Here is a 144,179-nt window from a genome sequence, read left to right as displayed (position 1 = left end):
TATAAGACCATGGCAGACCTTTTTGAATTACCGTGATACAGGCTTATCTGCCACTCTCAGAAGGGCTTTTATACAGCCCTGAAGGTATTATCTAATGAATCTTATATCCAAAGAGGAAGAATAATGAACATAAAAAGGGATATCAGCTAATGCTCTTGAAGAACGAGAGCTATCATTTTGTTACACTGAGCAGTATTATTTATTCATTATTTACTGTTAATGTTTGTTTTTCTTCTGTCCGTTTAGTGTTTTTAACTTGTTTTGTATGTACATGCACATGGGTGCAATTTAGATCAGTTACTTGAGTTGTGTTGTTCTTGGTTTATTATAATATTAAAATTCTCTTTTTCAAGAAAGATATTTTTTAAAGTATTAAAATGTTAACATTGATAGAATACAGTCCCAAAGAACTCTCATTACACAGGCCACTCATGGTGGTTTATCTTGAGGGTCACCACATCTCGGGTGATGGGGTGAGGTTGAGAGAGCGTCCCCTTCTTGGTAACCTCTGTCAGTGTGAGGAACTGAACCTGCGCTGTTGGCCTCCCTCTACATCATAAACGTGCCGTCCAGCCAACTGAGTGGGAGACTGTGTAACTGTTACACACAAATACAGTCACAAAGGGCAAGAGAAACACTCATAACAAGGAAAGTGGTACAGTTCAGATAACAGATATAACATTTATGGAGTATTGTCATAACCCAATAACTTTCAACACTGTTAAAGCATGAATGACAATTCGTCACATTGAGGGCAATACAGTCAAAACCATGTTTCTTACCCGTATAATTGGCATACCGGGTTGTCATCCTGGGATAATGGATTCCAGGTTTAAACTGTGGGCAGCAAGGGGTGTGTCTTACTTGAGTGATTTATAATTAGTAGAATCCTTACAGTGTGGATAAAAGCCCTTGGGCCCAGCAAGGGTAAAATCATTCTCTGCTCGAAATTGTATTTTATAACAAGACGTATTTAGAAGTTGCTTTTGGTTTAATATCATTATGGTGAGTCAACTGAAAAAAACAGAATTACACAGTGTGATTGGATATCTATAACCATAAAATGAAAGTATATTTTTGTTTGGTCTGTGTAAAACATGCTGACTGTTGCATGAAAGTATACAGTTGATGGAATATACTGTTATGAGAGTGCGTTCAATCAGAAATGCCCTCAAACAGGCGCTTGAAGAAAATTGGGGTAAAAGTGTCTGAGTGCCGTCTGGACAGTGACAGGAACGCAGAGGGTTGAATGACTGAAAGCTCCTGTATCTGAGAAAAGCACCAGATCAGCTGGGAACTTATTAAATGCTAGAGCACATTTGAAGGGCTGAATGGCCTCAACATGGTTTGAAATATGTGTGATTTGGAAAACGTGCATCTCTACTCCTTCCTCTTTTGTGGTTACACACTGGGGCACTGCTAATTTTCCTGAAACTGGGCATTATTTGGAACACTATCTGGAACATTCCATATTCGGTGTTCTCCAGAATGTTCTCTAACTGTGTGAGGGGTATTACAAAGGCGTGAGAGAGAGAGAGTGAAGCTGTTGCATGCGGCAGTGAGAGTGGTGGAGCATGAGCCTTGGTCGTGCTCTAACAGATATACAGTGAGTGTGATGGAGTAGAGAGACCAATTACCCTGACAGAGCGGAGAAGGTTATTGATGCTTGTCCTGTTTTGCTGGACATTTCTTCAGGCCGCAGATGCTGCACTGAATTTGGTGGTGAGCACAGACCATGATCGGTGGGTCTGGTAGTATGGCCCCCTCTGCGAAGGCAATGGCCCCGCTCTGCACTAGCCCATCCACTATGCACACCATGCACCGTCAACAAACTATCTGCCATGATCGGGGTAAACGGTACAGGGCAGCTCCAAACTGAGAAAGCTCAGCCGTGTGCCCCTTGGCCTGTTAAAGATGGCACCAGTGACAGGGAACACGGAATAGCTAGGGAAATCCTGGCGACTGTGAGTACCTCCAATCGTGATGGGTGGGAGAATCGGGCTGGCATTCAATGAGAGGTGGGTGGGGTGGGTGGTATTTAATGAGGTGAGTTCGATAGGACAGCACCAGGAAACTAGCTGAGCTTCGTACAAACAATCCCTCTGTCACACTCAATGAAAATGACACTGAGACAAATTACTGTTTTATACATTTCAATGAGCCGAACACTATGCTGTCCTCACTCCCAGTTACAAAGTTGCAGAACAAATGCTCATTCAAAACTCCCCATCGCCTGAACTCACAGCATTATTCCATATACTCATAATTCTTCATAATACTGACCGGTGTTGCATGATACTATCGAAATGTCTTCATATCAGCATTCTAAAACCTGTGAACATATCTTTCCATGACATTTTTTCTCAATCTGTCCCTCTCTGTCTCTATCCTGAAACACACATGTTTACAGTCATATGATTCTACTGCATGGAAACAGGCCCTTCGGCCCAGCTGGTAGATGCCGACCAAAATGTGCATCCACACTCACCCCAATTCCCTGCCCTTGCTCCTTTCCTATCCATGTATTTATCCAAATACCTTTTTAATGTTGTTATTGTACCCACCTCATCCACTTCCACTGGCAGCTCAGTCCAAAGGCAAAACACAGTCTGTGTAAAAACGTTGACCCTCAGGTTCCTTTTTATTTTTGTCCTCTCCAAACATTAACAGAAGTCCTCTAGTCCTTGGCTTCCCAAACTTGCAAAAAAAAATTGAAATATTCACCCTATGCATGGTTCTCATGATTTGATAAGAGGTACACTTCTATATAATCCCCCTCAGTTTTCTACGCTGCAAAGAAATATGTTCTAACCTGTCCAACTTCTCCCTATAACGCAGACCCTTTAGCTCAGGAAACATCTTTGTAAATTTCTTGTACATTCTTTCTCGTTCAATAATATCCTTTCTAGGGCAAGGTGAACAAACCTGAACACAATACTCCAACTGCAGCCTTACCAACATCCTGTACAACGGCAACAGAACGTCCCAACTACTATACTCAATGTCCTGATGTAGGCCAGTGTGCCAACAGCCTTCTTCACTGTCCTGTATATCTGCGACTCAAATTCAGAAAACCATGCACCTGATATCCAACATCCTTTTGTTCCACTACACTCCTTAAGGCACTCTCATTCACCATTAAACTCCCACCTGAATTTGACTTTCCAAAATGAAAGATGTTGCATTTATCTATATTAAACTCCACTTGCTATTTCTCAGCCCACTTCCCCAGCTGATCAAGGTAGTGCTGCAATTTCTGATAATGTTCCTCACTGTAAACAATACCTCCTATTTTAGTGCCATCTGCAAACTTACTAACCTGCATTGTGCACTCTCGTCTCTATCATTGATCTAGATAACACACAGCAATGGAGACAGTACAGACCCCTGAGGCACTCCACTAGTCACAGGCCTCCAGTCCGACAAGCATACCTCCACCATAGCCATTTGCTTGATAATGTCAAACCAATTGCATCGCCAAATTGCCAGCTTACCTTAGAGTCTGTGCGATCTAACCTTCTAGAGCGGCCTTTCATGTGGAATCTTAGTAAAGGCCTTACTGAAATCCATATAGATTATGTTGACCGCCCTGCCCTCGACAACTTTCCTGGTCACTTCCTTAAAAAACCCTAATAAAATTTGTAAGGCGTGATCTGCCACGCACAAAGCTATGCTGACTGCTCCAAGTCAAACACTGTCTTTCCAAATGCATGCATATCTTGTACCTCAGAACCTTCTCAAGTAGTTTACCTCAAACAGATGTGAAGCTTACTGGTCTGTATTTCCCAGGCAATTATTTGCAGCCCTTCTTGAAGAAGGGCACAATATTTGTTACCGCCCAGTCTTCCAGGACCTTGGCCCCTGTCTTCTATCACCTCTTGCAGTGCTCTTGGATATATCTGGTCAGGACCAAGAGATTTATCTGACTTTGTGCATTCTAATATGTCCAGCAGCACCTCTACTGTGATTTCGACAGTACCAAGATATGACACTTAACCTCCCAAAGGTCACAGGATCTTCATGTCTTTCTTCATGGTAAACACAGAGGGGAAATTGAGGACCTCAACCATCTCTTGTAGTTTTACACATGCGTGCCTATTTTGGTTTTTAAGGCATCCTATTCTCTCTCTAGTTGTTCTTTTTCTTTACTATAGTGAACTTGGGTTCACCCTAATCGTCTCAGCCAAGGCTATCTCATAGTCCCTTTTCGCCTTCCTGATTTCCTTCTTCAGTAAACTCCTGTATCCCCCGTGTACCTCCAGAGATTCCCTTGATCCCAGCTGCCTGTACCTGAACCACGCCTCCTTTTTGTTGGTCAGAGCCTCAATATCTCTTGTCATCCAGGGTTTTCTCTTCCACCCTCACTTTCCCTTCACCCTCACAGGAATATATAAACCTTGAACTCGAGCTGTCTCACTTTTACAACCCTCCCTCGTGCCCAATATCCTTTTAACTGAAAACAAACTACTCCAATTAACCCCTGCAATCCTCTGTCTAATTCCAACAAAATACGCTTTGCCCCAATTTAGAACTTGAATCTGTGGACCAATTTTGTCCCTCCCATAACTATTTTAAAATTAATACAACGCCAGTCACTTTTCCCAAAAATCTCCCCCACTTTACCACCGTCACCTATTCATCCCTATTTCCCAACAGTAGGTCGAGTGTGTCCATTCCCGTGTAGGACCCTTTATATACTGCTTGGGGAAACTTTCTTGAACAAACTTAAGAAACTACGTTCCATCGAAGTTCTTAACCATCTGGATGTCCCAGTCTATGTTAGGAAAATTTAAATCACCTATTATAACAATCCTAATGCTCCTGCTACTCTCACCAGCTTCCCTGCATATTTGTTCCTCTAATTACCATTGATGATTTGGAGGCTTATAGTGCAACCACTATAACATCACTAACCCCCTCTTACTTCCTTGTACCATTCACAGAACCTCATCGGATAATATGTCAGTTATTTCATCTTTAAATACTTGTGGGATACTCGCCTTAATCAGAACTATTGGTGTTTCAACTGTTTCCATTTACATCTCTCCCTTGCAATGATTTTCACATCTGCATCAAAACTTGTCAAGGTACAGTGGAGATATGGTGCTGTAACTGGATGGGAGCTGCACATCCTGTCACTTCCAGCAAATTTCCCCACACTGATCTAACACAGTGTTTCCGAAAACTGGAACAACCTGTGTTTATATATGAATAAACCAGTGAGGTCTGCACATCTCCCCACGCTGGACATTTCACCCAGGATTATAGATCCAGCATTGGTGTGGGCTGCACAGAGTTCCATTCTGGACATTGCTGGGTTGTATTCTGCAGTACGCTCGCCATATCAACACAGTGCTCCATCCCGAATGTATAATGGACGGGCAGGTTATGGGAGTTGGATTGTGAATGTGAGAGAACTAAACATCTGGCTATACCTTTATTTTATGTTTTCATTCTTGTTATTGGACCCTTCAAATCCAGACTCATCCTTAGACCCGACCATCTGGATGAGTGATGGTGACTGTTGTTAAAGCATCTGGGTCTGTAACGTGACCAACAAATGGAGCAGAGGCTGCAGAGAGTACAGTCTCCGTAAAATGGAATGATGGAATCACCATCAGATCAACCGTGGTCTTAGTGAATGGTGGGGCAGGATTGAATGGACCACTAATGCAACTTGTTCATGTATTTATGTTTGTTCCAAGCAAACTCCCCTTCTCTCCCAATGTCCCATACTGGTGGGGAGTGAGTCAGCTCCTCCTGTTCCTGCGTAACAGGATCCTGGGGCCTCACTAGCCTACAGATTTCCCTGTGGCCTAGTTTCGAGCAGTTGAGTGACGACCTCCTGTTCCTTTCCCTGTTCCCGTGTCCCAGTCTCAAGCAGTTGAATGACTCCCTCCTGTTCCTGTGTCCCAGTTTCGAGCCGTTGAGTGACTCCCTTCTGTTCCTGTGTCCCAGTCTCGAGCAGTTGAGTGACTCCCTCCTGTTCCCATGTCCCAGTCTCAAGCAGTTGAGTGACTCCCTCCTGTTCCTGTGTCCCAGTTTCGAGCAGTTGAGTGACTCCCTTCTGTTCCTGTGTCCCAGTCTCGAGCAGTTGAGTGACTCCCTCCTGTCCCTGTGCCCCAGTCTCGAATAGTTGAATGACACCCTTCTGTTCCTGTGTCCCAGTCTCAAGCAGTTGAATGACTCCCTCTTGTTCCTGTGTCCCAGTCTCAAGCAGTTGAATGACTCCCTCTTGTTCCTGTGTCCCAGTCTCAAGCAGTTGAATGACTCCCTCTTGTTCCTGTGTCCCAGTCTCAAGCAGTTGAATGACCGCCTCCTGTTCCTGTGTTCCAGCCTCAAGCAGTTGAATGACTCCCTCCTGTTCCCATGTCCCAGTCTCAAGCAGTTGAATGACACCCTCCTGTTCCTGTGTTCCAGCCTCAAGCAGTTGAATGACTCCTTCTTGTTCCTGTGTCCCAGTCTCGAGCAGTTGAGTGACTCCCTCCTGTTCCTGTGTCCCAGTCTCAAGCAGTTGAGTGACTCCCTCCTGTTCCTCTGTCCCGGTCTCAAGCAGTTGAGTGACTCCCTCCTGTTCCTATGTCCCAGCCTCGAGCAGTTGAATGACTCCCTCCTGTCCCTGTGTCCCAGTCTCAAGCAGTTGAATGACTCCCTCTTGTTCCTGTGTCCCAGTCTCAAGCAGTTGAATGACTCCCACTTGTTCCTGTGTCCCAGTCTCAAGCAGTTGAATGACCGCCTCCTGTTCCTGTGTTCCAGCCTCAAGCAGTTGAATGACTCCCTCCTGTTCCCATGTCCCAGTCTCAAGCAGTTGAATGACTCCCTCCTGTTCCTGTGTCCCAGTCTCAAGCAGTTGAGTGACTCCCTCCTGTTCCTGTGTCCCAGTCTCAAGCAGTTGAATGACACCCTCCTGTTCCTGTATCACAGTCTCAAGCAGTTGAATGACTCCCTCCTGTTCCCATGTCCCAGTCCCAAGCAGTTGAATGACACCCTCCTGTTCCTGTGTCCCAGTCTCGAGCAGTTGAGTGACTCCCTCCTGTTCCTGTGTCCCAGTCTCAAGCAGTTAAGTGACTCCCTCCTGTTCCTCTCTCCCGGTCTCAAGCAGTTGAGTGACTCCCTCCTGTTCCTATGTCCCAGCCTCGAGCAGTTGAATGACTCCCTCCTGTCCCTGTGTCCCAGTCTCAAGCAGTTGAGTGACTCCCTCCTGTTCCTGTGTTCCAGCCTCGAGCAGTTGAATGACACCCTCCTGTTCCTGTGTCCCAGTCTCAAGCAGTTGAATGACACCCTCCTGTTCCTGTATCACAGTCTCAAGCAGTTGAATGACTCCCTCCTGTTCCCATGTCCCAGTCCCAAGCAGTTGAATGACACCCTCCTGTTCCTGTGTCCCAGTCTCGAGCAGTTGAGTGACTCCCTCCTGTTCCTGTGTCCCAGTCTCAAGCAGTTGAGTGACTCCCTCCTGTTCCTCTGTCCCGGTCTCAAGCAGTTGAGTGACTCCCTCCTGTTCCTATGTCCCAGCCTCGAGCAGTTGAATGACTCCCTCCTGTCCCTGTGTCCCAGTCTCAAGCAGTTGAGTGACTCCCTCCTGTTCCTGTGTTCCAGCCTCGAGCAGTTGAATGACACCCTCCTGTTCCTGTGTCCCAGTCTCGAGCAGTTGAGTGACTCCCACCTGTTCCCATGTCCCAGTCTCAAGCAGTTGAGTGACTCCCTCCTGTCCCTGTGCCCCATTCTCGAGCAGTTGAGTGACTCCCTCCCGTTCCTGTCTCCCAGTCTCAAGCAGTTGAGTGACTCCCTCCTGTTCCTGTGTCCCAGTCTCGAGCAGTTGAGTGACTCCCTCCTGTTCCTGTGTCCGAGTCTCGAGCAGTTGAATGACACCCTTCTGTTCCTGTGTCCCAGTCTCAAGCAGTTGAATGACCGCCTCCTGTTCCTGTGTCCCAGTCTCAAGCAGTTGAGTGACTCCCTCCTGTTCCTATGTCCCAGCCTCGAGCAGTTGAGTGACTCCCTCCTGTTCCTGTGTCCCAGTCTCGAGCAGTTGAATGACACCCTTCTGTTCCTGTGTCCCAGTCTCAAGCAGTTGAATGACCGCCTCCTGTTCCTGTGTCCCAGTCTCAAGCAGTTGAATGACCGCCTCCTGTTCCTGTGTCCCAGTCTCAAGCAGTTGAATGACTCCCTCCTGTTCCCATGTCCAAATCTCAAGCAGTTGAATGACACCCTCCTGTTCCTGTGTCCCAGTCTCGAGCAGTTGAGTGACTCCCTCCTGTTCCCATGTCCCAGTCTCAAGCAGTTGAGTGACTCCCTCCTGTTCCTATGTCCCAGCCTCGAGCAGTTGAATGACACCCTTCTGTTCCTGTGTTCCAGTCTCGAGCATTTGAGTGACTCCCTCCTGTTCCCGTGTCCCAGCCTCGAGCAGTTGAATGACTCCCAGCTGTTCCTGTGTCCCATTCTCAAGCAGTTGAATGACTGCTTCCTGATCCCAAGTCTGTGAAAATGGATGTCCTCCTCCTGTTTCTGGGTAACAGGCTCCAATAGCTCTGTGCTCACCTCCTGCCCCTGTGGAATGGAACTGCGGGACTGAATAGCCTCTTCACATTCCTTACAGCTTCTGTTGACTAAAAGCAATTCTCCTGATTCTGTAAATCACCATCAAAATCTGAATGATGTATTTTTGTATTTTGCTCTCAGTAATTGAGCAAACAATCTGACTGACAGAATTCAGAAGCTGAGTAGCCTCCTCCTGTTCCTGTGTTATACACTCAAAAGGCAATAGAGTCTCAGAGATGTACAGTACAGAAAACGATCCTTCAGTCCAGTCGTCTATGTCAACCAAATATCCTAAATAAATCTCGTTCCCCTTGCCAGCACTTGGCCCATCTCCCTCTAAATACTTCCCATTCATGTATCCATCCAAATGCCTTTTAAATGGTGTAACTGTACCTGCCTCCACCACCTCTTTTGTCTGTTCAATCCATACACACAGCAGTCTCTGTGTGAAAATGTTGTCCCTCATGTCCCTTTTTAAATCTTTCTCCTCTCACCTTAAACCTTTGTCTTCTAATTTTGGACTCGCCTATCCTGGGAAAAGACGTTGACTGTTTACCTTATCTATTCCCCTCATGATTTTATAAACCCCTTTAAGATCACTCCTCAGCCTCAACACTTGAAAGTAGCCCCAGCCTATTCAAACTCTCCCTGTAGCTGTAACCCTCCAACACCTGCAACATTATTTTAAATCTCTTCTGTACCCTTTCAAGTTTGACAACATCTTTCCGACAACAGGGAAACTGGAATTAAAGGCAATATTACAAAAGTGGCCAAACCAATGTCCTGTACAGATGCAACGCCTCGTGAAAATGTTTAGACACAAAGCACGGACCAATAAAGGGAACATCACCAAGTGCCTTCTTCACTGCGCTGTCTACCTGTGACAGCACTTTCAAGGAACGGAGAACCTGCACCACAAGGTGACACAGTAGCTCAGTGACGAGCATTGCTGCTTCAGAGCGCAGCGATCTGGGTTTAACTCCATCCTTGAATGACAGCCTGTGTGGAGTTTGCACATTCTCGCCGTGTCTGTATGAGTTTCCTCCGGATGTTATGTTTTCCTCCAACAGTATAAAGATATACAGATAAGGGTAGATTGGCCATGCTAAATTGTGTAAAGTACCCAGGGATGTGCAGGCGAGGTGGATTAGTTATGGAAAATGCAGGCTCAGAGGGATAGGGTAGGGGTTTGTCTAGTGGGATACTGTTTAGAGGGTCGGTGTGGCCTTGATGGGCCGAAAAGCCTGTTTCCTCACTGTAGGGATTCGATAACTTCTATGGAATTCTCCTTGATTGGCAGCTTTCGACAGGACCCTACCTACATGTCTTGCCTTGATATGTCTTGCCAAAATGCTACACCTCACATTTAACTAAAATAAACTCTATCTGCCACTCCTCGGTTCACCTAAACAAAGTCCCATTATAGTCTGAGAGATCATTCATCACTGTCGACGACACCACCAAATTTGGTATTATCTACAAACTTACTGACCATACTTCATATACTCAAATGTAAATGATTTGTATAAGTGACAAAAGGCAGTGGACCCACTATTGATCTTTGCAGCACGCCACTGGTCACAGGTCTCCAAGTTTAATGAACAAATGTCACTGTCACGCCCTGTCTCCAATATTCAAGAAAAGTTTGGACCTAATTGGCGAGTTCTCCCTGGATCCCAGCCAGTCTAACCTTGCTAACCAGTCTACCATGTAGACCATTTTGGTTTTCTTACTGAATTCCATAAAGTCAACATCCACTGTCCTGTCTTCATCAATCATCTTCGTCACTTCCTCAAAAGATTACACCGAGTCAGTGAGACGTGATGTCCAATGTACAAAGCCCTCTTCAGTCCTTGTCTTTCCAAATACATATCGATCTTTTTCCTCGAAATCCCCTCCAACAATTTAGTCACCATTGACGTCATGTTCACCAATCTAGAGTTACCTGTTTTTTCTTTACTTTCTTAAATAATTGCACTATGTTAGCAGCCCTCCAGTCTTTTGACACCTCACCTGTGAAAATCAATGTTACAAATATATCAGCAAAATGCATAAGCAATCTGTTTCCTAGCTTCCCGCAAACATCTGGGATACAACTGATCAGGTCCCAGGAATTAGTTCACCTTTATGTGTTTTAAAATGTCCAACACCTCCTTGTAATATAGACACTTTTCAAGGTATCATTGCATATTTCTTCATTCTCTCGCTCTTGTAACCTCCTCCACATTAAATACTGAGGAGAAATACTTGTTTAGTAACCCTCAAATTTGTTGTGGTTCCATAAATAGGTAGCCTTACTGATCTTTAAGGGGCCCTATTGTCTCCCTAGTTAATCTTTTGCCATTGAAGGATTTGTAGAATTTGTTCAATGCCTCATTAACCCAATTTCTAAAGCAATCTCTTGTCCACATTTTCCTGGCCCGATTTCCCGATTGATGATACACTTGCTGCCCTTATACACCTCTCGGGATTCACTTGATCTCAGCTCTGTTTACCTGACATATGCCTCCTTCCTTACCTTGACCATAACATCAATATATCTAGCCATCCAGCACTCCCTGCACCCACCAGCCTTGCCCCTCTCACTAATAGGAACACGTTTGCTCTGGACTCTCTGAAACCAAGTTTTGATGGTCTTGCATTTACCAACCATCCCTTAACCTGTGAATAGGGTATTCCAATCAGCCTTTCACAGGGCTCACCTAACACTTTCAAAATTGGCCTTGTTCAAAGTTAGAACTTTAATGTTGACATCAGGTAATTCCGATTCCATAATTAATTTAAAACTAATATTTATGCATAACAAACTTGAAAGTTAAATAAACACTTCCTGTGCCTCTATAACGGGCTCGAGAGACTGAATAGGCTCATCCTGTCCCTCTGTATTACACTGGAATGCTGTCCCTCTGTAATAGACCCAAGAGGCTTAATGGCCTCCTCCAGTTCTTCTAAACACACTCGAGAGGCTGCATGGTCTCCTCCTGTCCCTGTGTAACAGATCCGAGACACAGCAACCTGTGGATTACGAGCAGCCGGTAAACTGTATCTAATGGAGACCCATTCCTTTTCAGTTACAGAAACACAAACAACACAATGTACTCCAGGTGCCCTCTCAGTGACACCTCATACAGCTGCAGTGACAAATCTCTTTGTTTTGAATGATTCTGTTGGCAAAATGTGCCAATATTCCAACTTTCCACCTTTTCAAGTAGCAACAGGTTAATATGGGCTGAATATCCTTCTCCTATCCCTCTGTAAGGGGCCCATAGGGACAGAATTGCTTTGGCCTGTTACTGAGCAGCAGTCGCAATGCTCTGTCTCAAGGTTATGAAAGGATTTGAAAACAGGAGATTAAAACCAGGAGTAGCCTCACACTGGTCAATAAGTACCGTACTTTGTTTCAGGTATCTAGAAACTTGCCCACCAGACGTTTTTTTTTTACGCAGCAGATCTGTCATTTTATAACTGCCTATTTTCATAGACAGAGTGGAACATATATAGACCGCTGCAGTGTTCTGTTAATACTCTCATATACAAGGGGAATAAAGATTTAAAATATTCAAAGATTTATGGTCCATCCCTCAGCAACCTTATCCATTCCATCCAAAACCAGTAAATGAAAAGTGATGAATTGGTTAACTGAGCCTGTTTGTTCAGTGACTGTGATTAATGCCAATCTCCATGGATTCTAATTATCTCAGTGGAAGCTTTCCATCTTTTAATGATAAATGAGCTCCGTTCAATGTGTCAACCCATAACATGAGCGGGAGCATCACTGACAACACTGATAGGGATTAGCAGATCCAGAGAGAGGGTGAGGAGAGATCAGAATCAGAGAACATTAGACTGGAATATTCCAACAATATACAGGAGCTTATCCGATTATGTTTGGTATCTTTCTGAAGTTGATTGGATGTCATTATCATTGCGGATCTATTTCGCTCTTCTCATTATTCAATCCTTTTATTATCCCTTCCTGGCTATCGTTGGTGTTCCTGGTGAGTGTCACTGTCCAGATTTTGTTTTATATAAACCAGTTATGACCGTATTATTGTTATTTCATATTGTCTACACTTCCTGCCACTGTTATTTTTCCTGTTGAATCTCTCAATCCAGATATTCACTCTACAGACCACTACGAACTACATTAATGAAGGTGTTCAATTACTGTCTCGCTCTCTGTTCTGGTTGTGTTACTCATGGGTCTCTATGTTGATCTATTCAGTTTCAGGGGAGAACCAAATGCATTGTCTCATTGCCTTTACTGTTAAGAGCATGGAGGTCACTGTCGACTGCTCTGGTTACAAACTCCACTTCCTTCCACTGTTTCCAACCCATTCCTGGCCAATATCTGAAGCTGAAACAGTCAGGTCACAACTGTGGGAGATCCCTTTGACTATGAGCTTATTCTTGACACCATGCCCTGAAAATGTCTAACTTGAAATACTCACCACTCCAGAATATATCTCACTGGTTTATTCCATCTGCTGTTTGAACCTTGAGCTATGAAGTACAGGCTTAATGAAGCCAATAATCTGCTACTGATACTCCCGGCTTCAAACCTGCTGAAGCAAATCTGATTCAACCTCACACCAGACTCCCATCCATCTGTCATTCATGTGCACGCGGATGTATATTGCTGTTGTGTCTGGCAATGACTTTATTTTAACATTCTCAAACACCTTAGCTCATCTGTCCATGAAACTTCTCTCGTTCTCTCTCTGTTGATTAACAAAAAGCCTGTTGTTCGTATTTAAAATAGTTTCCTCCATGTGCGTTCCTTCTCAAACAATGAGTTTTACATTCAACCACACACACACACACACACTCTCTCAGTCTCTGATGAACACACACACACACGCGCGCGCGCGCGCGCGTGCACAGACAGAGCAAACCTTCCCACTGTCAGCAGTAAATCTGTTGTGAGTATAGTTAGCATATGATAGTAGAGTTTGCAATACTCTCTATGCTGTGCAGATAGTCCAGTTTACTGAGCAACACACTAGCATGGTCTGCAGATCTCTCCATGCTGGGCTGTCATCTTGTCCCAGTTTATGTTTCTGGTGATGTTCTGTGAAGCAGATTGAGAACTTGATGTAACAAACCATTTCAGCTGATCTGACAATGCCTTTATTCATTGTTATCATTCTTGTAATTTTACTCTCGAAGATCTCACTTCGCCAGTTAGTCCCACTTCCCTGACGTTTTCCACATATTTCCACAACATCTTTTCAGTTAATTAACTGTCTGTTTCTGTCTTTAATGTGAATCTCTTGTCCCTTTCTTTCTTTCCCTGGCCTTGGGTTTTGGCCTCCCTAATGTATCGAGTGCTGGCATTGTGTAGCTCAGAAATAATGAAATGGGGTGTGTCAAGCTGTTGTTCACTTCCTGGTATGTCCCATGTGATGGTCCATGGACAGGCGTGTTTCAGAAGTTATGAGAAACATCCTTGTAACTTGGTCTGTACCTGTGGCTGTCGCTCTCAGGTGACCATGCGATTAGTAACAAAAGGAAGCCCACTGAGTAAAGGACCACGCATATAAATTGCCTGACAATGCTGTCACTTTTTAAATAAGAGGTTATTTTCTCCCTTTTTTTAGTAAGAGACCTTAAAGGCAAAACTGCCGACTGAAAACGGCTCAAGTAAATAACTTACGGGGCTTTTACGGTTTTTTAAATAAATAGCAGTAACAATGGCCAGCTGGCACAGACCAGGATTTCTAGGTTTTTTTTATATTGTAGCTATAACAATCACCAATTGCTTGGGGTGCCAGAAGGGTTGTAAGTTTCAGTAAATTATCCACAGCTGCTATTCTCTCTGGAACCGCACTTGATGGTGTTTCCTCCTGGATTGGAGAACTGTATGCAAGAATGCATGTCTGAATGGTCCTTTTTGCGAAGGGGTGTGTTTATGGGATGTTGATATATTGGAACAGTTCATTAGTAGAAGGTACTGTATCCATTATTCGGTTAAGATTGCCAATAGAAAAATTATTCTAAATTCATCTTCATTTCTAATTGGATTTTCATTAGAGTGTTTAAATATATTGTGTTTTGCTTAATGGTGAGTGGTTTGAATAGTTTGACATCTGGAACACCCAACTCACATCTACCTTTAAAATAAGGAAAGGTTGGCATCCAACCTCCCTTCTTAAAATAGTCTGAGTCAGTCTGGTTGGTCTATAGCAAACTGGGGACTCTTGTCTGGGTCTAAATCGATAATACCAAATTGGGTTTAGAATTACAATCCCTACTGTGTGCAAGCAGGCCATTCTCCCCAACAAGTCCACACCGACCCTCCGAGGAGTAACCTACCCAGACCCATTCCTCTCCCCTATTATTACACATTTACCCTGACAAAGGCAACTAACCCACATATCCCTGAAAACTATGAACAATTTATCATGGCCAATACACCTGACATGCACATCTTTGGATTGTGGGAGAAAACCAAATCATCCAGAATAAGCTCATGCAGACACTGGAGAGTGTGCACCAGGAGGCTATTGGGTTCAAAGGTCGTGTATGGGAGTTGATAGTGTCTTTTTTCTGGATGTTGAATTTGGTTGGTTTAAACAGTATTTTGTGTAAAAAGATTCAGTCCGTAAGAGTTCTCTGGGTGTGGAAAAGTGAAGTTGGCGGTTTTACAAAAGGTAATGATGGTAAAGTTTTCGGAATTGACAAACAACCTGGAGTTAGCGTTGCGATTGTCTGTGAGAAAATAAGAGATAATTACAGCTATAGATCGGCAATTACGTTTCGTAGAACCGCCATCAGACTCTTTGGAAATGGCTGGAATTCAATTTCAAATGATGGTCTTTGAACCTGAGAAGGAATTGAAAGAGTTTGAATTATGATGAAAAGTAGAAATAAAAGAAAGGGAAACGAAGAAGAAAGAGAGAAAAGGGTAGAAGAAAAGCAGAGAGTTTCAACTTAAAAAGTTAGCAATTAGAGACGAAAGTTGATATAGAAGGCGGAGATGAAGGTAGAATGTCGGTGGGATGAGGAGGATAGTGCGGTTGAGCAACCCTATTGTAAGCAATGGCCTAACGAGGTTCCGTTTAAATGCATCCAGGCATTCTCTAAATTTGATGAGAAGGATGGGGAAGCCTTTTGAATTTCATTTGAGAAAGTGGCTAAACTAATGCAGACACCAGTGACCATGTGAATTTATTTGATCCAAAGCTGATAGGTATTTGCATCCCTATCGGAGGAGGTATCTGGGGAGTATGAGGTGGTGAAGAAAGCCATCTGAAGTGTATATGAGCTTGGGCCAGACACTGACAGACAGCGTTACAGGAATCTAAAAGAGGGTCCCTGGTTAAACGCACATTGAGTTTGAAAGGATCAAACAAAGTAATTTTGAAAGGTGGTAAGGGTATTAAAAACAGAGCAAACCTATGACACTCTTAGAAAGATTCTTATTTTGGAGAAGTTCAACAATTCACTTCCTACAGTCGTGAAAACTCGTGTGGAAGAGCAGAGTTAAAACGGCAAGATTAGAAGCTGAAATGGCTGATGATGATGATTGAGTTCAGAAATCAAAGTTTGGTTTCTGTGAGAGATGGAGAAGAATGTGCGAGGTCTTGTTAAGGTTTACAGGCATAGGCCAGGAGTAGCAGGTAAAGAGGTTAGAGCATTAAGAGGTACAGAAGCATGTAATTCTTTTATGCTGAGACATGAGGACCTATGTCATTCAGAAGGAGTAGTGGAGAGATTAGAAGCGCGACATTATGTAACGTGTGGTTGGAGTGTCCAGTGGAAACGTCAACAGACTTATTCCACAATGGGGAAGGAGGCCTTGAGCTTGGTGTTGGCGTTGCAACATTTCAGATTTACATTGCCAATAACATACCTGAGACAAATCTTTATCACTGATCATAACCCCTTAAAGTTTTTGGTTAAGTTTAGGGAGAAAAATACCAGTCTGTTTCGATTGAGCTTATTATTGCTGCCATTCAGTTTGAAACTATACAGGCGACAGGTTGATAAAACCTAAGTGTGGAGACTTGGATGAAGAAAGACAAAGGCATTCTGTGGCAGGAGTAAAATGACTGAAATCGAAATAGATGTGAATATTTGTATGCTCAGAGTCAATGTAATATATATGCATTTCAGTCTACTAATAGAGGAAGAGTAGGATGTCTAAAATGAATCCACCTTTGTGTATTGATGGATTATTTTATTAAAGATGGAGTTGTGAGGACACTATCACTGTAAAAAGGTTATTTTCTCTTGGGGTTTTCTTTTGAAGAGAGGTGTTAAAGTCAGAGGTGCAGAACTGCTGTCTGAAAACAGTTTAAATAAATAACTGAGATTTTAGGTTTCATTAAAACGGTGGTAACAATGGAAGGGCAGTGGCCAGCTCTCCCAGACCAGATTTCCTCATTTTACTTTTAGCTGCAGCATTCAGAAGCTGCTGGGGATCCCAGAAGTGTTGGATGTTTCAATACATGATCCCCAGCTGCTTTTCTCTCTGAGATCTCTGTTGATGTTGTTTCCCCCTGGATTGGAAAACTGCTGTAAGGATCTGAATTTGAATATATCTTTGTGCCAAGCGGTGTAAACCAAGAAGGTACGGCATCTATTGTTTGTGTAAGTGTTCCAACATATAAGCTATCCCAAAACGTTCTTTTCTTTGATTGTATTTTAACTAAAGCATTTGAATAGATTATAGTTTGCTCAATGTCGAGTGGTTTGACTAGTCACAACATAACTGGAACACACACTTCCCATCTATATTTAAAATAAGGGAAGGTTTGGGTCTAAACGGCCTTCTGGAAATATTTTGAGGGAATCTGGTCTGGTCGAAAACACTTGTAGCGAGGGGTTTCTGACTGGCTTCTGTCATTGAAAATTTAGTGGAGGGGCAGGGGATGTTTTGCTGGAGGTTGTGCTGTAAGTTGCCTCAGACATTCAGGGAGACCTGAGGATTTGGTGACCCAACTCTGGATGGAGCCTGGCGACTGTAGTTACAGCATCTGTGTCTGGAACATGAACAACAAATGGAGCAGAGGCTGCAGAGAGGGGAAGCTCTGAAATAACACAGTGAGTGTGTGTGGGGAAAGGGATCTGCTGTATCCACCCCGGGTTTTCCAGGAACAATTTCCCAAACTCCACTTAACCCAGGATCAAAGTATGAGGGGACCATGACTGAACAAGGAGCTGGTCACAGAGCGGTGTCACCTCCTTCAACACGACCTGCAGCTTCACACCAGGGGCAGGATGGTGTTGCCAGGCGCTGTGAGGGTCACTGTTTCATTCAGCTTCTATGATCCAGAACTTTCCAGGCAAGACTGGGTGACATATCCATCATCTACCAGTATCTGAACATCAATGTTACCATTCGGTGATGGAGGATATATATGGTTGATGAGGTAAATAGATTGTTTCTCTCTCAGCAGGGAGCTGCCGGTTGTATCTATACTGGATAGTGGGATTCCTGATGCATCTGCAAAGTATCCATATTAATGCGGAGATGTAGAGGAACTGAAGGAGCTCTCTCTCACTCCATTAATGTCACAGCGTGCCCATCACAGTACATCATGTGGTGAATACCTACTGTCCTGGCAGAAGTCATGGTCTCTTCATTCAGAAGCAGTCAGCCAGTCCCATCGTCATCGGGTCTCCACGTAGAAAGGAATGAATATATTTTGGATAAAGGCCGTCCCCTTGATGCACGTTTCAAAACACCATCCCCACCACCAATCAACCACATCAAAGTATTCCATGTGTACGGAGAGCAATGGGGTCACTTGGGGTGTCTGGGAATAGACGATCAGGGATGGAGCAAAACCTCTCATGTCTGACCGGGGCTGAGTGAACCCCCCAGTACACAGAATCATTAATCCCTGTAATCCCTCTCCATTTCAGTAGCATACTGCCTTCCATTATTCCTGTAAATGAAATGACAGGATATATCATGATAAATTCCACCTGCCAAACTATTATCTGTTGCCTTGACCTCTCTGAATCTGTTTGCAGACTCTCCACCCTCTCTTGATAATTTATTCTCTTGCTTACCACAGCGACATCACCAAACTCAGCATCTGTATATCTGTTCCATCCTCCTGATCATTCATATAGACTGTAAATAGTTGAGAACCCAGCGCTGGTCAATGTGTGACCCTACTGGTTACGTTCTGTCTAACTGATTGTGACTGATTTATCCTGAGTGCCTGCTTCGTGTATGATACCCAGTCCTCCCCCATTCCAGTGAAACACTGTCGAATGGTTGAATAAGAACAAGGAGCATCTGTGAGGAATCCAACCCCTCGATGACACTGATGTCAACACGGCCTCTGTTCCACTTTCCTGCCATCTCTCCATCCTAAAACTCTAGTCTCTTATTGTAGATTGCGCCACATGAAAAAAAAATCCACTCCATATCTACACATTCAATTACTTATAGAATGTTACAGACCTCAATGAGATCTCCTTTCATTCTTATAAACTCGAGAGTATATGCTTAAACTGCTCAATTACTCTTCATAAGGCAAACACTTCGAATATGGAATCAATCTGATGGCGCTCTACTGACTTGCCTCCAATGGAAACACCTCATTCTGCCGGACCCCCAAATTATACTTCAGTTGCAGCCTCACTAATGCCTTGCGTAGCTACACCAACACTCCCTACCTTTCTACTCTATCCTTTTATAAAAAAAACACTGAAATTATGCTTGCATTTCTCATTACTTGCAGTACCCGCAGGCAGGTTTTCTGTGATATGTAATCAGACACCCAGATCCCTCTGCACTTAAGCACTTTGAACTTTCTCTCCATTTAGATAATAATTTGTCTTTCTATTATCCTGGCAAACATGAATAGCCCCATATTTATTCCCATTAATTTTCCTTGCTAAATTTTGGCCCATTCACGCAACCTATCCATATAGTTTTAAAATCTCTTGCATCGTCATTCCAAAGTAATTTCCCACCGATGTGAGAGTCATCTGAAAATGTGGCATTGTATTTTCTCTCCCGTCAACCGAGTACAGTAATCCAATCAATGTAAATGGTCGAGCCATGAGTACTGAAATCAATGGCACCCCACAAATTGCATTTGCCAAAATAAAATGACACATTTATTCCATCTGACTGCATTTTGTTGGTTAACCAATCCTCCATCCAAGCGAATAAATTACTCCTAAACCCATGTTATCTTATCTTACCACTTAGTCTTTGGAGAAGCGACACATCCAATACCTTCAGGAAGACCAGAGATGTTCCATCTCTCACGATCCACCTTTTTTGTGACATCTTCAAATAACTCAAGCAAACAATTCAAACTTGATTGTCCTTTGTAAAACCATGTTGACTCTGACGGATTGTGGTTTAATTTTGCAAATGTCCTGAACAATGGACTCTAACAATTAGCCTTAAATTACAATAGTTTATTGTTACACTTTAGTCCCAAATGTATACCATTATTATAAGTTCATCCCTTTCCAAAACCTGCACGTTTTCTTTGAATTCCTATTTAATGGGCACAAGGCTTTAAGAGATCTGCTCCAGTTGCTGTGTAAGGGCCATGTGTGGCTGAATGGACTCACCATCCTGTTGGTGTACAAACTCGACGGGCTGACGTCTTTCTGGTGTTCCCATGTTGTCGTCTCCAAGGCCAGAATGACCTCCTCCTGTTGATCCTTTAGAGGATTGGGAGATTATGGAATCTTACTGTTGCTCTCTAACATTTTGATGGGCTGATGGGTCTTCTCATACTTCTCCATCGAAATATTGAACAGTCTCCTCATGTATCCGGGAGATGGTTCCGAGGGATTGATTGGTCTTCTCTTGTTCCCATACAACAGACACGTGTCGAAATTACTTCTTCCTTTCTCATTAAAGAAGTCTCAGATAGTTTTTATCCTTATCCAATTCCCTTGCAATAGTCTCGGTGGGTCTGAATGGCCTCCTGTTATCCCAGTGTAACAATCCCCAGTCACTGTGTGATCTCTTCCAGTTCCTATGTTACAGACTTGAGGAGGCTGAATGGACTGATCCTGTTGCTGTTTAACAGGATACTGGTGCAGCATGGCCTACTGTTACAGGGTTGAATGGCTAATTGGCCTCCTTCTGTAAATGTATATCAGGCTCCAGGGGCTGAATAGCCTCATCCTGTTTTGGTGTAACAGGGTCGAAGGCTTGAATATCCTCCTGTTGTTCCTGTGTAACACACTGGAGAACGGAATGGTTCCTCCACTATCTGTGTAATTCGCTTTACTCGTTGACTACATCTGTCACCTATGTTGAAATAAGTTCACCTTATTTTTTTGCAAACTCCAATGGCTACTGGATCAACCTGATCATCCTTTCGTTATAAGCTAGCACCTTCATTGCAGGAATCAGTTGAGGGAACCATCTCTGAGCTGCTTCCAATGTAACAACATCATTTCTTCACTAAAGAGATTAAATCTGTGCACACTACTCCAGATGTGATCTCACTAAATCCCTGTACAGCAGCAGCAACATTTTACCAGCCTGTTGTACGGTTCCCACCCAGGTTAGAGCTGTCTCAGCTCTCTGGGGGAATATAGAGCATTGTTGGAAAATCATTGTCCTTCTCTACTCCATCAGCATAACGGGAGATCTGGAGAAATTAAAGTTAGAGAAGATCATAAATGATGTGGCGAGATGATCTCTACCATTAATCTCTCCAGAGCCCACACCGCTCAGATTCCACAGAATCTAGTAAGATGGAGCAAACATTGATGGGAGTTATATCTCAAAGTGAAAGCTGCAATACAAATGCTGGACATATGATAAAACAGGAAATGAGATATACACATTTGTGGGTACTGCAGTAATAATGTACTGTTTACATTATATCTAAACTGTGTTAACCCAACTGAATGCTAATGCTGGGAAAATGGATTTCATGACCACGTGCGAGATGGTTTACATGAACATTATGTTGAGCACTGAGCTCGAGATCAGGTTATTTAGGAATTGGTGTTGAGTGATCAGAAGTGCTAATTGAAAATTTTGCTGGAAAGGACATTTTGGGAACAGTGACCACAATGTATTGGTTTTCTTTTATGCTGTTTGAGTACACGACAGTTTTTGTTGTATTTGAAGTAACCATTTGAAATCTGAGTCATGCAGACCATGAAGGTGTGAGGAGAAAGTGGGGATGACAGATGCTGAAGATCAGTGTCGAAGAGTGTGGTGCTGGAAAAGTACAGTCAGGCAGCATACTAAGAGCAGATAAATCGATGTTTCAGGCATAAGCCCTTCATCAGGAATGAAGGGTATGGGCCTAGGGGGCTGAGAGATAAATGAGAAGAGGGTGCGGCAGGAGGGAGGTAGCTGGGATTACGATAGGTAGATGAAGGTGGGGTTGAAAGTGAAAGGTGATGAAGGGACACAGAACGCCTCATCTACTGCATCCATTAAAGACAATGTGGTCTTCTCTTCATTGGCGAGGCAGGAGGTCAACTTGTAGATCATTTCAGGGAACATCTCGAGGACAACCACATTGAACAACTCCATCGCCTAGTGGCTGAGCACTTTAACTCCCCCTCCCACTCTGCCAAGGACATGAGAGTCCTGGGCCTGCTCCATCGCCTAACCGGAGCCACCAGAAGCCTGGAGGAAGAAAGCCTCATCTTCTGCCTTGGGACCCTCCAACCACAGGGGATCATAGTTGATTTCCCCATTTCCCCTAATCCCACCTTATCCTACTCCAACCTTCCAAGTCAGCACCGCCCTTTTGAATGTTCCTATGTGTCCACCTTCCTTCCTATCAATCTGGTGCACCCTCCTCTCGGACTATCACTTTCAACCCCACCTTCATCGACCTTTTCGATGAAAGGAAGCAGCTTAGAAAAATGCCAAGTGTTGCAGTAAGCCAGTGGATTCAGAGAAATGTAGGACCCAGCAAAGGATGACCAAAATCAGAAAGAGAAAAAGCATGCAAACGGAAGAAAAACATAAAGACTGCTAAAAAGCGTCTATCAATGTATGAAAAAAATAAAAACAAGGTCAAATGTGGAACAGTTGGTGTGCACACAGGAAAATTTATTGCAGATTACAGAGAAATCGCAGGGAAAAGAAACAGTTCCTTTGTGCCTATCTCCATGGAAGAATGTCCAGAAATTCTCCCAGAAATACCAAGTGACCATGGGACTTGTGTAAGTAAAGTCTAAGATCATTCTTATCAGTGATGAGGTCATCTTTGAAAAGAAAGCTGGATTGAGTATTTATAAATCTGACAGACTAGATGTACTTCATACAAAAATTTCAGAGGAAGCAGCAATAGACATGTTGATTGCATCGCGGATTTTCACTTTATTTTCCGACACAATCCCGAAAGGCATTTATCCAATCTGGATAAGGTAAAGGTTATAAATATTATCCAACATTTTAAGAAAGGATGAATTTGGAGAATGGTAAACTACGGACCAGTTAACCTGTCATCCGCAGTCAGGTATCTCTTGGACTCGATTACAAAGAACATGTTACTAGATATTTAGAAGGTAAAAACATAACTGGGGAGTGTGAGAATGCACCGATGAATGGAAAACCAGCAGTGGCAAACATTTTTTTGGAATGGTTTGAAGATGATTCTTGTGGACATAGGCAATGAACAACAAATGGATAATGTATAGTTGGATATTCATGAGCTTTTTAAAAGAACTCACACACTGAGCTCATAAGAAAAGTTAAACTGAGAGGTATTAGGAAGAACATATGCAAATGGGAAAGAAAAATTAGGTTTACATTCATGTGAATGTAATTGGAAGATAGAGGATGTCGTACACCAGTTGCATTGCGTGTTAATGAGACTACACTTAGAAGATTGTGTATCGCTCGGATTCCCAATCTAAGAAAGAATATACTGACTACAGAGGAACTGCAAAAGCTATTCTCCACATTAACCCCTAAGTTGGCAAGGTTGTCTGATGGGGTAACTCAGCCTGTAATCTCAAGTTTCGAAACATGAGAGGTGATCGTCGTGAATCTTAGAAACATCGAAAGGACTGAATAACAGAGGGACATGAGGAAGTACAAGTAGGCGAGATCTGGGAGAATCCCACGATATTCTACACGGACAAGTCAAACAGAATAATCAGCAAACAGTCAGTGTCCATTAGAAACCAAAGGGGCAATCTGTGTGTCAAACGGGAGAATATTGATGGATTGTAACATGAGACCTTCACATCTATTTTACTTGGGAGAAGGAGGATGCAGGTACAGAATTCAAGAAGATGGACTGGACAACTCTTGAACAGATTGATGTAAAATACGAGTAGGGATTTGAGGCTTTGTTCTGTACAAATTTGGACCAATATCCATGTCTGAAAGAGTTGTATCACAGGCGGCTGTTGGGGTCAAGGGAGGAATGACCCTGATTGAATATTTTAATTAGAATCTGATCATAGGGGAGGTGCCAGAGAACTGGAGGACTGCTAATACGATTCCACTTCACAGTAAGACTGGGAGAGATAGACCAGGGAACTATAGACAAGTGAGTATTAGATCACTGTTAAGGAAACTACTGGAGAAGATAGGGAAGGAGAAAATCGAACTCCAATCAGAGTCACAAGGTTTGATCAGGGATAATTATCATGACTTTATCAGAAGTAAGTCGCATCTAATGGATTTGATTGAATTAGTTTGAGGAGGTCGATTGTTTAGTTTTGTAAGAAGGTCTCTGACAAATTTCCAGCGGGATACTGAGAAATAATGTAAAATCTCACAATATGAAGGATACCTTGACAGGCTACAAGGAGAAATGTCTTAATGGCAGCAGGCAGAGGGTGGTGGGAGAAGGCTGTTTGTGTGACTGGAGACCAGTGTCCCCTGGTGTACCACAGGGATCAGTGCTGTGTCCCTTATTGTTTGTGTTATTCATAAAAAAAGATGTGAATATGGAGAGGGCTAGGAGGAGAGTGGGGGAGGTGTGATAAGTAACTGTATGTTTGATATTAAGATTGACCGGATGGTTCGCAGTGAGGAGGAAGGCCTTAAGTTACAGGAAGATGCAGATGATTGGTCAGATGGGCAAATCAATGGCAGATGGAATGTAACCCTGATAAATATGAGGTGATGCACATTGGGAGAAGGAACCAGACAGGGGAGGACTCAATGAATGGCAGCACACTGGGAACCTCAGGGTGTGCTTCTCCACACATCCCTGAATGTGACTGGACAGGTTAATGGGCTAGTTAAGAATTGGACCTTGGGTGTAGCATTTCCTAATCAGGAGTAGATTATAAGAGCAATACAGGGCTTTGGAGTACTGTATGTAGCTCTGGGAGCCACATTCCAGGAAAGATGTGATTGTACTGGAGAGGGTGCAGGGGTGATTCACCAGGATGTTCCCTGGGATGGAGCATATCAGCTATGGAGATAGGCTGGATAAGCTCGGGTTGTTTTCTTTGGAGCAGAGAAAGCTGAGGGGTCAGGGATTCAGAAGGATAAGATTATGAGGGACATGGACAGGGTGGAAAGACAGCAGCTGTTCCTTTTAGTCAGAGGGTCAAGAACAAATGAGCACACTTTTAAAGTGAAAAGTTTGAGGTTCAGAGAGGATTTAAATATTTTTTTCGCCTTGAGGATGTGGGGTTCTGGGATTACTTCCTGAGAAGGGGGATTATCACGGGTAACCTCACAATCATTAAAAAGTATTTGGACGAGCACGTGGAAGTGTCATAACATTCCAGGCTATGGGCCTGGTGTAGGAAAGTGGGACTAATATAGATTGTGCTGTATTTCTGTTGGCACAGAGTCTGTGCTCCTGTGAGCGTATGGTGTGTAAGGTCAATTATTGAGCAGTCTAAGGCAGGAATTGATGGCTTTCTGAAGAGTATATTCACAAGGGTTAAAAGAGTGAACTGTAATAGCTGGTTAAATTATGTCAATGTGAGAAATATGAGAAAACAAGTGCAGTTTCCTGACAGTTTGAAACCAGAGAATAGAGAATGGGAAACAGGGAAATGGCAGAACGATGAAGCCACTACTTCAGTTCTGTCTTCACAGAACTTTCAAACAATACAAGGAAAACCAAGTCTGGTGGAGGAAAATGATAGAGTACATTGAACATAGAACATAGTAAGTAAATGGTTGAGGAGAAATTATTGTGGCTGAAAGTAATGGTCATAGGCAACACTGACGTAGATTTATGAAATGGGAATTATGTTTGAGAAACAGAATGGGAGACAAATGAAAGAGAAACAATGGATGTAAAACATGTGGACTTTTAGAAAGATTTTGGTAAAGCTCCAAGCCCAATTTGCGAAATCAAATCTGAGTGGATTGGGGGCTAATATATGGCTCTGTTTCCAGAATGGGACAGCTGGCAGGAAACGGTGAAAAGAAATAAACAGACTCGTCAATCAACAGCCTGACATTGTCTGTAAGGTATGATTCTGTGAGTATGACCATATCGCAGACACCCCATTACCTACCCCGAATATCTCCTGTCTTATCATCAGGACGGACACAGCAGAAGTGGCGGCACAGTGGGATACAGTTAGAAGGGAATTGCTCTTGGAGTCCTCAACAGTGACTCCGTATCCCATGAAGTCTCATGGCATTACTTTGCACATGGGAAAGGAAAACTCCTGCTGATTACCATGTACCAGCCTCTCTGAACTGATGAATCAGTACTCCTCCATGCTGACCAACACTTGGAGGAAGCACTGAGGGTAGCACGGACGCAAGATCTACTCTGGGTGGGGGATTTCAATGTTCACCACCAAGAGTATCTCAGTGACAGCATTACTGATCGAGCTGGCCAGGCCCCAAAGGATAGAACTGCTCGACTGGTTCTGCAGCAGGTGGGGAAAGAACCAACATGAGGAAAATACAAACTTGAACACAGCCTTACTAATCTGCCAGTTACAGAAGTATCTGTCCATGACATGATCGGTAAGAGAGACCACCACATAGTCATTGTGGAGACAAAATCACACCTTCACATTGAGAATAACCTCCACCATTTTGGGTGGTACTATCACGTTGCTAAACAGGGCAGACTTCAAACAGATCTAGCAGCTCAAATCTGGATGTCCATAAGGTGTCGTGAGTCATCAATAGCAGCCAAGTTGTACTCCTGCATAACCTCATGGCCTCCCGCATATCCCCCTCACAATTGCCATCAATCTAGAGAATCAATATTGGTTCAGTGGAGTGTGCAGGATGGCAGGAACTGCACCAGCCATTCCTGACAATGAGGTGTCAGCCTGGTGAAGCCACCAATCAGGACTACTTATGAGCCAAACAGCATAAGCAGTAAGTAATAGACACAGCTAAGTGATCCCACAAGAAAAGGAACAGATCTCAGCTCTGCAGTTGTTCCACATCTAGCCGAGAAACGTTGGGGACAATGAAACAATGCACTGGAGGAAGAGATTCCACAAATAACCCCTTCCTCCATGATGGAAGAGCCCACCCCTTCAGTGTAGAAGATAAGGCTGATGCATTCACAACAATCTTCAGTCAGAAGTGCTGAGTGGATGATCCATTTCAGCCCCCTCCAGTGGTCCTCAGTAATTCAGTTACCAGTCATCAACCAATTCGATTCAGTCCACTCGATATCCAGAAACGATTGCAGATACTGGATACTCCATAGGGTCCATAATCCGACAACATTCTGGCAATAGTACTGACAACTTGTGCTCCATAACTTGCCACTCCCCTAGCCAAACTATTTCAATACTGTTACAACAATGGCTTTTCCTGATTACGTGGAAAATTACCCCAAGTAATCATTGCTCCTGTGTGTAAAACGCAGAACAAATCCAATCCGGCCAATTGCCACCCCATCAGTCTCCTCTCGATCATCAGTAAAGTGGTGGAAGGTCTCAGTGTTTTTAAGTAGCACTTGCTCAGCAATGCCCTGGTCAATGACGCCCAGTTTGGGCTTCACCAGGGCCACTCAGCTCCTGATCTCATTACCGTGATTCAAACATGGACAAAAGAGCTGAATTCCAGAGGTGGGGTGAGGGCGATAGCCCTTTAAATCAAGGCTGCATTCGACTATGTGTGGTATCAAGGGGCCTTAGCAACACAGGAATCAATGGGCATCAGGGGCAAACTCCCCGCTGGTTAGAATCATACCTGACACGTAGGAAGGTGGTCATGGTTGATAAAGGTCAGTCAAGTCAGCTCCAAGTCTGTAGGAGTCCCTCGGGCAGTAACCGAAAACTTCTTCAGGGCTACTTCATCAATGACCTTCCCTCCATTTTAAGGTCAGCAGTGGGGATGTTCGCCAATGATTGTACAATGTTCTGCAACATTTGTGGCTCCTCAGATACTGAAGCAGTCCATGTTCAAATGAGACAAGATCTTGACAGTATCCAGGCTGACAAGTGGCAAGTAATATTCAGGCCACACGAATGCCAGACCATGACCATCACCAATAAAATACAGTCTAACCTGCCCTTGTCATTCAATGGTGTTACTATCACTGGATCTCCCAGTGTCAAATTCATGGTGGGTAATCATTGCTCAGAAACTCACTGGTCTCGCCACATGAACACAGTCACTATCAGAGCAGGTCAGAAACTAGGAATACTGTGGCGAGTAACTCACATCCTGACTTCCAAAAGTCTGTCCATCATCTACAATGCATAAGTCAGAAGTGTAATAGGAGACTCCCAATTTGTCTTGATGAGTGCAGCCCCAAAAACACTTAAGAAGCTTTATACCATCCAGGACAAAGCAGCCAGTTTGACGGTCCCTTCATACACAATGCTCCACCATCAACGCTCAGCAGCAGCAGCAGTGTTTTACTATCTACAGGCTGCAATAAAATGATCCACCAAAGATCCTCAGAGACCATCTTCACAACTCCCATGTCTATCTAGAAGGACAAGGGCTACAGATGTATGGGAATACCATCATCTTCAGGTTCCCTCCAAGCCAGTCACCATCCTGACTTGGAATTTTATCACCGCTCCTTCACAGTCACTGGGTCAGAATCCTGGGATTCCCTCCCTAATGGCATTTGAGGTCAACCAAGCAGGTGGACTGCAGCGTTCAACAAGGCAGTTCACCACCACCTTATCGAGGGCAACTAGGAACGGGCAATAAATGCTGGCCCAGCCAGTGACTCCGAGATTCACGAAATAAATAAATAGAAATTAACAGAGGACGGTTGCTGAGGTGTCGCAGGGACCGGTGCTTGGGGCCCAGCTGTTCACAATGCCCTTTAAACATTTGGTTACTGGAATCAGATACAATATATCCCAGCCTGCTGACAGCACTAACGGATGTGGGATTGTGAATGGGTGAGGAGGTTATAAAAAAGCACCGAGAAGACAAGTGGAGTGAATGGGTAAATACGTGACAGATGGAGAAAAATGTGGATAGAGGTGACGGTTTGCTCTTTGGTGGAAACGATAAATTGGCAGCCTACCATTTGAAAGGGATTGGTTGAAACATGTTGATCTACAAAGGGACGTATGCTCCTGTTTGTTGTTTCCTTCTGCATAAACCTCTGAGGCCCCTGCAGTGCAGTGAGTTCTGTAACCAGAAGTCAATACTGGGCATGGCATTGGCACGCTGCCCAGTGTACACAGACCCACCAAGTGGGGAGCTGTAACACTGAAAAGGATCTGCATCTCCCTGTACACCAGTCGCTGAAAGTAATATTGCCGAAACAGAAAGCAGTGAGGAAGATAAATGGTGTGTGGATCTTCATTTCAGGGGATGTGAGTCCAGGAGAAAAGGTGTCTTACTGCAGCTGTACAGGGCCTTGGTGAGATATCATCTTGAACATTGTGCACTATTGTGGGGAGTTTTGGTCTCCTTACCTAATGAAGGACAAACCTGACATTGAGGGAGAGCAGTGAAGGATGACCAGACTGGTCTCTGGGATGACGGGCTTGTTATGGGAGCAGAGTATGGGAGACTGGGCAAGTATTCCATGGGGTTTAGGAAAATGAGTGGAGATCTCAGTGAGATATATAAAACTCTGACAGGGTGAGACAGATTGGAAGCAGGGATGATAATTCCCCTGGCTGGGACTTGTAAAACAAGGGGCCACAGTATTAGATACAGGCAGTCACTCTGCATTGAGATGATAATAAATGTCTGCTCTCAATGACTCGGGAACCTGGGGAATTCTCTCGCACCTGGAAACCGAGACACTGATTATAAATAAGGATTTAGAGACAGTAAAGGGATAGTGGGAGAGCAGGAGTACGGTGTGGAAATGAAGGGCCAACCATCATTATATTGAATTGGTTAGCAAACTCGATGGACCAAAGGTACTACTGCACCGCCTATTTTATAGCTTCCCAAGGTTACTCACATTAATGGATATGTATATCATGTGGGGTAAGTGCATTGAGGAGAGTTTTTCCATGAACTAGAATGGGGAGGCTCAATGTGTTTTCCATTCCCAATGTTTCTGTGCAGTCTGTGGTAAAGCTCTGTAAATGCTGTCACAAGCTCTCAGATGTTAGGAAGGAGGTTTCTGCAGGGTCGACAGGACTGTGTTCCCATTCCCTTTTCCGACATTGATGCTGAGGCTGGGTTTTCTGTCCGGTTTCATCCTTTCAGACCGTGGAGTAGTTTGCTTGGAACAGATCTGTTGGTCAAGTCTGGTAGCTTTAATGAGTTAGCATCAGGTAAAGTTCACGTGATTCTGACCCTGACATCTTCACCCACACTCGTCACTGAGCCATAGATGGTGTTGATGCCAATGACAGACTGAGGTGTTACCCTGGCAAAAAGTTACAGGTTGTGTTTGAATGCAGATCTGCTTCTCCTGCTTCTGTGATCTACAGCACTACGTGAATACACAGTTTCGAGCTGCAATATCTGCAATGCAATTCTGCTGTCTGTTCCCCAATTCTCACTGAGACTCATTCACCCATAAGCCCTGCACTCAGTGACCTAACCTGGTTTCTGATGTGGCAATACTTCCATTTTCAAACTCTCATTCTGCTGAGGGTCTCTCTCCCCGGGTATTGCTTCCAATCTGACACATTCCTCAAAAGCATTTAACTGATCTTAATGCAAATGTTTAATTCACCTGAATCTTTTTCCTTGAGAAATACCATCTTCTGTGTTTAAAGTCGATGTGTTTCCTCTGTTTCTTTCCCTGATCATGATTAAGAGCTCTGTAGTGTCAGTGATGCCAGCCTTATGTAGTTTCAGAGCCAATGAATTCTCTGGATTCCCAATCATCTTCACCATATTGTATGTTTCCTCTTTTGGTTTGATGCATTATCACTCATGGCTGCCTTGTTCTCCCATGAGCATGTTTCAAGTTCTTGGGGTTGCATTTCTGGTATTATCTTCCGAATTATCCCCAGAACCTCCTCCCATTGCTGCTCCATGGTCTTTCCTGCTCAGCTCCCCTTCCAATTAACTCTGGCCAGCTCCTCCCGCATGTCTTGGTAGTTACATTGCTCAATTATAACCACATTACATCTTGAAGAGAGTATTAGATATAAACCGAAAGGAGGAGTTTTGGGAGACGGGACACGAAGAATAATTGATGGATTTCTTAACTAGATACAAAGGGAGAACGAGAGAGAGGATATAGATATGGAGATATGGAAAATGAGAAAACTACATTATCAAAAGAAGTAGACGAACATTCCCCAATGTTTTGCCAATGCCTGTGTGCTGTGGTCCTTTGTACAGTGCATGTACAACAGAGTAATATGTTCAAATGCTGAGTCTGAATTCAGAATATTTATCTCCAATAATATGACAGACACTAGTTTTGGAAAGAACCCAGCAGGCCAACATATTGAAGTCCCGGTAGAAAGGCGATTAACTGAAATAAGTTGGGACACCAGAATCAAGAATTTGTAGCACAGATCCTGGTGAGAATGAGAGATTAGAGTTGGGAATCACAGAAAAGGAGGGAACGTTGAGAGGATCAAAACATGTTTTAATGTTTTATCAATTTTATACATCATATGCATCATTTTTCGTGTCTCTGTTGTTCATTTACAATGTATTGCGCACATATGAAAAATGCGACTTATCTGCACACACACATTGATTAAACAGTGTATATAAAATCACTTTTCCAACATTGAAACTGTCCTGTTGTTGTGTTACGCGGATACATGAACACCAACTAGCCACCAAAAGACAGGACGCACTATCACTATGTTCCATACATACAGACAAAGAAGGGCACCACTTTGACTGGTACAAAGCACACACACATACGAAGACACGCAAGGACCTTCTGAGAGGAATGGTATTCTAACCAGAAGTCCATCAATAAACGCATCAATTTAGATCATGTCTACATTCTCTTGTTAAGATAACTGGAAATGACATCACCCACTTTAAGAAACCAAGACCTTTCAATAGACATGTGGGACATACCGCCAGAGCTTCAACGGAGATTCTCACTGATGATGTCACGTTATCATGGTGACGAAATCTCTGAAAACATACCTTCAAGCTCAGCGAGCTAACTTGCATACAGATAAATTGTTATTTTTTGTTTATTAATGGAATTTGGGAGTTCTCTGTGGCTCATGTATTGACCGATTATGATGTGAGGTGAGCTTTTCTCGGTGTGTGATTTTAATTAACAAAGGGGTTCGACATTGATATCATAACAGTTTGGGGCCTCGCCGTGTGGCACTTGGACCGACTTGAACAGATTTGAAATACAACAGGTCCCAGCACATTCCAACTCTTTGCGATTAGTGATTTTGATCTTCAAATAAAACCAGTGGGAATATTCGTTTTATTTTGTTATTGTGGTTAGTTAAATGAAAAGTGAGGGAAATGGCTTTTATCATTACTCAAGAGGTTGGAAATTTTCCAAGGAAGTTTAGAAAGACAGAAGGAGGACCTTTTTTACAATTCGCAAATAGGTTGGAATTGGGTTTAAAAAGGGACAAAAGAGAAGCTGAAATTGTAATGGAGTTGGTTAAGCACTTTGATGTGTCAGAGAAATAGGCAGCTGCAGTAGTATTAGAAGAGCGTGTTAATTTGTGGAATGGGGAAAGAAATTAAACATTCCCTTGTGTAACATCAGGATGGAATGCCAAATCAAGATTAGGGATTTTAGAGTGACAGTGTGTTCTTGGGAACGATTTCGCAGGAGGCGAGGTGGGATAGGCACCCCTTGTGGTGGAGAAGCCAAAGGAAGACGAGGGAATTGGTGATTTAAAAGAAAATTATCCAGGAATTTCTCCAGCCTGTGTAGGAACAAGATCCAACTGTCATAATTTACAGCAGGAAGGAAAAACGAACGAAAAAGACAAATGGGTTGATGCTCAGTGAACTGACCCCCTTTTTGATGTAACGGTGCGGAATAAACCTGAACAGTCAGAGGATCAGGCAGAGGTGTTTAGTCCTGAAAGGCTAATGGACTTACAACTGATATATTCACACACATACACACACACATACACAGAAAAGGAATCAGAATATATTGTTGAACGTTATTAACTTAAAGATAGAATCATAAAGTTAAAATGGAGACCCCGATAGGTTACTGCAGAATGGAATGGGCCGAAGTGCACCAGGTTGTGTTAGCCGTAACGTACAGTGTTACGGGTAGCTCATAAACTAACTGCAGGTGGTCACATAGGTGTTCAGAAGACTCAGGATAAGGTACAGAAGCATTTCTAGTGGCCTGGAATGCACAAGGATGCAGTTAGTTTTTGTTGTACATGTCATACATACCAAATGGTAGGTACATAACAGGCAGGAATAAAACCAGCACTTTTCTTGCGAATTCCTGCATTCGACGAACCTTGCACGTGGGTTATGATTAATTGTATACCTCCCCTTTCTAAAGTAAAAACGGAAACCAATACTTGCTGACCATAATGGGTGTGTCTACCAGATTTCCAGAGGCAATTCAATTATTGGAGTGTCAAGGCAAAAAGGGAGGTGGAGGAGTTGTTAGCTTTCTTTACTCGCTGTGGGCTGCCCAGAGAGATTCAGTCAGACCAAGGGTATAATTTTACCGTTCAGCTGTTTAAGCAAGTCATGGATGGCTTAGGCATACAGCACTTCAAATCAAGGGCGTCCCATCCTGAATCCCAGGGAGCCTTGGAAAGTTAGCATCAGATGCTGAAGACTATGTTAACAGCATACTGTCAGGGTTGGCCAAATGATTGGGATAAAGGTGCCCCATTAAATTGTTTGCCATTAGCGATGCCCCCAAATAAATCTACTCACTTTACTTCCTTTGAGATAATATTCGTACATGAAGTGAGAGGTCCTTTGAAATTAATTAAATATAAATTGACAGGACCGAAGTTGGAAATCTAACACCTGGAATATGTGTACGAGGTAAAGGAGAGAGTAGATGGAGTCGGTGAGTTTGCTAAGCAGTATCTGAAGAGCATAGCATAGAGTGAAGCAGGTGGCAGATAAAAACACTGAAACTTTGAAGATTTCCCGTGGGGATGATGTATTAGTATTACCACCAGTGGTAAGAAATCTCTTCAAATCCAGATTTAGTGGCCCGTTTCAAATTAAAAAAAAACGTGGAGTCAGTTAAACTATCTAGTAAATATACCAGAGATGACAAAAAACTTTATCGAGTATTTCATATGGATGGATAATGCACCAGCCACATTTAAGACTGAGAAACAGAGTTGTGGCCATACGAACAAATTGTGCAGCTTATCTGTATGATGTAGTGATCTTTAGCAAGTGATTGAAAGCTCACATTTTACAGTTGACAGAGCATGTTGAACGATTACAAGAAGCAATCTTGGTAATAAACTTAAAGAAAACAGAATTCGCGAAGGTAGAGGGGACGTTCTTGGGACATTACATTGGACATGGAAGGTTGACCCCATGGAACACAAAGACGAAGGGCTTTGAGGAATTTCCACGACCATCCTCGAAGAAAGAGGTGCTTCGATTTTTGGAACTGAGTGGATTCTATCGGAAGTTTGTTCCAAATGTCAGCAGTGTATTGGCACCACTGATGGATTTATTAAAGACGAACACAGAATTGTGGTGCACAGAACAATGCCAGGAGGCATTTGAGAATTTTAAAGCAGTATTAATCACCACATCAGGTTTAGCTGCACCAAATATTCTGAAACCCTTTGAAAATTGTGTTTGATGCTCGGGATATAGGGGTCAGAGATGTATTGATACAGAAAGAAGATGATGGAATTGAATGGTTAATTGGCTACTTGTCGAAAAATTCAATATCCACCAGAAAAAAAATCTCCATTATTAAACAAGAATGATTAAGTTTCACACTGGCCTGTCAATATTTTAATGTGTATATGACAAACAAATTGTTGGAGATGGTTGTGGACAACGACAAATCTCTCACATTTTTTGGAATATTTAAAGACCAGAATATGAGACTACTTCATTGGAGTTTTACCTTACCGACTTTAAACTCACAAAATGTACATGCTGTGGCTCCTACAATGTGATAGCAGATGGGTTTTCGCGGAGTTAAAGGAAAGCAGTTTAGATTAGATTTGACTTATTCCAGTGTTGTATTGGTGTGCAGTATTAATATGAATGATATAACTGAGATTAACATTTTGTATTTCATATAATTGGGATTAAGAATTAGAGGAAAAGGAATGATGCCATCTTTTCATTCTGCTGGTTCATTTTATTTTCTGAAGTGGGAAGATGTTATGAAGCCAAAAACATGTATGGAAACTTTAAGACACATCGGGTTTTGTTGAATAGAAATTAAAGCCACAGATGCCAGCTAAAGGTCACACTGTTCCACATGTCACCATTTGCTGAGAAATGGATACCTGAGTTTTGGTTGCTGTTTTGACAACCATTCAAATCCAACCAAAGAGTTTAAATAACGCTCAGGATATCAGAAACCAACAGAATTTGAATATTATTGTTTGGACACCTGGACAGCAATCAAATTATGAGAATTATTATATCATGGGGAGCATATAAACCCAGCATTTTGAAAATAGAGGGAGAGCCACTGCCATCCAACAGCAGAGCAACTGCTGTAGAGCAGGAATGCTAACTGGCCATCTCAAACACTCACTATCAAAGACACATGTTCATGTAAATTTTGCATTTAATTTAGCTACTTGCAATTAAAAGAAAATGACCCAGGGAGATCAGCAGCTGAAAGAGTGAACACAGCGGGGAAGATAGAGACTGAATGGTCTTGAGATTTTAATGTTTCATATGTTGTTGGAACAGCATATTTTTACAGAGTTGGAGTCAGATAGTAAGTAGCTAAGAAAAGAGGGGCTTGTATTTGTGAATAGTTGTTGTTTAGTGTTCACTATTTAAGATAAGAAACTAACTTGATAATTTTTGTTTAAATAGTGGAATGTAGGAGATCTCTGTCGCTCATATTTTAACAGATTACAATGTGAGGCGAGGTTTTCTGGGTGTTTGGGTCTAATTAACAGAGGGGTTCGACTCCACCTTGTAAATGTCCATCCACGCTAACCCCATTTCCTTGCAGTTGGGTCATACGCTTCCAGTCCTTTCCTATCCACATATTTATCCAAATGTTTTTGAAATGTTGTTAATGTACACCCCTCAACCACATCTGCTGGCAACTCATCCATGTATCATCCTCTGTGTAAAGAAGTGGCCCCTCAGGTTCCCTTTTATTGCTTCTCCTTTAACCTTAAACTGATTCTCTCAAATCCTCGATTCTCTACACCTTGGAAAAAGACTGAAAGCATTAACCCTACCCGTACCCCTCGTGATTTTATATAGCTCTATAAGGACTCCCTCAGTCTCTTACACGCTAAAGAAAACGTCCTAGCTTGTCCAACCTCTCCCTATAACTCAGACCATTGGGTCCTGGCAACGTCTTTGTAAATTTCTTCTGCACTCTTTCTCATTTAATAACATCCTCCTCATGACAAGGTGACAAAACGGAACACAATACTCCAAGTGCGGCCTCAGCAAAGTCCTGTGTAACTGCAACATAAGGTCCCAACTTCTATACTCAATATCCTGCCTGATGAAGGCCAATGTGCCAAAAGCCTTCTTCACTTCCCTGTCTTCCGGTGACTCCACTCTCAGAGAACTGTGCACCTGAACACCAAGGTCCCTCTGCCCACTGCACCCCTTAAGACCCTCCCATTTACCAGGAAACTCCTACATTGATATGAGTTTCCAAAATGCAAGACCTCACGCTTCTATATTAAATTCCATTTGCCATTTCTCGGTCCATCTCCCACCTGATTAAGGACCTGCTGCAATTTCTGATAAACTTCCTCACTGATCATGCTCCCAATTACTTTAGTGTCATCGGCAAACTTACTAATCATACCTTGTACATTCTCAACCAAATCATAGATAACAAACAGCAATGGACTAAGCCTCCGGTCTGACAAACATCCTTCCACTCAACACTCTGCTTCCTAGCATCAAGCCAACTGTGTATCCAATTGGCCAGTTCCCCCGCATTCTACGAGATGTAACCTTCCAGAGGAGCGTGCCATGTGGAACCTTATCAAAGGCCTTACTTAACTCCATAGAGACTACGTCTATCACTCTGCCCTCATCAAACGTCCTGGTAACTTCATCAAAGGACTCTAAGAAATTTGGGAAGCATGATCTCCCACTCACAAGTCTATGCTGACTGCTCCGAGTCAATCCCTGTGTAAGTAATGGGTGCAGTCAATGGTATGCTGTCCTTCATTGTAAGATGATTCGAGTACATAAGTAAAGCCATCTTCCGGCTGTTGTAGAGCCTTGCTGAGAGAGCATTTGGGGCACTCTGTACAGATTTGATCTCCTTTGTAAGGAATGATCTCCTTACCACAGACACCGGTGATGGTAACATGAGGATAGAATGAATAAGCTGAGTGTTAAATCTGTAGAGACGTGAGAGACGAAGAAATTGTGATGCCGAAATACGAGGAGTGGCAGCGATCACTTATTTCCAAAAGAGACATTGACAGGGAGAGAAATTCTATCCTTTACCCAGGATTGATTGGTTTGATTTATTGTCACGTGTACCTCAGTACAGGGAAACACTTTGTTTATGAGCAGTGGAGGCAGATCATAGTAAGCATGGCCAGGCAGATCATAGGGTGGAAATAGACTTGGACAGAGTAAGGCATACAGGTTACACTGAACAGGACATGCAGTAGACAAGATCAACATGAACAAGACCAGCATTATTTGAACTTAGAGAGTCCATTCATCAGTCTAACGTGACTTTCCTAATAGTTTATATGCTTAAATTAACTCTCCTCACATTATTCTGCAGTCGGTGAGTGAACCCTGTATTGAACGTCAGGTTATTCACAATCCCCAATAGCAGCCACAATACCTTCCAACTGAAACAGGTAGCCATATCCATCGGCCTCCGCCCTACATAGAGAACACCAGGCTGTCTTCTTGGAGATGGAAGACGCCTTCTTGAGACTTCACACCAGACATATGGCTTCCCTGCTCACCACTAGAAAACTATGTTAAAGTCCCACATGTGTATCATAAACAACAGAGCCAGGAGGAACAACTTGTTCATCATGTTAGAGCATCAATTAGGAGACACTTACGAGTGCAGATGCTGGAGATCAGAGTCGAGCATCAATTGCTGGAAAAGCACAGCGGGTCAGGCAGCATCTGAGGACCAGGAGAATCGACATTTTGGGCATAAGACATTCATCAATAATCAGCAAAAATTACCACATTCTGCCCCCGTGTAAGTGCATTGAGGTGGGAATGGCCTCCTGCTGTTCCTGTGTAAGTGACTCAAGGGAGTGATTGGCTTCAACCTCGTCCGAGTGGACAGGGCCAAGGGCCTGACTGGTTAACCCTGGTTCCTGTTTGACAGCTCATTGTACTGACTAGTGTTGCAATGCTGCAGCTTTAAGAGGTTATTTTGTCCTGCAATATTTTAAGAGAGATTGAACGATTGTTACCAAGCTGGCTAGTTAAGACCACTTGAGTAACAGCTAGTGAGGTCTTGTGTTTATTTTAATGCAGCCTGAATGGGTGTGGCCAGCTCTCACAGATTAGAATCTCTGGGTTTTGGTTTCTCAGTAACATTAGAAACTATTGGGGTCTCCATAGAGTTGGAAGCTTCAGTGAAGGTCTCCTGAATGCTACCCTTTCTGAAATTTCTCTTGATGCTGTTTTTAATTCATGGATTGGAGAAATTTTTGTGACAATCTGTGTCTGAATATTTCTTTTTGCCAAGGGCTGTGTTTATGGGAGTTTCCTATATTCGAAGAGTTCATTAGTAATAGTTCCTAGATCTATTATTCTGTTAACTTGTCCAATAGAATTGCGTTATTCTAAATTCCTCTTTTTTTGGTTTCATTTTCTCTTTCCTGTTGAAGTAGATAGTGTTTATCTTCACACCGAGTAGTTTGACCAGTCACATTGCATCTGGAACAGGCACTTTACATTTCCTTTAAAATACGAAAACATTAGAATCTACGCTACGACCTTCAAATATTTTCGAGGGGCTCTGGTGTGGTCCATCACACTAGACTCCTTCCCTTCCTGAGTAATAGGCTGGAGGCACTGAATGGGCTGTCCCTGTTCTTCTCCAATAGTGTCAATGGGCTGAATGGCTTGCTCATATTCCTGTGAATCCAGCGCGAGGTATTGAATGAACTCTTATTTTACTGTGGCAATGTGCAGTACCTGCCAGTGCTGTTACATGAATGTTATGGACATTTTAACAGCACAAGGCTCAATGGAATCTGGATCCTGCTACACATTGACAATGACCAGTTCAGGAGCTGACGGGGGGCAAAGTGTTCTGAACATTGTGGAATCTTCAGCGACCATCCCCACTTCTGATCTTATGTTGTGGAGGGTGGGGGCGGGGAGACATTGATGAAGTAGCTGAAGATGTTTGTGAAGGGGAAGCTACCCTGAGGATCTCCCACAAAGGTGACCCAGGACTGAGATGATGAACATCTTCCTTTGTGCCATGTTTGACCCCAAACACTGGAGAGGTTACTCTGATTCCCTTTAAGTTCAGTTTTGTTAAGCTCCTTTATGTCAACAGAAGTTAACCACTGCCTTGATATCACGGCCAGTCATTTTTACCTGAACCCTTGTCTCAACCTCTTTTGTTCACATCAATAGGCCATGAGTTCGGAGCAGCAAGTGTTTTCTTCAAACAGGTGGTATTGAATGTCAGGATTTCTCTTCTAAAGAGTGTTCGGGGAGCTAGATGACTGAACGTGTTAGAAGAGGAGGTGTATGGACATTGACCTGTCAGAGAGTTGAGGGCGATGAAGAATTGGATATGAAAGAGGATTTGATACCGAGAGCAGATCAGTCATGATTTTAAAGAAGGGCAAGGCAGGCTTGGGGGGTGAACAACATGCCCCTGTTTCTGATGTTCTCACATTCTGTTATTGGAAAGTTAGTGGGTGTTATTTTCATGAATGTTCTCTTATTGAATGTTGCAGACAGGGAGACCAGAGGATTTTGAGAGCCATCCCTGAGTGAGGTATGGGGGCTGTATTCACACTGAATCTGGATGTACAACATGACCAACAAATGAAGCACAAGTTGCAGAGAGGGGAAGCTCTGTGAAGAGAGATGAGGGGCCTCTTTCGTACCCAGCCTGGGTTTTACATTTCCCAATTCACTTCAAACCGCGTGGGACAGTACTGAGGGGCTGAATGGTCTCCTGTGTTTCTGTGCAACAGGTTATAGGAGTAAGTAGTCTCCAACTGCTCCTGTCTAGCAGGTTTGAGGGGCTGAATGAAACACAGGAACATGGGACTGAGAAACAGGAGTGGGTCATTAGATACTTTGAGCCTTCTCCACCAGGCACTAAAATTGTAGCTGATCAGGTTGTGGTCTCAGCCCCACTTTCCTGTCTGCGTCCCATTGTGCATGACTCACTTCTCTGTCAAATATTTAACTAATGCAGCTTTCAATCAATGTGAAGACAGAGACACGATAACCTTCCACTGAAGAGAATTCCGACTTGAAAGGTCCTTTCAGAATTATTCGTCATCCCTCTCTTCGAATCAGAGAGTCATGCAGAATGGAAACAGACCCATTAATCCAATCTGTTCACTCCGATCAGATATCAAATTTGATTTTGTCCCATTTGCCAGCATTTGGCCAATAATCCTCCTGTGATTGTACCCGCCTTGACCACTTCCTCTGACTGCACTTTCTGTACACACACCACTCTCTGCGTGAAACATTTACCTTCAGGTCCCTTCTAAATCATTCGCCCTCTCCCCTCCAACCTCTGCTGTCTTGTTCTGGACTCCCCTATCCTTGGGAGCAGAACATGGCTGTTCAGAATATCCATTCCCCTGTTGATTTTAAAAACCTCTATAATGTTGCCTCTCAACCTCTCACACTCCAGGGGGAAACACCTCAACGTAATCAGCCTCTCCCTATATCTCAAGCCTCCAGTCCTGGAACATCCATGTAAGTCATTTCTGCAGAAAACCAAGTTGTACGCAGTATTCTTAAAGTGGCGTCACCAACATCCTGTACAGATGCAACATGCCACCACAACTCCTATATTCAATGCTCTGACTGATTTTGGCAAATGTGCCAAATGTGTTCAGCACCACTCTGTCTACCTGCGACTCACTGCTACAAGTAATCATGTACGTAAACATCAGAAAGTTAACATGATGGTAGTGCCAGCAGATAGGAGGACCAGTGATACATTAATCATTATTGAGATTAGATTGTGTTGGGATCATGAGCTTAACATGTCAGGAAGTGAAATCAAATCAATGGGTTCAGGGTGGGTTATATACAATATAACAGATAGCCCGGAGTGAGTTACAGCCTAGAATCTAATCGAGGGTTTCAGGGTAGTTTATATACAGAATAACAGGTAGCCCGCAGTGAGTTACAGCCTGGAATCCAATCGAGGGGTTCAGGGTGGTTTATTGACAGAATAACAGATAGCCAAAAATGTGTTACAGATTGGAAACTAATCGAGGGATTTAGGATGGTTTATGTACAGAATTACAGATACCCTGGAGTTAGTTACAGCCTGGAATCTAATCGAGGGTTTCAGGGAGTTTTAGATACAGAATAACAGATAGCCCGGTGTGAGTTACAGACTGGAATCTAATCGAGGAGTTCAGGGAGTTCTTGATACAGAATAACAGATAGCCCGGAGTGAGTTACAGCCTGGAATCTAATCGAATGATATGTTACGCTTTTTATGTGAAATAACTTGTAACTGGGAGTGAGTCACAAAGTGTACTATTGGCCAAGTGGTTTCAAATCTTGACTCACATAAACATAATGCAGACACAAACTACACAACTTTACTGACTGCCAACTTTCCGTGTTTGAGGACTATCCTCCTCTGTTTTCCCCTTTCACGAAAAGTATTAATGTACCTTTTATACTGCACTGCCATTCTAGTTATAGTGCTACCTATCTCTCACTGTCCCATTTATCTTCAATCCTGTTGAAAGATACTTAAACCAACAGAGACACAAAGTTCCAGAAAAGCTTTGTTCAATTGCAGGTGCATTATTTTCTTTTATTTGTAGATAACACACAATTTGAACCAACAGAAGGTCAGTGTGGAATTTGAGAAACCCTTCAATTTGGGATGAGGCCTAGCCAGGCGGGATTCTGATCCAACTCTGCAAATCTACAATACAGCGGCTGAGCTCTATCCGGTTTTGAATAGTATGTCTCTCATATATTAGGATCTTGGAAAGTAAGGCAGACCTTACTGGAATGTCACATTGTCTCTCCGCATTCACTGTAAACAGGTTCTGGGATTTGCATTTTAATCACCTTCAAAGAGCTGTTTCCATTTCCTATCTCTGCAAGCATCAATCAATGGAAATGGCTTTTGACACGTTGCCTCCTCTCCCTTGCTGAAAGTATTCCTGACACAAATCGGTCAGGCAGACATTTTAGATTTGTCCACAGCCACCATTTTATATCAGCAAAACTGCACTACTACTGTGTGCAGTTCTGATCTCCAAATTTGAGGAAAAACATTCTGGCTATTGAGGGAGTGCAGCGAAGGTTCACGAGGTCAATTCCTGGGATGGTGGTATTACCTTACACTGAAAGACTGAAGCGACTGGGCTTGTAAACCCTTGAGTTTAGAAGACTGAGAGGGGATCGGATTGAGACGTAAAAGATTATGAAAGGCTTGGACACTCTGGCAACAGGAAACATGTTTCCACTGATGGGTGAGCACCGAATCAGAGGACAAAGCGTAAAAATACGGGGTAGACCATTTAGGACAGAGATGAGGAGAAACTTCTTCACCCAGAGAGTGGTGCGGAATGCTCTGCCCCAGAGGGCAGTGGAAGCCCAGTCTTTGGATTCATTTAAGAAAGAGTTGGATAGAGCTCTCAAAGATAGTGGAATCAAGGGTTATGGAGAGAAGGCAGGAACAGGATACTGATTAGGAATGATCAGCCATAATCATATTGAATAACAGTGCAGACTCTAAGTGCTGAATGGACTACTTCTGCACCTATTGTCTTTGTCTATTGTCTATTGAGTGTGTATAAATTAGGAAAAGCAAGAGAGACTGGCAACATCAATGCAGTTTGAAAATATATAAAACATTGAACACGCACACAGAATTACACACAAACAGACATACACAGACACACAGAATCACACACACACAGATACAGATACCTTCCAGGAGGTGTTTCCATTTCCTATCTTGCAAGGGAATTCATGTTATGATGATGCATTCATGCAGGACAACAAACAGCTTTTGAGACTTTCCCCATTGTGACTGAAATTCAGCCCCAATCTGAAACTTGGAGATATGTAACAGGACAGAAATGAACCAGCAGCTTCCTGTGTTCCTCCTTCAATGTAACATTTGACCATTTAGTTTATCTTGTCTTCGGTCTAACATCCAACAAGGATCACTTCACAGATCCACTAACAGATCCCCAGGAGTGAGTTCCAGACTGGAATCTAATTGAGGCGTTTAGGGTTTACACACAGCAGAAGAGATACCCAGGAGTGAGTAACAGACTGGGATCTAATCGAGGGGTTTAAGGTGGTTTACATACAGAACAACAGATAATAAGGGATAAGTCACAAAATCACGGAGTCATACAGTCATAGAGATGTACAGCATGGAAACAGACCCTTTGGTCCAACCTGACCGTGCCGACCAGATATCCTCACCTACTCTAGTCTCTTTTTCAAGCGCTTGGCCCATCTCCCTCCAAACCTTCCCATTCATATACCCATCGAGCTGCATTTTAAATGTTGCAATTATACCAGCCCCCACCACTTCCTCTGACAGTTCATTCCATTCATGTACCACCCTCTGAGTGAACAAGTTGCCCCTTAGGTCTCTTTCATATTACCTCTCACACTAAACCTATGCCCTTTAGTTCTTTACTCCCCACCCCAAGGAAAAGACTTTGTCTATTTATCCTATCCATGCCCGTCATGATTTTATAAACCTTGATAAGGTCACCCCTCAGCCTCTGATGCTCCAGGGAAAACAAACCCAGCCTATTCAGCCTCTCCCTGTAGCTCAAATCCTTTAACCCTGACATCCTCCTTGTAAATCATTTCTGAACTCTTCCAAGTTTCACAACCTCCTTCCGATAGAAAGGGGATCAGAATTGCATGCCCATATTCCAACAGTGGCCTAACCCATGTCCAGTCCAGCCGCAACATGACCTCTCAATGCCTATACTCAAAACACTGACCAATAAAGGAAAGCATACCAAACGCTGCCTTCATTATCTTATCCACCTGCCACTCTACTCTCACGGAGCTATGAACCTGCACTTCAAAGTCTCTTTGTTCAACAACTGTCCCTCGGACCTGACCATTAAGTGTATAAATCCTGCTCAAATTTGCTTTCTCAAAATGCAGCGCCACGTGTTTATCGAAGTGGAATAGAATTGAAGGTTTTGGGATTTTTTTGAAACATGCCAGTCACATATACATGGAAGTGAGTTACACGTTGGAATCTAATCGAGAGGGTTACGGGTGATTCATATAATCCCGACAGTGGGGAAACAAGCCCTTCAGACCAACAAGACCACACTGACCCACAGAAGAATAACCCATCCAGACCCATTTCCCCACATTTTCCCCTGACTAATGCACCTCACGCACACATCCCTGAATACCATGGGCAATTTTAAAAGGGTTTGGATGAGATGGTTAATATACAGAATAACAGATACCCAGGAGTGTGATACAGACGGGAAACTACTCAAACGATTGAAGTGGCCAATGTACAGAGTCCCTTAAAATTGGAAGTCAGTTACAGATTGGAATTTTATCAATTGGATTCGGGACAATAACAGATACCCCAGAGTGAGTTACAAACTGGAACCTAATCGAGGGTTTCAGGGTGATTTATATGCAGAATAACAGGTAGCCCGGAGTGAGTTAGAGTCATAGAATCATAGAGATGTACAGCATGGAAACAGACCCTTCGGTCCAACCTGTCAATGCCGACCAGATATCCCAACCCAATCTAGTTCCACCTGGCAGCACCTGGCCCATGTCCCTCCAAACCCTTCTTATTCATATACTCATCCAAATTCGTCTTAAATGTTGCAATTGTATCAGTCTCCACCACTTCCTCTAGCAGCTCACTCCATACACCTACCACCTTCTGCGTGAAAACGTTGTCCCTTAGGTCTCTATCATATCTTTCCCCTCTCAAACTAAACCTATGCCCTCGAGTTTTGGACTCCCTTACCCCAGGGTAAACCTCGATATGTTCACCCCTCAGCCTCTGACACTCCAGGTAAATCAGCCCCAGACTGTTCAGCCTCTCCCTGTAGCTCCAATCCTCCAACCCAGGCAACATCCTTGAAAATCTTTTCTGAACCCTTTCAAGTTTCACAACATCTTTCCGATAGGAAGGAGACCAGAATTGCACGCAATATTCCAAGAGTGACCTAACTAATGTCCTGTATAGCCGCAACATGACCTCCCAACTCCTGTAATCGGTACTCTGACCAATAAAGGAAAGCATACAAAACGCCTTCTTCACTATTCTGTCTACCTGCGACTCCACTTTCACGGAACTATGAACCTGCACTCCAAGGTCTCTTTGTTCAGCAACACACCCTAGGACCTTACCATTAAATGTAGAAGTCCTGCTAAGATCTTTTTTCCCAAAAATGCAGCACCTCGCATTTATCTGAATTAAACTCCATCTGTCACTTCTCAGCCCATTGGCCCATCTGGTCCAGATCCTGTTGTAATCTGAGGAAACCCTCGTAGATGTCCACTACACCTGCAATTTTGGTGTCATCTGCAAACTTACTAACTGTACCTCTTATGCTCGCATCCAAATCATTTAAATAAATGACAAAACGTAGAGGGCCCAACACTGATCCTTGTGGCACTTCACTTTTCACAGGCCTCCAGTCTGAAAAACAACCCTCCACCACCACCCTCTGCCTTCTACCTTTGAGCCAGTTCTGTATCTAAATGGCGACTTCTCCCTGTATTCCATGACATCTACCCTGCTAATCAGTCTCCCATGGGGAACCTTGTTGAACGCCTTACTGAAGTCCTTATGGATCACATTCCACTGCTCTGCCCTCATCAATCTTCATTTTTACTTCTTCAAAAAACTCAATCAAGTTTGTGAGACATGATTTCCACACGCACAAAGCCATGTTCACAATCCCGCATCAGTCCTTGCCTTTCCAAATTCATGGACATCCTGTCCCTCAGGATTCCCTCCAACAACTTTCCCACCGCCGAGGTCAGGCTGATCGGTCTATAGTCTTTAACGCCCTTCTTATACATTGGCACCACGTTTGCCAACCTCCAGTCTTCCAGCACCTCACCTGTGACTATCGATGACACAAATATCTCAGCAAGAGGCCCAGCAATCACTTCTCTAAGCTTCCCACTGAACTCTAGGGTACACCTGATCAGGTCCTGGGGATTTATCCACCTTTAACCATTTCAAGACATCCAGCACTTCCTCCTTTGTATATCTGCATTTTCCAAGATGTCACCATCGATTTCCCTGCAGCCTTTACCTTCCATATCCTTTTCCACAGTGAATACTGATGCAAAATATTCATTTAACATCTACCCCATTTTCTGTGGCTCCACACAAAGGCCGTCTTACTGATCTTAGAGGGGCCCTATTCTCTCCCTAGTTACCCTTTGACCTTAATTTATTTGTAAAAACACTTTGGAATCTCCTTAATTCTATTTTCCAAAGCTATCTCATGTCCGCGTTTTGCCCTCCTGATTTCCCTCTTAAGTATACTCCTACTTCCTTTATACTCTTCGAAGGATTCACTCGATCTATCCTGTCTATACCTGACATATGCTTCCTTCTTTTTCTGAACGAAACCCTCAATTTCTTTAGTCAGCCTGCATTCCCAGTAACTACCAGCCTTAGCTTTCAACCCTGACAGGAAGTTACAGACTGGAATCGAATCGCGGTGTTCATGGTGGTTTATATACGGAATAACAGATAGCCCGAAGTGAGTTACAGCCTGGAATCTAATCGAGAGGTCCAGGGTTGTTTATATACAGAATAACAGATATTCTGGGGTGTGTTACAGCCTGGAATCTAATTGAGGGGTTCAGGCTGGTTTATATGCAGAATAACAGATACCCCGGACTCAATTACAGCCTGCAATGTAATCGAGGGGTTTAGGGTTGTTCATATACAGATTAACGGATATCCCGCAGTGAGTTACAGCCTGGAATCTAATCGAGGGGTTAAAGGAGGTTAGGACACAGAATAACAGATAGCCCAGGGTGTGTTACTGCCTGGAATCTGATCAATGTCTGTTCACTTTAAGATAGGACGGGTTTTGCTGAATCGAAAGTACAGCCACCGATGCCAGCTAAAGGTCAGACTGTTCCAAATGTAACAATTAGCGGGGAAATGGAAACCTGGGTTTTGGTTGCTGTTTTGACAGCAATTCAAATGCAATCAAAGACTTTAAATAATGCTCAGAATATCCGAAGCCAATGGAATTTGAATATTATTAATCGGACACCTGGGAATCAATCAAATTATGAGAATTATTGTATCATGGGAAGTAAATAAATCCAGCATTTTGAAAATATAGGGAGAGCCGCTGCCATCCAACAGCAGATTAAATGCTGTAGAGCTGGTGTGCTAACTGGCCATCTCAAACACTCTCTATCAAAGACACATATTCATGTAAAACATACTTGCATTAAAACAAACATGACCCAGGGAGATCAGCAGCTGAAAGAGTGAACACAGCGGGGAAGATAGAGACTGTGTGGTCTTGAGATTGTAACGTTTAATATGTGTGTTGTTGGAACAGCATATTTTTTACAGATTTGGTGTCAGATCGTAAGTAGCTAAGAAAAGAGGGGCTTGTATTTGCGAATAGTTTTTGTTTAGTGTTCACTATAAAAGTTAAGAAACTAACTTGATAATTTTTGTTGAAATATTTGAATGCAGGAGATCTGTGTAACTCATGTTTGAACAGATTACAATGTGAGGCGAGCTTTTCTGGGTGTTTGGTTTTAATTAACAAAGAGGTTGAATCCACCTTGTAAATGTCCATCCACACTAACCCCATTTCCCTGCAGTTGGCCCATATCCTTCTCGTCCTTTCCTATCCGCATATTTATCCAAATGCTTTTGAAATGTTGTTAATGTACCCCCCTTAGCCACATCTTCTGGCAGCTCATCCACGTACCAGCCATTTATGTAAATAAGTGGTCCCTCAGGTTCCCTTTTATTCCTTCCTCTTTAACATTAATCTGATCCCCTCTCGTCCTCGATTCTCTATAATTGGAAAATACTGAGAGCATTCACCCTATCCATATCCCTCATGACCTTATACAGCTCTATAAGGTCCCCCCTCAGTCTCCTCCACTCTAAAGAAAAGGTCCTAGATTGTCCAACCTCTCCCTATAACTCAGACTATTGGGTCCTGGCAATGTCCTTGTAAATTTCTTTTGCACTCTTTCTAATTTCATTATATCCTTCCTATAACAAGTTGACAAAACTGAACACAATACTCCAAGTGTGGCCTTACAAAAGTCCTGTGTAACTGCAACATAAATTCCCAACTTCTATACTCAATGTCCCGCCTGACGAAGGCCAGTGTGCCAAAAGCCTTCTTCACTGCCCTGCCTACCTGTGACTCCCCTCTCAGGGAACCGTGCACCTGAATTCCAAGGTCTCTCTGCCCACTACACCCCTTAAGGCCACCCCATTCACCGTGAAACTCCTACCTTGATTTGAGATTCCAAACTGCAAGACCTTACACATGTATATTAAATTCCATTTGCCATTTCTCAGCCCACTCGCCCACCTTATTAAAGTCCTGCTGCAATTTCTTATCAAATTCCTCACTGATCATGCTCCCACTTATTTTAGTGTCATCTGCAAACTTACTAATCATGCCTTGTACATTCTCAACCAAATCATAGATAACAAAAAGCTATGGACCCAACCGCCAGTCTGACAAACATCCTTCCACTAAACCCTCTGCTTCCTATCAACAAGCCAACTGTGTATCCAATTGGCCAGTTCCCCCAGTAGTCTACGTGATGGAACCTTCCAGACCAGTCTGCCATGTGGAACCTTATCAAAAGCCTTACTGAAATCCATAGAGACTACATCTACCGCTCTGCCCTCATCAACATTCTTGGTCACTTCACCAAAGGACTCTAAGAAATTTGGGAAGCATGATCTCCCATTCACAATTTTATGCCGACCGGTCTGAATCAAACCCTGTGTAAGGAATGGGTGCAGTCAATGGTATGCCGTCCTTCATTGTAAGATGATTCGAGTACATAAGTAAAGCCATCTTCCGGCTGTTGTCGAGCCTTGCTGAGAGAGCATTTTGGAGCATTCTCTACAGATTTGATCTCCTTTGTAAGGAATGATCTCCTTACCACAGACACGGGTGATGGTAACATGAGGATAGAGTGAATAAGCTGAGTGTTTAATCTGTACAGCTGTGAGAGACGAAATAATTTTGATCCTGAAACACGAGGAGTGGCAGCGATCACTTATTTCCAAAATAGACATTGACAGGGAGAGAAATTCCATACTTTACCCAGGATTGATTGGTTTGATTTATTGTCACGTGTATTTCAGTACAGGGAAACACTTTATTTATGAGCAGTGGAGGCAGATGGCCAGACAGATCATAGGGTGGAAATAGACTTGGACAGAGTAAGGCATACAGGTTACACTGAACAGGGCAAACACTAGACAAGATCAACATGAACAAGATCAGCAATATTTGAAATTAGAGCATCCATTCATCAATCTAACGTGGCCTTCCAAATAGCTTATATGCCTAAATTACCTCTCCCCATGTTATTGTGCAGTCAGCGTGTGAACACTGTCCTGAACGTCAGGTTATTCACAATCCCCAACAGCAGCCACAATACCTTCCATCTGGAACAGGTATCCATTCCCATCAGCTTCCACTCTACATAGAGAACACCAGGCTGTCTTTTCAGAGATGAATGATGCCTTCTTGAGACTTCACACAAGACATATGGCTTCCCTGCCCACCACTAGAAAACCATGTTAAAGTCCCACATATGTATCATGAGCAACGGAGCCACGAGGAACAACGTGGAACAGTCTATCTGTGCAGCTTCTGCTTCACTTGGTCATCATGGTGGAGCATAAATTAGGAGACAGTGAGGACAGCCGAGAGTCGATTGCTGGAAAAGCACAGGTCAGGCAGCATCCTTGAAGCAGGAGATTCGACGTATTGGGCTGTGTTTATGGGATTTTCCTATATTGGAACAGTTCATTAGTAATTGTTACTAGATCTATTATCGTGTTAAGCTGTCCAATAGAATTACGTTATTCTAAATTCCTCTTTCTGTGGTGTTATTCTTCTTCGTGTTGAAATAGATGGTATTTTGCTTGAGAGCGAGTAGTATGACCAGTCACATTGCATCTGGAACAGGCAGTTTACATTTCCATTAAAATAAGAAAACATTCGAGTCCAGACTACCGCCTTCCAATATTTTCAAGGGGCCCTGGTGTGGTCCATCACACTAGACTCCTTCTCTTCCTGAATAATAGGCTGGACGCACTGAATGGGCTGTCCCTGTTCTTCTCCAATAGTGTCAATGGGCTGAATGGCTTCCTCATATTCCTTTGAAACCAGCGTGAGGTGATGAATGAACTCTTGTTTTCCTGTGGCAATGCGCAGTGTCAGACAGTGCTGTTACATGAATGTTACTGACACTTTAACAGCACAAGCCTGATTGGAGCCTGGGTCTTGCTGCAGATGGACACAGACCAGTTCAGGAGCTGACAGGGGGACACAACGTTCTGATCATTGTGGAATCTTCAGTGACCATCCCCACTTCTGTTCTTATGTTGCGGAAGGTGGGGGCGGGGAGACATTGATGAAGCAGCTAAAGATGTTTGTGAAGAGGAAGCGAACCTGAGGATCTCCCACAGAGGTGACCCAGGACTGAGATGATGAATATCTTCCTTTGTGCCATGTTTGACACCAAACACTGGAGAGTCTACTCTGATTCCCATTAAGTCCAGCTCCTTGATGTCAACAGAAGTCAACCACTGCCTTGATATCGGGGCCAGTCATTTTTACCTGAACCCTTGTCTCGACCTCTTTTGTTCGCATCAATAAGCCATGATATAGGAGCAGCACGTGTTTTCTTCAAACGGGTGGTATTGAATGTCAGGATTTATATTCTCAAGGCTGTTCGGGGAGCTAGATGACTGAAAGGATTTGAAGAGGAAATAGATGGATGTTGACCTGTCAGAGAGTTGAGGCCTGTGAAGAATTGAGGTATGTAAGAGGATTTGAGGCCAGGAGCAGAGCAGCCATGATCTTAGTGAAGGGCAAGGCAGGTCTGGGGAATGAACGACATGACCCGTTTCTGATGTTCTCACATTCTGTTATTGGAAAGTTCGTGGGTGTTATTTTTATGAATGTTCTGGTATTGCATATTGCAGTCAGGGAGATCAGATGATTTTGTGAGCCATCTCTTGGTGAGGTATGTGGGCTGTATTCACACTGAATCTGGGTCTACAACATGACTAACAAATGGAGCACAAGCTGCAGGTAGGGGAAGCTTTCTAAAGAGAGATGAGGGACCTCTTTCATACCCAGCCTGGATTTTCTAATTACATTTCCCAAATCACCTCAAAGCGGGTGTGACAGCCTTGACGGACTGAATGGTTTCCTCTGTTTCTTTGCTCCAAGTTATAGAAGTAAGTAGCCTCCAACTTCTCCTGTCTCGTAGGTTTGAGGGGCTGAATGGAACACAGGAACATGGGACTGAAGAGCAGGAGTGGGTCATGAAATACTTTGAGCCTTCTCCACCAGGCAGTAAGATTGTGGCTGATCAGGTTGGGGTCTCAGCCCCACTTTCCTGTCTGTTTCCCATTATCCGTGACTCACTTCTTTGTCAAATATTTAACTAATGCAGCTTTCAATCAATGTGAACATAGAGGCATGATAAACTTCCAGTGAAGAGAAGTACGACCTGAAAGGACCTTACAGAATTTTTCATCATCCCTCTTATAGAATCAGAGAGTCATGCAGAACGAAAGCAGACCCGTGAGTACAATCTGTTCACTCTGATCAGATATCAAATCTGATCTCGTCCCATTTGCCAGCATTTGGTAAATATCCCTCCTCTTTCAGATACTTTTTAAATGTGCGATTCTAACCACCTTCAGCACTTCCTCTGACAGCACTTTCTGTACACACACCACTCTCTGTGTGAAACATTTACCTTCAGGTCCCTTCTGAATCAATCCCCCTCGCCTTCAACCTATGTCCTCTTGTTCGGAACTCCCCTATCCTGGAGAGCAGAACGTGGCTGTTCAGAATATCCATGCCCCTGATGGTTTTATAAACCTCTATAATGTCACCCTTCAGCCTCTGACACTCCAGGGGGAAACATCTCAACCTAATCAACCTCTCTCTAAAGCTCAAACCTCCAGTCCTGGGACATCCGTGTAAGTCATTTCTGCAGAAAACCGAGTTGTAAGCAGTATTCTTAAAGTGGCTTCACCAACGTCCTGTACAGACACAGCATTCCACCACAACTCCTATACTCAATGCTCTGACTGATTAAGGTAAATATGCCAAATGTGTTCTGCACCACACGGTCTACCTGCGACTCCACTTTCAAGGAACAATGCACCTGCAGCCCTATGCCCCTAAGTTTCACAACATGCCCCAGGACCTGACCGTGAAGTATATAATGTCTGCCCTGATTTACCTTCCCAAAATGCAAAACTTCATATTCATCTAAATTAAACTTCATCTGTTACTCCTTCCCTCTTTGTCCCATCTAATTGTGATCTTGTTGTACTCTGAGATAATCTACTACACGACCTTTTTGATGTCATCTGTATACTTACTAACTATTGCCCGTATATTCACATCTAAATCCTTTACATAAATGATGAAATGCAGTGAACTCAGCACTGATTCTTGCAGCACACTGCTGCTCACAAGCCTCCAGGCTGAAAAATATCCCTCTTCCTTCAAGCCATTTGTGACTTGCTTCTTCTGTATCTTACGTGACTGAAATTTACTAATCTGTCTACCAATCAGAATGAAATACTAACTTTGAAGAGAAGCTGAATAGGTTACGATTATTTTCACTAGAATATAGGAGATTGAGGGGGGACCTGACTGAGTTGTGCAAAATCATGAAAGTTGGATAGAGACAAGCTTTTTCCTAGGTTGAAGGATTCAGTAACGAGAGGTCGTGCTTTCAAAGTGAGAGGTGGAAAGTTTAAGGGGGATACATGCGGTAGGTCCTTCATACAGAGAGTGGAGGGCATTTGGAACGCGTTTTTAGCAGAGGTGGTAGAGGCAGGCACAGTCAATTCATTTAAGATGCGTCTGGACAGATGCATGGGTAGGTGGGGAGCAGAGGAAGACAGATGGTTAGGAATTGACCGACAGATTTAGACAGTACATTTGGATCTGTTCAGGTTTGGAGGGCGATGGGCCTGTTCCTGGGTTGTAAATTTTCTTTGGTCTTTGTTCTTTGAAAGAACACCTTGCTGAAGTCCATTTCGACAATGTCTACCAAATTTCCTTCATCAATCTTCTTTGTCACCTCTTCAAAAAACTCAGACAAATTAATGAGACATGATTTCCCATGCGGAAAAAACCACGTTGTCTACTCCGATGAGCCCTTGCTTTCCCAAATGTATGTAAATCGTGTCCCTCAGAATCCCCTCCAACAACTTATCCACCACTGACATCAGGCTCACTGGTCTATAGTTCCCCGGCTTTTTGGGTCACTGTTTCCTTTTCTAGTCGCACCCCTCCACTGCTCACAACAAATGTTAAATGTAACCAGGTTGGTGATATGGCCGATCAAATCGATCTCAGACTGGGTCAGGGTCAGTTTTAGGAACAAGTCAGGCTAGTTTCTTTATTCTGCTAAAACAACACGTTTATGATCCAGAGCAATGTTACGCAAACTATGATGGAAAGATAAATGGCAAACTGCTTGCGTATTGCAATTATATAATCAATATTTCCATTACTAAAGACCATGACACACAGACACACACACACACACACAAAATCTCTGCAATTTTAACTTGAAAGAACTTGGGTCAAATATTATTGGAACTCATGACATAGGAAAAATTGTGAGATCGTCTAAAACATTATTCCGCTTCTGAAGATATTGTATTCACACAAGCTGCTAGCAATGGAATTTCATCCTGGGAGAGTTCGGATTTGTCTTAATTCCCTTTACCTTAGGCAGTGAGGAGATTCCAGTGAATTCTGGTTAGGGATCTTCAAAAGGGTAGCACGGTGGTGAGCACTACTGCCTCACAGCACCTGGGACTTGGGCTCGCTTCCAGCCTTGGGTAACTGTCTGTGTGGAGTTTGCACATTCTCCCCTTGTCTGTATGAGCTTCTAATGAGTGATCCAGTTTCCTACCACAAACTGTGTAGGTTCGGTGGATTGGTCATGCTAAATTGTCCGTATTGTTCAGGGATTACCAGATTATGTCAGGGGTAAAGATAGGAAAATGGGTTGGGAAAGTTGGTATGGACTTGTTGGATCGAAGGGCCTATTTCAACACTGCAGGGATTCCATAAAAATAAGAATGGTAACGATGACTGTAGAGGTTGTTTTTTAGCTCGCACACATTGCTGTGATGAGGAATAATGAAGGAGAGAGAGTGCAATAGGCCATTCCTTCTCAGGCAGATTACATTTTCTCCCTCTCTGAGTTGAATCACACAGTAATGTCATCCTCTCCCAAACTGGACCATGTGAGGTCTCCTTGTACATTGTCCAAACTATGTCTCCATCACATTCCCTGTTCCATGTAGGTACATCATTGATGCTATCATACACAGAGCCATACCCTTCGCAGCAAATGGTCTCGGTTAATTTGAAGATATTTTTATATGTCCCTGCGTCATTAAAATAGAAAAACGTTTAATTTATTCAGAATACCTGTGTTAAACTGAATGCAATTTTTAAAGAAATACAGAAGTTGCTGGAAAAGCATGTCAGGTCTCTCAGTACCCAGATGCTGTAGTTGTACCAGCCTCCACCACTTCCTCTGGCAGCTCATTCCATACGCACACCACCCTCTGTGTGAAATGGTGCCCTTTAGGCCTCCTCAAAACCTTTCCCCTCTCACTTTCCACCAATGCCCTCTAGTTTTGGACGTCCCTAACCTGGGGAAAACCCCTGACTACTCACCCTATCCATGGCCATTTTGATTTTATAAACATTTACTGCTGCAAAATGTGACCCCAATCAACACGAATGGCTGTACTTTCAGTCATCCTGGGCCTAAATTCTGAAAGGCAATGCTGACACCTCTTCCTTCTCCATCAAGTCACAATTCTAAATCCATTTTAATCAGTTTGTTCAGATGTATCCTGAGACACTTCTGTGGGCTTTAAACCGAGACCTTTGTGCCCAGAGAAAGGGACACTAGCATCACTCGACAATACCCATAAAGCTGGAACAGTATTCTCCTGTGTGTTTGTTCATCAGACTGTCCTGACATGCTGGGACATACCTCTGCAACAGGCAGGACTTGAATCCAGGCCTTCTAGCCCAGAGCTAGGAACACTACCACACAAGTTCAGGAATTGGAATCAAATCCAGAGCTCTGGATCAGAGACAGGGACACTACTCACCACACTACCATACCCAGATTTTGTGTTATATTTTAGTGCCCACGTTCATCTCGGTGTGGATTTATTATAATCAGGTTGCCATTACTGAACTACACAAAACACTTTGTATTGTTAAACAAATGCAAGATATTTGTCTCAACTGTAGGATATTGAGTGTACATGCTGTGCTTTCGAAATTAAGTACAAACATCTTTAACCGCTATTATCTGTAGTCTGCAATATTAAGGAAAGAGATCCTGCAGACACACTCTGCCCAATGAAGGGTCTCAAATAGATATTTATTACTGAACACCAGAGATGAAGGGAGAGCTTAATTTATGACCCCCAAACACCGATCACTCTTACCCAACTCTCACGTGCGACTCCCCTTTTCCTAAAACTATGAAATGACACCAGGCCGCTGATTACTGTCCAGCCTCTCCTCCCCACTGACTGTATCTGCAATCTGTCCCTCCTCCCCCTAACCATACAAGGCAAGCCAAGCTCAGAGTCTTTGTGAAAATCAAGGCCGGAGTGTGCAGGAATCCTGGAGACCGATGGGCGTTTTAAAATTGAAGGGGGAGGGTGATGTGACAGCAATATCACTCACTGGGCTGAGGGGTGGCTGATGGAGTTTAGTTTGGATTAATGCGAGGTATTGGATTTGGTAAATCAAACAACAGCAGGACCTATACAATTAAAAGTAGAGCCTTTGGCAGTACTGTAGTTCATAAACCTCGGCCGTCAGGTTTAATACTTTAAAATTTGCATCTCGTATACATCGTGTGGTTGGGAAGGTGTTTAACACACATGACTTCATAGGACAGACATTTGAGTATCGCATTTGGGATGTCATGTTGAGGTTGTACAGGACATTGGTGAGACCTCTGTTTCCAGTCTGGTCACCCTGCCCTCTCATTCCAAGGCACACCACCCTCTGGGTGAAAAAGCTGCCCCTTAGGTCAGTTTTAAATGTTTCCCCTCTCACCTTAAGCCTATGTCCTCTAGTTTTGGACTCCCCGTACCCTTAGAAAATACCTTGACTACTCACTTTGATATGACTGACGTTGATATTATTAAGCTGGAGAGGATTGAGAAGAGATTAACCTGGATGTTGCTTGGAAAGGAGGAAGTGAGCTCTAAGTAGAGGCTGGATAGGCTGGGACTTTTTTCACTGAAGAATATGAGATTAAGCAGTTAAATTACAGAGGTTTATAAAAAAAATGAGGGTGACAGAGATGCTGAAGAGCTGATGTCTTTTCTCTAGAGTTGGGGTTCAAAACTGAGGGATTTTTAAGATGCGAGGAAAAAAGATTTACGAAAGTCATGAGAGGTAGACAGAAGCTGGCTTGTGTGTGGAATGAATTTCCAGAGGAAGTGGTGAAAGCAGGGACAGTTACAACGTTTAAAGGACATTTAGATCAGTCCATGGATAAGACATCAGTTTGGATGGTGCTGTGAGCAGCTGCCCTCTCCCTCCCAATCTCTGAATGAATCCCTGTTGGTTTTCACCCTCTGCCAATGTCTGTGCAGTGGAGTGTGGAGACCAGCAGAGGGTGGCATTGCATCACTTAAAGCTCCACAGAAACTGCCAGACCTGCCCCACACAGAGACACACATATACACACACGGGGATGGTTAGGGCACGGCGTGAAGCTCATCTGGTAACTTAAATGAAACATAAAAAATGCTCAATTCACCTCGTAAACTGTTAAAATATGAGGGACAGAGGACTCCCAAATTCCACTGTTTAAATAAAAATATCAATTTATTTTTTTTTCACTCTGAAAGTGAATATTTTAGATCAACTATGCACAACTCTGGGACCCTCTTTCTCTCAACTGCTTATTACCCGACTCCAGCTCCATAGCAATATATTGTTTCTGAGTTTGCCATCCTCTCATACCACAGGTGCTTGTAAGCTCTCAGTTCAGACCAGCATTCCCTCTCTCTTGAAAGTACAGTACGCACTTCCAAGATGATCACATTATAACCTAATGAATATCGATAAGTGGGACCTATCCGGATTTCCTTTGCTCTGTGGTTTGTCAATATTTCATCTACTCTGTCTCATATATGGCAGGAATTTTGTTGCTCATTGACAGCATGTCGATTCTGTCCATTGGAATATATCAGTATTTCTCTTGCTGACACTCGTGAGTGTGGCAGGATTTCAGTTGTTTCATGGGGACTGTGACACGATAACAATCTCAATGTTTGTAGATGGCACCGAACCTGGAAGAACTCTGAAGTCTATGGAGCACAGTGTGGAACTCTAACAGGACAATCACACGTTGATGTAGTGTTCAGGTTTATGGCAGATGGGGATCAATGCAGACCTGTGTGAGGTGATGCACTTTGGTAGGAACGACAATGAACGGCAGTTTAAAGCAGGCTGTGCCATGGTAAAGGGGCTGCAGGAAAAGAGAGCGCTGGATGTATATGAGCACAGATTGTTGAAGATGTCATGACAACTGGGGAGAGCAGTATCGATCACAGATTAGTTTCAGTATCTGAGCTGTTTACAGGAGGAGGTGAAGTCTCCGTGTTCCCTTCCTGGGAGGTGGTGGTGACGATGTGATGTGAGCCCACCCTCCTGCCCACCGAGACCATGGGGTTGCATTTGTACCAGCTCGACACAAAAGGGAGATGACATCAGGGCCACGGCTTCTAAGTTGTGCCGGGGGGAAACGGAGCTGCCAGGAGGTTTAAAGTGAGAATTGCCCTTCACTGAACATTGCTCCTTACTCGGTCGGTGGGACGTGGATGTTTCAGAATCTCCACGCGAGGCGTCCCGGTCCTCTCCGGGTTGCACCATGGCCCTCCCCAAATGGCGGGGGGAGGGGAATGTGGGAACGGATATCGGGCACTCCACCACCCGGCTTGGCCCTTCCTGTCCTATTCCAGGCTGTTTCTCCTGTAATGAGAGAAAGGGAGGGAGGGAGGGAGTATGGGAGTAGGTGGCCCTGCTGTTAGTGTTAGTGTATGTGGGGAGGGGGTCATGGTGAGGTGTCCGGAGGGAGTCAGTCCACAGTGTTATATCCATGGAGTGTATTAATGTGGGGGGGGGGGTGAAAGTGGAGGGAGAAAGAGAGAGAGAAAGAGAGACAGACTGAGACAGAGAGAGAGAGAGAGAAGGTGCTGCATGCAGCAGTGAGAGTGGTGGACCATGAGCCTTGTTCGGGGTCGGTGCTATAACATATGTACAGTGAGTGTGAGGGAGCAGAGAGAATACGGTGTCCCTTATCCTGACAGAGCGGGGAAGGTTATTGAAGCTTGTCCTGTATTGCTGCATATTTCTTCAGGCCACAGATACTGCACTGAGCTGGGTGGTGAGCTCAGACCATGCTCGGGGGGGGGGGGCTGGTGGTGTTGCCCCCTCTGGGAAGGGAAAGGTCCCCCTGTACTAGCCCATTCACCAGGCCCTCCGTGCCCCTGTCGACAAACCGTAAAGTAATTACCCCTTATCTGCCATGTTCGGGGTAAACTGTGCAGGGCAGCTCCTAACAGAGAAAGCTCAACCGTGTGCCCAGTGGCCTTTTAAAGATGGCATCAGTGTCATGGATCATGGACTATCCAGGGGCACCCGGGCGATGGTGAGTACCTCCAGCCATATTGTGTGGGAAAATCGGGCTGGGATTGAATGAGGGACACCATGGGGTAGGGTGGGTAGTTAATGAGTTGAGTTCAATAAGATAGCACCAGGAAACTAGCTCGGCCTTGTGTAGATGATCCCTCTGTCACGGTGAATGGAAATGGCACTGAGACAAATTATTGCTAGATTTAGCTCAATGAGTCAAAGACTCTGCTGACCCTCCGCCCAGATACAAAGCTGCAGAACAAATACTCACCCAAAACTCTGCATCATCTGAACTTCCACCAATATGCTGTTCACCTACCATTCCTGGAACACTGGCTTATGTTACACGTTGCTGTTAAAATGTTTTCATTTCTGCATTCCGAAACTGGGAACACATCCTTCCACAACACTGTCTCTCAGTGTCCCCCCGTCTGTCTATTTCCTATACCCCTCTCATTTGTTATTTTTAAACTGATTCCCCCTCCATCTCTGTATCTCTATGGCAGTGATGTTCACACTCACAGCACCCCTTTGTCAGGGCACAATGGAGAGTTGGAGCAGGAAATGGATGTGAGCTGCACATTCTATCACTTCCAGCATGGGATGCAAGTTTCCCCACACTGGGCAGGGATCTAACACAGTGTAACAGATCAATGTACTGGCGTGGTGTACACAGTCCTACATGCTGGGAGGGTAACTGCTCCTGGTTTACAGATCAATGTACTGGGGTGGTGTACACAGTCCTACATGCTGGGAGGGTAACTGCTCCTGGGTTACGGATCAATGCACTGGGGTAGGGTACACAGTCCTACATGCTGGGAGGGTAACTGCTCCTGGGTTACAGATCAATGCACTGGGGTGGAGTACACAGTCCTACATGCTGGGAGGGTAACTGCTCCTGAGTTACAGATCAATGCACTGGGGTGGGGTACACAGTCCTACATGCTGGGAGGGTAACTGCTCCTGGTTTTCTGATCAATGCACTGGGGTGGTGTACACAGTCGTACATGTTGGGAGGGTAACTGCTCCTAGTTTACAGATCAATGCACTGGGGTGGGGTACACAGTACTACATGCTTGGAGGGTAACTGCTACTGGTTTTCAGATCAATGCACTGGGGTGGGGCACTTCTCCCGGTGCTGGGCAGATATCTAGTCAGGGTTTATAGATCAATGCATTGCTGTGGTCTGCACAGCCCTCGGTGCTGGACAGATAGCTAGTCCGGGTTAATAGATCAATGCCCTAATCTGATCTGTGCAGTTTTCCACTCTGGTCAGATTGCTGGATTGTATTGACCATAGCAGTGGATGAATCTGCACAGATTGCTGGTTTGTACTGAGCAGTACATTGGCCAGGTCTATACAGTGTTCCACGGCGAACAGATATCTCCTCTGGGTTTATGTGGTCTGGGCTGTTTCGGTGAGGTGGATTAAGAATGTGGTATATCTAACCATTTCAGCTAATCTGGCAATGCCTTTAGTTCCCATTCCTGTCATTGGACCCTCCGTCTATCACCCCATTCACGGTAAATTGTGTCCATGCACAGTACATCATGCTGGTGGGTTGGGTAGGGGGGAAAGGTGATGGACAGGTCAAGGGGTTCCCCGGAACGTTCTGTTCCCAACATTCTACAACTGACATTCCCGGAACATTCTGTTCCCAACATTTTATAACTGACATTCCCCGGAACTTTCTGTTCCCAACATTCTGTAACTGCCATTCCCCGGAACGTTCCATCCCCAACATTCTATAACTGACATTTCCCGGAAGGTTCTGTCCCCAACATTCTATAACTGACATTACCCGGAATGTTCTTTCCCTGACATTCTATAACTGACATTCCCCGGAAAGTTCTGTCCCAGACATTGTTTGTTAACTGCCGGACGTCATGGAATCGAACAAACGATAAGATCCCGAGGGAAGAGATCCCGTTCCAGGGAGGAGGAGACACTGTTCCGAAGGCCCCTCAGGCAGTCAAAGGGGTGAGCACGTTTTCCCTGAGTTTACATTTCTCCACGACACAGGATCGACCACAATTTAGACCAAAATACAGAAATTCCCAAACTCCGTTTGTCTTCAGGAAACTGGGAGAGAATCCTTCAGGACAGCAACGTTTCCACCCTCCGTATTAGGAACTGGGAAGGAGTGACCTGTGTCTGCTCTCGAGTGATCGAGTGTGTGGGAATGTTCCAGAAACCATCTGTCCTTATGGATGTGTCTCTGTGTGTTTGGGGACGGAGGGTTTCTTGTGGTTTATGTCACATTTTTGTCAGTAATTCAGACCTTCCCATTTGTTATTCCAGCTCCAAATATTTTAATAAATCCCTGAATACAGGGATACATTTGAAAATCTCAATGGGTCCCCAATGAACCAGGTCCATTTGCCTCAAGGGTTTTGGATAATGCGTTTGTTTTCCTTCCTCACAGTTAACGTAGTAACCTTCTACGTCCTGATTTATAAAGATTGTGGATTGTCTCCATGTGTCAGACGTTACCTGGGGGCCATGGCAGCGGCGGATCTCCTGGTCATTATCCTCGACCTGACACTGAGACACATTCCCATTGTTTATCGAGAACAGTTTTATTTCCTGAAGAACTCCGTCCCCGTGTGTAATATCCACGCCATCTTGCTTTATGTAGCCACTGACTGCTCTGTCTGGTTCACCGTCACTTTCACCTTTGATCGGTTTGTGGCCATTTGTTGCCAGAAGCTGAAAAGTAAATATTGCAGTGAGAAAACGGCGTCTGTGGTTCTGGGAGCAGTGACTGTGCTGAGCTGTTTAAAGAACATTTTCTGGTATTTTATGCTCACGGCTTGCTATCAGCTTGGGAACAATCCCTGGTTTTGTGCTATAACAGTCGCTGTTGCATTCTCCATTGTCTGGGCCACAATCGAGTCCCTCCACCACATTCTAACCCCGTGTGTCCCATTTCTCCTGATTCTGCTGCTCAATGTTCTCACCGTCAGACACATTTTAGTGACCAGCAGAGCCCGCAGGAGACTCCACGCTCACACCAATGGAGACGCTCAGTGTGACACAGAAATGAGAAACCGAAAAAAATCCATCATTTTACTGTTTGTGATCTCGGTCAATTTCATCCTGTTATGGTCAACGTTAATGCTGTATACCATATGGTACCGGATGTCGTTGCTTGCGGATACCCTTGAGTCTCTCCATCCCTTTGTGCAGGAATTGGGCTTCATGCTGCAGCTCCTCAGTTGCTGCACAAACACCGCGATTTATGCCGTGACCCAGACTAAGTTCAGGCAGCAGCTGAAGAATGTGCTGAAATATCCCTTCACCCAAATCCATCCATCCATCAAATTCCCTCATTAATCACACCATCCGGGATTTTCTCATTTCAGTTCAGTGTTTCTGCGATGGAACAGCCTGTCGCTATGGTAACAGACTGAAGGGAGCGCTGGTTTGAGCATCCTTATCCCACAGGGGGGTTATAGGGAAACATTTCAATGTTTCTCACAACTCAGGGGCCAGTGAGAAAAGGCACCATTTCACTGACTTTATCCATCAATTCCATTTGTAAACAATAAAAATGTTGATTAAAGCATGCCAAGCAGCAAAGTGAACGATGTCATTGTGTGTCTTTGTGTTGGAGAAGCTGAGCTGGAGAGAGACAGACTCAGCCCCAAGTTCTGGTCCTCAGGGAAGGGGAGGGCACCGCGCCCTGAGCTCAGGAGCTCGGTTTTTCTCCCACTGTCGCCCCCACTCCAACCTGACTTCACCATTTCCTCTCCCCACTCTTTCTCCACATTTCTCACCCCCTCTCACTCTCTGCACACTCTCTCTTTCTCACCACCTCAGAGGGAAAGGGAAGAACGAGGGAAACAGAGTGTTTTAGACAGAGACGAAGGGATTGAGTGGGGAGAGAGATTCAGTCAAAGAGAAACAGAGGTAGGTGGGTGAGAGAAACAGACGGAGGGGGAACGAGAGTGAGATAAGGCAGAGAGAGGGGGTGAGTGGGGCGAGAGGGGGCGAGAGGGGGTGGGGGATGGGTGAGTGGGGAAACGGGCGAGGGGAGCGGGCGAGGGGGGGCGGGAGAGAAGGGAAGGGCGAGTGGGGGGGCGGGCGAGAGTCGGGCGGGTGAGAGAGAGAGGGTGTTGTCGAGGGAGAGAGGGCAGACGATAGAGAGGCGGCACGAGAGAAAGGTGGAGCGAGAGAGAGGGCAGGCAAGAGAGGGGGCTCGAGAGTGCGGGGGCATGAGAGAGTGGCGCGCGAGCGAGAGAGGGTTCGAGAGAGAAAGCGTGGGGGAGAAGGCGTGTGAGAGGGAGAGATAGACATTGAGGGGGTGAGAGAGAGAAACACAGGGTGTGAAGTGGGGGCAACAGAGAGAGGGTCAAAGAGTGGGATGAGACAGAGACGGTAGAAAGAGCGAGAGAGAGAGGGGGTCAAGAGAGAGGGAAAGGACAAGAGAGAGAGTGGGCGAGAGTGAGAGAGTTCGAGAGAGGGGGCTGAGAGAGAGGGGGGAGTGAAAGTCGGGGTTGAGAGAGAAAGTAGGGGGCGAGAGAATTGAGAGTAGAAAGTGAGTGCGGGAGAGAGAGACAGAGAGAAGGAGAGGTGGTGAAACAGAGGGAAAGACAAGGGATGGAGGTGGGCAAGATACGGGGGTGAGAGAGAGGGGGTCGAGAGAGGGGAAGAGAGAGGGAGAGGGGGCGTGAGAGAGAGGGGAGGTGAGAGAGAGGGGGAACAGAGAGAGAGAGGGAGCGAGAGGGGGGAAGGGAAAGAGAGGGTTGAGACAGCGAGGTGGGCGAGAGAGAGGGCAAGAGAGAGGGAGCAAGAGAGAGGGGGCGAGAGAGAGGGCGAGAGAGAAAGCAAGGGTGAGAGAGAGGGGCCGAGAGATAGGGGCGATAGAGAGAGAGAGAGGGCAAGGGAGGAAGAGAGGCGGGGCCAGGGCAGGCGAGAATGCGATGGGGATGGCGGTGATGGCGAGAGAGTGAGAGGGGGCGAGAAAGAGAGAGGGCAAGAGACAGGGGCCGAGAGAGAGGGGGCGAGAGAGAGAGCAAGGGGGAGAGAGAGAGAGGGGCAAGAAAGAGAACGAGTGCGAGAGAGGGGGGCGAGAGAGAGGGGTCGAGAGAGAGAGAGGTGGCGAGAGGGAGAGAGGGCGAGAGAGAGAGGGTGAGAGAGAGGGAGCGAGAGAGAGAGCGCGAGAGAGTGAGTGGTCGAGAGAGAGGGGCGACAGAGATAGGCGAGAGAGAGGGGGCGATAGAGAGAGAGGACGAGAGAGAAAGAGGGCGAGAGAGAGAGGGCGAGAGAGAGAAAGAGAGAGAAAGAGAGGCGGGGCCAGGGCTGGCGAGAACGGAATGGGAATGGAGGTGAGGGTCACGCTGGGGGTGGTGTGTGCAAGGCAGTGAGGGCCAGGCTGGGTTTGGTGTGTGGATGGCGGTGAGGTTCAGACTGCGGATGCTGTATGGACAGCATTGAGGGTCAGGCTGTGGTGGCGTGTGGACCGCAGTGAGGGTCAGGCTAGGGGCAATGTTGGACGGCAGTGAGGGTCTGGCTGGGGGCGGTGTGTGGGCATCAGCGATGGTTAGGGTGGGGGCGGTGTATGGGTGTCAGCGAGGGTCATGCTGGTGGTGGTGTGTGGGCTTCCGCGAGGGTCATGCTGGGGTGTGGCGTCAAGGTAATGAAGGAGGCTTATGTCAGTTAAACAGAGCTGAGATCAAGTGAATCCCCAGAGGAGTATAAGGGCAGTAAGTGTATTGTCAACGGTGAAATCGGGCCAGAACAATGTGAACGCGGGTTGGCTTTAGAAATAGGGTTAATGAGGTATTGACAAAACTCTACAAATCTTTTAGTGGCAAAAGATTAACTAAGGAGAAAATGGAGCACCTTAATGATCAGTAAGGCTACCTATGTGTGCAACCACAAGAGATGTTAAAGATATAAAACAAGTATTTCTCCTCAGTATTTAATGTGGAGGAAGTTACAAGAGTGAGAAAATGAAGAAATGCAAAGTGAGATCTTGAAAAGTATCTATATTACAAGGAGGTGTTGGATATTGTAAAACACATAAAGGTGAACAAATCCCTGGGACCTGATCAGTTATATCCCAGAATATTGTGGGAAGCTAGGAAAGGGTTTGCTCAGCCTTTTGCTGATATATCTGTATCATTGATTTCCACAGGTGAGGTGTCAAAAGACTGGAGGGCTGCTAACATAGTGTCATTATTTAAGAAAGGAACGAAAAACCAGGTAACTATAGACTGGTGAGCCTGACGTCAATGATTACTAAATTGTTGGAGGGGACTTTGAGGGAAAGGATGTATATGCATTTGGAAGGACAAGGACTAATGAGGGGTTTGTGCATTGGAGATCACGTCCCACTGACTCGGTGGAATTTTTTGATGAAGCGATGAAGATGATGAAGACGAAGGCAGGAGAGTGGATGTTGTCTTTATGGAATTCAGTAAGAAAACCAAAATGTTCTACATGGTAGACTGGTTGTCAAGGTTAGACTGCCTGGGATCCAGGGAGAGCTTACCTGTTAGATCCAAAATTTTCTTGAATATTAGAGAAAGGGCGCGACAGTGGACATTTGTTCATTGAACTTGGAGACCTGTGATAAGTGGTGTGCCACAAAAGTCAATAGTGAGTCCACTGCCTCTTGTCACTAATACAAATCATTTGCATTTGAGTATATGAAGTATGATCAGTAAGTTTGTAGATAATTCCAAATTTGGTGGTGTAGTCGACGGTGAAGAATGATATCTCAGAACAAAGTGAAAACTTGATTAGGTGAGCCGAGGGGTGGCAGATGGAGTTAAATTTAGATAAATGTGAGGTGTTGCATTTTGGCAAGACAAATCAGGGGTAGGGTCCTGTCGAAAGTTGTCAATCAAAGAGAACACCATTGAAATTATAGAATCACTACAGTGCAGAAACAGGATTTCTGGCCCATCGAGGCCACACCGTCCCTCTAAACAGTATCCCACTGGACAAACCCCTCCCCATCCCTCTGAGCCTGCATTTCCCATGGCTAATCCACCTCGTCTACACATCCCAGGATACTTGAAGCAATTTAGCATGGCCAATCTACACTTGCCTGTATATCTTTGTACTGTGAGAGGAAAATGTATCACCCGGAAGAAACTCACGCAGACACAGGGAGAATGTGCAAACTCCACACAGGCAGTCATTCAAGGATAGAATTAAACCCAGATCGTTGTGCTCTGAGGTAGCAATGCGAGTCACTGAGCTACTGTGTAACCTGGTGGTGCAGGTTCTCCGTTCCTTGAAAGTGCCGTCACAGGTAGACAGTGTAGTGAAGAAGGCATTTGGTGATCTTCCCTTTATTGGTGCGTGCTTTGAGTCTATGCGTTTACATGACATGTTGCATCTGTACAGTGCATTGGTTTGGGCATATTTGTAATACTGCCTTTAATTCTGGTTACCCTGCGGTCGGACAGATGTCAAACTTGAAAGGGTGCAGAAGAAATTTAAAAGAATGTTGCAGGTGTTGGAGGGTTTGAGCTCCAGGGAGAGTTTGAATCGGCTGGGCGTATTTTCAAGTGTTGAGGCTGAGGGTTTATAAAATCATGAGGGGCAAAGATAAGGTAAACAGTCAACGTCTTTTCCCCAGCATAGGCAAGTCGAAAATTACAGGACAAAGGTTTAAAGTGAGAGGAGAAAGATTTATAAAGGGAAATGAGATACAACACTTTCAAAGAGATACTGCTGTGTGTATGGATTGAGCACCCAAAAGAGGTGGTGGAGGCAGACACAGTTACACCATTTAAAAGGCATTTGAATGGGTACATGCATGGGAAGGGTTTAGAGGAATATGGGTTAAGTGCTGGCAAGGGGGACGAGATAAATTTAGGATATTTGGTCAGAATGGACAACTGGATCGAAGGGTCTTTTTCCATGCTGTACATTACTGAGACTCTGTTGACTCTTGAGTGTATAACACAGGAACAGGAGGAGGCTATTCAGGTTCTGAATTCTGTCAGTCAGCTTGTTTGCTCAATTACTGAGAGTCAAATACAAAAATACATCATTCAGATTTTGATGGTGTTTTACAGAAACAGGAGAAAGGCTTTTAGTCAAGAAAAGCTGTAAAGAATGTGAAGAGGCCATTCAGTCCCTCACCTCCATTCCACAGGAGCAACAGGTGAGCACAGAGCTTTTGGAGCCTGTTACTCAGGAGCAAGAGGAGGACATCTACTTTCACAAACTTGGGATCAGGAGGCATCACTCAGTTTCTCAAGACTGGGAAACAGGAACAGGAGGGAGTCACTCAACTGCTCTAGGCTGGGAAACAGGAACAGGAGGCAGTCACTCAACTGCTTGAAACTAGGGCACAGGGATATCTGGAGCTTAGTGAGGCCCGAGGATCCTGTTACGCAGGAACAGGAGGAGGGGACTCACTCCCCACCAGTATGGGACACTGGGAGAGAAGGGGAGTTTGCCTGTTACAAACAGAAATAGATGCATAAGTTGCTTTCGTGGTCCACACAATCCTGCCCCACCATTCACTAAGACCACGGCTGATCTGACTGATTTCCTCATGCCATTTTACGGAGACCCCCTCTCTTCAGCCTCTGCTCCATTTGTTGGCCATGTTGCAGACCCAGATGCTATAACAACAGTCACCATCACTCATCCAGAGGGTCGGGTCTTATCGGATGAGTCGGGATTTGAAGGGTCCAATCACAAGAATGAAAACACAAAATAAAGGCATTGCCAGATGTTTCGTTCTCTCACATTCGCAATCCAACTCACATAAACAGTCCATCCATTGTACGTTCAGGATGGAGCACTGTGTAGATCCGGCTAACGAACTGCTGAATGCAACCCAGCAATGTCTAGAGTGGAACTCTGCAGCCCACACCAACGCTTTATCTATAATCCTGGGCTAAATGTCCAGCGTGAGGAGCTGTGCAGACCGCACTGGTTCATTCATATATAAACCCAGGCTGTTGCATTGTTCGGTAACACTGTGTTAGATCCCTGCCCAGTGTAGGGAAACTTGCAGCCGATGCTGAAAGTGACAGGATGTGCAGCTCCCATCCATTTACAGCTCTATATCTCCACTGTGCCTTGACAAAGGGTGCTGTGGGTGTCAAAATCATTGCAAAGGAGAGATGTAAATGGAAACAGTTTAAATACCAATAGTTCTGATTCAGGTGCATACCACTCCAGTATTTGAAGATACAATAACTGAGAAAATGTCCAGTGAGGTTTTGTGGATGGTGCAAAGAAGTTAGTGGTGGATGGTGATGTTACAGTGGTTGCACTAGAAGCCGACAAATAATCAATGAGAATTGGAAGGGCTTCAGATATTTGGACAATTGGACTGCATTCTGGGGAAGGTGGGACCTGTATAAACAGGACGGGTTGCACCTGAACCAGAAGGGCACCAATATCCTGGGGTGTAGGTTTGCTAGCACTCTTCGGGGGGATTTAAACTAATTTGGCAGGGGGATGGGATCCGGAATTGTAGTCCAGCAAGTAAGCTAGCTGTGTGTCAGGATGTCCAAGACTGTAGGGAGGCTGTGGAGAACGTAGCACTGACAGGGACTACTTGCGGACACAGAGATGGGCTCAAGTGCGTATTCTTCAATGCAAGGAGTATCAAAAATAAGGTGGGTGAACTTAAGGCGTGGATCGGTACCTGGGACTACGATGTTGTGGCCATCACGGAAACATGGATAGATGAGGGACAGGAATGGCTGTTGGAGGTTCCTGGTTACAGATGTTTCAGTAAGATTAGGGAGGGTGGTAAAAAAGGAGGGGGGGTGGCATTGCTAATTAGAAATGGTATAACGGCTGCAGAAAGGAAGTTTGAGGGGGATCTGCCTCTGGAGGTAGTATGGGCTGAAGTCAGAAATAGGAAAGGTGCAGTCACCTTGTTGGGTGTTTATTATAGGCCCCCCAATAGCAGCAGAGATGTGGAGAAACAGATTGGGAAACAGATTTTGGAAAGGTGCAGAAGCCACAGGATCGTAGTCTTGGGCGACTTCAACTTCCCAAATATTGATTGGAAGCTCTTTAGATCAAGTAGATTGGATGGGGCGGTGTTTGTGCAGTGTGTCCAGGAAGCTTTTCTAACGCAGTATGTAGATTGTCCAACCAGAGGGGAGGCCATATTGGATTTGGTACTCGGTAATGAACCGGGACAAGTGGTGGGCTTGTTAGTGGGTGAACATTTTGGTGATGGTGACCACAATTCTGTGACTTTCACCTTGGTTATGGAGAGAGATCGGTGCGCACAACAAGGAAGTTTTTACAATTGGGGGAAGGGAAATTACGATGCTGTAAGACAGGATTTGAGGAGCATACGTTGGGAGCATAGGCTGTCAGGGAAGGATGTGGTGGAAATGTGGAACTTTTTCAAGGAGCAGATACGACGTGTCCTTGATATGTATGTACCGATCAGGCAAGAAAGAAATGGTCGTGTGAGGGAGCCTTGGTTGACGAGGGAGGTTGAATGTCTAGTAAAGAGGAAGAAGGAGGCTTACGTAAGGTTGAGGAAACAAGGTTCAGATAGAGCAGTGGAGGGATACAGGATAGCCAGAAGGGACCTGAAGAAAGAGATTAGGAGAGCTAAGAGAGGGCATGAAAAATCCTTGGCGGATAGGATCAAGGATAACCCCAAGGCATTCTATGCGTATGTGAGAAACCTGAGAATGACGAGAACGAGGGTAGGTCCGATCAAGGACAGTGGTGGGAGACTGTGTATTGACTCAGAAGAGATAGGAGAGGTCTTGAACAAGTACTTCTCTTCAGTATTTACGAACGAGAGGGACCGTATTGTTGAAGAGGAGAGTGTGAAACGGACTGATAAGCTAGAAGAGATACCTGTTAGGAAGGAAGATGTGTTGAACATTTTGAACAACTTGAGGATAGACAAGTCCCCCGGGCCTGACGGGATATATCCTAGGATTATGTGGGAAGCAAGAGAGGAAATTGCAGTACCGTTGGCAATGATCTTCTCGTCTTCACTGGCAACGGGGGTGGTACCAGGGGACTGGAGAGTAGCGAATGTTGTGCCCCTGTTCAAAAAAGGGAATAGGGATAACCCCGGGAATTACAGGCCAGTTAGTCTTACTTCTGTGGGAGGCAAAGTAATGGAAAGGGTACTGAGGGATAGGATTTACGAGTATCTGGAAAGACACTGCTTGATTAGGGACAGCCAGCACGGATTTGTGAAGGGTAGGTCTTGCCTTACAAGTCTTATTGAATTCTTCGAGGAGGTGACCAAGCATGTGGATGAGGGTAGAGCAGTGGATGTAATGTACATGGATTTTAGTAAGGCATTTGATAAGGTTCCTCATGGTAGGCTTATGCGGAAAGTCAGGAGGCATGGGATAGAGGGAAACTTGGCCAATTGGATAGAAAACTGGCTAACCGGTCGAAGTCAGAGAGTGGTGGTAGATGGTAAATATTCAGCATGGACTCCAGTTGCAAGTGGAGTTCCGCAGAGATCAGTTCTGGGTCCTCTGCTGTTTGTAACTTTTATTAATGACTTAGATGAGGGAGTCGAAGGGTGGGTCAGTAAATTTGCAGATGATGCAATGATAGGTGGAGTTGTGGACAGTGAGGAGGGCTGTTGTCGGCTGCAGATGGACTTAGATATGATGCAGAGCTGGGCTGAGGAGTGGCAGATGGAGTTCAACCCTGCCAAGTGTGAGGTTGTCCATTTTGGAAGAACAAATAAGAATGCGGAATACAGGGTTAATGATAGGGTTCTTGGTCAGGTGGAGGAACAGAGGGATCTTGGGGTCTATGTACATAGATCTTTGAAGGTTGCCACTCAGGTGGATAGAGTTTGTAAGAAGGCCTATGGAGTATTATCGTTCATGAGCAGAGGGATTGAATTCAAGAGTCGTGAAGTGATGTTGCAGCTGTACAGGACTTTGGTTAGGCCACAGTTGGAGCACTGTGTGCAGTTCTGGTCGCCTCACTTTAGCAAAGTTGTGGAAGCTTTGGAGAGGGTGCACAGAAGATTTACCAGGATGTTCCCTGGAATGGAGAGTAGGTCGTACGAGGATAGGTTGAGAGTTCTCGGCCTTTTCTCGTTGGAACGGCGAAGGATGAGGGGTGACTTGATAGAGGTTTATAAGATGATCAGAGGAATAGATAGAGTAGACAGTCAGAAACTTTTTCCCCGGGTACAACAGAGTGTTACAAGGGGACATAAATTTAAGGTGAAGGGTGGAAGGTATAGGGGAGATGTCAGGGGTGGGTTCTTTACCCAGAGAGTGGTGGGGGCATGGAATGCGCTGCCCGTGGGAGTGGTAGGTCAGATTCATTGGCGACCTTTAAGCGGCATTTGGATAGGTACATGGATGGGTGCTTAATCTAGGATAGAAGTTCGGCACAACATCGTGGGCCGAAGGGCCTGTTCTGTGCTGTATTGTTCTATGTTCTATGTTCTATGTTCTATGGAAGAACAAATATGCAGGGAGACTGGGGAGGCTTGCAGGAGCAATAGGATTGTCATAATAGGTGATTTTAATTATACTAACGTAGACTGGGACATCCAGTTGGTTAAGAACTTCGATGGAACTTAATATCTAAAGTGTGGGCAGGAAAGTTTCCATAAGCCGCTTCTAGAGGGTCTTACTCTGGAAGGGACAAACTCACCTACTGTTGGGGCATAGGGCAGAATAGGTGACGGAGGTAAAGTGGGGCAGCATTTTGGGACCAGTGATTAGAATTGTCTGAATTTTAAAATAGTTATGGGAGGGACAGAATTGGTCCACAGATTCAAGTTCTAAATTGGGGCGAGGCATATTTTGTTGGAATTAGACAGGGACTTGCAGGGGTTGATTGGAGAAGCTTGTTTCCAGGCAAAAGGATCTCTGGTAAGTGGGAGGCCGTTAAAAGTCAAGGTCTATATGTTCCTGTGAGGGTGAAGGGAAACTGAGGCAGGAAGAGCGAACCCTGGATGACAAGAGATAATCAGGCTCTGACCAGCAAAAAAGGAGCGCGCCTCAGATTCAGGCAGCTGGAATCAATGGAATCTCTGGAGAGACGCAAGGGATACAGGAGTTTACTGAAGAATGAAATCAGGAGGGCGAAAAGGAGGTATGAGATCGCCTTGGCTGAGAAAATGAGGGTGGATCCAAAGATGTGCTTTCAGTATAGTAAAGAAAAAGAAGGACTAGATAGAAACTAGGACTCCTTAAAATCCAAAGTGGGCATTCATGTGTAAAACCACAAGAGATGGGCGAGGTCCTCAAATTCCCCATGAAGAAAGACATGAAGATCTGTGAGCTTTGGGGGGGGCGGGGGGGGGGAGGGTTAGTTGTCATATCTTGGTACCGTTCATATCACAGTGGAGGTGCTGTTGGACATATTAGAATGCATAAAGTCAAATAAATACAAATAAATCTCTCAATAGACCAGATATATCCAAGAGCACTGCAAGAGGCGAGAGAAGACAGGTCAGGGACGAAGGTCCTGGAAGACTGGGCAGTAGCAAATGTTGTGCCCTTATACAAGAAGGGCTGCAAAGAAAAACCTGGGAAATATAGACCAGTAAGCTTCACATCTGTTTTTGGTAAACCACTTGAGAAGGTTCTGAGAGATAAGATATGCATGCATCTGGAAAGACAGAGTTTGACTTGAACAGTCAGCATAGCTATGTGCATGACAGATCATGCCTTACAAATATTGTTCAAGTTTTTTGAGGAAGTGGCCAAGAAGGTTGACGAGGGCAGTGTGGTGGACATACTCTATATGGATTTCAGTAAAGCCTTTCATAAGGTTCCACATGGTAGGCTGCTCGGCAGGTTAGATCGCACGGACTCCAAGATAATCTGGCAAATTGGCGACACAATTGGCTTGGCGTTAGTAAGCAAATGGCTATGGTGGAGGTATGCTTGTCGGACTGGAGGCCTGTGACTCATGAAGTGCCTCAGGGGTCGGTACTGGGCCCTTTGCTGTTTGTTATCTATATCAATGATTTGGACCAGAGTGCACAATGCAAGGTTAGTAAGTTTGCAGATGACACTAAAATAGGAGGCATCCAGTGAGGAACATTATCAGAAATTGCAGCAGTACCTTGATCGGCAGGGGAAGTGGGCTGCGAAATAGCATGTGGAGTTTAATACAGATAAGTGTGACGTTTTGCATTTTGGAAAGTCAAATTCAAGTAGGAGTTTAATGATGAATGAGAGTGCCTTAAGGAGTGTAGTGGAACAAAAGGACATTAGATATTAGGTGAACAGTTGTCTGAAATTTGAGTCACAGATACACAGGACAGTGAAGAACGTTGTTGGCATACTGGCCTTCATCAGAGCATTGAGTATAGAATTTGGGACATTATGTTGGAATTGTACAGGATGTTGATAAGGCTGCAGTTGGAGCATTGGGTTCAGTTTTGTTCTCCTTGCTGTAGAAAGGATATTATTGAATTAGAAAGAGTGTAGTAGAAATTTCAGAGATGTTTCTGGGGTAAAGGGTTTAAGTTAAACGGAGATTATGGACAGGTTAGAACTTATTTCTTTACAGCCTAGGAAACCGAAGGGGTTCTTATAGAAGTGTAGAACTTATCAAATTATGAGAGACGTGCATAGGGGTGAATACTTCAAGGTGTTTTTGCAAGGTTGGGGAATCGAGGACTAGAGGACATCCGTTCATGTTTCGAGAGGAATAAAATAAAAATTAACCCGTAGGGGCAGCTCTTTTACACCGATAATGGTACACAGATGGACTGAGCTGTCAGTGGAAGTGGTTGAGGTGGGTACAATAACAATATTGAAAAGGCACTTGGACAAATACAGATAGGAAAGGATTAGAGGATACAGAGCAAGGGCAGAGAAATTGGATGAGTGTTGATGGACATTTTGTTCGCCATGGACCATCTGGACCGAAGGGGCCTGTTTCCGTCTGTAGAACAGTATGACTGTAAATATGTGTGTTTTGGGAAAGAGACAGGGAGGGGGAGACCGAGAGAAAATGTCATGGAAAGGTATGTTCACTAGTTTCAGAATGCTGAAATGAAGACATTTCGACAGTATCATGCAACACGGGTCAGTATTATGAAGAATTATGAGTGAATGGTATATTAGTGTGAGTTCAGGCAATGGAGAGTTTTGAATGAGCATTTGTCCTGTAGCTTTGCAACTGGGAGGGAGAACTGCAGAATCTTCGACACATTGAGCTGTATAAAACAGTAATTTGGCTCAATTTCATTTTCATTGAGTGTGTCTGTACAAAGGTGAGCTGGTTTCCTGGTGCTATCTTATTGAACTCACCTCATTAGCTACCTACCCCACCCCATGGTGTCCCTCTCATTCAATACCACCCCGAATCTCCCACCCATCATGACTGCAGGTAAACACAGTCGCCCGGGTACCCCTGGATATTCCGTGATCCCTGGCACTGGTGCTATCTTTAAAAGGCCAAGGGGCACACGGTTGAGATTTCTCAGGTTGGTGCTGTACTGCACAGATTACCCCGAGCATGGCAAATAAGGGGAAATAACACCACGGTTTGTTGACAGCACGGTGGGCATAATGGATGGACTAGTACAGAGGGTGACCATTCCCTTCCCAGAGGTGGCCATACCACCAGATCCACCGAACATGGTCTGTGCTCACCACTCAGCTCAGTGCAGCATCTGCGGTCTGAAGAAATACCCAGCAATACAGGACACGCATCAATAACCTTCCCCATTCTGTCAGAGTAAGGATCACCGTATTCTCTCTGTTCCCTCACGGTAATTGTATATCTGTTACAGCACCGACCCCCAAACAAGGCTCATGCTCCAACACGCTCACTGCAGCGCCTTCTCTCTCACTCTCTCACGTTTGCAATAACCCCCCACCCCCCCCCCCCCGACTACAATTATAGAATATTCTGGAGGATGCCAATTATGGAAAATTCCAGATAATGTTCCAAATAATTCCCAGTTTGAAGAAAATGCCAGTGCCCCATTGTATAACACATAACAGGAAGGAGTAGAGATGTACGTTTTTCAAATCACACACAATTCAAACCACACTGAGGTGATTTAGCCCTTCAAACTTGCTCTAGCATTTAATACGGTCCGGCTGATCTGATAGTTTTCTCAGCTCCATGTTACAGGAACTTTCAGTCATTCAACTCCCTGGGTTCCTGTCACTGACCAGACGGCACTAAGGCACTTTTCCCCAGTTTTCTTCAAACGCTGTTCGAGAGCATTTCCCATGGAATGCACTCTCCTAACAGTATATTCCATCAGCTATATACTTTCATGCAACGGTCAGCATGCTTTATACAGACCAAACAAAAATCTACACTTTTTTTTGTTATACATGTCCAATCACACATAGTAATTCTGGTTATTTCACTTGACTCACCTTAATAATATTAAATCAAAGTCAGCTTCTAAGCACGTCTTGTTATAAAATACAATTTCGAGCAGAGAACGTTTTTACCCCCAGCTGTTATCTTGACCGTTATCTGAATTGTACCGTTTTCATTGTTATGAAAGTTTCTCTTGCCCTTTGTCTGTGACAGCTTCTGTCTGTAGCAGTTGCTCTGTCGCCCCTCAGTTGGCTGGACGGCAGGTTTGTGATGTAGAGGGAGGCCAACAGCGCAGGTTCAGTTCCTCACACTGACTGAGGTTACCATGAAGGAGATGCTCTCTCAACGTCACCCCATCACCCGAAATGTGGTGACCCTCACGGTAAACCAGCATGAGTGGTCTCTCTAATGAAAGTTCTTTGGGACTCTATTCTATCAATGTTAGCATTTTAATTTAAAAAATAGTAATTTTATTGAAAAAGAGGTTTTTAATATTATAAGAACCCAGTAACAACACAACTCAAATAACTGATCAAAATTACACTCATGTGCATGTGCATACAAAACAAGTTAAAAACACTAAATAGACAGAGAAAAAAGAAAGATAAACAATAAATAATGAATAAATAGTACAGGTCAGCATAACAAAACAATAGCTCTCGTTCTTCAAGAGTATTAACTGATATAAATTTTATGTTCATAATTCTTCCTCGCTGGATATTAGATTCATTAGACCATATCGTAATGGCTATATAGAAGCCCTTCTTAATGTGACAGATAAACCTGTATCGTGGTAATCCAAAAAGGGCTGCCATGTCTTATATAAATCTCTGTTTTTTTGATGCACCACACTGGTGAGAAAGTCCAAAGGGATATGAAGAACCTACGACGACCCAACATATCCGGGGTTTTCAGACATCCAACACAACAGAACTTTTTTCCTAGCACAGAAAGTAAGGATATATTTTTTCCTCATGTGCATCTCTGTAAAGTACCCTGGGCAGGCCCAGGAAAGGAAAAACCGGGTCCATCTCCAATTCAGTCCCCTCGACCCACTCTATCACACCTAACACAGTGCTCCAATATAGATGAAGCCTGAAGCAGGACAAGAAGCAACGAGTAAGAGTGTCTGTCGTCATTCTGCATTTAGTACATGCTGAAGATATTCCCACTTTGCATTTTGAGAAAAAATCTGGGGTCAGATAGACCCAATGAAGAATTTTCAACTGCATAGAATGGGTCCTATTACAGATCAAAATCCTTTGAACATTTTCACAAATATCCTCCCATGTCTCCGAGGTGTTCTGAACCACAACTCTCTCTCGCTGACATCACAAAGCTGAACAGTCTCGTCTGAGGGCACACTCTCCAACTAATGATAAAGGGAACTGACAGAGAGTGCATTCTGAGCACTAAGCACCCGCTTATCTCTATCGGATCTGTAAGAGTCTGTTAAAAGTGTATTTTTTAAAATCAAATCTCTGATCTGAAAACAAAAACAAACAGAAGAGGTCTCTACTAGGTAGTCCATACTTACGAGTTATTTGATCAAATTATGACATTCTTTCTCCCTGAAATAAAATGTCGTGGCTCAGTAGATAGCACTGCAAACTCACAGCACCAGTATCCAAAGATGTGCAGGTTAGATGAATTGGCTATTGATAAATTACCCATAGTCTTCAGGGATGTGTAGGTTGGGGCATTAGTCAGGGTAAATTTAGGATGGTAGGGGAATGGGTCTGGGTGGGTCGAAGTCGACTTGTTGGGCCCAAGGACCTGTTTCCACACTGTAGGGATTCTATTAATTCTAAATCACTGAAGCAAGGTACACCCCTGGCTTCCCACAGTTTAAACATGGAATCCATTATCCCCAGTTGACAACTTGGTATACCAATTATAGGGGTAAGAAACAAGGTTTTGGCTGTATTGCCCTCAATCTGACTCATTGTCATTCATGCTTTAACTTTATTGACAATTATTAGGTTATGACAATACTCCATAAATGTTGTCATTTTGTCTAAGAACAACAGACTAATAAGGGTTCACATTGTCTGAGAGATGTTCAATACCTAACTGTATTGACACCGAGTCCTCAGTGGCCCAGACACTAACATAGGATAATAAAGAGCTTAGTTGATAGCATTTAATATGGGAGATCTATTCCCCACAATCTGTGGGGTAGTTGCAATTTGCTTAGCTTGATAAAGAGTCGCTTATGGTGCCAAATAAAAGAGCTAAACCAGCCATAAAGTCTCCTAAATATCTGTCTGGGAAACATCAAAGGAAGCATTCACACGGGGTATAGTAAATGAGGAAGGACATTCATCTTAAGAACAGCTATCCGACCTAGCCAGGATATTGGAAGTGCCTCCCTTCTTTGAAGGTCTTGTTTAATTTTGTCAAACACATGGACATAGTTCACGTTAAATAAATGATCAAAGACAGATGCAATGAAAATTCTAAAATAGGGAAACCACGCCAGTGACCATTTAAAAGGAAACCAGGATTTGCTTTCAATATGAGGTATTTCCCTGAGACCTCCCATAGGCATGGTCACAAACTTTGTAAAATTAATCTTATAGCCCGAAAAGGCGATAAGCGAATTAATGCATTGTATCACGTGAGCTGCCGAAACTGAGAGATTTGACAAAAACATGAGACCCTCATCTGCATATAACATAATCTTAAGTGACTTATATTTAATTCTGGGGCAGGTATGTTGGGGTAATATTCCCAATTATGCAGGATTCCACCGTGTCTAAGATTGTTGCAGGGATGGGGAAGAGATCAACCCTCGTGTGGCATTTGTGCGGGTTAAAGAAGAAAATAAAATCCCTACTTGTGAGGTAGATCTGCCTCCAGGTATCCACCAGTTCTAACCCACTAATTGCTTACATTATAACGAGGGTAATTGGGGACCTTTGGACATTCTGTCCACCGTGGGGCCATAAGACAGTCGAAATCTCCATCTACAATAATGTGCCATGATGCAAGATAACTTACTTTGGATAATGCATCTTTCAGGATTTTTAGACAGTGCCCCAGGGGGCAATAAACATTCAAAATATTGTATAATTTCCCATAGTTCAAGACTTTGGGAATGAAGATCCTTCCGTGTGTGTCTAATACAATCTAGTAATTTAAATGGAAGATTCTTCTTCACTAGTATGGCTTCTCCCCTACTCCGAGTATTAAAAGACGTGAAATAAACTCGATCAAACCCACCCTGCTATAATGTCAAATGTTCCTTGTCATCAAGGTGCAACTCCTGCAATAGGACAATATCCACCCTCTCTGTTTTAAGATGAGAAAGCACATTTTTCCTCTTGACTGGCAGATGGGTCCCCTTAATGTTCCAGGTACAACATTTAAGCACATCATTATCCATAACACACTGTAGCAACATTTCAACTCCAGAGTTTCACATCGAATTACACAACGCTGATCTTTAATGAAAACAAGACTCATTGGGCCTCAAAAACTGTACAAACTAAAACTACTACAACCACCAAGCTCTCAAATCTTTCCAAAGCTAAACACATAAAAATCCAAAGAATGAAATAATATCCAAAATGCCAATGACACTTGATTGGAGAATTTACCCCCCACCGCCCATTGGGGATGCTTACATATCTCCAAACTTTATCTTGTGCCCGCTACCAATTTGCAATCCAGGGCAATTAACAACAAAAATCGGGCATGAACTGCCCTTCGGTCGGCACTTAGTCAACACAACTACCTTTTGTAACTCCCTCCAGATTGAGCTGCACCCCAGACACAAGCAAAGAAAGAAAAGAAATGTAGTAATACTAATGAAGAAGTTAAAAATGAGTACTCTACCCATTCCCGGCTATAATTTAACACTGGTTAATAGCAGAAAAATCCAACAAAATTTCTTTAAGAGAGAAACATGATTATCTAAATATCCAGCTTACTTTAAAATGTCTACAAAGTTTTCGCTTTCTCTGGAGAGTCAGACGAGTTCGTGGATCCATTTAAAGCAATACGGAGCACCACTGAGTACCGTAACGAATATTGTATCCCCTCTTAACATTTTATCGATATTATCATTTCATTTTACATTACATTCCTGGAGATTCTGAAGCCGTGTTACTTGATACCACTGTCTACATTTCCCCCCACACTGCACATTGCTTCACATTCCTCGATAATCCTTGACTCTGTTGTTAATTATGAACCTCTGTCTGTGCCTCAAAAATATTCAATATTTCTGCCTCCAATGGTCTGTGGGGAAGAGTGTTCCAAAGACTCACAGCACTTTGAGAAAACAATTATAAACATTATGATCTGAGTGTGAGATAAGTTTTTTTGTGTTTCCTTATGTGAGAAAGGATATAATTACATTGGAAGCAGTTCAGAGATATTTCATTTCACGCCTCCCTGGGGTGAAGGGCTTATATTATGAAGGCTTTAACAGGTTACTCTTGGAATGAGAATGAAACATACAAGACCTTGATAAGAGTGGATTAGGTATGTACCCACTGGGTGTTTGTATAGGCCAAATTTATTGTCATTGTCATAGAACCTCTACAGTGTGGAGGCAGGACATTCCGTCCATTAAGTCCACACTGACCCACCAAACAGCATCCCACCTGGACGTGCCCCCCAATCGTATCGATGTAACCCGGCATTTCTCATAACTAACCCTCCTAACCTTCACATCCCTGGGCACTATGGGCAATCCACTTTAAACTGCACATCTTTGGACTATGGCAGGAAACTGGAGCACTGGGAGGAAACCAACACAGGCATGTGGAGAATGTTCAAACTCCACATAGGGGGTCGCCCGAGGTTGGAATTGAACCCAGCTCCTTGGTGATGTGAGGAAGCAGTACTACCAACCACCATACTCCTCCGTTAGTTCTGTTAGTAACTTGTGGCTGACTAAAGAAATCTGCCTGACTCGTTCTTATCACTGAACGTAACCTAGTCTGAGACCTTTATCATCAGCCATATCACCAACCTGGTTACATTTAAAATTTGTTGTGAGCAGTGGAAAAGTGGGACTAGAAAAAGAAACAGTGACACCCTTCATCCTCAGTCACAACTGGAGTGAGAAAAAAATCACAAAGTGGGAATTCATTCAAGTGGGAATTCTCTTTCCCAGAAGTATGGGATGGCTGAATCTTTATATTATATTGAGGCTAGCTTCGTCTGATTTTCCATAGACAGGTGAATGAGGGGTAATGGTGCAAGGAGAGAAAAGTGCAGCTGGGACCACAATGAGATGAGCCACGACTTTATTTACTGGTTGAGTAGTGTCAAAGGGCCGAATGGCCCACTCGTGTCCCTCAGCCCTATGTTCTGATGTTCCATTCAGCCCTTCGGACCTGCTACACAGAGGCAGATCAAGGCCACTCCGATGGTTAGGTGCAGTTTTGGAAATGTACTTGGAAAATCCAGGCTAGGTCAGGAAGTGACACTCACCCCCAGTCTCTGTTTCCAGGCTTCCCCTCTCTGCAACGTCTGCTCCAGATGTGGGTTGTATTACAGACCCAGATCTGCTGTGAATACAGCCCCCAGCGTTAACTCAAACAAATCCTCTGCTAACCCGAATGTAGCATTACACAACACAACTTCCGAGAAAATAACCAGTTACTTTGCAAAAGCATAACAAGTGAAATTAATAAATAGGAACAAGACTAGGCTATTCGGCCCCTCAAGATTGCCCTGTCATTTATTACGAACATGGCTGATCTACTCCAGGTCTAACTCCACTTTCTTGCCAACTCCTTGCATCCCTCCACAACTCTCTGGGTTAGGGAATCCCAGACATTCGCTACCTTCTGAGAGAAGACATCACTTTATAATCTCAGATAGAAATCGATGTTCCATATTCGGTTTCTATGTCATCGAGTTCGAGACTCCACTCAGGAATGGTAACAACTTCTCAACATCTACATTCTCAAGTCCCTTCTGTGTCTTTTATTTTTCAGCAGTATCACTCCTCATTTAAACCCCAATCAATAATCACCTCTCCATTTTAGAGATTCTCAATAACACAACCCTTTCATCCCTGGAAACCAGCTAATGAACCAACCTAGTTACTTGCTGCATCAGCATGCTGACTTTATGTTTCATACACAGGAAGACTCCAATCCCTTTGTACTGTTCCTTTTCTGGAAGTCCTCTCCATTAAATAACAGCCTGCCTTTTGCTTCTCAGTGTCATCCTCGAACTCGGAAGTATACTCAGCTCCCTCCTTCAGACTATCAGTACAGAGTGTAAATAAATGATGCCATCGGACTGATAGCTGTGGTTCTCCAGCAGATATACCTTTATCATGAAGATCCATTAATCCTGACTCTCCGATTTCTATATGTTAAGCAATCATCATCCCATGTTAATACATTCTCCATCATCCTAGGAGCTTCTGTCTTGTGTAAGAACTTTTATTTTGTAATACTTTGTGGAAAAACTCTGGAAAGCCTGGTTTCTAACAGATCCCCTTTATCAATCCGCTTGTTACATTCTCAGGCATCTCCAGAAATACTTTGCATGATTTTACAGAGCAAAATATAACTTCCCTTTCACAAAACCACTCTGCACCTGCGTGTCCATGTGAGCCAGGTTTTCCAAATTAAGCTACTCCCGTCTGCTTTCATTTGGCCCATATGCCTCTAAATGTTTCCCATCCATATATTTGTCCAAATGTGTTTTAAATGTTTTCGCTGTACATGCATCTCCCACTCCCTCTGGCAGCACATTCCATACCCACACCACCCTCTGTGTAAAAACACTGCCCCTGCGTCCCTTGTACATTTTCCCTCTTTCACCTTAAACCTATGCCTTCTACGGCTGAACTCCCCCATCCTGTGGAAAAGACCTTGGCTATTCACCCTATCCATACCTTTCATGATTTTAGAAACTTCTATAATGTCATCCCTCAACCTTCTGCACTCCATCCAAAACTAACTTCAAGAATAAACATTTGAAGACAAATACTGAAAATTTGAAACGATATTAAACATGACAGGTAAACAATACTCAGTCCAAATTTCATACTGTGATTTGTTTTTTCTCCCTATTACAATACGAAGGCAGCATGAAACGCTTACTAGTGCCAATAAGAAGTCAGGCACCTGATATCCTTTGTCTAAAGGGGGCGATGATCTCGACAGTGTAAACGTTTTTATGGCCCGATCTTTAAAATGCCACATAGTCAACATTCTCCCTCCTGGCCTCCCTATGACCTTGTGTGATTATGTCTTCTTTATCTTGCACTCAATAGAGAGAACCCCTTTCTCCATTCACACCTTAATTTAAACCCATTTTATATCATCTTCTCATTCACCACTGCTAAAAGCCGGTCTATCTTTGCCAACCCCTCTTTTCCCCTGTCACCTATCTCCCACCTCTGGAAAGCTATTAAAAAGCCAAGTTTCCAATCCTTTCCAGTTGTGAAGAAGTGTCACACTGGGCTTGAAACGCGAACGCTGTTTCCCTGTCTCTGCAGATGCTGACAGACCTGCTGAGTTTCTCCAGAAATGAATAGGCGTGGAACAAATTTTCACAAAACAAATAACTATGGATACTGGTAATAAAAATACTAAAATTGCTTCAGAAATTGGGAGCTTTGTCGAGGGTCACTGTACCTGAAAGAGAAAGACTGCATTCATTCCAGAAGATGCTGCAAATTCTTCAGCAATTTCTGTTTTAGGACAATTTCCGAAGAAGTATGTCAAAGATGCTCAAACATCCTGTCCAACATGGAGAGTCATACACTGGGGCCTGAACAATAATGCATGTTGCACAAGTTCCTTGACACTGAAACTGCATAAGTCTTGCATCACTGACACTACAGAGCTCTTAATCATGGTCAGGGAGAAAAACAAAGGGAAACACATTCACTTCAAATACAGAAGTTGACATTGTGGAAGAGAAACGATTTAGATAATTACTTTAAATGGATTGAGTTAAAGTAACAAATTAGAGGTGTGACACCAGGGAGAGGCCCTCAGCAGAATGACAATATGAAAATGCAAGTGTTACCGCATCAGAAACCAGGTTAAGTAGTGGATACAGGGCTGATGGGTGAATGGGTCTCGGTGTGAACTGGGGGACAGTCAGTAGAATTGAATTGTAGATATTACAACTCAAACTGGGTTATCATTTGATGCTGCAGCAACAGCAGAAGCAGAACTGTATTCAAGGACAATCTGTAACATTTTCCCGACGATAATTCATCAGTTTACCATTACTAACAAGCCGATCCATGGTTCAGTGATGAGTGTGGCTGAACATGCCAGGGTCTAAATCACGTGGACCTAAACCTGTTGAAAACCCATTAAAGCTACCATACATAATTGGTTAAATTCTGACCAGCAGAACTAATGTCTGATGGAGAGGGGAAATGATCCCAAGACTAACAGATCAGATCGAAGCTCTGTCATCCTGCCAAATCCAAACATAAATGTCAATGGACTATTAAACAATTTACTGGAGGAAAGGACTCCACAAACATCCTCATCCTAAATATCGGAACAGCTCTGTACGTCAGTGAAAACAGTCAAGGATGTGGTGTCTGCACTAACCTCAGCCAGACATGTTGAGTGAATGATCCACCTCACACTCATCATGATTCCCACAGAATCGCAGATACCAGTCTTCAAGCAATTCGATTTGCTGTATAGTCATGAGGAAACTGCTGAACACAGTAGATACGACAAAGGCAATGGGCCCTGACCCCATTCCTGCAGCAGGACTGAAGACTTGTGCTGCACAACAAGCCGTGTCCCTGGGAAGCTCTTTCATTCCAGATCCAACTCTGACATCTCCCTGGCAATGAGGAAAATTACTCAACTATGTCCAGTCACTGAATAGGAGATTAATTACAATCTGACCAATTACCACACCCTGTGTCCCATCACAACAGTTAAATTGGTGGGAATACTTTTTGATAGAGCTGTCAAGTAGCACCGAAATAATGAGGACAGTGTGGGTTTCCGATAGGTCCCCATATGGAGATGGTGCTGTAGTGGACATATCATTGGATTACGAATCCAGGCCAGGCCAATGCTCTGGCAGCTGGTGGAAGGTAAATAAAATTAATAAAGTATCGAGACCTAAAATCTGGTGTCAGTACCAGTGATCTTGTGTCCAGTGTTGATTGTAAACATCGATCTCCTTCACCAATATACTTTCAGGAAGTGAATCTCCCGTGCTTTCCTGATCTGGCCTAAAAGTGACTCCCGACGCACAGACATGGTCTCTGAATCGGCCAGGTGAGACACTCAACTGTATCAAACTACTGTGAGGTCTTAAATTATAAAACCTGACAGAACACCCGGCATCAACCTCGTTATCAGAAAAGGGAATGGGAAACACAGTCCTGTCGACCCTGCATAGACATCCTTCCTAACATCTGAGAGCTTGTGACAACATTTACAGAGCTTTCCCACAGACTGCACAGAAACATCGGGAGAGGAGAAGGTCATTCAGCACATTGAGCTTTCCCCATGCTATTTCATGGCCGAATATCTCCTCAATACAGTTTTCCCCACACAATGTTCATATCCCAAAATATGATTAAACATTATGAACTATAGTGCCTTCGGCCCATCAATATATAGGGAGTTATCTGATAATGCTAGTTTATTAAGTTCGATTTGACTGCAATGCGATTCGTGAACCATTTTCTATAAAGTGAACTATCATCCCTGCTTCCAATCTGTCACACCCTGTCAGAGTTTTATATATCTCACTGAGATCTCCACTCATTTTCTTAAAACCCATGGAATATAGGCCCAGTCACCCCAAACTCTGCTCCCACAACTAACTGTCATCCCAGAGATCAATCTGTCATCCTTCACTGCACTCCCTCAATGTCAGGTTTGTCCTGTATTAGGTAAGGACACTAAAACTGCACACAACAATGCACAATGTTCGAGATGGGGTCCAAACAAGGCCCTGTTCAGTTGCAGTAAATGACCCTTACTCCTGTATTCTAAATCCCCCTGAAATGAAGGTGAATGAACAATTTATCTTCCCACCTGCTTTCTGCTCCTGCAATATTGCTTTCAGTGACTGGTATACAGGGAGATCCAGATTCTTTTCATTGTTACAGCTCTCGACTTGCTGAGTCTATGTACACTGTATACAGCTTGCCAATGCCATTCCCAGTATTGACTTCCGTGTTCAGAACTCACTGCCCTACATGGACTTGGAAGGCTGCGCAGAAATAACAAAAAATGCAGCTTAAGTTCATTTATAGATCAACAATTTTCAACCAATCCCTTTTCAGATGATAGGCTGCCATTCAATTGATCCCATCAATGTACACAACCTCTCATCTCTGCCATTGCTCTCCATCTGCCAGGTATTTGCCCAGTCACTCCACTTGTCTCAATCAACTTGGAGCCTTTCTTACATCCTCCTCATCCACTCACAAGCTGACATCGTTTAGAGCTGTCAGCAGTCTTGGAAATATTGCAATTGAGTCCCTCAACCAATGGTATGATGTGTATTTGGAATAGTTGGATGCCAAATCTCGACCCTTGTTATATCCTCCAAGCCTTCCATTTTAAAAACATGGTTTTGTTTATAATCACTGTTTCCTGCCAACTCTCCCATTCTAAAACCATGACCATACATTAGCCCCAGTCCCAAAGGATTCGAATTTGCACAATAGGCTTGGGGCTTTATCAAAAATCTTTCTGATAATCCAATCGTATTGCGTTGATACCTTCTCCATAATTTTGCTAAAAGCCATTTTCTCAAAACTGATTCCTATTTCATAAACCTCAGTTGACTTTGTCTATGCACATTAATTTCAGTCCAACATTTTCTCTAAAACGTTTTAGTTACGAATTTCATTCTATTCCCTTTTTCTCACCAGACTAACGTTCCCTAGTATTGCGAGGAAATTTTATTTTTGCTTTCTTCTTCTTCTTCTGTGAAGACATAACCGAAGTATTTGCTCCATTGATCTGCTATTTCCATGTCCTCAATTATCTGGTATCAGACTGTAAGAAAGCTGCACCTTTTTCTCTTAATTTTGCCATTGGCGTATTTTCAGAAGATATTACAAGTTCACTCATATACACTGTGATAAGATATTCTTCAGAAACCCATCAATTCCTATCTTGAGCTACTGAATGATTGACCTTCCACAGCTATACAATCACAGAAGCACAGACACTGTACTATCAGAAATACACCACGGTCTACAATAGCCCCACCTTCCAAGACAAAACCTGTCGCTGTGAATCTTATGGCATTTCAAGAGCACAACCATGTCTTTTCCAATGATTTTGAGGTTACCATGACAATTCCCCTCTCACAAAGTGCATCCCAGACGCAAACACACTTTGCTTGAAAAACAGTCCTCAAATCCTCACTAAGCCTCAAACCCTTCACTTTAAAAGTGTGTTCCTTTGATTAAAAGGACCAGCTGCTGTCTATCCACCCCGTCCATATCCCTCGTAATCTTATCCTCCTGATTCACGTCCCCCTTAGCCTTTTCTGCTCCAAAGTAAACAATCCGAGCTTATCCTGCCTCTCTCCATAGCTGATATGCTCCATCACAGGGAACATCCTGGTGAATCTCCTCTACACCCCCTCCAGTGCAATCACATCTTTCCTGTAATGTAGCTCTCAGAATTATACATAATATTCCATCTTGGCTAATGAAAGTTCCGCATAACTCATTTAATCTATGCTTCGATATGTGAAGGATATGTTTACGCTCCTGTACGCTTTCTCAAATTGTGTGTTACCCTGTCCAGCCACATTCAGGGATGTGTGGAGAAGCACCCTCTCAGATTCCTAGTGTGCTGCCATTCATTGAGTCTTTGCTTGCCTGGTTCCTTCTTCCAAAGTGCATGACCTCATATTTATGAGGGTTACATTCCATCTGCCATTGATCCACCCATCTGACCATTCCATCTGTATCTTCCTGTAATATAAGGCCTTCCTCCTCGTTGTCATGTACCCGGCCAATCTTTGTATCAAACACAAACTTACTTAAGACACTCCCCACCCCTCGTTCATATTCACAGCTGCATCCTTAATGATAAGGTCTAAAATCAGGAACCATCAGCTTGTAGTACAACAGGTTTATTCGGAGGCACGTGCTTTCGAAACGCTGCTTCTTCATCAGGTGGTTGTGCGCTTTGATGAAGCACTTCGAAAGCTAGTGCCACCGAATAAACCTTTTGGACTGTAACCTGGTTTTAAGCAATTTTTAGCTTTGTCCACCCCAGTCCAACACCAACACCTCTGAATCCCAAATATTAAGAGACACAGCACTGATCCGCGTGGTACACCACTGGACACTAGCTTCCAATTGCACAAACAGCCTTCTACCACCACCCTCTGTCTGCTACCACTAAAGTTGATTTGGTTGCAACTTGGCAAGTCACTAATGAGTCCTACCTGTTCCCTGGTTATTCTGTTCTGCTGGAGACACTTGTGGAATATCTGGTGATTCTCCCAAATCTCGCCTACCAGTCGGTTTCTATGTCCCTGTATTAGTCAGTCCCCTCCAAGTGATGAATTTCCTACTGATTGTAGTCTTAACTGGCCTGTCCCAGATCTGCTATTATTTGCCTTGAATGTGGAATAGAAAGCGAGGGAAGCGTTCTGATAATTTCCAACTTGTCAGATATTTTGTGAATTATCTAAATTTCACTGTGACCCACCTCTTATTCTTTGAAACTCTAGCGAACACAGGCCGAGTTTTCTCATCAGGCAATCTCACCATCTGAGGGATTAATCTGGAGAATGTCCACTGCACTTCCTCTCAGGTCAGTATAATCTTTCTGAGATTCGGTCACCAAAACTGTGCACAATACTCCAGGTACAGTCCCACCATCACACTGTGAAACTGCTTCAAAATGTCTTTACATCAATGTTCGGACTCTCTTATATGAAGGCGAACCAAACTTTAACTTTCCACTTACATATATTCTTCCAAATACCCTTCACATTCATTGCATTTACGAACTCACTGAAACCTTATAGAAACCCTTCCAAAAATCCAATATATGCCACTTCTACTGGTTCCCCATTATCTATGCTGTAAGAAACAACTTCAAACAATTCCAAAGTTTATCAAGTACGATGTCTCTTTCAGAAATGCATGCTGATTCTCTCCATTGTTGCTGTTAATTTCTAAATAGCAAAAATGTCACCCTGTGTGATAGGTTCCAACAGTTTCCCTACAAATGTCAAGTTCACTGGTCTACAGTTCTCCACAATATGTCTTTTTCCCTTTGTAGCTGTTTGGATCCCTTCCATTCATCGATAGTTTATTCACAATAGTTTCCAGTCTCTGCAGAATGTCCAGGAAAATAAAAAACAGTCATCGACAGTGCAATTAATACTTCTATTGGTGGTTAATTTACGACATTTTGATATCAAGTACAGCTGTTTCAGCAGAATTAGCAATGCTTAATCCAGCTACATGTTCAAGTACTACCTTGTTACTGATATGAATTGACTTTGTCTTTCGCTCCAGGGGTCCGATATGATCACTTGGTATTACTGGGTGATTTTCTGAATCTTCCTCCATGAAGACAGATGCAATGTAACTGGTTATTTTATTGGCCATTTCCCTGTTCTCCACAAGGACCTCGCCTCTCCCGATTACAAATTTTCACATTTGGCCTTGCTTTTATTTTGTTTCTTTTGAAATGTAGATCGCAGATTGATGTAGTCTTTGTGTTCCTGTTTGTGAGCATGTATGTTCGCTTTTTGATTTCAATTTCAGTTTCATGGCCTTCCTTTTTGGTATCGTTAATTTCTGAGAATTCTCCGGTTTCCACAATAGCTGGAATTCTTCTGAAGTCACTTCCTCCGATTAACATATTTTCTGATTTGTTATGTTAATCATCATTGAGTCACTTTCTCACTCTTTGGTGTTTGCACCTGAAATAAATAGACGAATGTTTCAGACTTTGCAGTATTTCTAAAAAGTCCTGGTCCTGACCAATTATATTCAGGAACACCACAGGAGGATAGGAGGATAGAGAAGAAATTGCGGGAGCACTGCTTGGCTCTTTTCTATCATCATTGGTCAACGAGTGCCGTCCTGGACAACTGGAATATAGCGAATGCTGAGCCCATATTCAAGAAATGCTACAAAATAAACCTGGGAACTAAAGACCAGTAATCCTAAAATCTAGTGGATAGGTTACTGTAGAAGATTTGGAGAGATTGGATATATATGCATTTGGAAAAGCAGGGTATGGTTCGGAGTAAGATTAGAATGGTGCTGGAAAAGCAGAGCAGGTCAGGCAACATCCGAGGAGCAGAAAAAAATCAATGTTTCTGGCAAAAGCCCTTCATCAAATTCAGCACAGGAGTTTGTGCAAGGGAGATCATGACTCACAATTTTGTTGGAGTTCTTTAATAAAGTGACCAGCAACGTTGAGGAGGTCTGGGTGGTATACGTAGTCTAGGTTGATTCCAGTAAGGCCTTCTGTAAGTTTCCACATGGTGCGTTGCTCTGGAAGGTGAGATCGCATGGAATTGAGGGGGAGTTGGCAAATTAGGTACAAAATTGCCGTGATGGTAGGAAGGAGAGATTAATACTGGAAACATGCTGGTCAGACTGGAGGCCTGTGAATAGTGGAATGCCTCAGGGGTTGATGCTGACACCACTACATATTACATATATTACATGAGAATGTACAGGCATGATTTGTAAGTTTGAAAACGGCATTAAAACAAGAGGTATCACTGAGAGTGAGGAAGGTTATCAGAAATTTCAGAAATTACAGCAGTACCTTGATCACCTGGAGAAGTGGCTGAGAAATGGCAAATGGATGTTAATATAGATCAGTGTAAGTTCTTGCATTTTAGAAAGTCAAATCAAGTTTGGAGTTTCATGGTGAATGGTTGGGTCCTAAGGAGTGTAGTGGAACAGAGGAACCTTGGAATTCAGGTGCATGGTTCTCTGGAAGTTGATTCAGATGTAGACAGTGAAGAAAGCTTTTGACACACTGGCCTTAATCAGTTTACATCACTGAGTATCGAAATTAGGGAGTTATGATGCAGTTATACCGGATGCTAGTCAGGTCATATTGGTCGCGTTATGTTCAGTTTTGTTCACTTTGCTATAGGAAGATGTTATTAAACTGGAAAGAGTGCAAAAAACATTTACAAGGATATTGCCAAGGTCTCAATGGTCTGAGTTACAGAAAGAGGTTGGACAAGCTAGGACTTTTTACTTTTGTATGCATGAGGCTGAGGGAGGGTCATATTGAAGTTTATAAGATCATGACAGGCATGGATAGAGTGAATGCACCCAGTCTTTTTTCCCAGGGTTGGGCAATCACAGATTAGAGGGCATCAGTTTAAGGTCAGAGGTGACAGAACTAAAGGGAACTTGAGGAACAACTTTTTAACACAGGGGCTGTTATGCATATGGAATGAGAAGTGGTTGAGGCGGATACATTAACAATATTTAAAAAGCATTTGAAAAAATACATGAATAGTAAAGGATTAGAAAGATACGGGACAATGGCAGGGAAATTGTGTTAGCGTGAATGGGCATTTTGGTTGCAATGGACCAGTTTGGGCTGAAGGGCCTGTCTCCGTGCTGTCTGCCTCTATGACTCTAACAACCATTGCTTGTCTCCCACTCAATGTTATATTGTACTTTCCCAATTTACTGAAGATATCTTGACACTCTAGCCTCCAGTCTTCCATGATGTTTGACTGGAATATTCAAGCATTCTAAACTGTATGCAGACACATTGTAAACTGCATCTTATAAATGGCATTATTCCTTAAAAGCTGCTTCAGGCCAAGGTTAATAATTCGTCCTTCTGACCACACAACATCAAATCCGAAATAACCTGCTCTCTTGTTTACTTCACAACATACTCTTCAACCCACCTCATACACACTTATGGAACTTATTTTTCACAGCTTCAGGAGTCACTTAGTTGACGCTGTTAACCATTCATTAAGATTGCAGTATCCACAACACTTGTCTATCTAAGTTCCAGAGCATGTGATGCTCCGATTTTCTGCTACCGTTTTGGTTTCGATATATAACACACCAATATTTGCTTCTCCTTGCTATCTATAAACTCTACATAAACTGATTCTGTGGAAGCTGAGGGACATATCTGTGTCGTTATTAGTGATAGACCTGGACAAGACATTCAGGGAGGCTCACCTCGACGCTGAGATGATCTGAAGAAATGTCCCACATTACTGGTCAAGCAACAATATCCTCCTCTCTCTGTTAGGATAAGACTTACCATATACTCTCTGCTCCCTCACACTCACTGTATATCTGTCATAGCACCTAACCCCGAACAAGGTTCACGCTCTGTCTCCAAATAAGGCTCAGGCACTACCACTCTCACTATTGAATTCAGCAACTAATAATACTATATGGATTCAAAACTGTTGACTGATTCATTCCAGATACCTCACAACTCCCTCCACCTACACCAGCACAAACAGCAGTGTCACCCATACACACTCTCCCTCCATCCCTTTCTCCCATTCCAGGAGAAACTGCCTGGAATAGGATATAAAGGTCGAAGCAGGGTAGTGAAGTGCCCGATATCCATTCCCTCACTCCCCTCACCCCGCCATGTGGGAAGGACTCTTAAAGAGCTCGAGAGGACCAGACAGCCTCGTGTGGAGAACCTGAAACATCCACGTCCTACTGACAAGTTAAGGAGCAATGTTCAGTGAAAGACAATTCTCAGTTTAAACACACTGGCAGCTCCCACAACAGTCAAAACAGTGCTTTCACTTACAAAAACAAAACCCAGATACCTCATTGCACAGACATGTAGACACAGAAATACACAGACGAACATACACAATACTTACAAGGAGATAGGCATACACACACGTATAAACACACAAATACAAATACAGTCACATACAAATAGACATAAATACAGATAGCAACACAGGCTGAAACTCAGACATACAGATGTAGACACGGAAACACACAGATAACAAGCACACGGACACACACGTGCAGGCACCCCCCCCCCCACACACACACACATACAGACACACACACACATACAGACACACGCACAAACACTTACTCACATACAGACAAACAGAGGCACAGACAATAGTGTCATTAAGACACAAATCGATATGTTTTTGATTTGTAAGGGGATCAAGGATTCCAGGGACAAGGCAGAAGAATGAGGTCGAGGTACTATTAAGAAATTATTGAACGGAATTTCAGACTCGATAGGCTGAATGGCCTCAATATGTTCATTTCCCTCATGGTCCTGCGGTATTATGCTATCAGGCATTCTGTTTCTGAGACAGCAGCAGAGGCTGGGTGTGATAGATATTTGATTGGAAAGGGTCAGTGGGAATGTGCGATAGGTTTGGAGTCTGGAATGGTTTATCTTTATTCCTAATTATGCTTACCTTTTGTCTGAAAAGAGGTGGAGATTTGATGTTCAGTTAACACAGTTTTAAAATAACAGTTGTCCCACAATGAAATAAGGATGTCCCTTTCACTTTAGTCTTGTGCTACATGTGGTGTCCTCATCCTCAGGGAGCAGTGAAGACTCGGTTATCGAAGATATTCCAGGCTGAGATCTTTACTGGACAGAAGGGTCAGTGTTTATTGGGAACAGACATGAAATGGATTGTCAGGCACACTCGAATCAGCCATGAGCATTCTGAATGATGCAACAGAATGGGCAACTTCTGTCCCTACCCCATGTGTTATTCCCTCAATCCACCCCTCGATGCTGTTACGGGTTGGGGACCACTCCATTAAGTCAGACAGGATCGTTACAATGACACAGGAGGAGACCATTCTGCCCCTCTAAGGAATTACACAGGAATATAGAATGAAGTAATTCAGCTCGTTCAGTACACTACACGGTCTAGGAGGAGGCCTTTCAACCCATCTGAGCTGCTACACAGGAATAGGGAAGCTGTCGACAACAGGAAATAGAGAGTAGAGACAAATGTGTATTTTCAGGCTGCAAAGCTGTAACTGATGGAATGCCTCAGACATCACTGTGGGGTCATCAATGATCAATAATCTTGATCAAAGATCTGGAGGAAGAGGAGGGAATAGCTTGGAGCTGAATTAGCCCGTACACCAAGATGGCCATTCAATGTGTCGTCAAATGGAGGTAGTGAGTCTGCAAAGTGATGCAGGCAGGGAAGGTTATTGAACAAACCTTCAGCAAAAATAGCATAAGGTAAGTTGTCTATTTTGGCATGAAAGATGAAACAATGGTAAACAATTTAAATGGAGAGAGATTGCCGAACTCTGTGATACAGGAGGTTTCCATGTTCTTGCGACATGAATCATATGAAGTTAGATGCAGCAAGTGATTTGGAAGGTAAGTGGAATTATGCTGTTTTTGGCAAAAAAAGCATCAGGTTTAATTGCAGGAATGTTTTACTGCATCTGTACAGGGCATTACTGAGACCACACCTAATACACTGTGTGCAGGTTTGATCCCCTAAACTAAAATAAAAATATATAATTCTTTTCGAAGATTTTCAAAGAGGTTTCCCTTTACTCATTCCTGGAATGCCGGCCTTATGTTATGGGGGATTATCTGTTTTGATCTGAGCTGAGAAATAGTATTGAACCATCCATGACTTTCTGAAAAGTGTATCAGCTGGACGCATATTATCTCCTGTCAGTGAGACGAAAGCTAGAGAATAAATGTTAAGGAAAATATGCATTAATATTAAGACACATACTATGAAGACACCAACCAATATTTACAAATTAAACAGACGCATATAAGCATGTCATCAAATTATAAAGTGGGGTCATGCTGGGGATTGGAAGGAATTGTGTACAACAAGAGCAATGACGCACCTGCATACAATCCATAATCAGGTTTTCCAGAGAATGTTCCAGGAGATCGCACATGGTCCAGTTTGGTGTTCCATTGACATAATTGTTTGTTCCAACACAGAAAGGGAGAAAAATGTTCGCTGCCTGAGAAGCAGCCGATTGATCTCTCTCTCTTACTTTGTTCCGCCCGATAGCAAAATGTGAGATCAGAAAATCCCTGAGTTATCTTTACCACTTGTGAAGGATTCCTGGTGAGGATTCATTGGAATCTCTCCACTGCCTGAAACGAAGGGAATTCAGCCAAATCCAACTGTTCCAGAAAGAAATCTCACTAGCAGTAGCTTGGGCGAGCAGAGCAACCTCAAAGGCAGAATAACATTTGCGGCACTCTGTCATTTTACCATTTGTTATGAGTTCAACTTTCTGTGTCACACATTTTTCTCGAAAATGACCTACTCTGAGATCTATATCATTGGCCACATCACTAAACTGGTTGCATTTAAGATTGGTGTTACCAGTGGAGGAGTGGGACTGGAAAAGGACATTTTGACCTTCCAACATTTAGTGGAACACAAATAAGAAATTATCAAAGGGCTGCTCAAGTGGAAAATACCTTCCCTAGAGGATTGTGGTTTCTGGATGTTTGCATTTATTCGAAGTTGTTTTTGGTATTTAGTAAAATGGCATACAGACAGAAACGTGCTGCTGAGACCAAAAGCACATGGAGCGGTGATAAAGTATCTAATGGCCCACTCCTGCTGCTCAGTCCTGTGTTGCTATGTTCTATTCAATCCCCCACAGTTGCTGAAAGGAGCAGATGGAGGCCACTTGTCCCAGATACCTGGTCAACAGTAACACAGGATCTCGTTCAGTCCCTCAAGACTGTCACACATGGGTTGGTGCAGGTTGGAAAATGTTATTTGGTTCAAAAGACGCCTCTGGTCTCATTACAGAGTGTTTCCTCTCTGCAACTTGTGATCCATTTGTTGGTCATATTATAGACCCAGATTTACTGTGAATACAGTCCCCATACCTGAACCAGAGATGACTCACAAAATACTTCACTCTCTCTGATTGCAAAGTTCATTAAAAGAACGTTCAGGAAAATTACAAACACTAACTTTGCAATTACTGAATATAAGGACAAAAGGAACAGGATCAGGTAATTCGGATGATTAAGCCATTGTATACCATCATGGCTGATCTCCTGTCGACATTAAATCCTCTTTAATGCCCAATTCTTCACCCCTTAGTTCTCTGACAAGTCAAAGATCCATCTACCTCCTCCTTAAATCCTTTCAGTAATGTAGCTCCCCTAGCTCTCTAGCTCAGATAATTTCTAACAGTGATTACCTTCTGTGAGAGGAAAACACTCCCTACACATACATTGTCACCTATTGATATGAACAAGAGGCGAAGACAGGGTCTGTGGAAAGAGTGAATGGCTATGATACCAATGCAGTATTTGACTGAGGATGGCATTGGGACCACCTATGTATTTGAGCTGAATGGGAATCAGGTGCAACTTTCCCACTGCACGGGGCCTTTCAGAACACAATAAGATTTGGGGTCAGTCGCCAACAATCCTCTCAGTCCCGGGAAATCTCTGCAGGAGATCTTCACATTAGCTTCCTCAGCAAAAACATCTTGAGTTGCTCCATCGATGTCTTTTCCCATCATAAGATCGGAAGTGGGTATGATGACTGAAAATCACACAATGTTCAGAGCATTTTGTCTCCCATCAGCTCCTGAACCATTCTGCGTCCATGTGCAGCAAGACCCGTACAGCATTCCGGTTTGTGCTGTTAAAGTGTCGGTAACAATTAGGTAACAGCACGGCCAGACACTGCCCATTTCCGCAGTTAAAAGAGGAGCTCATTCAGCATTTCAAGGTGGTTGCACACGGGTATGAGCTAGCATTCAGGAACAGGAAAAGTGACAGCACATTCAATACTCCTGCCTGTTAGACAGGAAGAAGACTGGTCTGTTCAGTGCATCGAGCTGTTAAACACGAACAAGCAAAGCCCAATCAGACCCTTAAACCTGTTCCATGAGACCAGGAGGAGGCTATTCATCCCCACGAGACAGTTATACAGGAACAAGAGGGGGTCACTGATATTCCAACACGAAAAACCAATGAAACCGAGACTGCACTGATAGAGGACTCAATGATGTTCATCATGGTTCCATTGTTTGTAGAACGTGTGCTGCTTTAACATAGTTTGTTGGCAATGAGGAGGGAAGCCAAATGATTTGTGCCAAGTCTCAAGGAGGCAGCTTCCATCTCCGATAAGACACACCCATGTTCTCCATGGAGGTCAGAATCTGGTGGGAATAGTTAACTGATTTAGCATGAACGTATTGTGGCTGCTGTAGGGATTGCGGTTAACGAGACTTTCAGTGTAGGACCACACACCGAATGCACTGTATTAATGTGGGGAGAGTTTATTCAAACACTGGCCCTTTGTCTCTCTCTCATGCGACATGGGGATTGGGTGTGGAGTGAGGGGAATATTCTCAGATGCTCTTAAACTATTGACAGTCATGTAGCCCGAGTAAAAAAAGAAGCCATGGAATTTTTCACGGTATCAGTGCCTATTTAGAACATCGTAACTGACTGTCCCTCCCCCCAAGGTTCAATGCAATCGTCTCTCATTCTCTCACAACGCTGGAGATTGATCATCATTCTCTCCTCATAGCACCACCATCCCAGGGATTAGTCTGGTGAAACCCCATTGCACTCTCTCTGTGGCAAGGTGATCATTCGTTATAAAGGAGAGAAAGTCTGTCCACAATATCCCAAATGCTGCCTCAACAACACTCTCACCAATGATCACAATGACTCTTTTTCCTCGTAGACATCTCCGTTTCTTTCCTGTAGCGTAAAAAAGACCCTCCTTCTCTCGACACTGCTGGAAAGAGTTAACACTTTCATAATGACGGTATTGTTGTTGCTGTCGGAATTATGGATAACATGACGTTCATTGCAGGATCACGCACCAATTGAATTGTATTAATGTTGGAAGAGTTTATTCAAAAGCCTGAACCTCTCTCTCTCTCTCTCTCTCCCTCTCTCTCTCTCCTCTCTTTCTCAGTCGAAATAGGGAGTTGGGGTGGTGAGGTGGAAAGTTCTCAGAGGCTCGTAAACTATCGAGAATCATGTAATCTGAGTGAAAAAAGCCAGTGTCTGTTTAGAACATCATGAGTGATTGTCCATCCCCCTTAAGGTTCAATGCAATCACCTCTTATTCTCTCACTGAGCTTCACTTACTACTCATGGTGCCATCATCCCAGGGCTTAGTCTGATGAAAATTGGGAGAAAGTCTTTCCACAGTACCCCAAATACTGCCTCAACAACCCTCCCCTGGATGATCACAAAGCACCTTTTCTCTCACTTAGACATTGCCACTTCTTTCCTGTGCCACAAAAAGCCATTCCTTCTCTATGAACTACGACTGACATGGAATTTATAAGTCCCTTACATCTGTACGTCAGCATCAATAAAGCGAACACCAGAGTTGCCTCTGGAGCTGTGCATCACTCTCGGGGAGAATTTCACTGAGATTGAATACACCTAAAATAGGGGAGGATCACGTTCCTGAATGGAAATGAGATGTAACAATACAGAAAACAGGCAGAGAAAGGGAGCTGTCTTTACTTCTGTTCTTCTCTCACAGGATGTATGCAGCCCTGGTCAGGGCAGCATGTTATGCAGATCTTGAACTGAGTGGTTGGTTCAGCTGTTCCACAGGACAGTAAAGAGTAAAACGCATTGCTGTGGGTTTGTTGTATTACAACACAGGATAAATCTTCCTGCTTAATTAAAACCAGCAACAGAGAAAAGATTTATCCCATGCAGTAATCTGTTATAATTCTCGAGTCCAAATCTATATGAAGTAAAAATTAACAACTTTATTTCTTAAAATATAACAGAGAATAATAAACGAGTGACTATTTACAACTTCTACCTTCCTCCCCTTCCACAATACTAGACCGATAAGACTCCTAATTAAGATTTTAAAAACAAAACTTCTTATCTTAAAACCAGGAAGCTTTCGGTTCTTCTCCATATTCCTGTCTTCTTTTCTACTTGGGGACTCTGCTTCACCAGTTACTAATCAATAAATGTACCAATAGGAGAGCTATTATTCAGGTAGTCTTTGCATGCTGGTAGCTTGGCAGTTCTCCTCTCAACTGTTCAATTTTCTATAGTCTTGTACCGCCAAACTATTGGGGATTGTATCATTGGCTTTTCAGATTGTCAATATAATAACTTCATACTTGGTTGGAGGTGGGTACTTTGGGGTATAATTTAAAATGTTTTGCTGAATTTGTTTTTGTTTCAAGAAAATGAGCTAATCGGGTTGTTTGACCAAATGTTACATTATATCTATTTTTCAGAACACTTGGTGCTGTCAGATAGTTGTTGCTGGCTTTTAATTCTCTCAATTGTACACTACACCCACTTGTTCATCACAGAAGTCACACGGAAACCTGACAAAGGAAGCATGACACATTGACTTCTCTGAAGGTCTTGAGGCAAGCAGATTCGTTTTTATAACAAATGATAATGGTTGCTTTTAAACACCCCAATTTCCTTCATGAGATACCAACACACCATTATTCTGTTGCTCTAGATTATCAGTCAATGGCTTGACCACCATAAGCTGTCTTCCCGTACGTGCAGATAACAAGTTAAACATTCTTAAGAGCAATTATTTAATGATGGACATGTGGTTAGAAGGAACGTGAAACTATTGCATTCGGATTGAACAAAGGCACAAATGGCTTATTCAGAAGTTGCACTGAGACTGAGGACGAGACTGGGATATCATGATGGTATTGGACAGGATTGGTGAGTGGGGAGGACATGGGGATGTAATTCTGTGAAGGACAAAATGGATTATGGAGTTTGAGAACAGTCTGGTTCCTTCTCGCATATCAGTGAGTAATTTATAAATAGTAGTTTGATAGTTATAATACATAAGGAAAGAAATTTTTGTTTGGAACTGAAGGCACTGAGTTGCACTTTCCATAATGAGCAGAAATTCACGTCAACCCGGTTCAGTCGACAAATATAATGACTTGAAAGCTGAAAGATGTGTTGCTGGAAAAGCGCAGCAGTTCAGGCAGCATCCAAGGAGCAGGAGAATCGACTTTTCAGGCATAAGCCCTTCTTCAGGAACCTATGCCTGAAACGTCAATTGTCCTGCTCCTTGGATGCTGCCTGACCTGCTGTGCTTTTCCAGCAACACATTTTTCAGCTCTGATCTCCAGCATCTGCAGTCCTCACTTTCTCTTATTAAATATAATGACTTACCAGGAATACCAACTATAGCGAGGATGGGATAGTAACCACCTTGAATAATCCAAAGGATGTCCTGGATCCGCCATGCTAATGATATCCAAGGCCAAGAACGCCAGTAAAGACCCAAGGATAAGCTCCTGTCCATTGTTGGAACATTCCAGTCTAATGTTCTCAGATTCTGATCTCTCCTCCCCATCTCTCTCTCTTTCGATCTGCTGATCCCTGTTAGTGCTGTCAGTGATGCTCCTACTCATACTATGGGATAGCACATTGAACAGAGTTCATTTATCTTTCAACGATGGAAACTCTCCATTGTAATAATTAGGATCCACGGAGATTGACAGTAATCACAGTCACTGAACAACTAGCTTCAGTTAACCCTTTTGAATTCAATATTGATTTTATTAAAATTCAAAAAAACGTTTAAAGCTACACATTTGGCATAGAATATATGTGGGGGAGGGTGAACAGAGGGAATAAATATTTGAGATGGTAGATTGATTGTATGTAATCATTCAGTCTGCCGTAGATATGCGAATGATGTCGAAGGATTTTCAGAACAGTAACAAGTTTCTCCATTTATAAATCGAAACATATAATCTGTAACTACTGATTAGTGATTCTGATGTCAGGAAAATATGGATACAACTTTTCTAGTCCATAATCTGACAGGAAAATGTGCATACAACAACATGAGTGATAACAGACAAATGGCATGTATATGTTAACAGAGAATATGATGTGACACACAATTCAGATGTTTATTCGAGGATCAGAGAGGGCAGGTGAGGGTCATGCTGTTCATGTTATCGATGTCAATCAACTGTGATTAAGTAAATTTCACTGGATTTCGATTGCAGTGTGATTATGATATTGGGGACATGGCTGCCGAGACTGGAGGGAGGGAATATGATATTTTCCAGCCATCAGTATTGGAATTGTATTCTTCATAAATCATATGAAGATCAAATTCCGGGATACAACTCCAATGAGGAATGATGAGAGCCAATATTAACCATACAACCAGAAGACATTGGTGCAGAAATTTGGCCATCAGGCCCATTGCGCCTGCTCCGCCATTCAATGATGGCTGTTAAGATTCTCCACCACATTCTCCCGCTTTCTACCTGTAACCCTTGATCCCCTTTACAATCAAGAACCTATCTGTCTCACTCGTAAATATACTCAATGACCTGGCTTCGACAGCCTTCTGTGGCGGTGAATTCCATAGATTCACCACTCTTTGGTTGAAATGGTTCGTCCGTATCTCTGTTCTGAAAGGTCTTCTCTTTACTCTTTCCCATCGGGGCATAGGCTCTCCTACCATTGGAAATATCGCCCCAAACTCCACTCTGTCCAGGACATTAAGTGTCCTGTAAGTTTCGAGTAGACCTCCTAACATCTTCTGAACTCTACCATATATGGACCTAGAGCCCTCAGACGTTCTTCATAACAGACAAATGGGACCATTCTCGTGGATCTCCTTGGAAAACGCTCAAGGACCAGTTCATCCTTCCTGAGATATGGGACACAAAACTGTGCACAATAATCCAAATGTGGCCTGACCAAAGCCTTATACAGCCTCAGAAGTACATCACTGCTTTTATATTCAAGCCCTCTTGGAATAAATGCCATCATTGTATTTGCCTTCCTAACTATTGACAACCTGCAAGATTTCCTATCGAGACTCCTGGACTGCAACTCCCTCGGCTTTTTGCACTTTTGACTTCTGAACCTGCTCGCTATTTAGAAAATAGTCCATGTCTGTATTCATCCTAGCAAAGGGCATGATGTCACTCTTGCCCACGTTATACTCCATCTGCCACAACTTTGCTGAACTCCCCTAACCTGTACAAATCCTTCAGTAGGAGAAAGTGAAGACAGCAGATGCTGGAGATCAGAGTCAAAAAGTGTGATGCTAGAAAAGAACAGCCAGTCAGGCGGCATCCGAGGATCCGGAGATTCGATGCTTCAGGCATAAAGTCTTCATCAGGAATGAGGGGGTTGGGCGGAAGGGGGCTGAGAGACAAATGGGAGAGGCTGGGGCTGGGAGGAAGGTAGCTTGGACAGCGATAGCTAGATGAAGGTGAGTGGTGATAGTGAAAGGTCAGAGTGGAAGGTGGAGTGGATACATGCGAAGGAAGATGGACAGGTTGGACAGTTCAAGAGGGCGGTACTGAACTAGAGGGTTAGATCTGGGATAAGATGGTGGAAGGGGAGATGAGGAAATTGGCGAAATTGCCTTTGATACCGTGTGGTTGGAGGGTCCCTCGGTGGAAGATGATGCATTCTTTCTCCAGACGACTGCTGGATAGGAATTGGCCATGGAGGAGGCCAAAAACATGCATATTCTTGTTGTAGTGGGAGGGAGAGTTGAAGTGTTCAAGGATAGGGAAATGGGGTTTTTGGGTGTGTGTGTCCGAGTGTGTTACCTGAACCGTTCTACAAATTGATGTCCTATCTCCCCAATGGAGAGGAGATCCGGTGCAATGGACAGAGTAGATGTGGTGTTTGGATGCACAGGATGTTCTTTGCCTGATGTGGAAGGATCCTTTGGGCGTTGGATGGAGGTGAGGAGGGAGTGATGACATAGGTTACATACCTCTTGTAGTGGCAAAGATGGTGTCAGGAGTGGAAGGTGGCTGGGTGGGGTTGAGGGTGCATGAACCGCACGAGGGAGATGTGAAGGGAATGGTCTCTGTTGATATGGGTGGGGAGGGAATTATACCTCTGGTGGTGGTGTCTGACTGTTGGTGGCGGAAATGGTGGAGGATGATGCGTTGTATCCTGTTGTTGGTGGGATGGAAGGCGAGCACCAGAGGGGTTCTGTCCTTGTTGTAGTTGGAAAGGTGGAGATCAAGGACGGAGGTGCGGGAAGTTGAGGAGATGCGCTAGAGCATCCTCCTGTAGCCGAACCACCTCTTTAGTGCTACCTGTCCCTCTATCTATCTTTGCACTGTTTGAAAACCTAGCCAGAATCCTCTCAGTTCCTTCATGCAAATCATTAATGCATAAAGGGAAAGGTTGTGGTCCCAACATTGAGTCTTGTGGAACACCACTTGTCCCTGGCTGCCATCCTGAGAAGGACTCTTTAATCCCAACTCCCTGCTTTCTGTCAGACAGCCATGCTACTATCCATGTTCGTACATTGCTTCGAACACCATGGGCCCTTATCTTTCTCAATAGCCTCCTGTGTGGCACCTTATCAAAAGATTCTTGCGGAGCAAGCGGATAACATCTATTTTTCTTCTTGGTCTAATCTGCTTGTTACTCTCTCAATGAATTCTAACAGGTTTGTCTGGCCTGACCTCCTCTTGATGAAACCATGTTGACTCTGTTCTATTTTACCAAAGACCTCCAAGTATTCAGAAATCCCATCCTTCACGATGGATTCCAGCTTGTTACCCACAACTAAGGTAAGGCTAATCAGTCTGTAATTTTCCATTTTTTCCCTTATTAAACGGGGTGTGACATGAGCAATTTCCAGCCTCTTGGCCCTTTCCTGATTTTAGTCATTCCTGAAAGATTACTACTTATACTTGAACTACCTCTTCAGCTATCTCCCTTCCAAAGCTGGGGTGTAGTCCACCTGGTCCAGGTGATTTATCCAAATTCAGGCCATTCAGTTTTCTAACATGTTATTCTTGATGATGGCCACCATACTCAGCTCTGCCCTCTCACTCTCTTCAACTTCTGTGAAATTATTCATGTCTTCCACCATGAAGACTGATGCCAAGTTGCTCATTCATTTCTTTGTTTCCCACTACTATGTTTCGCGCATCATTTTCCAGTGTCCAATATTACTTTTACCTCTCTTTTGCACTTTATATATCTCAAGAACCTCTTACAGTCTCCTCTATATTGCTGGTTCGCTTACCCCTATATTTAATCTTCTCCCTCCATATTTCTTTGTCCTCTGTTGGTCTTTATAAGTTTTGCAATTCTCTCGTTTCACACTGCCCTTCACCACATTGTATGCTAACACTTTTGCTTGTATGCAATCCCTGACTTCCTTCCTCAGCCCTGTTTGCCTTCTCCTCCCTGTATCATGCCTCTATTCCTCAGCATGAATCTCTGCAGTGTCTCCTGAATTAATCTTGGAATCCCCTGCCATTGCTGTCCCACTGTCTTTCCTGCTATACCCCTCTCCACATATCAGAGATTGCTGCAAGTTCAGGTCCATCCAGTCTTTCTTGTTTAGGTCCTACCGACTCGGGAATCCCAATGATCCACATATCAGAAGTGCTGCCTGCCCTGCCAGCTGTTTGGCCATGTATTTAACTTTGCTACCTTCCTAGTCCTAACCTCACTCGCATATTCTGGTGTCTCCAAAATTCAAATATCCTTTCAACAGAACTCTCGCAAGGCCTTTTATTTAAAGTGGATAGACTTGATAATAAAAACTTAAGTGTGACCTCAGGAAAGTGGAGTCCACTGAATTAGTCCAATGCCCAGAGGATCTGATATCTATCCCCGCCACTAAACCTGTTTGACAAGGTATACATATAGTTTGGTGGTGATGGAAGAGCACCACTGAACTGCTGTCCTCTTCCAGCACCACTAATCCAGCATATGGTTTCCAGCATCTGCAGTCATTGTTTTTACAAAGGTATACATATGAACCATATAATTACAGATGGAGGAGGATAAACAGAAAACTAGAAAATGTCAGAGCAGATGGATGTCATGCAGCTTGTTTACTCTGCTTTGCTATTCAATTGGACTTTAGTTATTCTGTTCCTTTCAATGGCAGGATCTTTATGCAGCATCCCCAGTGGGTCAGAAAGTGCCCAGTGTCGTTGTGTGCACAGTCCTACGAAGGGAGTGTTCAGTGCCAGGCAATGGGGTTTGGGGAGTCCCAGGGGTGGCACAAGAAAAGGCTGCATGTAGTGACGATGGACTGAGGCACTGAAAGGGATGGAATGGGTATACAGGGACACTGCACACAAGGAAGGGGCCGGGAAAGATTCCTAAACAACCAGGGAACCCGCGATGCACGGCTGCTTTTACAAAAACCTGTCACGTTTGCTAGATTTCTCTGTCGAACCAAAGCAAAAATACTGTAGATGGTAGAAATCCGAAGCAAACACAGAGACATACTGTGGAGAGACGAAAGAGTTAATGTTCCCAATGCAGACACGGGAAGAATTTACAAAGCCCACACACAAAGGGTCCAGAGATTGGAATTGAACCCGAGTCCCTCGCACTTTGAAGCAGCAGTGTTGTGTCACCGTGCCGCCCAATGATGGATAATCAGAGTTAGAGACAGAGCTACTGTTCTCTGTGATTGGGATTGAGAGACCTGAATGATGTGTTGCCTACCTGGTACTTGGGTTTGGGATATATCATCTGGGCTGCAGAAGAACTTGGATTGGGCGGGGAATGATCCAGTGGACAGGGTCTGTGTAGGTACCAACGGCTGGACAAACAAATGACAGTGAAAAGAGCAACGGGTAATACAGGACTAAACTATCATATCGAAATGCATGCAGCATAAGGAATAAGGTAAACACGCTTGTGACTCATTCACAAATTGGCAGGCACGACATGGGCATTACAGTGATATCACTGCAAGAGGATCAGGATTCGGAGCGGAATATTCAAGGATATTCATCCTGTCGAAAAGATAGGCAGGTGGACGGAGAGATAGAGTTGTTTCATTATTAAGATTGGAATTGAATCATTAATCAATCATAAGAAATGAAGTAAAGTCAGATCATGTAGTATCTGTGTTGGTAGAATTGAGGAATCAAAAAGGTGAAAAAATGCAGTTAGAGTTATGTACAGGAAGCTGAGGTGCAAGATACACCAGGAGCTAGAAAGTTCTGTTGGAAATACAAAGTTACAGTGATCCTGTGGGATTTCATTATGCAGGTGAACTGGGAATTCAGGTTGGTAGTGGTTCGCAAGGAAAGGAATTTGTGGAATGTCTATGAGATGGCTTTTTGGAGCAGCTTGCAAAGGTGAAATAAATGAAGGAGCTTAAGGTGAAGGAATTCTTAGCAGGCAGTGATCATAATATGATTGAACTTATACTGCAGATTCAGATGGAGAAGGTAGAATCAGTAGTAATGGTATTACAGCTGAATAAAGGCAATTACAGGGACATGAGGGAGGAGCTGGGTAGAATTGACTGGGAGACAGGCCCAGCATTAAAGATAGTACAACAGCAATGGCAGGAGATTTTTGGAGTAATTCAGGGCACAGCAGAGATTTATCCTGAGGGAAAAAGAGGCTTATATGGGGAGGATGGGGCAACCATAGCTGACTAGGGAACTCAGGTATAGCATAAAAGCAAAAGAGAAAGGATATAATGTGGCAAAGTGCAGTGGGAAACCTGAGAGGATTGGGAAGCTTACAAATACAAAACAGAGGGCAAATAAAATAAAATAAAGAGGGAGATTATTAAATAAGGGGGGTAAGCGAGCTATTAAGATAAAAGAAGACTAACAGTTTGTTTCGATATATAAAGTTCAAAAGAGCGGCAAAAGTGAACATTGGATTGCTGGAAAATGATACTGGGGAGATAGTAGTAGGGAACGAGAAATGGCCAAGGAACTGAATAATTACTTTGCATCAGCCTTGATTGTGGAAGGCACGAGTAATACATTAAACATTCAAGAGATTGAGGGGCCAGAGCTGAGTATGATGGCCACTACCATGGAGAACATGCTAGAAACAAATGCAATGGTCTGAAGGTGGTTAAATAACCTTGACCAGATGGACTACATCCCAATATTATAAGGGAGATAGCTGAAGAGGGAGTGGAGGCGATCGTGGTGATCTTTCAGGAATCACTAGAGTAAGGAACGATCCCGAGCACTGGGAACCCACTAGTGTGACACCCCATTTTAAAAAGAGAATAAAGAAAAAGACAAGAAAAACCCACCATGAATAGTTTAACCTCGGTCGTGGGTAAGATCCCGAAATTCATTGCGAAGGATAAGATTTCTGAATACTTGAAAGTGATTGTTAAAATAGGGCAAAGTCGGCATGGTTTCGTCAAGGGAAGTTCATGCCTGACAAATCTATTGGAATGCTTTGAAGACGAATGAGCAGGCTCAACCAAGCACAGCCAATGGATGTTATCCACCTGGACTTCAAGAAGGCCTTCGACAAGGTATCACACAGGAGATTACTGGTTTTGTTAACGGTCCGTGGTGTTAGAGCAAGGGTAGTGGTATGAATAGAAGCTTGTCTGTCTGGCAGAAAGCAGAGAGTGGGGATAAAAGAGTACTTCTCAGGATGGCAGCCGGTGACAAGTGGTGATTCACAATGTTCAGTGTTGGAATCATACCTTTTTACTTGTTACATTAACAATCTAGATGAGGGAATTGAGTGCACTCTGGCTAGGTTTGCAGACGATACAAAGATAGGCAGACGGCCAGGTCGTATTGAGTAGGCAGAGAGGCTGAACAAGGATTTGGACAGGTAAAGAAATCGGCAGATGCATTCCGACGTTGGAAAGTGTGAGGTCATGCACTTTGCAACGAAGAATAGAGGCATGGTCTATTTTCTAAATGGCGAGGAAATTCAGAAATCTGAAGTGCAAAGTCACTGGGGAGTTCTAGTGCAGTGTTCTCTCAAGGTAAGCTTGCAGGTTGAGGCAGTAGTTAGGAGGACAATTGTAATTAGGATTGGAAGCATTTACTCCGAGAAGAATTCAATATAAGAACAGGATGTATTTGGCTCTTATCAAACCACATTTGGAGTATTGTGCTCACTTTTGAGCTCCATATGTCAGGAAGGATGTACTGGTCCTGGAGCGTATTCAGAAGACTTTCACGAGAATGGTCAGAGGAATGAAAAGCTTATTGTATTTAGAAATGTTTGAGGACTCTGTGTCTATAGTCGATAAAGTTTAAAAGGATGAGAGGGAATAAAATTGAAATATACAGAATACTGAATGACCTGGAGCGAGTGGATGTCGATAAGATGTTTCCATTGGACTAGGATCCGAGGGCACATAGGAACACGTTTTAGAACAGTGATATAGAGAAAGTTATTGAACCATAAAATGGTGCATCTTTGACATTTATTGCCACAGAAGGCCGTTGGGTCAGGTCATTGAGTATATTTGAGAGGGAGGTAGATAGATTTTGATTAGGGGATCGAGGGTTACAGGGAGAAGGTCGGAGAATGGGTTTGAGAAACCTATTAGCGATGAATGAATGACGGAGCAGACTCAATGGGCTAACTGCCCTAATGTATGCTCCAATGTCTTATAGTCTTCTGGTCGAAAACTTAAGGAAGTACCTTGCAACTCTGAGAAGATAGATTCATGTTCTTCATGAATGTCAGAAGCTGTTGGGAATAGTTAACTGTTTTAGAATGAATGTACTGTGGCTGCTGTCGGGGTGGTGGATAATATAACATTCAGTGCAGGATCACACACCAACTGCACTGTATTAATGTGGGGAGAGTTTATTCAAAACTTGGACCTCTCTGTCTCTCTCAATGGGGAGTAGGGTTTGGGGTGGGTTGGCGTAACATCCTCCCAGGCATTTCAACTATCCTGAATCATGCATCCTGAGTGAAACAGCAGTCATGAATTTATCACCTTCTCATTGTCTGTTTCGAATATAAGGAGTGATTGTCCATCTCTCTCAGGGTTCAATGCAATCACCTTTTATTCCCTCACAGCGCTACAGATCAACCTTCACTCACTCCTCATGGTGCCATCATCCCAGGGATTAATCTGGTGGACCTCCTCTTCACTCTCTCTGTGGTAAGGAGATCACTCCATGTAAAGGAAACAAAATCTGACCGCAATACCCCAAATACTGCCTCAACAACACTCTCAGGTTTGCTCACAATAATTCTTTTCCCTCACTTTGCTGGTTACATTTCTTTCGTGTGACACAGGAAACCATTCGTTTACAATGCACTGCCACTGATGAGGAATTTAAAACGTCCTTATATCTGTAGGTCAGCATCAATACAGTCAGCACCACAGGTGTCCATGGAGATGGACATCACTCTTCGGTGAGACTCAATCACAAAGAATCCATCTAAAACAGTGAATGGCTACCGACCTGAATGGAAATGAGCCATTGGAATATGGGATGCAGGCAGAGGAAGGGAGCTACCTTTCCTTTTGTTCTGCCCTCACGGGATGTGTGCAGCTCTGGTCAGGCCAGCGTTTTATGCCAATCTTGAACTGAGTGCCTGTTTCAGCTGTTCCACAGGACAATAAATAGTAAACAAATTGCCGTGGGTTTGCAGTTAAATAGAGACTTGACCAGGGAAGGATGACCCACCGCCTTCTCTAATGGACATAAGGCAAGCCGATATCAACAGATTATCATTCTGTGGCTCTAGAATACCAGCCAATGACGTGACTCACCGTACACTGTCTGCCCATCTTTCAGATTTCGTGGAGACAACAAGTTAAACATCTCAAGTGCAATTATTTTGCAATGGACACGTGGTTAGAAGGGCGTTGAAACAGATGCATCTGGAATTAACAAAGGCACAAACGATGGTTTATTTAAGAATTGAACGGAGGCTGAGGAGGAGATGGGACGGTCTTAATGGTGGGACCGGACAGGATTGGTATGTGGGGAGGATATGGAGATGTACACTTTTCAGGAGAAAATGAATCAAAGAGGTTGAGACCAGTGTGTTTAATCCTCGCGTATTGGTGAGTAATTTGTAAAGAATAATTTGCTAGTTATAATTTCTAAGGAATGGTATATTTGATTGAAACTGAAAACGTTGGCTTGCACCTTACCAAAATCTACATATCCTGACCATCAATTCAGTTCAAACCATTTCACTAGACAGACAGAATGACTTACCAGGAACACCAAATATAGCAAGGATAGGATAGTAACCAGGTTGAATAACCATCAGTACATCTTCAATCCGTGATGCTAATGATATCCAAGGCTGGGAAAGCCAGTAAAGACAATAGGATAAACTCTTATCCATTGTTGGAAAATTCCAGTCTAATATTCTCAGATTCTGATCCATTGCTGGAACATTCCAGTCTAGTGTCCCCTGATTCCCATCTCTCCTGGCCTTCTCTCTGATGCTGCAAATCCCTGTTACTACTGTTGGACATGCTCCCGCATTCCCTTATTAATAGAAGAGAGAACCTCGCTAGAGGCGCATAGGATCCATGGAGACTGACATATTTACAATAGCTGAACAAATAGCTCCAGTTAACCCCTTTGAATTCAATGCTAATTTATTAAAATTCAAAATACCTTTGACCATTTATGCATTCTGGGTGTGATATGTGAGTGTGACTGAAGGAAGGAATGTTGAAGATGGCAGATTGATTGTGTGTATTCATTCGTCTGCCTTGGATATGGAAGTAATTCCGGAGATTTAACAGAACATAAACATGCTTCTCTGTTCTTGAATACAGAAATAAATCCCGTAAATACTGATCACTGATTGTAAAATCAGTAAAACATTGAGAGAACATCTATCATCCATGATCTGATAGCAAAATATACCAAAGAAAACGAGGGTTACAACAAACAAATTGTGTCGATATGTCAACAGATAATTGCACATGGCAAACACAGTGCAGATTGCTAGCCCAGGATCAGAGAGGGCATGTTTGCGTCATGCTGTTGATGTTATCGACGTTAAGGAACTGTCATGAAGTGTAATTTAATGAACTTCAATTACATTGTGATTGTGATATTGAGGAAAAGACAGAAGACGGAGAGGTCTGGGGGACATGGCTGTTTAGACTGTGTGGAGGGACAGTGATGTTCCCCCCCCCCCCCCCTTACCAGAACTGGAACGTTACTCTTTATAACCCATATGAAGAACAGAATCAAGAATATATCTACAATGAGTAATTAGCAGAGACAATATTAATGAAATGCGTTTATACAATATAAAATACAGGAACAAAGTGATTTTCTGCAACACCAATATATGCAAAGTACAAAGAGATAAGGTTGTTAAAATACACTCCTGATATTGAGCTCTGTAAATTGAAATGTAAATTACATAACTAGAGAAGTGGTGTGCAAACTTTATTAATCATTATTTGACCCACAGCTGAGATCGTGATTTCCCCTCACTAAGATTCTCTGGACTAGTCTCTCATACAGTATCGGGGGGGGGGGGGGGGGGGGGGTGGGGGGGGCGGTGGGTGGGGGAATGGCGGGGGGTGGTGGTCGTGGAGGCGGCGTATTGGTTATAATTTCCTGCTGCTCTTGGCACAGTCTACTTCCAAATTCTGCTTTCTCCATGGAACCAATCAATTGGCCTAATGGGTTCTGTTGGCTGTCAGTAACCCAGCTCTGTGATATTATTGGAAATAAATAATCTGGGATGACAGCCAGTATCAGCACAGTGCTCACAGTGTATGACGCACAGACAAAGGGCTTGCCGTCCAGAGGAATTTCTAAATAAAGCTTCTAACTTCTGTCTGTGGTCTTCTGATCTAACTAACTTCACCCTCATCTAACACCTCTTCCTCTTGCACTCAGTCTGTCGCTCCCCTTTCTAGCCTCTCTCAGTTTATCTCACTTCACTTGCTTTCTCTCAGTTTATTTGTTTGCAACACAATCTATATTCACACACTATCTCGATCTCCATTTGTGCAGTTGGAGAGCTTGCGACTCCACAATGGGCTGAATGGCCTCCCTGCACACCAAAATAATTCTGAGGTTCTCTGACCCACAATAAATACCTCATGGGCAGACCTGCTTGTCCGGTGACAGGTAAAGTGCACAATCACCCATTATCTTTTCTTGCTCTTCTCTGATGTACAGCTGCCTTGAAATGTCTGTTCAAACAAAGCAGACTGAGTGAAATTCGAGCAGTCGAGAAGGCTGTATATTTCAATCAGGATTTAATGAAGTATGAGATTCCAGAATAACATAAGCAATGATTTAAAAACAGGGCAACACAAGAAATGGCAGCTGAGTTCAACATGTGGTTCCAAGTAGGTCGCATGGTATTCCCAATAGATTATTAATCAAGAAAATCAGCTCCTGTTCTGTGCACCTAGGTTGAATCCCGCCACTGCAGATGGTGGAAATTCAATTCAATAATGTAAAAATATCTCTGGAATTAAGAATCGACTGATGAGAATGAAATCATTGCCGATTGTCAGAAAAATCCACCTGGTTCAAACAATATCCTGCAATGAATGAATCTTCCATCCTCACCTGGTCTGGCTGACATGTAACTCCAGACCCAAAGCAATGTCATTGACTCCTAATCTCCCTCTGAAATGGTCTAGTGAGTTATTCAGTTGTACCAATCGCTACAACGTTTCAAACAACTGAAACCGGATGGAACACTTGACAACAAAATGGGCATCCGAAAAGTCAACATTAGAAACATCACTATAGAACCTGCAAAGTCTTCCTTACTAACATCTGAGGTCTATTGCCAACATTGGAACAATTGCCTTACAGACTAGGTAAGCAACAGCCTAACATAGCCATACTCACGGAATCATACCTTACAGAAATAACAGAAATTAAACAAGGACAAAGGAGTCTCTTACTGATTACCACGTAACGTCGTTTCTCAGCAGAACCAGTCCTCCTCCATGTTAAACAACACTTGGAGAAAGCATTGATTGTGGCAAGGGCACAAAGTGCATTCTGGTTGGGGGATTTCAAAGTCGATTGTCAAGAGTGGTTTTGGCAGCAGTACTACTGATCATGCTGGTCGGCTCCTGAGGACATAGCTACTTTTTGGATCTGCAGAAGGTGGTGAGGGAATGAACGAGAGGGTAAAAAGCATATCTGACCTCATCCTTACCATTCTACCAACTGCAGATGTATATGTCCATGGCAGTATCGGTAAATGTGACCACCACACTCTCCTTGTGGAGACAAAGTCTATTGTCTCCATAACCTCTATTGTGTTATGTGGCACTATCACCATGCTAATGGCACAGACTTTTAGCAGATCTACCAACTCAAGACTGAGCTTCCATAAGACACTGCGGACCATCAATAGCAGCCAAACTATAGTCGAGCACAATCTGAAACGTCATGGCCCAGCATGCCCCCCCCCCCCCATTAGCAGCAAATCAGAGAATTAACCATGTTTCAATGGAGAGTGCAGGAGGGCATGCCAGGAGCAGAAGCAGGAATATATAATGATAAAATGTTAATCTGCTTAAGCTTCCAAACAGAAATACTTGCGTGCCAGATAGCATAAACAGCAAAGGACAGACAGAGCTTAGCAATCCCAGAACCAATGCATCAGATTTAAGCTCTGCAGTCCTGCTAATCCGATCGTGAATGGTCGTGGACCAACTCACTGGAGTAGGAGTCTCTACACATATCCCCATCCTCAATGATGGAAGAGCCCAGAACATCAGTGCAAAAGATAAATCTGAAGCTTTCACAGCAATCTTCAGTCAGAATTTTTTAGTGAATGATCCATTTCGGACACCTCCCGTGGTCACCGTCATTACAGGTAGCAGTCTTCAGCAAATTAGATTAACTGATATCCAGAAATGGTTGAAGGTACTGGATATTGCAAAGGCTATGGGGCCTGATAACATGCTGGCAATAGTCCTGAAGGCTTGTGCTCCAGAATTTACCGCTCCCCTAGCCAAGCTGTTCCAGTATGTTTACAAACTGCCAATGGGGAAAAACTGCTCAGATATGTCCTGTACACAAAACGCAGGACAAATTCAACCCGTCCAAATACCGCCTTATCAGTCCACTTTTCATCATCAGTAAAACGATGGAAGATGTCATCAACAGTGCTATGAAACCGCACCTGCTCAAAACTAACCTGCTCAGTGAAGCCCAGTTTAGGTTTTGCCACGGTCACTCAGCTCCTGAACTCGTCACAGTCTTGGCTCAAACATAGGAAAGGGAACTGAATTCCAGCCCTTGACATCAAGGTTGCATTCTGCCAAATGTTACATCAAGGAGCCCAAGCAAAGATGGTATCCCGCGCCAGCACTCCATTATTGGAGTCATACCTGAGAGATAAGAAGATGGTTATTGTTGTTGGAGGTCAGTCATCTCAGCTCCAGAACATCTCTGCAGTAGTCCGTTAGGATAATGTCCTAGGTCCAAAAGTCTTCAGCTTCTTCAACAATTACCTTCCTTTCATCATAAGGTCAGAATTGGGGATATTCGATGATGACTGCACAATGTTCAGCATCATTCGCAAATGGTCAGATGTGGAAGCAGTCCATGCCCAAAGCAACATGATCTGGAAAATATCCAGGCTTGGACAAGTGGCAAGTAACATTTACGACACAAAAATTCAGACAATGACTATCACCAATAAGACAATATAACCACTTTGTATTCAGCAGCATTATCAACACTAACAACCCCCCCTTCCCCCCCCCCCCCCCGCACACTATCAATATCCGAGGGGGTATCATTGACCAGAAACTCAACTGGACTCGCCACATGAATATAACAGCAGATCAGAGGCTAGGAATACTGCAGGAGAAGCTCACCTCCTGACTACCCAAAGCCTGTCCATCATCTACAAGGCACAAGTCAGGAATGAGATGGAATATTCTCACTTACCTGAATGAGTGCAGCCCCAACAGCACTAAAGAAGCTTGACACCATCCAGGACAAAACAGCCCATTTGATTTGCGCTACATCTACAAGCATTCAGTCCTTTCACCATGGTCGCTCAGAAGCAGCAGTGTGTACTATATACAAGACACAATGGAGAAATTCCACAAAGATACTCAGACAGCTCCTTCCAATCTCACGAACACTTCCATCTGGAATGACAAGGGCAATAAACGTTTGGGGACACCACCACCTTCAAATTCTTCTCCAAACCAGTTAACATCCTGATTTGGAAATAGATCGCCGTTCCTTCATTGTTGCTGGGTCAATACCCTGGCATTCCCTCCTAAATCACTAGTGGGTCAACACACAGCAGGTGGATTGCAGCAGTTCGAGAAGGCTGTTCGGTACCACCTTCACAAGGGGGCAACGAGGGGCGGGCAAGAATTGCTGGGCCCATACAGCGATGCCCACATCCAAAAAAGATTTTTTACAAATAGTTCCAAGTTGATCACTTCGATGGGACAGGTTATCTGGTTTGAACACGAACAGGAAATCAGTGTTTTAATATTGAACATTTTCGACCTTTCTGTTATTAGAAGGGTGTTCAGTATTCGATGACTTATTGTTGCTGAGTGCCGTTTTGTTAAATTTAACAATACTGGCGTAGCAGGATTGATTCTTCAAAAATATCAGACTGAAAATGGAAATCATCATAGAGACAATGTGCTCCCGCCAGATGAGACTAACAGATGGGAGCTCATATTCAAAATATTAATGGATTACTGGCCGACACTGAATCCTCCCACCATCCGTATCACAGGTGTTAACATTGACCAGAACGTGAAGGCCAAACAACATACAAATACCATGATTACAAGAGCAGGTCAGAGACTTAAAATTCTGCACTGAATAGTAGACCATATAATCATAACGGCATGAGATATAGCTATAGATTTAGGTTATTCAGCCTATACCTTCACTCTGAAACTGTGCTATTTTGTCATAGTCTCTATGACTTGTGGCAATGTCTTTTAAATGTTGACTGTATCAATCTTTGCAGTAATCGATCAGTTTCTATCAGATGCCTCGCCTCCCATTCTTCTAAATTCCATCGAGTATGGATAAAAGAGCCCTCAAATGTTGCTCATCTGACAATCTGTCATCCCCAGGATAGTCCATTGCATTCTCAGCAGTATGTCTCTTCAAACTCTCTCAAAATGAATGCTAACATTGCATTTGCTTTCCAAACTCTCAACTGAACCTGCGCATTAACCAGAAGTCAGGACAAATGCTTCAAAATCGTTTTGTGCTTCCGATTTAGTGGATCCTATTAGAACATAGTGTTTGCCTGTATTCCGCCTACTTAACTGCATAATCTCACACGTTCCCATATTACGTTCCATCAGCCACGTGTTTTCTCACATTCCTAAACCTTCCAAGTCTTCCTGCAGCCTCCCCACTTCCTCTGGATCACTTGCACATCCAACCATTATTGTATCATCTACAAACTTAGCAAAAATTCCCTCAATCCTTGGGCCAGGTGATTCTTGCATAAGATGTTTCCTGCATTCCCGAAGGAATGGCCACCATCTACAAAGGACAACATTCTAGGTGTTGATTCCATTCAGGTTAACATAGTGGATTGATTGGAATTATATCTGTAAAATCTTCACTGTCTGCGCCACTGACAATCAGTAGGAGCACATGCTTCGCCCCTTTTGTTGTGAATTTACCCCATTTTGGTGACACAGAACTTGTTGGTGCACAATCCCAGTGTATTGATGTCACTCTATCTCGACACTAACTGTGTGGCGCTCACACCGACCAACGTCACTGTGTCTTGATGACGACGGAGCGAGTTGGGGGCGGGGTTGGCTATGATGAATAACTGTGTGACTGTTAGGATGCAATCTGACCTGACAGCCTCGGATGTACCTCTGCCCTTTGTCACCGCTGCAGGCATGATAAGTCTTCCTGTGAGTCAAATCAAGGAAAGTGATAGGCTTGGTTGATGTTCCAGGCTGAGCACGCAGATCCTGTGTGGACCAACTGGCAGAGTTAATTACATACATCTTCAGCTTCTCCCCCCTGAAGCCCACGTCCCAACCTGCTTCAAGAAGGTGAAGAAAGTAAGTGAGAAAGCTCATGTAACTTTCTTTTATGATTACGGCCCAGTGGCTCCGAACTCAATAAATATTAAGTGATTCACGAGACTGGTTATGATCCACACCACCTCCAGTGTCCCAACCTGACCAAATCCCGAATAATTTGCTGACTGATGTAATGGGTCCACAATGGATATCATATCCCGAACCCTGCACTCATCCCTGGAACATCTGGACAACAAAGGCACCTACATCATACTGCTGCTCAATGAGTACAGCTTCATCTTCAACATCAATATCCCCTCCAGACGGATCACAAAACCCCATGACCATAGTCTCATCTCCTCCCTCTGCCACTGGATCCTCAGCTTTCTGACACACACATCACTATGAGTGAAGATAGGTAACTGCACCTCTTCCACAGTAACACTCAACACAGGAGTTCCAGAAGGATATGTCTTCAGTCCCCTACTGTATATCCCATACACCCACGGCTGTAACCACATCCCCCTACTGTAATCACTGTACAACCCTTTACCATCCACCCTGCATATCCACAGCTGTGTCCTCAGACCCCTACTGCACTCGCTGTACATCCACGTTTGTGTCCTCAGCCCCCAACTGTACTTCCTGTACACCCATGGCTTTGTTGCCAAATTTCAAACAAACGCCATCTGCACGTTCGCTGCTGACACCACCATAGCAGGACAGATATCAAACAACGAAGACTCAGAACATAGAACGGATATAGAGCATTTGGTGGCGTGGTGTAATGATAATAACCTCTGTCTGAAATTCAGAGTTAGTAAAGAACTGATCATTGACTTCAGAAAGAAATGAGGGGAACACACTCCCATTTACACTGATGGTTGAGAGAGTGCAGAGTGTCAGTTTCCTCTGAGTGATGATAACTGACAACCTGTCCTAGACTTCTCAAATAAGTGTGACAATCAAGAAGGTCCAACAACGCCTCTCCTTCCTCAGGTGGCTCAGGAAATTCAGCATGCACTATTTCTACAAATGCACCATTGAGAGCGTATTGTCTGGGAGCATAACGGCCTAGTATGTCAACTGCTCTTTTCAGGACCGTTCGAAACTACAGAAAATTGTGTGCAAAGCCCACACCATCACGGATTCCAGCCTCCCAAACATTGACTCAATTTACACGGCTCGTTGCCGCAGAAAGGCTGCCAACATCTGTCCCAGATTACTGAGAGAAGTGAGGGACGAGATAGTGAGGGCTTTAACAGATATCTTTGTAGCATCCTTGAACACAATGAGATCGCGGAGGACTGGAGAATTGCTAATCCCCTTGTTTAAGAAGGGTATCAGCGATATTCCCGTTAATTATAGACCGGAGAACGTGACGTCAGGTGTAGGGAAGCTGCTGGAGAAGATACTGAGGGATAGGATCTATTCTCATTCGGAAGAAAATCGGCTTATCAGTGATAGGCAACACGGTCTTGTGCGGGGAAGGTAAAGTCTTACCAACTTCATAGAATTCTTTGAGAAAATGAGAAAAGTTGACTGATGAGGGAAGGACTGTGGATGTCAAAAGAGAAAATGCTGGAAGATCTCAGCTGGTCTCGCAGCATCTGTAAGGAGAGTAAAGAGCTGAAGTTTCGAGTCTAACTGACCCTTTATAGATGTCATGTACATTTACTTCGACAAGGCATTTGATAAGGTTTCCCATGTTAGGGTTATGGAGAAAGTGAGGTCGCATGGGTTCCAGGGTATGCTAACTACGTGGATAAAGAAGTGGCTGGGCTCAAGGAGACAGAGAGTAGTAGGGCAAGGGAGGTTCTAAAATTGAGAACTGTGACCAGTGATGTTCCACAGCAATCTGTGCTGGGACCGCTGTTGTTTATGATACATGTAAATGATTTGGAGGAAAGTATTGGTGGTCTGATTAGTAAGTTTGCAGATGACACTAAGATTAGTGGAGAAGTAGATAGTCAAGAGGACTGTAAGAGAATACAGCTGAATATAGATAGATTGGAGAGTTGGGCAGAGAAATTGCAGGTAGAGTTCAATCCGTTCAAATGGGAGGTGATGCATATTGGAATATCAAATTCAAGTGTAATCATGCAGTGTGCGGAAACACCCTAGGGAAAATTGATGTGCAGAGAGAGCCAGATGTTCAGTTCCATTGTTCCCTGACGGTGGCAATGCAGGTTAGTGGAGTGGTCAAGAAGGCATATGGTATGCTTCACTTCATTGGACGGGGTAGTGAGAACAAGAGTTAGCCGAACATGTCACAGTTGTATAATACTTTGTTTCAGCCACAATTGGAATATTGCGTCGAGTTCTGGTCACCACATAACCAAAAGGATGTGGATGCTTTGGAAAAGGGTGCAGAGGACACCAGGATATTGTCTGGTATGAAGGACGCTAGCTGTGAAAAGATCTTGAGTGGACTTTAATTATTTTCATTAGAAAGACAACAGTTGACAGAGGACCTGATTGAAGTCTATTGAAGACCTGATTGAAATTATAAGAGGTGTAGACAAGGTGAATATTAAGAAGCTTTTCCCCAGAGTAGGGGATTCAATTACCAGCGCTCACGAGTTCAAATTGAGAGGGGAAATGTTTATTGGTGATTTGTATGGCAAGTTCTTTACACAGAGGGTGGTGGGTGCCTGGAATGCGTTGCCAGCGGAGGTGGTAGGGATGGGCACGATAGCACCATTTAAGATATTTTTTCTGGACAGATACGTGAATGGGCAGGGAGCAAAGGGGTATAGAGCCTCAGAAAATTAGTAACAGGTTTAGACAGAGGATCTGGATCAGCACAGGCTTGGAGGGCCAAAGGGCCTGTTCCTGTTGTGAAATTTTCTTTGTTCTTTGTTCTAACATTATCAAAGTCTCATCACACCCCAGTAATGAGCTCCTACAACCTCTTCCATCAGGCTCGACGATACAGAAGCCTGATCACACGCAACAGCAGGATCAGGAACAGCTTCTTCCAAGCTGTTGTCAGACTGAGGAATGGACTCTTTAATCTCAGATAATGCTGATCTTGTTCATGTTGATCTCGCCTCGCGCATGCTCTGTGCAACATAACTTATTGCCTCTCAGACATGATTTACAGCCATTGTTCTGTACATCCTTGCTTACTAACATCTGCCTGGACATCTTGGTACAGGTGACAATAAATCATCACCTTCCTCTCTCAAGCTCTCACTAATCCTCACTCCGAGCTCCCTCCAGTCCTCACTTCCAGCTTCTCCCGATCCCCAACCCAAGCTCCCCATATCCTTTGTCTCTGACTGTTTCTCTCACTCCGTTTTCCTGTGTTTTCCTTTTCTCTGTTTTCTGTTTCTCCCCCTGAGTTTACTCTCTCCCCTTCTCCCTGTCCATGTGACTGTTTGTTTCCCTGTTTTGTTTCCTTTCTCTCTTTGATTGACACTCCTCATGTTTCTCTCACGAACTATTTTGGAACTGCCTGTCTCCCAGTGTTCTGTATATTGGCAACTGAAATCATTCTATTCGAGTGCATAACCGTCTGACATGGTAACTGTCCTGCCCAGGACCATGAGAACCTACAGAAAGTTGTGTGCACAGCCCACAACATCACAGAAGCCAACATCCTATCCATGGACACATTATAATTCTCATTGTCGCAGAAAGTCTGGCAACATCAAAGATCTCTCCCACCCAGATAATTATCTCCTGCAAACTCCTGCATTATACTGATGAATTAACCTCTCTAACTTCAAATAATATTAAATGTGCGAATGTCGATCTTGCTCTGCACGTCACCTGTGTGATGCATCCTTGTATGCCTCACTCTGTCTAAGTACCCTGTGATCTCTGTTTTCTTGGAGAAAGTGAGGACTGCAGATGCTGGAGATCAGAGATTAAAAACGTGTTGCTGGAAAAGCGCAGCAGGTCAGGCATCATCCAAGGAACAGGAGAATCGACATTTCGGGCATAAGCGCTTATTCAGGAATGAGGAGGGTGTGCCAGGCAGGCTAAGAAAAAAGGTAGGGAGGAGGGACTTGGGGGAGGGACGTTGGGAATGTGATAGGCGGAAGGAGATTAAGGTGAGGGTGATAGGCCGGAGAGGGGGTGGGGGTGGAGAGCTCGGTAAGAAGATTGCACGTCGAGAAGGCGGTGCTGAGTCCGAGGGTTGGGACTGAGAAAAGGTGGGAGGAGGGGAAATGAGGAAGCTAGAAAAATCTGCATTCATCCCTTGTGGTTGGACGGTTCCTGGGCGGAAGATGAGGTGCTCTTTCTCCAGGCGTCGTGTTGCCATGATCTGGCGATGGAGGAGGCCAAGGACCTGTATATCCTTGGCGGAGTGGGAGGGGGAGTTAAAGTGTTCAGCTATGGGGCGGTTGGGTTGATTGGTGCGGGTGTCCCAGAGGTGTTAACCCTCAGACTCAGCACCGCCTTCTTCACCTGCAATCTTCTTCCCGACCTCTCTACCCCCACCCCCTCTCCGGCCTATCACCCTCACCTTAACCTCCTTCCAACTATCGCATTCCCAACGCCCCTTCCCCAGTCCCTCCTCCCTACCTCTATTCTTAGCCTGTCTGGCACACCCTCCGCATTCCTGAAGAAGGGCTTATGCCCGAAACGTCGATTCTCCTGCTCCTTGGATGCTGCCTGACCTGCTGCGCTTTTCCAGCAACACATTTTTAATCTCTGTTTTCTTGTTTATTATCACGTGCCTCCACTTCTCACAAAACAAAACCTACTGCTGTATATGGGATTAGGAAGCGTGGACTGTTCTGAATGTTCCTCTCACTGCTCTAATAAGGCAAATTTAGAAGTTCCATACTGAATTTGCTTCAGTAATTTATTTATATAAATTGACAAACATTTTAATGCAGTTTCATTTGTTGTGAAGCAGTAATTTTTACGCTTTTTGGCCTCAGTCCAACACCAAAATTGATAAGTACAATGAACTTATTCATTAAGACCTATGAATTAATAAGTCAGGTTGAAATGAATATGATATTGGCTGGAAGATGGAATGAAATGGGTGCAGTGGCTTTCCTTTCTCTCTATTTGACTGATTGTCCTCCTGTTTCTCTCGCGAACTATTTTGGAACTGCCTGTCTCCCAGTGCTCTGTGTACTGGCAACTGAAAGCCATGGGGAGACTGCATGAGGAAGTACAATGATATTCCCCAATCATGATCACTCTTTCTGACAGATAGAATTAACCATAATGCACAAGGAAACAGCCAACGTTTGGGAGATGCGATGCTGAATGGCAATGTAAACTGAACAGGATAATTTTAAATGTGATAAAATGAACTATATTTTTATACACATCATGTAATTAATGGGAGTACAGCTTGAGGAAGGGTCACCGGAACTGAAACATTAATTTCAATTTCGTTTCACAAATACACCAGACCTACTTCTCTTTCCCTCCAATTTCTATTTTTTTAATGAGATTGATATTATTGCTTACATCTGGACAGGATAATTGTATTAAAAACAGACACTGATAGCAAAACGTGAAGGGCAATGGGGACACTACAGGAGAAGAGCAGTAGAGATACAGCTCATTCTAAGCTGGAAGACACGATGGACTGAGTTTCTATCACCTTTGGTGTAACAATTAGGTGATATATATTGAAAGGTTTTGGAGAGTGGGGAGATAAGCTTGTTCAATGAAGGACACAGAGTGTTCCATCATCAATAATCTATTCCTATTAGTTCATGAAGTTCAGTTGCCTCTAAAGTGTTGTTTCAAACAAAGTGTATTTCCTGAGATTTGCAGGACATTCTTAAAAAGACTTTTTTTCATTTTAAACTTCAACAAGAAACAGACTTCAGCTGTAATACAAGTGTCAGCGACTCACCAAATATAGTAGGAATAGGAAAGGACCAAATTATCCAAATATAACCAAGTTCAACATGTAGACCTATTACGAAACATGAAATATAATGATATGGAAATATGAAATAAAAACTGAAAATGGTGGAGAAAATCAACAGATGAGGAAGTATCTGCAGAGAGAAACAGAGTTACCATATCGACTACGATGAGACACTGTTCTGAAAAGTCATATTGGAATCAAAGGTTAAGTCTGTGCATCTCTGTTCAGATATTATCAGACCTGCGAAGTTTCGCTCCAGTTGTTTGGATTTCTTTTTCTTTCTGAACTGTGACAAATTGTCTGATCTGAATGATAACAGCAAAACCGTTATCTCAGTTTAATCTCGAGTAATTTGTTATGGACATTAAATGAGAAATTACAAAGTTCCGACGTTTGACAGGGCTCTAAATATCGTTGACGTATTGCATTGTGAGAACGTGCCCTGAAAATGTTGAAACAAAAGGAGAAGTTGCTGCAAAAGCTCAGCAGGTCTGGCAGCTTCGGTACAGAGCATTCAGAGTTAACGTTTCGGGTTCAGTGACACTTCCTTAGAAATGATGGCAGCTAGGAAAATGTTGTTGATATGCAGAAGAGGCTGGATAGGTGTTAATGGAAACGATTAGTAGCTAACATTAGAGAGTAAATAATGGAAGGTTATGTGAGAACTAGGCCTGTTGTATGGGTAGGGGGCAAGGATATTGGGGAGTTAAGGCCCTAAAATTATTGAACATGATTTTCAGTCTGAAGGGCTGCAGGGACCGTACGCGGAAAATGATGTGTTGTTCTTCCAGCTTGCGTGGAGCTTTCCTGGGACATTGCAGCAAGCCTGACACAGAGATAATGGCCAGTGAACAGGATAGGATATTAACGGGCAGGCAACTGGAAGCTCAGGGTCTTTTGCAGATGTTCAACATAGATGTTCTGCGAAGTGGCCAAGTAGCCTACTCTTCACTTCCCCAATGTAGAAGGCGACCACATTTTGAGCAGTGAATGTAGTGGGCTAGATTGTGGAAAATGTTGGTAAGGCGCTGCTTCACCTGGGAGGTAAGATTGGGCCCTTGGATAATGAGGAATGGGCAGTAAGTGGAGACATGTTGCACCTTCGGCAGGGGAAAGTGAAGTGGACATGCGGTGGGGGGTGCGGGGAGGTGTTGGGAGTGAATAAAGAGCAGACAGATGTGTCCTGGAGGGATTGGTCCCTGCAGAAGGTGGACAACGGAGGGGAGGGGAATATGTGTCTGATGGTGGCATCTCACTTGAGTGGTGGGGGGGTGTATGCAGCTGATGGTCCTCTGCATGTGAATGCTGGTGGGATGGGAGGTGAGGACAAGGGGAAGTCTGCAGCAGCAGGGAAGTGGAGGGGGAAGCTGAACGTGCAGGAAATGAGTCAGACCCGGTTGAGGACCCGCTTGACAACTGTGCTTGGGAATCTTGTTTGTGGAACATTGTGGGCATTTAAAATGCATCCATGTTGAATTTGGCATCATCAGAAGAAATGCGGTGGAGATGGATGAACTGAGAGAATGATTGGCGTCTTTTCAGAAAACAGGGTGTGAGGATGTCTACTCCAGATAGCTTTAGGAGTTGGTGGGTTAATACTGAATATCAGTGGTTGGTCTATCCCCAGAATTGGAAGCAGAGACGTCGAGGAAAGGAAGGGAGGAGTCACAGGTGGATCAGGTGAAAGGGAGGGGTGAAAACCCAAAGTGAAATGAATGAACGTTTCTAATTCTCGACAAGAGAGAGAAGCAGCAGCGATGATAACATCTTCGTATCGGAGAAAGAACTGTGGAAGGGGTCTCGAATAGAACTGGAACAAGGAATGGCCTATGTATGCCATGAAGAAACAGGTAGAACACTGCCACGTGTGTATCCATGCACCCCCTCTGTGTGGCAGGGGCAGGCTGAAGCAATGGGTCTGCTCAGGCAGTTCTGTTTCTAGATTTTCAGGAAGAGATGGAATCGAGCTCTTCTATCAGACAGCCATCAGCTTGAGGCAGTTAATGGAGGAGGGGTCAAGTGGGGCGGTAATCTCCAGATTAAATGCGGTCAATTTTCGTAGAGGAGACAATGGCCTGATGTGCCATGTTGGGGTCAGGGTCCAGGGGAAGATAAGAGGAGATATCTGAGAGCGGGTGCTCAGCCTCTATAATGTAGATGTTAGCCCACCAGATTACAGCAGCACCACCCTTATCAACACAGGCTGAATAACACAATCAGGGTTGAATATAAGCACATGGAGTGCAGTTAGTTCAGAGGGGGATAGGTTGGATTCCGTGAGGGGGAGAAGAGAAATGAAGACAATCAATGTCACAACGAGAGTTCTTAATGAACAGATTGAGTTCAGATAAAAGGGTAGATGGACCAGGTGTAGAGAGAGTGTTGGAGTTGGGTGATGGGGTCTATTGGATAGGGAGAAGAGTCTTGTCCAAAACAATGGGCATTGAGGCGAAGACAGCAGATGACCAGGTCAACATCATGTCGAGCCCAAAATTCATTAAGGTGGTGGCACGGAGCGGCAAAGTTGAGATATTTGCTGAGTTCAGAAAAATCAGTATCAAAGAGTGGACGTTCAGGAGGGATGGTGAATATACGACAGGAGGTCGAGTTGAGGGAGGGCATGGAGTCAGTGGGTAGGGTATGGGAGGACAGGAGGCTTCCAGAGTATCATGGGTATCTCTACATTGTTGCAAATTCGGGGGCTTACTACATCTGGTGTGCATGGCTAATGAACTAGGGAATAAATTAGGATAGTTGAGTTCTGCAGCCTTGACCCAATTTGATACGATGTTGTTGGACAGAGAATATGTTGCTCTCAGTGGTACTGACATTGCACGATCAGTCCTCTGAAAGTAACTAATTGAAAATAATCGGGATCATAATCTTATTGAAACGTACTGATTTCTTTGGGGTGGTACTCAACCTGCAAGCTCTAATCTTTCTGACAGTTTTGACCAAACTGTAAAAACATCATATGTCTTGATGTTATTAACAGGACAAATTTATCCATGGTTTTGGAAGGCACCAGCAAGGACAGAGTTTATTTGTTATTCCCAATAGCTCTGGGGAAGGAGTCATTGTACAGTAAGGAAATTACCAGCACAGAACTTCCTTCGGTTCACATTGACCACAGTTTACTCAGGGTCCCTGATGCCACATGAGCCAAATACTACGTTGATGAAAGGGAAGTTACTCTGGTCTCATACAAATGACATTGGAAAATCAGTTAAAATAATAAAGAGCAAAAGGATCGAACACGGCTTGTTTGAACAATGTGTTCACTCTCCTCACAATGTTTAAAGGAAAACTGATACATGGACTTCTGATTCTGAGGATAGATTTGTCCTATTTGTGATGAGGCTATTTGTTTAAGCCCTGTGGAACTCCACTCTGTACTATGGGGAACAAAACCACCCTGTTTACGGTGCATTAGACAGTGACAGACACACACTATTGTCTGTTCCAATTGTACATTGATCATCTCAATCCCATTATTAACTGATGACCAATAGCAGCACAGACACCAGCAGCTCCATTATCCCAGTTGGAAGGCAAAAAGGGAAAGGGATGGTCAGAAGAAGTTGGAGTAACTGGTGTAACTTACAGTGGGAGCGGCAGAAGGGTGTGAAGGGAGATCGTCAGTGAAGAGAATGTATCAGCAGAAGAAATAGTGCAAGGGATGTAGGCTTGTAAGGAAAGATTAGGAAGAAGAAGGACGAATGGCAGATAAAGTTTTAGTAACAGGGAAAAGCTTGTTTTGGGGGAAGTGAGATTGGGTGCGAAAACATCACTGTTCAGGAAAATCGAGATCTAGTTTCCATTGTAAATTAAGAAAAGATTTCTTGTACTTTGTTTTCTATCATTTGATTCTTGTTTACATTATACATGTAATCGATATTTTGGTATCTCCACCAAGTGCAGACATTTTTTTTTTGTCTCCTCTCGTGTGGTGCTTCAACATTTTTGAATATGAATATTTTTGCGGTATGTATTTGCTTCCAATTCAAGGTAGACATGATAATATGATTTGCTCTCTTTCAGTTTGTCCGTAACGTAGCATTTAATTGAATATTTATCCTCATCACACTAACTGATTTAAACAAACAATGAATGAGTCTATGTCCATCCTGCAGATGAAAAATTTCTTCACCCCTCGCAAATGCAGGGAATGTTAAAATCACAGTGCCAGGCAAAATGCTAATCTTCCAGCGCAAGATGCCAAATCCTACTTCATCCTAACTTAGTTAACGCTTTATGAAAAATGCTGTGGAAGGGCAGAGTGTAAAATGTGAATTCAACTCTGTGTCGAAAATGCTATTTGTGGCACCCTCATAAAAGATCTGAACTACATCACTCATGCATTCACCAAAATAGGAAAAGCAAGGGACAGGAATTCTCAAATTTTCCTATAAATAACATCTGGAGAACAAGACGGAAATCATGGTTTCTGTATGATATTCATAAATGACGATGGTGAGAATATGGAAGATAGGGGGCAGTGTAATTATAAAACATGTGGATAACACAAGGATGAGCAGTGTCGTTCACAGTGAGGAGGAAAGTGTTAAGCTACAGGAAGATTAAACAGATTATTCAGATAGATAGATAAAATGGCTGATGAAATTTAACACTGATAAATGTGGGATGATGCACGTAATAAGACAAGTGAGTACTCAAACTATGAGTAGGGAAGGCTAAATTTGCTTGTGTTTTCTTTGCAGCAGGGAAGGTTGAGGAGAGAACTGGTACAGGTGTACAAAAGCATAAGGGGAATGGAGAGGATGAACAGTCACCAGCTGTTTGCCTCACTTGAAGAATCGAAAACAAAGGGCCACACTGTGAAACTGAAAGGCAGGGGATTGAGAGAGGATTTGTGGAGTCTGTTTCGAACTGAGATGTTGATATGTGCCTGGAATGCATTGCCGAGGAGGGTGGTTGACGCGGGTAACCTCACAGACGTTTAAAAAGAATGTAGATTTGCACTTTCTGGCGCAGACGTGATAGACCTGTTTTTTGTTGCATGATTCTATGCGGTAGCAGCCATGAACACTCTGATATATTCTGAAGCAATAAGGAATGACAATTGCTGGTTTGTTCCTTTAACTGTACTCAATAACTGGCTATATTACAAACCAGCATCATCTCATGTAGCTTCATGAGGGAGCGACGGTGAAGGAGGCCCAGGACCTCCATGTCCTTGGCAGAGTGGAAGGGAGAGTTGTAATATTGAAATGAAATGTTCCCTCACCACCAGACGCCTGGAGGAAGAACGCCTCATCTTCCGCCTCGGAACACTTCAACTGCAGGGCATCAATGCAGACTTCAACATTTTCCTCATTTCCCCTTCCCCTACCTCACTGCAGTTCCAAAGTTCCAGCTGAGCACTGTCCCCATGACATGTCCTACCTGCCTATCTTCTTTTCCATATATCCACTCCACCCCCTCCCCCCTCGTCCTATCAACTTCATCCCCTCCCCCACCCTCCTCTCACTTATCTATCCACTCTTCAGGCTCTCTGCCTGTATTCCTGATGAAGGTCTTTTCCCTAAACGTTGATTTTACTGCTCCTCGGATGTTGCCTGAACTGCTGTGCTCTTGCAGCACCACGAATCCAGAATCTGGTTTCCAGCATCTGCAGTCATTGTTTTTACCATGTCTTTTTTGTGGCGAGTTGATGTTTGTGTATCTGAGTGACTAGTTTCCTGCTTTTTTTTCCGATGTAGTATTTGTTACAGTTCGTGCAAGGCATTGGGCTTATTCGTCCTGGAGCAGAACAGAAAAAAACGTGAACTTTTTGCAGTGCTCAAAATTAAGAAAAGAAAAAGTTGCTGAGTAAAACAAGAATACTCTGTTTCCAATAGCTGGCATTACAGCATCAATGAGTTCTAATTTCAAAATTGTCAGCAATGGAGCGAGGAGTGAAATAAGGGAAAAAAAACGTATTTATTGAGAGAGTTGTTTGGATTTGGAATGCACCGCCTGGGAGAGTAGTCGATAAAGATGCAATGGAGAACTGTATATATTTGGAAATTATGAATTTAACGGGCTACAGAGATATGGCTGGCAAATGGGAGGGACGTGGGAGACATTTCTGAAGCTGATGCACACGCAGTGGAAAATGGTCCCCTCCTGTACTTTAAACTTTTGCACTCTGTCATGTGTCAGATGCGAATACAAGTCAGTATCAGATTATTTCCCATTGTACATGTTCGCAAATATTTGATTATTTGGTTCAACATAAGCATTCAAAATGCAAATATTGCAAGGTCAGCTTCATTATAAAATCAATTATGACTCAGAACATGAATACTTTAAATGTTATATTCCAATTGCTAAACCAAATATGCCATCACTTTTGCACAAATCTCTTTGAAAATGTCTGACTTTTCACTCACATGATAATAAGTTCATCGTTTTTACACTGTCCACATATATTATCAAATTTCATTCTTACTAAAAATTGGAAGTTTTCAACTCATTGTTCGCTAAAATTTGATAACACGGATCATTTATTTAGTTTAATTTTCACAGTGCATGCCGAATTAATACCATTTCTAAACTGCTGGCAAATAGCTGAAGCTTGTATATTTCCGTGAGAAATTAAACTGATTGATTATATGCAAATATAATCATATAATTGATTATATGTATAAGAAAGCTAATTGTATTATTTTGTTCAATCGTTTGCTCATGCTGAACATGTAATCATTCAGAAGCCAACCACTTTCTAACAATTGGAGTGAAATTGCATTGTTTTGAATCCTGACATTGAATATGTAATTCTGGTCACCAATATAGTTAGATACCACGTTGTTTTTTACGATATAAAATAAAATGTACGCTCTTTATTTCTGTGTTAGAAAATCATGACAGGAGTACATATTTTAGTTCCATAAACATAGAATAAACTTAATTGCTTTCAGGGATTATAGTTCAGTTGAATAATCATGGCTCACATCTTATTTTTGACCAATTTACGAAACATAATAAACATCTGATTAATACATAGGTCACCCAACAGATTGTTTCTGAAGAAAACACTAGCAAATAACAAGTCAAGAATCACATTCATAACTGAACTTGGCGGATTCTGTCTGGTGTACGTCATCACACACAGATATTGTACTGGCACTCAGGTGACTGTATGCTCCATAACTGGATGTTTTGAGCTAATGCCCCACCCAGCTTCCTGATTTCATATACATCACTCCCTCACACGTAAAACAATTGATGAGAATCCACAAGATGGGTGAAACAGGAAACATGGAACAGTGCAGCACCGTACAGGCCCTTCGGCCCTTGATGTCCTGCCAACCTTTTACCCTTTTCGAAGATCAGACTAACTTGCATACCCCTCATTGTACTATCATTCATGTGCCTGTCCAATCGTCGCTTAAATATCCCTAATGCAGCTGGCTCTACTACTGCTGCTGACAGTGTATTCCACGCACCAACCATTCTCTGTGTAAATAACCTACTTCTGACATCTCACCTAAACCTTCCTCCATTCATCTTAAGATTATGCCCCCTCGAGATAATTCTCTGGATATCCACTCTATCTATGGCTCGCATCATCTTGCACACATCTATCATGTCACCTCCCATTCTTCTTTGCTCCAATGAGAAAAGCTGTGGCTCACTCAAAAATCTTTGTAAGACATGACCTCCTGTTAAGGCACCATCTTGGTCAATTTCCTCAGCACCCTCTCCAAAGCATTGTCTTTCCAGTGATGAAGCAACTAGAAGTGAACACAATATTCTACAACTAGTCTCAGTAGAGTTTTTTGAGTTGCAGTACAACCTCGTATTTGTTAAACTAAATCCCCCGGCTAATCAGAACACCATATGTCTTAACAATCTTATCAACTTGGGTGGCAACTTTAGGATGCTATGACATGGACCACAAGATCCCTATGGTCCTCCACACTGCCAAGAATCCTCCCTTTATTCCTGTGTTCTGCATTCAAATTCCACCTTCCAAAATGAATCACTCCACACTTATTCTGGTTGAGCTCCACCTGCCATTTATCAGCCCAGCTCTGCATTCCATCAATGTCCCATTACAACCTACAATAGCCCTCCACACTATCCACAACTCCAACAATCTTTGTTACATCATAAAACTTACTAAAGCATCCTTAAACTTTACCATCCAAGTCATTTATAAAAATCACAACAGCAGATGTCCCAGAACCGATCCCTGCAAAACACCACTGGTCACCAAGCTCCAGGTTGAAAACTTTCCATGTACTACCATCCTCGCTCTTCTATTGGCCAGATAATTCAATATCCGCACAGACTAATTTCCCTGTATCATATGCCTCCTTACTTTCTGAATGAGCCAAGGGGGACCTTGTCAAACACGTTGCTAAAATCCATGAACATCACATCCACTGCTCTAAATTCACCAATGTATTTTGTTCCATCCTGAAAGAATTCAATAAGATGTGTGAGGCAAGATAGGACATAGAACATAGAACAGTACAGCACAGAACAGGCCCTTCGTCCCACGATGTTGTGCCGAATATTTGTCCTAGCTTAAGCACCCATCTATGTACCTATCCAATTGCCGCTTAAAGGTCACCAATGTTTCTGACGCTGCCACTCCAACAGGTAGCGCATTCCATGCCCCCACCATTCTCTGGATAAAGAACCTACCCCTGACATCCCCCCATACCTTCCACCCTTCATCTTAAATTTATATCCCCTTGTAACACTCTGTTGTACCCGGAAAAAGCTTCTGACTGTCTACTCAATTCCTCTGATCATCTTATAAACCTCTATCAAGTCACCCCTCATCCTTCGCCGTTCAATGAGAAATGTCTGGCACTCTCAACCTATCCTCGTATGACCTATGCTCCATTCCAGACAACATCCTGGTAAATCTTCTCTGCACCCTCTCCAAAACTTGCACATCTTTCCAAAAGTGAGGCGACTCGAACTGCACACAGTACTCCAAATGTGGCCTAACCAAGGTCCTGTACAGCTGCAACATCACTTCACGACTCTTGAATTCAATCCCTCTGCTAATGAACGCTAATGCACTATATCGTCCCTCATAAAACCATGCTATCTCTAATCAAACTATCATTTGCCAAATAATCATAAATTCTGTCTCTCAGATCCACTCCAATACTTTGTCCAAAGCTGTAATTCCCAGGATTATTGCTATTCCTTTTCCTGAACAAGGGATTAACATTTGTCGCCCCCCCCCCCCCTCCCCCGCCAATCATCTGGCAATACTTCAGTGGAGAGTGAGTATGCAAAGATCATCGCCGAAGGCGCCAATTCCAGTGATAACCTCGGATGTTTCCTGTCTGGCCCAGGGGTTTTATCTATCCTTACATTTGCACTTCAACCAATCTGCACTTCACCTCACATTGTCTAATCCCTGCCCAACCAATTGACTGTTTGACTGATTTCCATTTCAGGGCTGCCCTCCCGAGCAAATACAGTTCACAATATCCTGTGAATCACGGAATGGAAAAAATGTGAAGGCATCAATGACTTCCTGATGAAGGACTTCTGCCCATAGTTTTCACTCTCCAGATCCTCGTGATGTTTCCTGACTTGCTGTGCTTTACCAGCGCCACACTTTTCGACTCTGATCTCCAGCAATTGCAGTCCTCATTTCTCCATTATTGAGGGTTGACTCCTCGCACACAGAACAGGGAATTAATCACCAGGTTTTCATTGTATGTGCAGCTGCTGTTCAGTTCTAGAATGTTGCATTTGATGAATACATTAATTAAAAAATAAATTACAATTCAACAGTTCTAGAGTTACAGTTTTGTTTCATGGATTATGCAGCTTGATAACAAACAGTAAACGACTGATGAACTCCGAGTTACAGAGTATTCCACGTGTGATATTCCAGGCTGAATGTTCTTTGCATTAATGCTGGGAATATTATCAGATAGACAGATGTGATAATGAAACAAGGTGACATGTGGAAGTGTTACATTTTTGCCATTACAGAGACGTATCTGAAGGAGGCCAGGGCTGACAACTCAATATTCAGTGTTACAAGAACGAGAGGCAGGGCAGGAGAGGGGAAAAAGAGGAGGTGGGATTGCATTGTTAATTATGGAGTCAATGACTGCAGGAAGAAGGGACGATACACTGGAAGGATCTTCTAATGACGCTTTGCATGTAGAGCTCATAATCAAAACCATTACAGATACACTGCTGGGGATATATTATAGAACCCCACATAAAAGAGAGTACAGAAGCAATATAAAACCAATTTTCTGAGGTGTGTAACTACAATAGTAGGATCATTATATTCAGGTATTTCAATTCCAAATATTCATTAGGACAGTGATAACTTTTTAAGGTGGGGAAGATGTCTTGAAATTTAATCCAGACAGCTTCTTATATCAACATGGAGCAGGTACAACAATGGGCGGTATAGTGCTGGGCATAACTGTGGAGAACGAAGCCAGTTAGTTATTGCAGGCAGGATTGGGAAAGCATTGTAGCATCAGTGACTGTTACTCATGCATTTTTAGCTTGTTAAGGAAAAGACCAAAAGAAATAGCTCCGAAAAATAAAAGATTTTTGGACTGCTGAGGCAGATTGTATTAAAAATAAGTCATGATCTGGCCATAGTACAGTTATTTCTGGGTGAAACTGTAGCAGAAGAGCGTGGGGGTCACATTCTCAAAATGGAATCGACGCCAGTGTCACCGCAACATGTTACACTGAAGATGAAATTTATGAAAACAAGACAGGAGAACCTTGAATGTCTACAAATATTCAGAATGGAATTCAAAATTATAGATATGCTTAAAACAGTTCTAAAGTGGGCAGGTCAATGGAGATCCCTGAAGAGTAGCGAACATATCGGGATAAACTCAAGAAAGTAAGTAGAAGAGCAAAAATGGGAATGATAAAAACATTAGCTGGCAATATTTTCAAGAATTCAACGACATTTAATCGATGTATTAAGGGTAAGAGGGTAACAAGACAAAGAATGGGGTGTATTAGGGACCAAGGAAGCAGCCTGTGCACAGAACCAGAGAATATGTTAAACACGTACGACATATCAGTCTTTGCTTTGGAGAAGCAGTTCCTGGATTCACTGTCAGTTTCTGACAGTGTGTCTTTGAGCAGATTGACACTGATGCTGAGGAAGAATTGGAAGTTGATGCAGGACTAAAAGTGGGCTAATCCCAAGATCCAGATCAACTGCAAATTAGACTAATGTGGAAGATGAGGGAGGAGATTACAGGCTCTTAAATTTTGTGGGTTTTTTTTGTTTTGCATCTGGCCACAGAGGAGGTGTGATTGAACAGGACAAAATCTCATGAAAGTTCAACTTCCATGCAGAGTGCTAGAAAAAATCAATGGGGTCTAAAGATCACCAAGTCTCACATCAATGGGAGGGAAACCATTGTGCAAAATTGTGAAGGCTGTTTTGGCTGGATCACTAAATATCTTCAAGGCTGAGATGGACAGATTTTTAAACAAGGGTGACATCTGTTCTTATTAGAACGACAGCAAAGACCGGAGGAATGCGACAATGCCGATTGGCTGTCAGGGTGAAGATTTGCATCAGCGCAGTCAACACTACCAGAGGGAAGACCTCAGCAACACATCTTCCATGGGCACGCATGAACCTGGTGTCAAGGAATGCTAAAGGCTAAATATTCCATCACTGGTTTCCCACCTTCCCTAGCAGGGGAGATGACATGATCAATAAGGTGGATCTTCCCAAGATGAGACTAGGATCAAGTGTCTGTTCTTATTAGAATGGGTGTCGAGTTGCGAATCATCAGAGCTAGTTGAGATCATCGCTGGATTGTGATTGGAGGACAGTTTGTTTGTGCTGATCTGCTCTTGGTGGATCCTCATGCTGGTTTCAGCCTAACACCATATAAGGGCCTGACAACCTAGGAGCTATGGCCTCAGCAACCACTCAAAGCCCAGGCCAGGGCATTCACAGCACAGTCAGGGCTACTGTAAAGAAGATGGAGGAATGTACACCGGTCGATCGGACTGTGTCCCTCAAGAAAATTATGCTCGAGTGCTGCGGGTTTGACGCAGGAAACGTGTACTGCCTGCAGGATTTCCCTTAGGCAGGCTATTTCGATATGACCGTCGGGAGCATGAAGCATTGCGAGCAGCTCCAGAAGGTGTTTAAAGAGAAGCAAGGGGGGTGGAATCTGTTCTCCATCTGGTGGGTGGTCGCGTTGTATGTGCTTCCTGCACAGAGGAGTAAGGTTGTTATAATTCATATGTACAACACCCACGTCCCAGCAGCTGATGTCCTGACCTTCCTGAGAAGATGTATCCAGGTCGAGGGAGAAAGCACTAATGTGGTTGACCATTTCGGGATCTTGACCAGCAAGCGGCAGGTCAGGGTAACTCTGAGGGTCGATGCCAGTGGGAACATCCTCCACCAACACTCCAGCTTTGCAATCAGAGGGAGCCGAGTTACATGATGGTCAGAGGGCAACCGAAAGTGTGCCAAAACTGCAGAAGGTCAGGAAACTTGGCGGCAGACTGTAAGGTGACTCTGTTGAAACTGCAAGCAGGAGGGTCACCCAACCAAGGAATGCAAAGAGGATAAGAACTGTAATTGTGCTGAGAGGCAGAACATATGTACAAGGCCTGCCCAAGATGAGCGGCCGCCACGTACTCTCAGATGGCCAGAGGTGGACGGCAAAAGATCAGCAAGGCACCACAATTCAGCAAGGGAACGGTGTTTGGTGGAACCCAGAAGGAAAGACAGGCTGGAGCATAGTAGGCCGCAGTCAGCTGAGATGTGCAGCATCCAATCCAAACTCCTACAGGTCAGGCAGAGGTAATGGAAGAGGAGGGAACCAAGGGGGGCGAGGAGTGGATTCCTGTAAAAAAAAGGAAGTGGAAAACTCTACAGGTCCCCAAAAACACCCAGCAAAGGGGAAACGACACCTGCAAGAGGAGGAAATGGGCAGCTCTTCGGATGTTGAGGACGGGTGTAAGGAGAGTCGTCACCACCAGAAGAAACAAAGCGCCGTGGGTAGAAAGGAGGGCAGCACCCCCCCACCCCCCCAAACAGGAAAAGACGAACCCTCTTTGGGGACTGGTAAAGACCAACCCCCACCCAGTGAGAACCAGGAGGTATACACACCGCCCCACAGCCCCAGATAATTGGTTTCAGCGATCCTCTGACAGCCCCGTGGTCAGACAGAGACCTGGGTTGTGCGGACCCTCGGCCCAGCCTGATGACACCAGAGCGGGGAAATGTCCTCAGCGTGGAGTCGGAGAGCTACCTCAGCCCTGCAAGGGTCCAGCAGTTCGCTTACACCACAGGGATGCAGACAGCTACCCCAGAGAGGCACAACCAAGAGCAAATGGACACTGGTAACCTCATAAACTGTTAAAATGCGTATAAAATTGCCAGCATTAATGTGCATAGCATTAAATCTGCTATGCAATGTGTTTCTACGTTGGCCTTCTTAGCCAATGTGAAAGCCGATGTCCTGTTTCTGCAGGAGCGTGGGATACCACACCTCACTAGCTAGAGGAAATGGTAGAGCTTGTGGGCCCATGGGCCGTCGGTTTGGTTGGGGAGCAATGATAACAGCCCCTCCGGCCTGGGTATCCTGTTACGAGGAGGCAACTTCACCATCTCCGTGGTTAATCCTCGTCACCGACGTCATGGACAGGAACGCTACCCAGAGACTGATCAATGTGACGCCCCAGTGGGTAAGAGTGATCGATTGGCCGTCCTGCAACAGCTTCAACTTTGCTGTCTACGTCCAGGTCGGTCATTCTGACAGGAGATCTGAACGGTATCATTGATGCAGATGTACAATCCGCCGGCGGGGGGAGGTGGGGTAAGGGGGAGGGTGTGGCAGTAAATTGGACGCCACTTCCAGACCCCTGATGGTAATGGTAAAAGATGCCAAGCTGCATGACGTCTTCAGCACCCCTGCAGACTGAGCACAGTATAGTTATACTTTTTCACGGGCAGACGGGTCTATGTGCTCAAGGATAGATTACTTGTTTGAGTCCCGAACATTCTTCATCAGATACAGCGACGTCAAGTAGGTGTTCTTCTCTGACCACTGCCTCCTGCTGGCTGACTGTCACCTACAGGACGAGAAGCAGTCTGGTAAGGGAATTTGGAAGCTGAACACAAATCTGTTGGCCCCAGGAAACATTGAGGAGCTCAAGAGGGACTACACAGGTTGGAGAAACATGAAGCTCCTCTTTGAGTCTCCAGCAGACTGGTGGGAAACAGTAAAAGGGAACATTAAGAGGTTCTTGATTCTCAAAGGTGTTCAGGATGCGATAGAGAGGCGGCAAGACTGTCCCAACTCCAGGAAAGCATGCAAAACTTGCTCCTGCTGCAGACGATGAGGGTCAATGTCATGAACGATCTGGAGATGAAGGGCCAGCAAGACTCGCTCTTTACAACGGAGGCCTCTAAGAAAATCTTCCAGTCCAGGGTTCGCTCCATGGAATCGTACTCAATTTTCTTCTTCCAGAAGGTGCACAAAGTAGGAAGAAGATTACTAACTCCATAAGGATCAGCAAATCCTTCTATGCCAGTCCATATGACTTGAGGCCATCCGACAGCGCTGCCTCCCAGTCGTTCCTGTCCTCTATCACGGAGGTCTTTGACGACAGAACACGGGAGAGGCTGAACCAGCCGTTATCTCTGGATGAGATCGAATCCTTTGAAAAGAATAAAACTCCCGGAAGTGACGGCTTACTGGTTGTGCTGTATTCTGCTCTATGTGCCTTGATTGGCAAGGAACTGCTGAAGGTGTATGTCAGTATGTTTCTGGCAGGTATTATAAGTGAATCCATGAGGAAAAGCATCATCACCCTCATCTACAAGCGCAAGGGGGAGGGAGGAAATCAGAAATTGGAGACCGATCTCACTATTGAATGCGGATTACAAAATCTTGTCAAAGTTCGTCGCCAACCGGGTCAGGTCTGCTCTGGGGTCGGTGATTCATCCTGACCAAACCTGTGCTGTACCGGGCAGGAGGATCGCTGAGAGTCTCGCAATCCTCAGGGATACGATCGGCTATGTGCAGGACAGGACGTTTAACACCTGCCTCTTCAGACTGGACCAGGAGAAAGCCTTTGATAGGATATTTCATACGTGTATGAGAGATATTCTATCCAAAATGGGCTTTGGTGAGGGAATCTACAATTGGATCAGACTGCTCTCCACCAACATTGTCAGTGCAGTCTCAATCAATGGGTGGGATCAGTTAGCTTCCCAGTAAGATCTGGAGTCAGGCAGGGCTCCCCTGTCTCTCCTGCCTTGTTTGTGTGCTGCATAGATCCGTTTGCGGAGTCCATCAGGAAGGATGCGAGCCTGAGAGCGGTGACTATTCGTGTCAGCAGGGGCCTCCAGGTTAAGGCCTCACTCTATATGAATGATGTCGCCGTTTTCTGATGGGATCCGCTGTCCGTGCACAAACTCATGTGCATATGTGACCAGTTCAAACAGACCTTGGGGGCCAAGGTAAACCGAGGCAAGAGTGAGGCCATGCTCTTCAGGAACTGGGCTGACCAATCCTCCATCCCCATCACAGTCAGGACTGACCAACTGAAGGTGCTGGGTATTTGTTTCGGCTTGGCTGGGGCGTGTGCCAATCTTGGGAGGAGCGCATCAGGAAACTGAGTAAGAAACTGGGCAGATGGAAGCAGCAGTCGCTCTCCATCACGGGAAAAACTTGGTCGTCTGGTGTGAGGCACTATCATTGCTGTTATATGTGGCACAGGTCTGGCCTATTCACAGAACCTGTGCTGTCGCAGTCTCCCGGGACATCTTCCAATTTATACGGAGATCAAAGATGGACTCGACGTACAAAGATCCGGGCAACAGGGGAGAAAACACTCCCAATGCCACCCTCACACTGATGGCAACCTTTGTGTGCGGTTTTGCGTTGCTCCCCGATACACAAAAAAGAAATGTCACGACGTACTGAGATTCTACCTGCCCCCGGTGTTGCAAAGGAGGGGCCTGGTCTCGGAGCAAGTTGTTGGACCGTTCTGTATCACCTGTCCTTGGTGGAGAAATTTCTGAGGAATATCACCTTTGACCACAAGTCCATCAGGAAATGGTCAGCACATAGTGTCCTTGAGACCTGTCGGGAAAAGGAGAGGGTGGACCATGTTGAGCGGTTCCCTGGGCAGACTGTCAAAGCCATTTGGCAGAATGCCTCATCGCCAGAACTTTACAACAAGTACCAAGACATAGCTTGTCTGGTGTTGAGAAGGTCTCTGCCTGTGAGATCCTTTATGCGCGCCCAGTCTCTCAGCTGCACCACACGCTGCCCTCGAAGCGGGTGTGGAGGGGACAAGACGGTCAGACACCTCCTTCTGGAATGTGCATATCCAAAGGAAATCTGGAGAGGAATGCAATGGCATTTTTTGAGATTTGTTCTGAGCAGCGCCGTGATGCAGGACTCCATCCTCTATGGTCTGTTTCCTGGGATGCACGCGAAGACGATCATCAACTGTGCATGGAGGATCATCAACTTGGTCAAAGACGCTCTTTTGTCTGTCTGAAACCTTTTGATATTCCAGCTGAAGGAGTTGCCCCCGAATGAGTGTTGCAGAATGGCACATTCTGAGGTCCAGGACTACGTATTGAGGGATGCGCTGAATCTTTGGGCAGCTGCTGCCAAGACGCAGTGTGGAAAGACCACCGTGCCATGTCTGTCCACCAAAGAAAAACAGGGGACCCACTCATTAAGTGGGCTCCGCTGGCAACTCAGTTAAATATATGGATGGTAAACGTACAGATTTCTATATGCGAAGGATTAATTCCGATCTCTGTGTGTAAAGAAATGCAATGTGCACATATGAATTGCATCATCAATTGTATAGATCAGCAAAATATTTTATGAATAAAGTATGTTTTTGAAATAAAAATAAGTGTTTCCCTCCTTTCCTAACCATAACTAAATGTAGAGTGGACGATTGACATGCTGTAATTAGCAGAGTAGGTAGTAATGCTTTGGTTTTAGAAGCTTCAGTAAGCAGCAGCTCAGCAAAATGTGCAGATAAGCTCAGATAAAGTCTCTTTAATGCTTGTCTGACAGCAGTCGAGATGACAGTTAGGGCAGTCACATGTTCTACCTGCGGGATGTGTGTCCTCAGGGAGACTTCTACTGTTCCTGATGAATACACGTGTGTGGGAAGTGATTGGGCGCTGAAGCTGGCTGCTCTCGGGGTCATCCGAGATACTGAGAACTTCGTAGATAAGACCTTTAGTGAGGTGGTCACACCCAAATCCCTCCCTTAGCCTGTTTCTGCAATGACTGTCATATCACAGTACCATGTAAAGATCCATGTCCTGAGTTCATCTGCCTTCCTTGTCAGCCCCGTTGCCTTTAAATAAACGCTATTTATTCCAACAAGCGTTCCTTGCTTCTTGTCGTGTTCCAGGCAGAGAGTAGCTGGGCGACCACTAGGAATGGCAAACGGAGTAGGCAGACAGTGCAGGAATCGCCTGTGGCTATTCCACTTGAAAACAAATATACCATTCTAGATACTGATTTTGGGTTTGGGGGAGTGGGTTGGTGTCGGGAAATGAACGTTGAAGGGAAAGCAGCAGCAGCCAGGTTGGTTGCAGTACAACTGGCTCTGGGGCACAGCGGGAAAGGGTAAAGTTAAACAGGGTCTTAGAGGTAGAAGAGTCGATTATTAGGGGGACAGATTGTAGATTCTGTGGCCTCAAACGGGAATCCAGGATGGTGTGTTACCTCTCAGGTGTCAGAGGACAGGATGTCTCTGAGTGGCTGCAGAACGTTCTCAAGGGGAGGCTGACCAGCCAGAAGTCATTGTGCACGTTGGCACAAATGACAGAGGTAGATATAGAAATGAGGTCCTAAAGACTGATTACAGAGAGCGAGAAGGAAAGTTAAAAACCAGGACTTCGACGGTGGTAATCTCCTGATTACTTCCAGTGTCATGAGCTAGTGAATGTAAAAATAGGCGGATATGGCAAATAAATATGTGACTAAAGAATTGGTGCGGGACAGAGATTCAGATTTTAAGATCAAAGGTAATTTTTTGACAAAGGTGACCCATTAAAGAGGGACAGGTTGCAAATGCACTAGATGGGGGACCAATATCTTACAGCTAGTTTTGCTAGTGCTACAAGGGAGAGTTGAAACGAGATTGGCATAGGGGGTGGTATCCTCAAGAGCAGAGAGGCAACTGCGATGCTGGAAAAAGATACAGTAATCAGGATTTGAAATGTGAAAAGTTAGGTCAAGCTGGAACAAGACGGGGAACAAGGAATGCCTGTCGGCTTAATTTCCATTTATTTAAATGCAAAAGGGCTGATCGGTAAGACTGATGATCTCCGGGTGTGCATATGTACGTGGGACTGAGATAGTATAGCTATTACAGAAATATGGCTGAGGGTCAGATAGGATTGACAGCTTAATGTACCTGGGTAAAATGCATTAGGAGGGACAGAAATGGTGGTAAGAGTGGTGGGGGACTTGTATTTCTGATGAAGGAGAGTATCACAAAGCATCAGAGATGAAATAACGAAAGGAACAATCAGGGTGTCTTTGTGGGTGGAATTAAGAAATAAGAAGGGGATGGTGACATTATTGTGCCCCCAAATAGTCAATAGTAATTACAGGAACAAAAATATGTACAGAGATTAGGGAGACTTGCAGGAACAATAGGGTTGTCATAATGGTAGTTTTAATTTTTATAACGTGGGCGGCACGGTGGCACAGTGGCACACTGGTTAGCACTGCTGCCTCACAGCGCCTGAGACCCGGGTTCAATTCCCACCTCAGGCGACTGACTGTGTGGAGTTTGCACGTTCTCCCCGTGTCTGCGTGAGTTTCCTCCGGGTGCTCCGGTTTCCTCCCACAGTCCAAAGATGTGCAGGCCAGGTGAATTGGCCATACTAAATTGCCCATAGTGTTAGGTAAGGGGTAAATGTAGATGTAGGATTATGGGTGGGTTACGCTTCGGCGGGGCGGTGTGGACATGTTGGACCAAAGGTCCTGTTTCCACACTGTAAGTAATCTAATCTAATCTAATAACACAGATTGGGACTGCCAGAGCATTAAGGGATTTGATGATATTAAATTCATTAAGTGCATCAGGAAAGTTTCCTCAATCAGTATGTAGAGGGTCCTAATCGGGAAGAGGCAACATTTGACCTATTCTTAGGAAATAGTGCAGGACAGGTGAGTGAGGTGACGGTGGATTCGCAGTTTGAGACCTGTGACCACAGTTCTATTAATTTTAAAATAGATACGTAGAAGAAAAAAAAACTGGTCCTCAGATTTAAGTTCTACATTGGGGCAAGGTGAATTTTGCCGGAATTGTACAGGAGCTTGCGGGGTTGATTGGATTCGTTTGTTTGCAGGCGAAGGGACCTCTGGCAAGTGGAAGCCTTTAAAAGTGAGACAGCTAGAATTCAAGACCTATATGTTCCTGTTAGGGTGAAAGGAAAGTTGACAGGAATGGGGAAACTTGAATGACAGGAGATATTGAGGCTTTGACCAGAAAAAAATGTGGACGTGTGGCTCAAGTCCAGGCAGGCGGGATCAGGGGAATCATTGGAGGTACACAGGGGATACTGGAGTTTAGTGAAGAAGGAAATCAGTAGGGCGATAAAGGGCCTTGACTGAGAAGATCAGGGTGAATCCAAAGAGGTTCATTTTGAATATTAAAGGGAAAAAAAAACATTAACTGCAGAAAGAATAGGACCATCAAAGACCAAAGTGGACATGTATGTGTGGAACCATAAGAGATGGGCGATGTCTGTGTTTACCGTGGAGAAAAACATGAATACTTGGGAACTTGGGGAAGTTAGTGGTGGTATCTTAGGGATAGTCCATAGCACAGTAGGCGAGGTTTTTGAATGTACTGGAATGTTTGAAGATGGATAAATCACATTGTCCTTAACAGATAGATATAAGAAAACTGCAAGGGGCTAGAGAAAAAATTGATAGGCCCTGGCTGATAAATCATTAACCACAGCTGAGATCCCTGAAGACTTGAGGATAACAAATGTTGTATCTTATTCAAGAAGGACTGGAAAAGCAAATATCTAGAAACTATAGACCAGGAAATTTAACATCAATACGTTACTTGAGAAGATTATCAGGGATACGTTGGACATGCATTTGGAAAATTGAATTTGATTCGGAATAGTCAGCATGACTTTATGAGTGGAAGTTTGTACCTGATGAGTTTGGTAAAGTTCTATGATGACGTGCCCAGGAAAGTTGACGAGGTCTGGCCGGTACATGTCGAAACGTGTCGTGCTGTCAAAGCACAGCAGGTCAGGCAGCATCGGAGAGGCAGGAAAATCGACGTTTCGGGCATCAGCCCATCATCAGAAATGTCCAAATCAGCGATTTTCCTGCCTCTTCGGATGCTGCATGACCTGCTGAGTGTTTCCAGCACCACAATTTTCAACATCTACCGGCCAGGCCGAATCAACTTTCCTGGTTACGTCATCATAGAAGATTAACTGATATCCAGCATCTGCAGTGCTTACTTTCTCCAAGGGCATTAGATTTAATCTATATGGATTTCAGTTACACCAGAACAGGATGTTGCTTTTCAGGCCTTGGACACACATCCGCGGTAACAGGAGGAGGCCAGTCAGCCACTCGAGCCTGTAAAACTGTACCCAGAGTAGATCATGCAGTCTATTCAGCTACTTGAAGTTAGTAACACAGGAAATGTAAGAGGCCACCAAGTGACTGGACAACAAGAAGACTGGAAGAAGACGATCTCTGTATAGCCCCGCAAACCTGCACTTCCTTTCAGTAAGGGCACAGCTGATCCGCTCTCAGCCACAATTTCTCTTTCATGCCCAATTCTTTGTAGCACTGAACTCCCTGAATGTGTCAATTTTCATTAACACCACGCCGTGCCCCAAGCATTTCAATGATGTAGCTCCCCCTAACTGTCTGGGATAGAGAGCCCCAAACATTCACAACCCTCTGAGAGAAGGAAACACTCTCCACACATATACCGTGACTTATTTAAATGAACAATACATATGAACACAGCGTCAGATTGACTGGCCCTGACATCACGGCGGTATTTGACTGAACAAGGTGTCAAGGAGACTGAACAAAATTGAACTTAATGGGAATCAGTTGTAAACTCCCCATTGGCTGGATCATCCAGAACACAGTGTGACTGGTGGAGACCAATCCTCTCAATCCCTGGAAATCTCTGTGGATGAGCCTCAGGGAAACTTTCTCGGCACAAACTATTGCAGCTCGTTCATCAATGTCTTTCCCTCCGTCATACCTTCAGAGCTGGGGATGTTCAGTGAAGATCACACAATGTTCAGAACAATGTGTCACCTCCTCAGGAGCAAAAGTTTCAAAACCTGGACAACATTCAAGCTCATGCAGTAAAACTGTCCGTAACATTCATGCAACAGTGAGACCAGACCCTGCACATTTCTTCGTTAAAAAAAACGAAGCTCATGCAGCATCTTAAGCTGCTTTCACGGAAATTTGACAGAGCCATTCAGCCCATCAAAACTATTGGATAAGAACAGACACGGTCCCTTTCGCTTTCTCCAGACTATTACACTGGAAGCGATTTTTAAAAAATCTACAAATGTTGAAATGCAAAGTAGACAGGCAGAAGGCTGGAAGAACGCAACAAGCAAGGCAACATCAGGAGGTGGAGAAGTTAACTGCTTGGGGATAAATATTCAGGACTGGAGTGGGGTAAGGGAGCTACAGATAAAGAGGCAGGACGAGGGAGGAGGAGACAGGGTGGTGAGGTGGGGATAGATGAACAAAGGTTAAAGGGGTACCACTCGGTTGGACGATGGGAGAACTGAATCCAGCTGAATCTGAAAGAAGGGTAGCTAGAATGGAAGGAAGGAGAAGGAGGTGGGAATGGAGTTGGGGGATTGGAAGGCAGGTTATTTGAAATTGGAAAACTCAATGTTGTCTGACTTGCTGTGTTCTTCCATGCCCCTGCTTTCCTGCTATTACACAGGAAGATAATGAGCTCAGTCAGTACATCACGCTGGTAAGCAGGAACCAAGGGTCGCCCAATAATGCCCGTGAACCATTTTTCCCTGGGACCAGAAGAAGGACTTTCTGTCCCTCGAAACACTAACGCATAAAGAGAAGAAACTATTCAGCCCCTCCAGACTGTATAGGATGTCACTGATGCTCCAACATTGCAAAACCAATGAAGCAGAGACTGCACAGACAGACTGGCCCATGTTGTTCCTCCTGGCTCCATTGTTAATGGTGCACACCCATTATATTAACGACACCATGGTTTGCTAACAGTGAGGAGGGACTGCGGACAGTTTGTGCC

The sequence above is a fragment of the Chiloscyllium punctatum genome, chromosome 23 (assembly GCF_047496795.1).
Source record: "Chiloscyllium punctatum isolate Juve2018m chromosome 23, sChiPun1.3, whole genome shotgun sequence".
NCBI lineage: Eukaryota > Metazoa > Chordata > Chondrichthyes > Orectolobiformes > Hemiscylliidae > Chiloscyllium > Chiloscyllium punctatum.
Note: the sequence above shows the minus strand (reverse complement) of the source record.